This window comes from Mustelus asterias, chromosome 1, assembly GCF_964213995.1.
Source record: "Mustelus asterias chromosome 1, sMusAst1.hap1.1, whole genome shotgun sequence".
NCBI lineage: Eukaryota > Metazoa > Chordata > Chondrichthyes > Carcharhiniformes > Triakidae > Mustelus > Mustelus asterias.
The window spans coordinates 14,769,760-14,913,552 of record NC_135801.1 but is presented as its reverse complement, the minus strand read 5'-3'; the positions used below and the strand labels follow the sequence as shown (position 1 = coordinate 14,913,552).

Sequence of the window (143,793 nt, the reverse complement as noted above, 5' to 3'; positions counted from 1 at the left end):
AATCACATTGGCCTAATAAATGAGGAGCAAAGGGTACTGTCTCAAAATGTGACCGCCCTGCCTATATGTATCCTTGTGTCACGGCAGGTCATGCCCTGCACTTTGTCCATGTTGCAGTCGCAGGCAACGATAATTTTGTTCAACCTGAGACAGTCCAAGGTGGTGAGAAGGAGACTTGGAGAAATGCCGGCAAAATAAAGGATTGATCGCACTCTAACTGAACGACATATCTATCAGAGGAAGCAATGAAAATGCAGTCAGACGATGACAACTATTCCCAGGAGCAGAGTTTGTCTTCCATTTTATTGGTACACTGAAGGAAGTTCCTCTTGATTCTTCAGATTGATGGTTAAATACTCTCCGCTGGGAGAGGTAAAGCTGAAGGTCTATGACTGACAATGCAAGGCTTTTCATGGTGAATAATCCAGGCTTCTCTATTCCTGCTTAAGGCTGCCCTGTACATGCCAATGTTTCCCCTGCAGAATAGTTCCAGGTCGATATCTGAAGTTTCTCCCAGCGCTGGCATCGATCCTGAAGGTTTCCAATGTTAGGTAAAGGACTTGGAACCATAGAATCCCTACAGCACATAAAAGCAGCCATTAAAAACATTGGACAAATTTTCTTGTCCCGCCCGCCATGGGAATTGTAGCGGGTTGGTGGGGCGGGGAACCATGAGAAGGTCTCAGGTGGGATTTTCCAATTTTGGCGCGATTGCAGCTGGAAACTCCCACCCATCGAGTCTGCACCAATTCGCCAAAGTGCATCCCACCCAGACCCCCTCCTCCACCCTATCCCCGTAACCCCACGCATTTACCATGGCCAATCCACCTAACCTACACACCTGTGGACATTAAAGGGAAATTTGGCATGACAAATCCGCCTAACCTGCACATCTTTGGATATGATGTGGAGATGCCGGCGTTGGACTGGGGTAAATACAGTGACTCACCTGACGAAGGAGCAGCAAGCGCTCCGAAAGCTTGTGTGGCTTTTGCTACCAAATAAACCTGTTGGACTTTAACCTGGTGTTGTGAGACTTCTTACCATCTTTGGATACTCAGGGGCAATCTAGCATGGCCAATCTGCCTAGCCCGCTCATCTTTGGACTGTGGGAGGAAACTGGAGCACCCAGAGGAAACCCACGCAGACACTGGGAGAATGTGCAAACGTCACACAGGCGGTCACCCAAGGCCGAAATCAAACCTGGGTCACTGGCACTGTGAGGTAGTAGTGCTGACCACAGTGCTACCAACTTCCTCTTCTCTGCTGACCCCTAACCAACCCTCCCCGCAACTTCCAGCCAGCATTTTATTAAGGCCAAACCCTAACTAAAGGACAAGGTTCCATTAGCTTCGATACATAATTCAAACTCAGCCTTTGCAGCATTCAGGTAGTGAGGATTACAACCAGCAGAGAGGTCGTTAGCATTCTCTATGTTGGACTATTATTGTCACATCATAGAAACCATAGAAATCCTGCAGTGCAGAAGGAGGCCATTCAGCCCATCGAGTCTGCATTGACAACAATCCCACCCAAGTCCTATCCCTGAAACCCCACAAATTTACCCCATTAATCCCTCTAACATACACATCCTGGGACATTAAGGGTCAATTTAGCATGGCCAATCAACCTAACCCACACATCTTTGGACTGTGGGAAGAAACCGGAGCACCCGGAGGAAATCCACGCAGACACTGGGAGAACGGGCAAACCCCACACAGACTATCTATTCAGGCTCCAAAACTTTGGTTTCATTTTTGTTTTCAATTTCCCGTGGAGGGTTGATAACCACCGTAAAATCTCAGCCATTTGTAGATGTACTCACACTGGGATGCACTCAGGGACTGCGAAGTGGAACGTATCCATTTTATTGAAAATGGTAGGCCGCTGTTGCCAGGGGCAGCATTTGTCACAGCTGAAGTGTGATTGGCAAAATGCATTGAAAGTTTTTCGCTTCTCTCAGTTCAGAAAGCAGTGCATTAAGAAATGATTCCCAGGGAAATTACCTTCGCCTCCTGAGATCCCTCAGTGCCCCGTTCAGCTTACATTTATACGTGTTCAGAGATATCCCATAAATGCAAGGGCCTTTGACTTTAATTACCTAAAAGCCTGTGCGGTTCTGATTCTAACCAACTTTGTTCCATTCCTGTTACAGGTTTTTTAAACTCATCTGCGTTCTTCATGCAGAAAAAAACTCACACAGAAGGCAAAGTTGCACCTGGTCTGAATAGTATCAGCAGTTCCCATGCTGCTTATGTTGTGGTTATGTTTACTTGATACTCCAAAGGGATTTGATATTCCAAAGGGAGATCTACTCGGTATCGCACTGTTGTTTAAATTAATTACTTTTGTGCAGGGGACGGATGAAAATCATCTGAAATGGGAGGCAAAGCAGAAAGGTCAAAGTAGAAGGGCCTCTGGGGAAATGGATTTATTATGCTGAGGTTTTACGGGAGAGGATACTTTTCCGGAGGGGTGGTAAAGCAAATTGTGTTGAAATAAGGTGGGGAAGGAGGGGTAATGACAGTGGTTGAAGCACAGAAAGAAATGATCAAGTATATTGTTGGTCAGGACACGGGAATGGAGAAGCCATGGCAGATAGCACAATTGAGGCGTGCTTTTCTAAAAAAAATTCATTTGACAGGATGTGGGCATCGCTGGCTGGACCCAACATTTATTGTCCATCCCTAATTGCTCTCCATTTCGAGAGGGCATTTAAGAGTCAACCACATTGCTGTGGGTCTGGAGTCACATGTAGGCCAGACTGGGTAAGGATGGCAGATTTCCTTCCCTAAAGGACATTAGTGAACCAGATGGGTTTTTACACCAATCGACAATGGCTCCATGGTCATCATTAGACTTTTAATTCCAGATTTTATTGAATTCAAATTCCACTTCTGGATTTGAACCCAGGTCCCCAGAGCATTACTCTGGGTCTCTGGATTACTAGCCCAGTGACAATACCAGTGTGTCTCCGCCTCTGGGCTGAACGGCCTCCTTCTGTGCTGTGAACCAGATGGGTTTTTATGACAATCGACTGGTTTCGTGGTCATCACTAGACTTTTAATTCTATATTTTTATTGAATTCAAATTTCACCCTTTGCCCTGGTGGGATTTGAACCCAGATCTCTGGAGCATTACCCTTGATTTCTGGATTCTAGTCCATTGACAATTCCACCACCTCCCCTACTCATAAGGGATTGGGTAAATATGGTGTGCATTCATTTATTCACTTTAAGCACACGTGAACAGATATACATGGACACAAAGTTTGAAGGCATTTGGGTTGCAGAGCTATGTGTGCATGCTCTGCTGAAAGCAAAAGTGAAACTAAAACTGGATCACATGACACACTTATTTTCTAGTGATGTCATGCTTCTATCTCTTAAAGACACGTTGCTGCTGAAGACAGAGATCTGCAAGCTGCTCTAAAACTCAGTTTCTCTCTGAAAGCTTCAAGACTGTTAACACAATTTATAGCAAGTATATTTAGGGTTGCTATTTGTGTTTAAAGTGGCATTTAATTCTCTCAAAGGAATGTGGCTTATTTGAAACTGAAGCAGTCATATATTGTTCAACCATTAAACGTTAAGCTGCTTCATTTGCTAGAGTTATATTTAAACTATGTAATTAAGTAAAGTTTGTTTTATTATAAAAGATCCCAAATTTGTCAGTGGAATCATTACTGGAAAGAGATATCCTATCCTCACATTTATGCCAAAATAGAAACATTGTCGGGGTCTACCTGGTGTCTTAATATAAATTGGGTTTCTGGTCAAGCATTCTAAAGGATACATATATATATATATATATTTATCCTTTCATATCTTCTTGGCAGAACACCATATACAATACATGTTCAAGTTTAGTTAAAATTGCATAGAACAGATGAATCTATGAGTCTCTAAAGTAATCTGCTGGTATGTCCAGATATTCTAATGGTAATCTCGTCTGGAGGTTTCTTTAATTGTTCACTGCGATATTTGTCATTCTTTGGATGTTGCCCTGGTTACATTTGGGATCTTGTTTGGGATAGACAGTGGTTGAGAAGATGGAATGCATGTGAATTATCCTTGTTCATACCTCAGTGCTGCGCCTTTGCGTACAATGACTTCAGCTGACCTGGGATCCAAAAAATAATCCTTGTCACCTCGACTAGTTGCCACATACCTTCCGCAGGATCCTGGATACTAATTTGTTGTCCCAACTGTGAACTCGGCAATTCTGTACCTGCAATTTTTATTGCAACAGGTCTTGCTTGGTCTGTCTACATTTTAAGACGAGGGATTTCACCATGCACATCATTCATTCAGCTAGGCCGTTAGGTCTAGGGTAATGAGGAGAAGAAATAGTTAAATTGAAATTCGACTTCCCACACATCCTGAAATGGCTTACAAATAAATTGTGGACTTTCCTGGCACCGTGTTTTGATGCTTTTCTGTGCAATCACTATGCTGCAATTTCAATACTCTCCAACGTTGTGGCTTTATTGTAGTCTGCCCAAAATGTTAAGAATCGTCTCGTGCCATGTAGTATTCACCATGTCGTACCTGCACTGGATCTTCCTGTCAGGATGAGCAACATGTCATTTAGAGGAAACCATTGCTGCAACCATGTCACATGGGTATGATAGAAATGACATATAAAACACCACTCACACATAAAGGATCGAGTAAACATGCCTTGAGTTCATTTATTAACTCTAGGCACATGGAACAGATATACATAGGTATAAAGTCTCATAATAACAAAGGAAAAAAACAAGGAATTACGTCCGGAAATATCAGACTTTAAATAAGACCTGAGTTTCATTTAAAAAATGGACACATAAGCCATTTGAATTGCTGCAAGGTGATTCTGTAAGAGATGATGGAACCCCAACCTGCTACCAGACAGGGTACTTCTAAAAGCATCCAGAAAGTAATTGCCATCTCTGGTGGAGACAATGGGACATAATGGCCAACTCATCAAACAAATCTCTGTGTAATGCTTAGATGGATTCCTGGGGATTCGCCTTCCCACTTGGAATTCACAAAGAATGGGTTTAAAGCTAGCCGAGAAGGCCCCCTTGTTCTCTGTCATTGTGTATCTTCTGTGACAGCAAGTGCTGGAAGTTTGACCCAGAAGAAAAAGCCAGCAAGTGCATCCACAGTACCCTGCAAATAGTCATTTTTTGCAGGAATATCTCAATCAATCTCTTCCTCTGACTGTGGAAGTCAGTCGAATCAGCAAGACTGCAGCTGAAAGAAGAACTGGGTAGCTTCTTGCCGAACTACAGAATTCTGGAATCTAAAAACTGATGATTCAGCTGTTGAGGTCAACGCTATTGAAACCTTGAACCGCAATGGCCACAACTCTCAATCATCTACACCTCACAGGTCAAGGACTGTTCCATATACCTTTTTAGAATATTTACATACTTAGAACTCAATTTTCCTTTCTAACCTGAATGAAAGTTTTAATCACTTCAATTCTAATCACTCCATCACTGGTGGCCATGTCTTCAGTTGCCTAGGCCATGGGCTGTAGAATTCTCACCCGAAATCTCTCCACCTCACGGTGGCACAGTGGTTAGCACTGCTGTCTCACAGCACCAGGGATCCGGGTTTGATTCCTAGCTCACTGTCTGTGTAGAGACTGCACGTTCTCCTTGTGTCCGCATGGATTTCCTCCGGATGCTCCGGATTCCTCCCACAGTTTGAAAGAAATGCTGATTAGGTGCATTGGCCATGCTAAATTCTCCCTCAGTGGAACAGGCAGTGTGGCTAATAGGGGATTTTCACAGTAACTTCATTGCAGTGTTAATGTAAGCCTACTTGTGACACTAATAAATAATCTTCAACAAAAAACCTCACTTTCCTCCTTTAAGACTCCCCTTAAAACCTACCCTTTTAACTAAGTTTTTGACAACCTGACCTTGTATCTCCTTCTCTGGTTCAATGCCATGTTTTGTTTTGTAATGTTCCTACAAAGCACCTTGGGACATTTTATTATGTTAAAGGAGTTCAATAATTCTAAGCTATTGTTGTCCCTTGAAATAGTGGACATGCCATGCAGATCCAGCACATCCTCTGTTGCTAATTGGTTGGGAAACTCTCCATTAATAAGCCACCTTCAGACTTGCTTTGCATTCTCTCAGATTCTCTACATGTTACTGGGTGCACTCCCTCCACCCCTCCACACCTCCCCACACCCCTCCCCTGCACCACCCCTCCCTCCACAGTGCCTTTACTTCCCCCCAACCCCTCCCAGCCCTGCAACTCACCAGAGCCACTTTTCTTTGGCTGGCAGTGCACCAGCATGTTAAAATCCAAGTGCTATTTGGATATAATCCAAGTGATGGAGAGTACAGAGAAAAAGGAGACATAACCTTAAAACTGGAGCCTTCTATTGAGGGGTGATGTCAGAAACTGAACACTTCTTCACACAAAAGGTCGCGGAAATCTGGAACGTCCTTGTTGTTGAGGCAAGGTCAACTGAAAATCCCGAAACTGAAATGGTTGAATTTCTTTCAGACCAGAGCAACAAGAGGTAGGGATCCAAGGTGGCTGGATGGGGATAAGATAGACGTCAGCTGTGGCCTTGCTGAATGGCAGAACAGCTTTAAGGGCTACTTTCTGAGCATTAAATTCTACTGGCTCCCTCAGAGATGGGAAGGGAGACATGGGTATGTTGGTGAGGAAGCGGGGGGCGGGGGGGGGGGGGGGGGGGGGTAGTTGCTAGTAAATTAGCAGAGTGGCAGGTCAGATTGGCTCCCTGGCCCGATCCTGACCATTGCGGCATTTTTCGCCCCCATTCCCCCAACAATTTTATTAGTACCTGCTCGAGAACAATCACTCTCATTGGAGTGAAAAATAGATGTCATGCCTGACTGCATCAGGAATCTCTGGAACAGCTAGTCGAATGGTAATTTGCACAGTTATAACCTAGATTCCAGGCCCAATGGACCAAACTGCCGCTGATCAGCACTGATTGGTGCAGAATTGGCAAACCTGCTCAAATTCCAGATGGTGGCCTCTGCGAGAGATGAAAAATGTTACATCGAACAAAAGAACAAAAAAGTACAGCACAAGAACTGGCCCTTCGGCCCTCCAAGCCTGTGCCGATCACTTTGTCCTATCTAAACCAACCACCTGTATTTCTCTATTCCCTGTCTGCTCATGTGCCTATCCAGATAAGTCTTAAATGTCACTAATGTATCTGCCTCAACCACCTCACTTGGCAGTGCATTCCAGGCCCCCACCACTCTCTGTGTAAAAAAAATTCCACCGCACATCTCCACTGAACCTTTTCCCCCCTTACCTTGAACTTGTGCCCCCTTGTAATTGTCATTTCTGCCCTGGGAAAAAGCTTCCACCTGTTCACCCTATCAATGCCCCTCTTGATTTTATAAACTTCTATCTGGTCGCCCCTCAGCCTTCGTCTTTCCAGAGAGAAGTTCACATGGATGAAGTCAAAGTGCTTTCCTGAGAATGGGGCTGAGGCGCACGGGGTTACTGAGACAGAGTTTGGGAACTTTCCTCTGTGACAGACCTGATTTGGGAATGGCCGGTGTTGCATTGCCTGGACCAGGCATTGAGCCTTGTTTTATTTCTGACAGAGCGTCAGAACATATTGATGGTAAATCAAAGTTTATTCAACACCAGATTGATTTGACTCTTACATCCTCTGTGTATTAAAATATTCTGATTTCTCTGTGAGTGATGAACGAGGTTTGTTTTCCCACTGAATAATGAAACAGACATACTCTAATTAAATTAAGTAGTTCTCTACCGCAGTTTGGGATACCCAAAATACCAACTAAGCATCTGCTCATTAGTTTACATTTATACTGACCAGTGTACCACAACACACCAGAGAACAGCAGGCTCATTTAATCCATAAATATTAATTGGTCTACCAGGAAATCTTTCAATCATAAAGAGTAGCTTTTTAGGTTTAAGTTAATTTGCGAGAATTTATCAGGTACTTGTTTATGAATATCTCTCCCTCACTAGCGGTTCCTCGAAACAAGGAGGATGCCTACCACGGAGCCCCAAAAGACGTCTCACAACACCAGGTTAAAGTCCAACAGGTTTATTTGGAACGTTTGGAATGCGAGTCTTTTCAGGTAATCAACTCTTCACGGGTACTGACAATGTGAGTGCAGAGAGGGATAATCACAGGTTAAAGAGGTGTGAATTGTCTCAAGCCAGGACAGTTAGTAGCATTTTGCAAGCCCAGGCCAAATGGTGGGGGGTTACATGTAGTGTGACATGAACCTAAGATCCCGGTTAAGACTTGCGTTCCAACCATTATCTTGCAATTGAGTCTTTGCCTAAATATGCCGTGTTTGTGAAACCTATCCCTCCACTCACCTGATGAAGGAGCAGTGCTCTGAAAGCTCATGATTCCAAATAAACCTGTTGGACTTGGGGTGGCACGGTAGCACAGCTGCTTCACAGCTCCAAGGACCTGGGTTCGATTCCCGGCTTGGGTCACTGTCTGTGTGAAGTTTGCACGTTCTCCTCGTGTCTGCATGGGTTTCCTCTGGGTGCTCCGGTTTCCTCCCACAGTCCAAAGATGTGCGGGTTAGGTTGGTTGGCCATGCTAAAAATTGTCCTTAGTGTCCTGAGGTGCGTAGGTTAGAGGGATTAATGGGTAAAATATGTAGGGATATGGGGGTAGGGCCTGGGTGGGATTGTGGTTGGTGCAGACTCGATGGGCCGAATGGCCTCTTTCTGTACTGTAGGGTTTCTATGATTTCTATGATTTAACCTGGTGTTGTGAGACTTCTTACTGTGCCCACCCCAGTCCAACGCTGGCATCTCCACATCATGGAGTCCCTGGCAAGGGTTTGTGTTTGGAGTCTTCTAATGTGGGGAGGCTGTTAAGTTGCAGCTGTCACACAGCTCTGGCAGACCAGGGAACTCTCCCAATCTTAGCACCGGTCACAGGCACATCGGAAGAATTTACAACTTGTCAATCAATCTGCTTAACCATACTTTTGATTTGAATTCATAGAAATCATAGAAACCCTACAGTGCAGAAGGAGGCCATTCGGCCCATCGAGTCTGCACCGACCACAATCCCACCCAGGCCCTAATTTGAATTATTATTGTCACATGTATTGGAATACAGTGAAAAGTATTGTTTCTTGCGTGCTATACAGACAAAGCATAACATACAAAGGAAAGGAGGGTGCTGAATGTAGTGTTACAGTCATAGCTAGGGTGTAGAGAAAGATCAACTTAATGCGAGGTAGGTCCATTCAAAAGTCTGATGATAGCAGGGAAGAAGCTCTTCTTGAATTAGTTGGGACGTGTCCTCAGACTTCTGTGTATTTTTTCCTATGATTTCCTATGAAATCTATGATTTCTATGATTTTCCAGATGGAAGAAGGTGGAAGAGAGTACGTCCGGGGTGCGTGGAGTCCTTGACTATACCATCACCAGCCTCCCATCCATTAACCCCGTGTACACTTCCCACTGCCTCAGAAAAGCAGCCAGCATAATCTAGGACCCCATGCACCCTCGACATACTCTCTTCCATCTTCTTCCGTCAGGAAGAAGATACAGAAGTCTGAGGTCAGGTACCAACTCAAGAACAGCTTCTTCCCTGTTGCCATCAGACTTTTGAATGGACCTACCTTATATTAAGCTGATCTTTCTCTACACCCTAGCTATGACTGTAACACTACATTCTGCACTCTCTCCTTTCCTTCTCTATGAACAGCATGCTTTGTCTGTATAGCTCAAGAAACAATACTTTTCACTGTATACTAATCAATGTGACAATAATAAATCAAATCAAATCAAATCAAAGTCTTCCTTTTCCCCAGAAGTGCTCACCTCTCTCAACCGATCTGATGGCCGGACAGTGTTGCAAATTCTCCTATCAGGTTTCCTACTTCCGCACCCCGGACATTCTCTCTGCCACCTTCTTCCATCGGGAAAAAGATACAGAAGTCAGAGATCACATCCCGACCGACTCAAGAACAGCTTCTTCCCTGCTGCTGTCAGACTCTTGAATGGACCTACCTTATATTAAGCTGATCTTTCTCTGCATCCTCGCGATGACTATAACACTACATTCTGCACTCTATGTACTCTATGAATGGTGTGCTTTGTCTGTATAGCGCGCAAGAAACAATACTTTTCACTGTATCCCAATACATGTGACAATAATAAATCAATTCAATTCAATAATGAGGGTGGTTATGAGCCACCTTAGCAGTCCACGGGATCGCCGACATGGGCGGAAAATCTGGAGAGAATCAGGGAACGCGCCTCTCATCGGAGAGATCACGTTTCTAGATTTTCCACATCCCTCGCTGGTAACTTCACGAGGTTCACACCCACAAAGGGTGAGAACGTACATCTTACTGATTTTGAATTAATTTTAATATCATTACCCAGCCCCCCAGAAACACGATCCCCCCCCACTGAATATTCAAAGCTCGCCAACGTGACGCTCTTTTGGAGAGTCTGTACTGTCTCTCTGACACAGTATCTTACCCAGGCCCTCTCCCCTGCCCTATCCCTGTAACCCCACACAATATACCAGGGTTAATACACCTAACCTACACATCCTAGACACTAAGGGGTGATTTAGCATGGCCAATCAACCTAACCTGTACATCTTTGGACTGTGGAAGGAAACCGGAGGAAACCCATGCAGACACTGGGAGAATGTATAAACTCCACACAGACAGTCACCCAAGGCCAGAATTGAACCCGCTTCCCTGGCACTGTGAGGCAGCAGTGCTAACCACTGTGCCACTGTGCGGCCCTAATTGGACTTGAGATTGGGCCACCTTGGAGCAAACCTCAATAACCTCTGATGAATGGTCATCCAGACTCAACATGTTGGCTCTATTCTCTCTCCACAGATGCTGCCAGACCTGCTGGGTTTTCCAGTATTTTCTGTTTTTGTTTCAGATTCCAGCATCCGCAGTATTTTGCCCTGATCTCAGTAATCTCTCCCATTCAAGATATCAAGTAAAAATACCACAGCACAGGGTATCAAGTTGTCTAGAGAGCTTTAAGGTATGGAAAGTACAATAGTGTAATGGCTCTTTTACTGGGCTAGCAACCTGGGCTACCATAATAATCCAGAAGATCTGAGATCAAATCCCATCATTGAGAATTCAGAGTGCAAAAATCTGGAAATGTAAAAGCTGATATCAGAAGTCATCAGAAGATGACGGGTGGTTGTTTCGGGAAGAAACTTCATTCTTCCTGGCCTCTTTGTGATTCCAATCACATGCCAACATTGTTAAAACACTACCCTGAACTCTGCAGGGTAGAGTTCTTAGCAAACCCAATCCATCCCGCTGCCTCGGCAAAGCAGCAAGCATAACTTAGGACCCCAGGCACCCCGGACATTCTCTCTTCCACCTTCTTCCGTCGGGTAAAAGATACAAAAGTCTGAGGTCACGTACCAACTGACTCAAGAACAGCTTCTTCCCTGCTACCATCAGACTTTTGAATGGGACCTACTTTGCATTAAGTTGATCTTTCTCTACATCCTAGCTATGACTGTAACACTACGTTCTGCACTCTCTCGTTTCCTTCTCCAAGAATGGTATGCTTTGTCTGTATAGCGCGCAAGAAACAATACTTTTTGCTGTATCCCAATACATGTGACAATAAGAAATCAAATCAAATCAAACCATTGTGCTAAAGCATGGGTAACTCAGGTTGGGCATGAGGTGCCAGTCTGGCCAGTTATGTCCGTATCCTGAGAATTATTAATTTAAAAAACATGGATGAGAAGTCATTAATAACCCGGATATGCCCTTGCAGCTCTGAGAAACTCCTTTATTTCCACAGAAAGAAAAACAATTCAACCCAGCCCTTTACAATTTTTTTTCCCCCATGCACAGATGGTAGAATGAAACCTTTTAATTACAGTGTGTGATGTTTAACTTTGACGATTTTTTTTCTCTTCACCAATCTGCATCCTCAACTAGAGGGAGAAATTACTAGGAACTGCCAAAAGATTTTTGATAAGTGAAACTAAATATATTCATTTGTTGTTTTTGTCCCCCCCTCCTCCCTCCCCCCTGCTATACACAGCAGAGACTTAAATGATTAGTGTGAATAGGTCAGCTCTGAAGCTGGGAGAAGCTGAGACGCTGAATCAATAGCTTACCACATCAGATAAATTTGTTCTTATTCAACAGGACGTTCATTAAATTAGCTGATGAGACATTCGACTTCCCAGGGCAAATTGTAATTTTAAAAGTCCCATTCATCTCGGCTGCCTGGGTCTTGACCTGTTGCCTCATCATTAAGAGAAGTTGAATTCCGTGGAGCTGATCTGAGGCTGGTGAGGAAAGAAAATGGAAATCAAGTTGCAGGAAATCACTGTCGTCAATTTTGTACGCCAGATGGATTTAAAACTTGTTAATATTTTATCAGCTGAGCTAATAGGTCTTTAGGATTTAGAGAAAGTGATCTCAACTTAACAGCCATCGGTTCATGTCAAATTTTAACTATCTTGCTCGTGATTGCTGGATATTTTGTTCTACTTAGAACTCTGGTATTCTGTGTCCATTTTGGCTTAAGTTGTTGAATCCAATTTCCCTGACCTCAACTGTGGATGCGATAAGCCCTGTTATATGATCATTTTTAGTAATGGGGGAGAGTGGGGTGGGATCAATGTCACAACAACAATGAGTTGCATTTCTATAATGCCTTTCATGAGTAAAGCATGGGGAGGTGCTTCAAAGGAGCATTACCAAAGAAAATTTTACACTCAGCCACATAAGGGAGTATTAGGACAGGTAATAAAGAGAAGTAGGCTTTAAGGAGCATCTTAAAGAAGGAGAGAAGGTTGGAGAGATTTAGGGTAGCATTCCAGAACTTGCGGACAAGGCAGCCGAAGACACAGTGACCAGTGGCAAAATGATGAAATTTGGTGATATGTAAGAGGCCAGAATTGGAGGACTGTAGAGATCTCAATAGGTTGTAGGGCCTTGGAGCAGTGCAGAGATCGCAATGGGTTGTGGGGGCTTGGAGGAGCGCAGAGATCTCAATGAGTTGAACGGGCTTGGAGCAGTGCAGAGATCTCAATTAGTTGTAGGGGCTTGGAGCAGTGTAGAGATCTCAATGGGTTGTAGGGGCTTGGATGACTGCAGAGATCTCAATGGGTTGTAGGGGCTTGGAGGAGCGCAGAGACCTCAGTGGGTTGTAGGGGCTTGGAGCAGTGCAGAGATTCAATGGATTGTAGGGGCTTGGAGGACTGCAGAGATCTATGGGGGTTGTAGGGCTGTAGGTAGTTACAGGGATAGGGAGGGGCCATGGCGGTATGTTATGTGAATTGCTTGCCATGCTTTAGACAGTGGATAAACCAGGCTGACTGGTATTTCCATGAATAAAACTCAAACCTAAACTGGCAGCATCAGGAATTGATTTATGCTACAATCAACTACTGTTCATAAGTAATTTGTCTGCTTTATGTCGTGTCTATGCAATGTGAAAACACACATTTTCTTTCTTGTCTTTCGTTGCAACTATTATATTTCCATAAATTGTGGATGTTTGGAGGGATGGTGGTGTAGTGGTAGTATCACTAGACTAGTAAACCAGAGGCCCAAGATAATGGTCTGGGGACATGCGTTCACTGTAGCTGGGTGGAATTGAAATTCAACTAATACATCTGCAATTAAAAGCTAGTTTAAGTAATGGTGACCATGAAACTATCGTTGATGGCTATTTTTTAAAAGCACCCTTCTATTTCATTAATGTCCTTATCTGGCCAACATATACCTCCAGATCCATCACAATGCGGTTGACATTTAATTGGCCTCATTTTGAAGGCATTTAGGGATGAACAACAAATGCCAGTGAGTATCACATCCCATGAAAAAATAAAGACTCAAAGGCCAATGTTAAGGTTTGATGCAATAGAGCTTCAACACACTGTGTATCGGGGGAAACTGAGTGCATGAATGGGTAGCAGGTCTCTGGGGGGTACAGAGGTGCTTATGTGGAAACTGGGATCTTTTGGGGGGGGTGGCAGTAAGACTTATGGTGGGGGAAAGTGGGAGGTGGGCTTCATGCACGAGCACTAGCTGAGGGGGTCATGTGGGGAGTCGTAAGGAACAGATTTGGTTGTGGTAAGTAGGGGGGAGTGGCACGAAGGATGAAGTGATTGCAGAGCTGCTGCTGCGGATTTTACCCCAGGAAGATTTGGCCACAATTTGTATGAAGTCTTGTCTTTTAGTTAAATTGAGTTCACTAAGGTTCTTCACTTGGTTTGAGGGTGTGTTCATCCAATCTCAAGTTTCCCATGGGGTTATAAATGAAAACTTGGAACACACCGAAACTGAGGGGTTGGGAAATACTTACATAAGGGGAAGCCAATTGAAACACCTTTCTGGTTAGGAATGGGTGATGAGAGGAGAAATCTAGGCTGTTTAAATTAACCCCCTCCTGTCTGTAACACTGTCTTTGAATATAGCTGGTTCATTGTCTTTTATGAGTTTTATCAACTCTTCATTTTATTCATGTTCTGCCTTCATAAAAGCGATTTAAAAACTGTGAACGCTGTCCTTTTGATTGCTCTGTGCATAAACCAACATCATGGTTTTGGACTGGCTACATGGAGTAGGCAAATTCAATTCCTGATTTGCAGGAATTTTGCCAATCTTGGCCAGAAGGGAGCGTTATGTCCACCATTTAGCCTTGGTGTATCTAGGCTAGGAATGAGATGAGCCAGAGTTCCTGCTGCTGATCGTTACTCAGTTATTCGGTCACCCCTCAATGCAAAGTGCCCACATCTCAGGAGAGAGCAAGTTCTAGTTAGGTTGTAATGGTGGTGGCATGTATCGCAAGAAGCTGGATAGAAAGATTTTGCCATATTGTATAAGCAGAAACGTTGGTTGTCTGAGGTCAGATGCATCATTGTCTGAAAGTGAGAGTAGATAGGCAAAGACAGGAAAAAGACAATTATTATCATTGAAAATAGAGTATGAGACATAACAACACTGCAACAATATTGGTCCTGCATCCTGAATAATTCTGGCTATTTACGGATTGGCTTCTACTAGACAGTTTTAAAAACAGTCCTGTAACATATTTAATCTATGATGAGAACCGTCTGTAATTGAACTCAGTGCTAGTTTAGTTCCTACCAGACATCTCACTCTAATACAACAAACTACCTGAAAATATCTCCTTGAGCACAGGAGGGCAGTGCTTATCATGAAATGGGAAGGATTCTTGTTGTCAAAGTACTGCCACCACACAATGTTGCTCAGGCTACATTCACGGGTTGGGAATGACAATCAAGCCACCCGGCTTGGGAAACGTGGCCCGTAGTAAATAAATTCCAGATCGTTATCAAGCCGAAACTTGTCACCGTGTATTGTACAGCATCCCTCATTTCACAATCCTTCAGATAAGGGAACGTCTGTACTGTGCAATTTTATCTAGATTAAACATGTTATAGGATTGTTTTTAAACTCTAATTCTTCCAAATGAGTGAGATTTCCCAAGGTCCAAGATGTGATCAACTCTACCTTGTAGGGCTCTTACCTCTGGCTTTGAAGGGTGTGGATTTGAGTCCCATTCCAGAGATTTTGCATAGAAAACGTAGGCTGTCACTTGGGTGTAGCACCATAGGGGTGCTGCACTACGCTTTGGATATGACTTCCAATCATGGCCCAGTCTGCCCTTGGGGGTTGAGGGCAGTGTGGAGGTGTCTGGGCAGGGAGCAGAGGATATCCCCAGTCACAAGGGGCCTTCCGTTGGAGGCTTCCTCTCTTCCCATCAAGACCAGGGCATTTTTCTGTTTCCCACCTTGAGATATCCGGTGCTGGGATTCAAAATTCAGGATGGGTGGGAAAAGGTCCATAAGTGGCCACAAGAACCATAATTGGGGCAAGGACGAGCTTCCCATCCAATGCCTTACCCATCCCACCATAAAATCATGTCCTGGTCAGATTGGGCAAGATCCCAGTGGGATTCATGTGCATGCACTTTCACATTACCGCCCCCCCCCATCCCCCGCCACCTCAAAACCCACCAGAGGCATGGGGGGAGCATAAAATTCAGGCCCAAGTCTTCTTCTCTTTCTGTCTTTTCTTCTTATCTCCTTATCTTTCTCACTCTTTGTTCACTTTTCTTTTTAAATCAGGCTTCAGTGCCAAGCAGTGTAAAATGTACTGGTGATTTTGTCAAATAATGTAACAGATTTGCTGGACACATTTCAACCTTCCAATGCCAGGACATTTCCCTTTCATCACAAGGATAATGAGAAGTCAAATGAGTACAAAATGTTCACAAACAATTCAGGAAAAAAAAACCTTTCTTTTTATTAGTGTCACAAGTAGGTTTACATTAACACTGCAATGAAGTTACTGTGAAAATCCCCTAGTCGCCACACTCCAACACCTGTTTGGCTACACTGAAGGAGAATTCAACATGGCCAATGCACGTCTTTCGGACTGTGGGAGGAAACTGGAGCACCCGAAAGAAACCCACCCAGAAATGGGGAAAATGTACAGACAGTGACCCAAACTGGGAATCGAACCCAGGTCCCTGGTGCTGTGAGACAGCATTGCTAACCACTGTGTCACTGTGCTGCCATGATGTTTTGAGTTATGTTGATACCCTGGGCTAGCTTTGTGGTACAATTCTGAGTGAAACACTGTGGCAGATGAGAGTTGTCCACCTTATACTTGCCCACAAGGTTGTAAGTGGTGAGAAAGTAGGAACTGCAGAGGAGCAAAGAGATTTGGGAGTCCGGGTATATAAATTGCTCAAAGCTAGCACATGGGAACAAAAAGCAAAGCCCTTAACCTCAAAGGAGTTCGAATTCTAAGGGAGGGAAATTCTACGCCAGTTGTATAGAGCTTTGGTCACATCTCATCTTGAGTACTGAGTTTAGTTATGGACATTGCATCTTTGGAAGGATAAGTTGACCTTAGTGAGAACGCAACACAAATTCACAGAGAATTATATCAGATTTCAGAGGGATAAATCACAAAAATTTGGTCAGTGTTCCGTTGAGTATAGAAGATTATGGGGTGTACAAAGATTCAATCAGACGGATTCAGGAAAACTATTTGTTATGTGGAATCTAGCATGAGGGGACCATAAACCTAAAAACTGAGCTGAGTCAGTCAGGATAGAAATCTTTTTCACACAAAAAATAATGGAAATCTGGTATTCTCCCCCACTCCAGTTGATGGCACTCATTTCTGGGGTTGGAAGCTTCTCGATTCAAGTTCTGGAGTGTAAAAATCAGGGTTGATCCTCCAGTGCAGGACTGAGGGAATGCGGTATTGTCAGAGATACTGTGTTTTGGATGGGGTGTTAAAGCCATGCCCAATCTGCCCTCAGTGATGCCAAAGCACTATTTCACAGAAGAGTGGGGAGATTATCCCCAATGTCCTGGATAATGGGTGAAGAAACAAGAAATGGCTCCTGAGGAGATGTGAATGGGTTATTGCAGCATCTATTGCCTGAGAAAATGGCAGCGGTAGTTCTGATCTAAAGTTGCTGAAGTCAAGTTGCTGGCGGCGCAGTGGCACAGTGGTTAGCGCTGCTGCATCACAGCACCAGGGTTCAATTCCCTGCTTGGGTCACTGTCTGTGCGGAGTCTGCATGTTCTCTCTGTGTCTGCGTGGGTTTCTTCCAAGTGCTCTGGTTTCCTCCCACAGTCCAAAAGATGAGCTGGTTAGCTGCATTGACCATGCTAAATTCTCCCTCAGTGTACCTGAACAGGCGTCAGAGTGTGGCAACTAGGGGATTTTCACGGTAACTTCATTGCAGTGTTAATGTCAGCCGACTTGTGACACTGATAAAAAAAGTTTAAAAACTCAGTTTTAAGGCCAGAAAACTGTAAAATGCCCAATGGAAAGGTGAGTAACTGCTTGTCAAGCTTTCACTGTGTGATAATACTATGCCTTTAAAAAGTGTATTTATATCATGTTTCTTGTGAGGGGTATGTTTAAAATTCAGCTCTGTTTTACACGGTGCCAATTTGTCTGAAAAACAGGCAGCTCACATGCTGAGAGCGTTTCAGAGTAGGGTTTTGATAAGGTTGATTGTACTTAAGGGGAGGAGCTAGGTTTACATAGAAAAGCAGGCAGTTGCTGCCAGGTTCTGAGGGAAACAGGAGGTGTGTGTCTCTCTCGCTCTCTCTCTCCTCCCCTCCCACTCCCCCTCCCCCTGGAGGCTGCTGGTTGGGACTTGCGAGGAGAAATAGGTCTCTCTCTGTCTCTCTGACTCCAGAGGTATTCTGGATGCTCAAGGATTGGCAGCCCAAGCCTAAGCACATAAGCCTGCGTTTTGCTAACTGATTTTGAAGATAAATTTGAGTCTATAAGAGGAATATTGCTTGAATTGGAACAAATGGAGATAGATTAGCAGTTAAGAACAGTATCTTCTCCTGTTTAAGTATTTCAATTGGTAAGAATTGAGTTAATTCATTCATTATAGTTAAACTCTATTGTTAAAATAAAGTTTGTTTGATAAAAGCTTCCTAGTGTGTCAATAGAATCACACCTTATCCTCACACTAATGCCAAAATAGAAACACTGTTGGGGTCTAGTCAGGCTTCATAACATACTTCAGGGTTCCTGATCCATACCTTAACAATTGGAACCGTGTAGGAGGCTGAGGGCAGAGGGTAAATGGGACGGCAAAGGAAAGTAGCAATACTATAACTGAGATGCTGCAGTATTTAGACTTGGCACCAGAAGCTTAGTGGCAAAGTTCCTGAGTGATCCTGCGAATCAATAATGTTATTTGCTATACAGCAAGACATTTTATCATAGTTCTTGCTTACTGCAAGTGCACCAGAGCTAGTAAAGCGAGACACACACTGAAATTTTGTAACTGGTTCACCATTTTGGTGATTTGTATATGAAGTTAAAGTTAAATTTTATTTATTAGTCACAAGTAGGCTTACATTAACACTGCAACAAAAATCCCATAGCCACCATACTCCGGTACACTGAGAGAGAATTTAGCATGGTCAATGCACCTAACCAGCACATCTCTCAGACTGTGGGAGGAAACCGGAGAAAACCCACGCAGACACAGGGAGAATGTGCAAATTCTGCACAGACAGTGGCCCAAGCCAGGAGTCGAATCCAGGTCCCTGGTGCTGTGAGGCAGCAGTGTTAACCACTGTGCCGTTGTGCTGAATAACAGCCAGTGACAAAAAATAGCTTTAAAAACAAAATCCAGATGGGGCAACAAGAATTTTTTTTTATATTCAACAAGTTGTCATAATCTGGAAGGCACTGGCTGAGAGGGCATGGATATAGATTCAGTAGTGACTTTCAAAAGGAAATTGGATGTCTACATGACAAGTAGAAAGTTGCAACATTATGGGGAAAGAGTAGCAGAGTGGGATTCACTGGATAGCTCTTTCAAAAGCTGGCATCGACACAATGGGCCAAATGGCCTCCTATTGTGCTGTATGATTCTGGCCAATATTTTTCCATCAGTATCTCAAGGAAACAAATTCTCTCTTCATTGTTACTGGTGGCAACTTTCTGTGGGCAAACTGGATGGTGCTATTCCAGCATTACAACAGTGCTTAAGCTTCAGAAATATGAAACATTTACCATTCTGGGGGTTTTAGAATCATAGAATCCTACAGTGTAGAAGGAGGCCATTCAGCCCATCAAGTCTGCACTGACCACAATCCTACCCCGGCCCTATCCCCATAATCCCATGCTTTTACCCCAGCTAGTTCCCTCGAACACTAAGGGACAATTGAGCATGGCAAATCCACCTAACCCGCAAATCTTTGGACTTAGATGCTGAAAGAATGTTTCCCACCATGAAGGAATCTAGAACCAGAGGGCACGTTTAAAAATAAGGGATCACCAATTTAAGACTGAGATAAGGAGACATTATTTCATTCTCAGAGGACCGTTAGTCTTTGGAATTCACAGAGCTGTGGTCATTGAATATATTGAAGGCTGAGTTAACAGATTGTTGATCAACAAGGAAGTCAACGGTGATGGGAGCTGTACAAGCAGGAAAGTGGAGTTAAGGCCACAATCAGATCAGCCATGATCTTCCTGAATGGTGGAGCAGACTTGTGGGGCCAAATGGCTTGCTTCTGCTCCCATTTCTTCTGTTAGGTACTTGGAATCATAGAATCCCAACAGTGCAGAAGGAGGTCATACGGCCCATCGAGCCTGCACCAACTCTCCGACAGAGCATCTTACCCAGGCCCTGCTCTATCCCCATAACGTGGAGATGCCGGCGTTGGACTGGGGTAAACACAGTAAGAAGTTTAACAACACCAGGTTAAAGTCCAACAGGTTTATTTGGTAGCAAAAGCCACACAAGCTTCTGAGTTTTTTAACTTTAAGTTTTTTTATCAGTGTCACAAGTAGACTTACATTAACACTGCAATGAAGTTACTGTGAAAATCCCCCAGTTGTCACACTCCGTCACCTGTTCGGGTACACTTAGGGAGAATTTAGCATGGCCAATGCACCTAACCAGCACGTCTTTCGGACTGTGGGAGGAAACCCACGCAAACACGGGGAGAATGTGCAAACCCAGCACAGACAGTGACCCAAGGAGCAGACTTGTGGGGCCAAATGGCTTGCTTCTGCTCCCATTTCTTCTGTTAGGTACTTGGAATCATAGAATCCCAACAGTGCAGAAGGAGGTCATACGGCCCATCGAGCCTGCACCAACTCTCCGACAGAGCATCTTACCCAGGCCCTGCTCTATCCCCATAACGTGGAGATGCCGGCGTTGGACTGGGGTAAACACAGTAAGAAGTAAAAGCCACACAAGAAGACAAACACGGGACACAGTGGACAGAGTACCCTTCGTTGTCCAGTACTTCCCCGGAGCGGAGAAGCTACGGCATCTCCTCCGGAGCCTTCAACATGTCATTGATGAAGACGAACATCTCGCCAAGGCCATCCCCACACCCCCACTTCTTGCCTTCAAACAACCGCACAACCTCAAACAGACCATTGTCCGCAGCAAACTACCCAGCCTTCAGGAGAACAGTGACCAAGACACCACACAACCCTGCCACAGCAACCTCTGCAAGACGTGCCGGATCATCGACACAGATGCCATCATCTCACGTGAGAACACCATCCACCAGGTACACGGTACATACTCTTGCAACTCGGCCAACGTTGTCTACCTGATACGCTGCAAGAAAGGATGTCCCGAGGCATGGTACATTGGGGAAACTATGCAGACGCTGCGACAACGGATGAATGAACACCGCTCGACAATCACCAGGCAAGACTGTTCTCTTCCTGTTGGGGAGCACTTCAGCGGTCACGGGCATTCGGCCTCTGATATTCGGGTAAGCGTTCTCCAAGGCGGCCTTCGCGACACACGACAGCGCAGAGTTGCGGAGCAGAAACTGATAGCCAGGTTCCGCACACACAAGGACGGCCTCAACCGGGATATTGGGTTTATGTCACACTATTTCACATAAATATTTCTGCTTTTTTCCTCCTGAGTCTTTATCATGCGACCCTAGAATCAGAATTTATGTCACACTATTTGTAACTCCCACAGTTGCGTGGACCTGCAGAGTTTCACTGGCTGTCTTGTCTGGAGACAATACACATCTTTTTAGCCTGTCTTGATGCTCTCTCCACTCCCATTGTTTTGTTTCTTAAAGACTGGATTAGTTGTAAGTATTCGCATTCCAACCATGTAAATTGAGTCTGTGTCTTATAAGTTCTGTTTGTGAACAGAATTCCCACTCACCTGAAGAAGGGGCTCAGAGCCTCGAAAGCTTGTGTGGCTTTTGCTACCAAATAAACCTGTTGGACTTTAACCTGGTGTTGTTAAACTTCTTACTGTGTCTATCCCCATAACCCCACGCATTTACCCCACTAATCCTCCAAGGGGCAATTTAACGTGGCCAATGCACTTAAGCCACACATCTTTGGATTGTGGGAGGAAACCGGAGCACCTGGAGGAAACCCACATGTTCACACTGGAGGGATTTTCCGATCCCACTGCAGTGAACGGAATTTTGACTAGCTGCCAAATTCTTCGACCTCACTGCAGTGGGAGTAAGGCATGAATGGCCGGTAAGATCGCACCTATTATCTGGTTCTCTCTCCTCAGATGCTGCCAGACCTAGCACTTTTCCAGCATTTTCAGTTTTTCTTGTTGTTGGCACAGTTGTTTGCATTGCTGCCTCACAGCGTCAGGGACCCGGGTTCGATTCCCGGCTTGGGTCACTGTCTGTGCTGGGTTTGCACATTCTCCCCGTGTTTGCGTGGGTTTCCTCCCACAGTCCGAAAGACGTGCTGGTTAGGTGCATTGGCCATGCTAAATTCTCCCTAAGTGTACCCGAACAGGTGACGGAGTGTGACAACTGGGGGATTTTCACAGTAACTTCATTGCAGTGTTAATGTAAGTCTACTTGTGACACTGATAAAAAAACTTAAAGTTAAAAAACTCAGTTTTAAGGCCAGAAAACTGTAAAATGCCCAATGGAAAGGTGAGTAACTAACTGCTCGTCAAGCTTAAGCAGTAAGCCTACTTGTGGCACTAATAAATAAAGATTTCCAGCACCCATAGTGTTTTGCTTTTATTGTAAAAAGGCAGGACTTTTTATTTCTATTCATTTTCCATGCCACTGGACTTGGATTTCGTTTTCCTTAACAATTAAACTCCTCCTGTGTGTGTGGGGGAAGGATCAGCAGAGACTCTCTGGCTCACTGGTGGCGATGAATGGAAAAGAAATGGTCCGGGACACGTGACAGCGCTCAGCCCAGGAGGCGGGAGTAGTTGCTGATTGGCATCCCATAGAACCAATCAGCGAGCAGAAATGCGATGAAGTCACAATGGAGTTCCGCGAGTGACAGCGGAATGAACCAATAGGAACAGGGCGGAGGCGGGACCTGGCGAATGTATCCTTTTTTTGTTACATGATGGAAGGGGAGCCGTGGCTCCGGGGAGAGCGGCGCCGCGGAGGCAGGACGGGGCTGCGGCGGCTATGGCTCTACTGCCTGGGCTGCTGCGCTCTGCTGTTCCTCATTGTAACCTTGCAGGTTAGCTGCTTTCCGACCCCTACTTGCTGTTGTCCTTCAAGGGGCGCGGTGGCTGGCTCAGTGGGTTTGGCCTCCCACCCTGGCACTGCCCTCCAAGCATAGACCCTGGGCTGGTACAGGTATCTCTCCTTGCGTTTAAATCCAGTTCACCTTGCACGGGGGGACCAGTCCCCAAATGCAGCCTTCAGGTGGAAGTGCCTTATTTCTGCATTATAATTTACTGTGCAATATTAGAATGAAAATGAGCACAAAAACCTGAAACAAAAGGGCAGAAAATGCTTAGAATTACTTAGAAGAATTCCTACAGTGCAGAAGAAGGTCATTCGGCCCATCGAACCTGCACTGACAACAATCCCACCCAGGCCCGTAACCCCATGTATTTACCTTGACACTAAGAGGCAATTGAGCATGGCCAATCCACCTAACCAGCCTGCCTTTTGGACTGTGGGAGGAAACCAGACACACGGAGGAAACCCACGCAGACATGGGGTGAACGTGCAAACTCTTCAGTCACCTGAGGTTGAAATTGAATCTGGATCCCTGGCGCTGTGAGGCAGCAGTGCTAATCACTCTGCCACCAACTGTGCTGAAAGTCCTCAGGTCTGGTAGCATCCACTCTGATGAAAGGTCACCTGAAACGTGGACTCTTGTTTTTCACTCCAAAGATGATGCCAGATCTGCTGAATAACTCCCAACATTTTCTGTTTTTAATTATCATGCAAACTGCCTATGTAAACTTGTCATGCTGTATTTGCACCTTCCTGTGACGGGGGGCGGGGGGGAGGGGTTGCAGCCATGAGTGGGGTGGGTAGATTTAAAGAAAAGACTTGCATTTGTATGTCCTCCTAACCTCTGGGCACTGCAAAGTATGTCACCATTGACAGGCTCACATAGGCATTTCTATAAAAGTAAAAATAGGAATTTATGACTGAAGGAGTTGACTAGAATTAAGTATTGGTGTAAGATTTTTACAGCATTAATGCAAGAATGTTTGCCCTCCGGGAATAATGTGTTGGTGGTTGAAGTTTATTAACTGCAATGATTGTTCTTAAATGTGAATGTGGTATTGCCCACGTTGATATGCTTAATGCAAAAGGAATTTGTTGGAAAAGACAAGAAAGGTCAGGATTCACCACCTAACTTACTTAAAGATGCAATTTAACCTGCCACTGTATAAATCTTATGAAGTTAATTGTGACCTTTGCAAGTAAACAGTCTGTTCATAGAAACATAGAAGATAGGAGCAGGAGGAGGCCATTTGGCCCTTCGAGCCTGCTCCGCCATTCATCACGATCATGGCTGATCGTCCAACTCGATAGCCTAATCCTGCTTTTTCCCCGTAACCTTTGATCCCATTCAGCCCAAGTGCTATATCCAGCCGCCTCTTGAATACATTCAATGTTTTGGCATCAACTACTTCCTGTGGTAATGAATTCCACCTCAGTTCACCCTAGTTGTAGAATTTTACTGCCTGTTTTGCTTTATAATCGAAAAGTAGTTGAATCTCCAAATATAAATGGGATGCTTGTGCTCTCATGGGAGACAGCCATGTGAACAAATAATCTTTCCTCAGGACTAAGTATGGACCCTTATTCCTTCATTGGCTTTTCCATTTGATGTTGAACAGCATACCTTGGTAAAAGCTTGCCATTATGATTTGTTAATTTTGTCTTTGGATGAAAAATTGAAACTTCTTCCTCATCCTTGAACTTGTAGATTGAAACTTGAAACCCACTTTCTGAGTGCGTTTGATCCGGTTTCCTCCCACAGTCCAAAGGTGTGCAGTTCAGGCGGATTGGCTGTGCTGAATTGCCCCTTAGTTTCCAAAGATGTGTAGGTTAGGTGGATTGGCCAAGGTAAAATGCGCGGGGTTATGGGGTGTGAGGGTGTGACCATGGGTAAGATGTTCTATTGTAGAGTTGGTGTAGTCCTAATGGGGTGAATGGCCTCTCTCTACACTAGAGATTTATTGTATGATCTAATTGAGCTTTTTTTTTAAAAAAAACAACTCTGGTTCTTAAGTTACAGTCTTCAGGGTCATTGGGTTTTTGCCTCCCACTTCATTCTGATTTGAGATCCATGTTGGTTTCTCCGAGTTCTCACAGACATGTTTTCCCCACCCCGACTCAAACGGGTCCTACTTACAGGGATCTTACAGGGAATAAACTATTCTGTAGATGGGAATAACAGATATTGCAAAATTATTGACACCAGAGTGCTGTCAATCAACATTGACTTGCAATGCACTGTCTTCGGTGGTCAGGTTACTGAAATATTTGTTCAGATTCAGCAGAATTTCATTACTCAGTTAAATAAAGCATCAGTCAGCAGATGTGATGACATCTCTGGAGACCAAAACATTTGGGTCGATGCTAACGTAGTTAGTTTGGTTCCAAGTATAATGCTTGATTCATACCAGAGCTTAACAATGTCACTGGGCATAGAAACACTCCCAACTTTAATATATAATTGATGGTACTGTTTGTAAGACTGTTCCCATGTAACTGTATGACCCCGTTATGTGCCTATCTTACAAATGGCTGATCGGTAAGATTATCCTTGGCAGATACAGCAAAAATGGTACCTAAGCAGTGCTGGCTGCTGGCACTCATGACCAATCATTAACAGTCCTAATAATGGTAACCTCCATAAAAGCTGGTGGCACGGTGGCACAGTGGTTCGCACTGCTGCCTCACTGCGCCAGGGACCTGGGTTCGATTCCTGGCTTGTGTCACTGTACGGAGTTTGCACATTCTCCCCATGTTTGCGTGCGTTTCCTCCGGGTGCTCCGGTTTCCTCCCACAGTCCAAAAGACGTGCTGATTAGGAGCATTGGCCATGCTAAATTCTCCCTCAGTGTACCCGAACAGGCGCCGGAGTGTGGCGATCAGGGGATTTTCACAGTCACTTCACTGCAGTGTTAATGTAAGCCTACTTGTGACACTAATACATCGACTTTAAACTTAAAAGCCGTTGTTCTGCAAACTGTACCAACCAAATATCAAAGGGCAGTTGATCGACTACTTTGTCCCACTCTACTAAAAAGAATCGAACAGACAAACTTTATTCCACACCAGTTGCCGTAGAGCCAGTCTGGAGCCCTGGGCATTGTGAGACTGTGTCCTTGAGGCAATGCCTTCCAAACAGCTTAAATATGAGTAGTATGTTCTTCCATCTGCATTAAAGTGCACAATGTGAGACTTCACATTGAGGTAAGTGTTGCAATGTCACTGCGCTATCCCTGTATTTGGTTCACTGCTGGTTGGTGGTGAAAAAACCCTAGCAGTTCTGGAGCTAGCACAGGCCAGCTTTTATACATGTTAGTGATATAATGTTTGCAAATTAGAATGATTTTGCTTGCTTAATTAGTGTTTTCCCTCTATAAATGCTTCTAACTTTGAGCCCTGTAACCTAAGCTTTATTAATGCTCTATATGGTGCTAACTAGATGTTGCTGTAGATGATTCCTATTGACCATTTTGATATTATTTTGCTCTCTTCTTGCAGGCTTTACCCTACAGTAGCTTGCGATCTCTTCCTGGCTCTCCTTTCTCTCTGAACAGCCTCTACCAGCTCCTGTCTCCTGTTGCTGATCCTGTAGCTTACAGCTGGCGGATTCTCTTCCAATCCCACTCTATTCCTTCCGGTGTATACAAAATGGGGTGCGACATTTTTATTACTGCTACTAACTCTCTCTTGCATGTTACAAATGGTACCATGACTAACAGCGATGCTCTAATAACCAAAGCACAATGCTGTCGACACTGGAAATCTGAAATAGAAGCAGCAACTGCTGGGAACGCATTAAGCAGCTCAGGCAGTGTCGACGGAGAGAGCAACCACCGTACAAAACTTTAGTTAGGCCACTTTTGGGATATTTGATTTGATTTATTATTGTCACATGTATTAGTATACAATGTAAACTATTGTTTCCTGCGCACTATACAAAGCATATCATTCATAGAGAAGGAGAGGGTGCAGAATATACTGTTACAGTTATAACTAGGGTGTGGAGAAAGATCAGCTTAATATAAGGTAGGTCCATTCAAAAGTCTGATGGCAGCAGGGAAGAAGCTGTTTATGGGTCAATTGGTACGTGATCTCAGACCTTTTGTATCTTTTTCCAGATGGAAAAAGATGGAAGAGAGAATGTCCTGGGTGCATGGGGTCCTTGATTATGCTGGCTGCATTTCTGAGGCAGTGGGAAGTGTAGACAGAGTCAATGGATGGGAGGCTGCTTTGCATGATGGACTGGGGTTCGTCACGACCCTTTGTAGTTTCTTGTGGTCTTGGGCAGTACAGGAGCCATACCAAGCTGTGATACAATCAGAAAGTATGCTTTCTGTGGTGCATCTGTAAAAGTTGGTGAGAGTTGTAGCGGACATGCCAAATTTCCTTAGTCTTCTGAGAAAGTAGAGGCATTGGTCGGTTTTCTTAATTATAGTCTTGGCATGGGGGACCAGGACATGTTGGTGATCTGGACACCTAAAAACTTGAAGCTCTCGACCATTTCTACTTCGTCTCCATTGATGTAGACAGAGGCATGTTCACCACTAGGCTTCCTGAAGTCGATGACTATCTCCTTCGTTTTGTTGACAATGAGGGAGAGATTATTGTCTTTGTACCAGTTCACCAGATTCTCTCGCTGTTTAAAATAGCCATACTCCATTCTATTGTGTTGATCGTTTTGTTAGTAACAGGCATTGGTGTCTTTAATGTGGGAATGTTGAATGAGAGGGGTGAACTGTAATCTTCCCTTGGAGCTTGAATTTAAAGGTGCAAAGCCGTGTGCAAAGGCAATCTTGCACCGATGCAGGACTGTGGTTTGATTTATGAACTGGCTTGTTTGTGAATCCTCAAAAAACAAATCTTGCAGTCACTGTGAAGCAGCTATAATGTATAAAACATGGTGACCTGGTGCAGTTTGCACTATCCTCTCTTTGAGTTTTCGGTGTTTTGGTTTAGTTGCAGGATTTAGTGTCAGTGCTTAATGAAAGCGAGCTTGCTTTCCAACTCCAGGAGAATTTACTGGCCTTTTATTCTATTTTACCTCCATGGCTAGTCGTGACATTGGGACCATTTGAGAATCCAGACTATAAATTATTATTGGATTATGTATTCAAAATAGTAAATGCTAAACTGGTTAGAGCAGCAAGATTGATTTTTAAAAATTTTTCCTCCTTCCTGGAATGAAACCTTCTGTGTCTTTTCCACTCCCCGATTTGCAGGACTAGAGCCAGAAACCCAGAAATTAACTCTTTTTTTAACAAGAAATCTCTGAAGTTATGAATGACTTTGGTGTGTATTTGTGATTTTGAAAATATAATTCATAGACTCCTTACAGTGCAGAAGGAGGCCATTTGGTCCATCGAGTCTGCACCAACAACAATCCCACCCAGCCCCTATCCCCGTACCCCCACGTATTTACCCTGCGAGTACCCCTGACACTAAGTGGCAATTTAGCATGGCCAATCCACCTAACCCGCACATCTTTGAAGATTCCTTCAACTTGATGCACCATCTCTTGATGCAGCCAGTCCCTTTTTCAGGTTGCCCTGCTTTATATCTGCAGAAGCACATATTTTATCAACAGGGTGATATTTAATTCTTGCATGAAATCCAATGCCATTCAAACGTAAATCTCTCATTGTTAGTGTTTCCATCTTCCCCCCGCCAGTCCCCTTTCCTTTCAATAATCCTTTTGTCCTCACAGCCTTGCTTTCCTTTCAAGTCTCTGAATAAATTGCGTTCAAAAGTCTGTGCCCGTATTTCCTGTGGTTCCATGTTTGAATTTCTCCAATCAAATTTCCAGTGCTTCAGCTAAAGCAGTCTGACACATTCCGAACCATTGCCACATGTGGACATCCTCTGTGGCTTTACCATGGAGCGCGATTCCTTCTCCATCTTGTTCCAGCAGCTGACATTTTCAAACGCACCATTTTCCTCCATTATCCATATCAGTCAGACTCGTGTCATATTTTCCCATGCATACCCATCCAATGGTCGCCAAAGCATCTCCAGCAATGGCTCCTCTTGCTCTCGCGTTGTTGCCCCTCTTCCCTCAGTCTCCCAAGGAGACGTCTTTCTTTGGCTTCCTCCTCTTGCTCATCTGCAGGCTGGCCCGTGACAACATCTCTCACAGTCATGAAGCCAGGTTTCACCTCTATGTTGACGACAGTCCACCTCCATTGACCTGCCAGTGCTGTCAGCTTGCTCGATCTGGCATACAGTTGTTATTCAGTCACCTTTTTCTCCAGTTGAATGTTGGGAAGACCAACGCCATTGTCTGGTTAGGTGCGTTGGCCATGCTAAATTCTCCCTCAGTGAACAGGTGCCGGAGTGTGGCGACTAGGGGATTTTCACAGTAACTTCATTGCAGTGTTAATGTAAGCCTACTTGTGGCACTAATAAATAAAAAAAATTGTCTTAAGCCGATGCACCTTGGCCTCTGGTTCCATTCCCCAACCCAGCCGCTCGCTCAGATTGACCACTTTCTATTTATTCAGACAGAGCCTCTGATCCCATATTTTCTCCATGACAAAGGCTGCCCCTCACCCCTCCCTCCCCATAACGTTGTCTGCTTGAGTATTCCTGCAAAGAGGTTTTTGTGTTGCACTCATCAGGACAGATTGTAAGAATACCAATAGTAATCAAAACAGTAAAATATACTGCAATGGAAGAGAGTGCTGATTGACTGGCGAGTGGACTCTGATTGGCAGAGGCAGTGCCACGGAGAGTGCACCAGGGAACAGTTAACTGCCAAGCTCTTGTTCAAATTCAAACCAGGCAGGTCGACTTTGGTCAAGGCTTTGTCTTGGTGAATGAACCAATGAATGGCTGCCCCCAAGCTTTCTGTTTAGTTGATAAAGGTGCAGTGTGCTCCTTCTGTCTGCAAGGGACGGCCCTGCGTGTAAAAACATGTTGCTTCTAGCATGCACACGTGAGCCACACTGATAATTTTAAATTGGTTTTCAGTGTAATTCTTAACACAATCAGGATTGTTTAGCAAGTGTCATCCAATCAGCAACTCACCTATTTTTTGCCAGCAATACTCGAGTTCTATACCGCCAAAAGACTAATCACTAGCGTCCGTCTACCTCGACACATCAGTCTTGACTTCTCAAACGCTGTAGTTGCTGATCTTCCTTTTCTTGTACTTGCCATCGATTTCTGCTTATCCAAAACTCTAGCCTGTATCTGATCCCACTCTAACCTACCTCACCCGTCAACTGGCTTCACTTTGAGTTGATTTGATTTATTATTGTCACGTGTATCAGTATGCAGTGAAAAGTATTGTTTCTTGCGCTACACAGAGCATACCGTTCATAGAGAAGGAAACGAGAGAGTGCAGAATGTAGCATTACAGTTATAGCTAAGGTGTAGAGAAAGATCAACTTAATGCAAGGTAGGTCCATTCAAAAGTCTGATGGCGGCAGGGAAGAAGCTGATCTTAAGTTGGTTGGCACGTGACCTCAGACTTTTGTATCTTTTTCCCGAAGGCAGAAGGTTGAGGAGAGAATGTCCGCGGTGCGTGGGGTCCTTAATTATGCTGGCTGCTTTGCCGAGGCAGCGGGAAGTGTAGACGGAGTGAATGGATGGGAGGCTGGTTTGCGTGATGGATTGGGCTACATTTACAACCTTTTGTAGTTTCTTGCGGTCTTGGGCAGAGCAGGAGCCATACCAAGCTGTGATACAACCAGAAAGATATTCTGATATATGTTGGATCTCAGTCCCCTAATATCACACATTTAATATATTTTTTAAAAATTTGGTTGATATATTTTCATGACCTTGCCCTCCCTATTTAAGGAATTTGTTCCAACTATACAACCTCCTCCTCCAATTCTGAGTCTGAATTCTCTGACTCTGGGCCTTTGTCTGCTCACCCCCGCCCTGTGCTCTCACTTTGGTGGCTGTTTCCTTCAGGCTCTTTGCTTTGAAATTTCCTCCATAAACCTCTTCTGTCATCCCTTTGCAAGATCGTCCTTCAAAACTGACCTGTTGCCACCCTCCCTCCCCCTGCCCCCCCCACAGACACACAGACACACACACACACACACACACACACACACACACACACACACACACACAGTATGAATCCACATTTCATTATTCTACCTGATGGTCTCTGTGCAGTGCCTCGGGATCACCACTTGTCCAAAAAGATTAGAAACTGAGCTTGCCAGATTTTGTCGCTGAGGATTTAGTAATTGATGCAAAGCTTTTAGATGTTATGCTGAGCAGTGCTGAACAACAGGCTGTTCCTTTATGATGCTCTCATTTTTGATTTGAAGCCTTTAATACCCTCTATTGCACAAGGAGACATGAATTATTATGAACAAGCGCCAAAGTGCTGAAGCAATCTTCCTGAACATGCACTCCAGCAATTGGGAATAAAGCTTGCTGTGCATGATCTGTTTAAGCAGGCCTCAAATCCAAATGCTGTACAGGGCTATGTGAGTGTATCTCTGATGTTCTCTTGGCTCTTTTAAAAGCAATCAATGCGGTTATTGTACTTGGACAATTTAAAAAAAAAACTCTCAGAAACACTTACAAATAGTTCTGACTAGTCGATCCTCCGGGGCTAATTGTTAAACTTCCCAACATAACTTGGTAATTTATGGGTCTCCTTGTCTGATAAATATTTGTTGGAAATTATTAAAGCCCGGTTTGGTGATGGGATCAGTTCGGTCGATTGCCTTGTGACGAGTCAAGTTGTCTCAACAATTACAAGCTAAATTTGTCTGTTTGCGATTGTAAAGAAACGTGGCTTTTCTCTCTCAAAATCCAATGCAGCCCATCCAATGGTAAATGAAGTGAAAGGAAGCACTGATCAGTAGAAACATTTAATATCATCTTACATTGCTTTGAGTGGGGGAGGTTCGGTTAGCTCAGTTGACTAGGTGGCTGTTTTGTGACGCAGAGCGATGCCAACAGCGCGGGTTAAATTCCCGTATCTCCTGAGGTTATTCATGAAGGCTCTGCCTTCTCAACCTCGCCCCTCACCTGAGATGTGGTGATTATAGAACCCTACAATGCAGAAGAAGGCCATTAGGCCCATCAAGTCTGCACTGACCACAACCCCAATCCAGGCCCTATCCCCTTAACCCCACATATTTACCCTGCTAATCCCCCTGACCCTAATGGGCAACTTAACATGGCCAATCCAACCTAATTTGCACATCTTTGGACTGTGGGAGGAAACCGGAGCACCCGGAGGAAACCCATGCAGACACGGGGATAACGTGCAATCTCCACATAGCCACCCGAGGCTGGAATTGAACCCAGGTTCCTGGTGCTGTGAACCGCTGTGCTAACCACTGTGCCACCCAATCCTCAGGTTAAATCACCAACAGTCAGCTCCCCCCCTCAAAAGGGGGGATGAGCCTATGGTCATCTGAGCGACTTTATTGCTTTGAGCTTTTTTTTGTTAAAATTCCATATTTTTTTATTTAATTATACTCAACTGCTTGCATTTGTCTATTAGCACTCGTGATTACTTGTAAAGACTTGCTATTCAGCCGGCCTACACTGTCTATACTTAACCTTTGACACTCTTGATTACTTGTTAGTCTTGGGCTATCGTCACTCCACCTGTATATTCTGTGCCTCCATTTCAATTTTGATTTGATTCATTATTGTCACATTTATTAGCATACGGTGAAAAATATTGTTGCTTGCGCGCTATACAGACAGAGCATACTGTTCATAGAGAAGGAAACGAGAGCGCGCAGAATCTAGTGTTACAGTCGTAGCTAGGGTGTTGAGACAAAGGAACAGCGCTCGAAAGCTTGTGATTACAAATAAACCTGTTGGACTATAACCTGGCGTCATGTGACCTCTCATCTTGTCCACCCTAGTCCAATACCAGCATCTCCATATATTTTTTTCCAGTTGTGCGTTGAATATAACGAAGTATTTAATTTCAGAATTCACTGTGGGATCAGTCACCACAAGCTTTTAGTTGTGCAAGCTTGAGTTGAAGAAAATAGATAAATATGTGGTGTTACTTCAACCTGTATTTTCTTTTTATTAATAAAATCGATTGGAATAGGATTACTTCTGGATGTGGAGGTTTATTACTTTAAGCACCATTCCATGTTCATACGTTGGGACATCCTGTCTGTGCTCCAGTTTCCCCCCCTCCCAATACTCTGTTTTTTGGAGTGAATGATTCTCAGGAGGTCTCTGTTGATAGTGGAGCCCAGCAAGAAGCTTTATCCCATTAATAAAAGCAAATTACGGTGGATGCTGGAATCTGAAACCAAAAGAGAAAATACTGGAAAATCGCAGCAGGTCTGGCAGCATCTGTAAGGAGAGAAAATAGCTGTCGTTTCGAGTCCAGATGACCCTTTATCAAAGCTCTGACAAAGGGTCGTCTGGCCTCGAAATGTCAGCTGTTTCCTCTCCTTACTGATGCTGCCAGACCTGCTGAGACTTTCCAGCCCCAGCATTTTCTCTCTTAGTTTTATCCCATTGTGCATCGACCGAATGAGAGGTAGAAATAATTGCTTTGAGGTGGTTAAGTGCGCAGATGGAAGACCATATGGGTACGTCAGCACAGTCTGAATGTCAAACGGATGAACAGACCGCTGACTGATGCGAGATGTCTTAACGAAGAAATGCAACATTAATAGTTGTAAATATACAACATTTCTTGTGGCTAAACATTTGTTAAACGTCGGTCGTAAGGTGGTTTCTTGTCGAGGCAAATGATTGATGCAGAATATCATTAACGCTAGCAATTGAACAACAGGCAGTGCATAAAATTTGAGAGGTTTGGATTGATCTCACTGCAGTGAGTTATGGTGAACAGTAAATTTGGTTTCTATCTCTGCTCAATAGCAACGTTGCATTAGACATTCCAGATAAGAAACTGAACACAAGTTCTCTAGGAGGTGAATATCCCTCTGTTTGGGCATGAACTTTTATTACTATGTGTGTGTGAGTTTAGTAGAGAAACTTGACTGGCTGCATTCCTACCTCCTGAGCTGGCTGATTATAGGTTCGAACCCCACTCCAAGCAGACCCTGAATATTGGGTTGACATCCAGTGGGCACCTTGGTCCGATAGGAGTTGAGTGACGCCTCTATCTCTCTCCTCCACTGTAGCTAGGCAAGCCCACCTGAGCTGTGCTAGCGACCTGTCTGTGTAAAAGCAGAAGTGAGACATTGATGGGGAAATAACCCAGAACACGATCTACTGTAAGCACTGTGGCTGCTGCTTGGGTTGAAGGAGGAAGAAGAGGGACATGTATGTGGGGCTTGGGTTCGCACTTTGTTTTATAATGTTCCTGTGAAGTATCTTGGAATGTTTCATTATGTAAAAGGCGCTATATAAATATACGTTAGTTGCAGGCACAGATATTAGTCAAACTATCTTGAGTTATTTTATTCATTCTGGAGATGTGGGCATTGCTGGCAGTTGGCCAGCGTTTATTGGCCATTGTTAATTGTCCTTGAGAAGGGGTAGTGAGACATGTGCACCATATCTGCTGCCACCCAGGTACACGCGCTGTGTTGTTAGAGTCATAGGGCGGGATTTTCCGTCCTCGTCCGCCCTGAAACTGGAAAATCCCGCCCGAAGTCAATGGACCTTTTCATGGCCCACCCCTCACCCGCTCTGATTCCTGTGGTGGGCACCCCATAGAGTTTTACAGCACAGAAAAATGCCCTTCGGCCCATCACGTCTGTGTCAGCCATCAAGCACCTATCCTAATCCCATTTTCCAGCACTTGGTCCATAGCCTTGTATGCTGTGGCATTTCAAGTGCTCATCTAAATGCTTCTTAAATGTTATGAGGGTTCCCGCCACCACCATCTTTTCAGCCAGCCCTCTGGCGCCTCTCGTGTGGCCAGAGAGAACTTGATAATTAGTGCCAGTTAAAGAAGGAGTTTCTTGATTTTGACCCAACGACACTGAGGGAATAGCCATATATTTCCAAGTCGGGATGGTGTGTGTCTTAGACGGGAACTTGCTCTGTTCTCATGCATCTACTTGTCCTCCAAGGTGATAGAGGTCGTGGCTTTGGAAGGTGCTGTCAAAGCAGCCTTGGTGGGTTGCTTCAGTGCACCTTGTAGGTGGTACACAATGCTGTCACTGCGCATCAGTTGTGGAGGGGGTGAATGTTTAAGTTGGTGGATGGGATGTCAGTCAAATGGGCTGCTTTGCCCAGGTTCTTGAGTCACTTTGGAGCTGCATGTACCCGGGCAAGGGGAGAGTATTCATCACACTCCTGACTTGTGTCTTGTCCATGATAGACAGGCTCTGTGTGTGTGTTGCTGTCAGGTCTGATTTGTGTTGTTGCCTGTTGGAACTTTGTTCTGCCAGCTCACCAAAGTAGATTAGACCATTCCCCGCATGTAATTCAAGATTGTTGCACCAACTCAAAGCTTTGGCTGACTTGAATGTTCCTATCCGCAGGTGGTGGTGGAGCTGGGACAATTTGAAAAGAAGAAAGTGAAAAGTGAGAGTGTGCGCAGAGACGGACTGAAGGCCTGGGATCATGTGAAGGAAACAAATAGTTTACTAAACAACAAGAAGAAATCTTCAAATGTGGACTTCCAACATCCCATTATTATCTGGTGGTCACCACTGACTGGTGAATTGGGCCGATTAGGCCAGTGTGGAGCAGACACCTGTTACTTTACCATAAACAGGACTTACCAAGATCATCACATGACACGAGCATTCCTCTTTTATGGTGAGTTATCATTGAATTCCTAGTTGAACTTGAGGTGTGTGTATATGTATGTGTGTGTAGATATATATGAAAAACTGTACATGAACAGAGAGACTTAAGTATAGGATATAGGGGCTGATGTACATTGAAATAGAAATTAACAGCATGGTCTCTCATGTCCACGCTAACCAACAAAGCACAATCCAGCCCAATCCCACCTTCCAGGTCTTGGCCAAATAGTCTTTTCGGTTAGGGCACTTGAAGTGCATATCCAAATACCTATCAAATGTTACGAGAGTTGCCAGATTGCCTGGTGGGGTGGCACAGTGGTTAGCACTGCTGTTTCACAGCACCAGGGACCTGGGTTTGATTCCCGGCTTGGGTCGCTGTCTGTGTGGAGTCTGCACGTTCTCCCCGTGTCTGTGTGGGTTTCCTCTGGGGTGCTCCAGTTTCCACCCACAGTCCAAAAGACGTGTTGGTTAGGTGCATTGGCCGTGCTAAATTCTTCCTCGGTGTACCCGAACAGGTGCTGGAGTGTGGTGGCGAGGGGATTTTCACAGTAACCTCATTGCAGTTTGAATGTAAGCCTACTTGTGACACTACTAAATAAACTTTACCACCCTTTCTGAAACATCCAGATCCTAACTACGCTCTGGGTAAAAGAATGTCCCCTCAAATCTCCTGTGAACCTCTTGCCTTTTCACCTAAATCTATGCTGCCTTGTCAATGGACCTTCAACCAAAGGAGATATTACCTCCCGATCCATTATATCTAGATTCTTCATAATTTCAAGCACCTCAATTAAACCTCCCCTCCTCTGTTCCAAAGGAAACAGCCCGATCCTATCCAGGCTTTCCTCATCACTAAAGTTTTCCAGTTCAAGCAGCAGACTTGTAAATTCCCTCTGGGCAGCCGATTTATTAACACCTGTCTTGTATCCCATCAAAGTTGAATTTCACCACCCGAGACCTTTGAAGAGTTGAACGAGCCATGATGAAGCAGTGTGGTTCTGAGTATTGAACTTAAAGACAAGGACATCCTATTAGATTTATGCTGGATGTTGGTTATAATCGGGGCATTGTGAGGGCTTTAGTGAGTGCCATCATTCGAGCCATGGAATGGGTACAGCAAAAATCCAGTAGGGTGATAACAGGAAGGAGAAGGCCGAGTTATGACGGAAGGTTTGGAAAAATGGGGGCGTTTTATCCCTGGAGAAAAAGATTAAAAGGGAATCAAATAGACATTCAAAATGGTTCGGACACCTTGTGAAATATCCCAACATCAAAGTCATTCCTTGTTCACTTCACTGATTCCAGAGATGAGGGGTTTGTCGTATGAAGAGGGATTGAACAGTTTATGCCGATACTGTCTGGAATTTAGAAGAATGAGGGGAGATCAAATTGAGGTATTCAAGATGATAAAAGGTACGGATAAAGTAGAAGTGGAGCGGATGCTTCCTCTTGTGGGGCATTCTAGAATGAGAGGACATAATCTTAGGATAAGGGGCAGCAAATTTAAAACAGAGTTGAGGAGAAACTACTTCTCCCAAAGGGTTGCCAATCTGTGGAATCCACTACCCCAAAGTGCGGTGGATGCGAGTAAATTTAAGGAGGAGTTAGACAGATTTTTAATTGGTAATGGGTTGAAGGGTTACGGGGCGAAGGCAGGAAAATGGGGATGAGGAGCATATCAGCCATGATCGAATGGGGGAGCAGACTTGATGGGCCGAATGGCCTAATTCTGTTCCTATATTTTATGAACTAATGAGCTTTCTAAAAGTACAAGCTGTCGTTAAACAGTGTGAGTTTACTGATTAGCTAATGGAGGGTCAAACTTAGACGATCATTGAGAAACTGCAAAGGGAAGCAGGAACTTTTATTCATAGACGGTTATTAAACATGCAATGCTTTATAATTAATTTTAAGCCTGCGATTGATGGATCTTGCTAGCCAAATATGATCTGTATCTCATCTCCATTCACCCGCCTTGGCTCCGGATCACCTAATACCCTTGGCTTGCAAGGAAATCTCATTGATCTTATGAAATGGCATTAAGGGGCACGAGAGACTGAATGCTCCCATGTTTCTTTGTAACAGACATCTGGAGGATGCGACTAACATAATGTAGAAGGGAATTGAACAGGAATTTGAGAATGAATATAACAGGATACAGGAAAAGAATTGGGGAATGAAATTAGAGTAAATACAGTTAACTCCATCTTCCTGCCTTCCGCTGAGAATGAATGATATCTGCCTGTACTATAATAAGACGTCTCTGCTAAAAATGGTTGTAGCTGCTGTTTGTTGGATATCATTCATTAATTGTATATGCTGCTAAGTGAGTAGTTGAGTAAACGTCCTGCTGGAATTCATTGATAAAACATATATTTGGGGCAGAAATGCTCACCAACCTAGTAAGAACAATCTTGAGTCCGATTGATGGGTAACAGAAAAGAGGCTGCCAGGTGTGCAGGTGCATTGGCCATGCTAAATCACCCCTTAGTGTCCCAGGATGCATAAATTAGAGGGATTAGTGGGGTAAATGTGTGTGATTACTGGGATAGGGCCAGGGTGGGATTGTTGTCTTGACTTGATGGGCCGAATGGCCTCCTTCTGCACTGTAGGGTTGCTATGTTTCTATAACTAGTTGGCCTAGCTTGTGTGAGCTGTGGATATGGTTGTACTCCCTATTCTGTGGGAAGGTTTATTTAAACCCTGTAGGGTGATTGGAAGCATTGGTTACAACATGGTCGGGTGCAAGGGGAGGCGATGGCCTAGTGGTATTATCGCTCGACTATTAATCCAGAAATTTGGCTAATGTTCTGGGGACCTGGGTTCCTATCCCACCACGGCAGCTGATGGAATTTGAATTCAATAAAAAAAATCTGCAATTAAGAATCTACTGATGACCATGAAACCACCTTCAATTGTCAGAAAAACCCATCTGGTTTGCTAGTGTTCTTTAGAACATAGAACATTACAGCGCAGTACAGGTCCTTCGGCCCTCGATGTTGCGCTGACCTGTGAAACCAATCTAAAGCCCATCTAACCTACACTATTCCAATATCATCCATATGTTTATCCAATGACCATTTAAATGCCCTTAATGTTGGCGAGTCCACGACTGTTGCAGGCAGGGCATTCCACACCCTTACTACTCTCTGAGTAAAGAACCTACTTCTGACATCTGTCCTATATCTATCACCCCTCAATTTAAAGCTATGTCCCCTCGTGCTAGCCATCACTATCCGAGGAAAAAGGCTCTCACTGTCCACCCTATCTAATCCTCTGATCATCTTGTATTCCTCTATTAAGTCACCTCTTAACCTTCTTCTCTCTAACGAAAACAGCCTCAAGTCCCTCAACCTTTCCTCATAAGACCTTCCCACCATACCAGACAGCATCCTGGTAAATCTCCTCTGCACCCTTTCCAATGCTTCCACATCCTTCCTATAATGTGGCTACCAGAACTGTACACAATACTCCAAGTGCGGCCGCACCAGAGTTTAGTACAGCTGCAACATGACCTCATGGCTCTGAAACTCAATCCCTCTACCAATAAAAACTAACACACCGTACGCCTTCTTAACAACTCTATCAACCTGGGTGCCAACTTTTGGGGATCTATGCACATGGACACCGAGATCTCTCTGCTCATCCACACTACCAAGTATCTTACCATTAGCCCAGTACTCTGTATTCCTGTTACTCCTTCCAAAGTGAATCACCTCATACTTTTTTCCGCATTAAACTCCATTTGCCACCTCTCAGCCCAGCTCTGCAGCTTATCTATGTCCCTCTGTAACCTGCAACATCCTTCCGCACTGTCCACAAGTCTACCGACTTTAGTGTCATCCGCAAATTTACTAACCCATCCTTTTACGCCCTCATCCAGGTCATTTATAAAAATGACAAACAGCAGTGGCCCCAAAACAGATCCTTGCGGTACACCACTAGTAACTGAACTTCAGGATGAACATTTCCCATCAACCACCACCCTCTGTCTTCTTACAGCTAGCCAATTTCTGATCCAAACCACTAAATCACCCTCAATCCCATGCCTCCATATCTTCTGCAAAAGCTTACCGTGGGGAATCTTATCAAACGCTTTACTGAAATCCATATACACCACATCAACTGCTTTACCCTCATCCACCTCTTTGGTCACCTTCTCAAATAACTCAATAAGGTTTGTGAGGCACGACCTACCCTTCACAAAACCGTGTTGACTATCCCTAATCAAATGATTCCTTTCTAGGTGATTATAAATCCTATCTCTTATAATCCTTTCCAAAACTTTGCCCACAACAGAAGTAAGGCTCACTGGTCTATAATTACTAGGGTTGTCTCAACTCCCCTTCTTGAACAAGGGGACTACATTTGCTATCCTCCAGTCTTCTGGCACTATTCCTGTAGACAATGACGACCTAAAGATCAAAGCCAAAGGCTCTGCAATATCCTCAGCCTCCCAGAGATTCCTAGGATAAATCCCATCCGGCCCAGGGGACTTATCTATTTTCACACTTTCCAGAATTGCTAACACCTCTTCCTTATGAACCTCAATCCCATCTAGTCTAATAGCCTGTATCTCAGTATTCTCCTCGACAACATTGTCTTTTTCCTGTGTGAATAGTGACAAAAAATATTCATTTAGCGCCTCTCCCATCTCTTCGGACTCCACGCACAACTTCCCACTACTGTCCTTGACTGGCCCTAATCTTACCCTAGTCATTGTTTTATTCCTGACATACCTATAGAAAGCTTTAGAGTTTTCCTTGATCCTACCTGCCAAAGACTTCTCATGTCCCCTCCTGGCTCTTCTTAGCTCTCTCTTTAGGTCCTTCCTGGCTAACTTGTAACTCTCAAGCGCCCTAACTGAGCCTTCACGTCTCATCTTTACATAAGTCTCCTTCTTCCTCTTCACAAGAGATTCAACTTCTTTAGTAAACCACGGTTCCCTCGCTCGACCACTTCCTCCCTGCCTAACAGGTACATACTTATCAAGGACACGCAGTAGCTGTTCCTTGAACAAGCTCCACATTTCAATTGTGCCCATCCCCTGCAATTTCCTTCCACATCCTATGCCACCTAAATATCGCCTAATCGCATCATAATTTCCTTTCCCCCAGCTATAACTCTTGCCCTGCGGTATATACCTATCCCTTTCCATCGCTTAAGTAAATGTAACCGAATTGTGGTCACTATCACCAAAGTGTTCACCTACCTCCAAATCTAACACCTGGCCTGGTTCATTACCCAGTACCAAATCCAATGTGGCCTCGCCTCTTGTTGGCCTATCTACATACTGTGTCAGGAAACCCTCCTGCACACATTGAACAAAAACTGGCCCCTCCAAAGTACTCGAACTATAGCTTTTCCAGTCAATATTTGTAAAGTTAAAGTCCCCCATAACAACTACCCTGTTACTTTCGCTCCTATCCAGAATCATCTTTGCAATCCTTTCCTCTACATCTCTGGAACTTTTCGGAGGCCTATAGAAAACCCCCAACATGGTGACCTCTCCTTTCCTGTTTCTAACCTCAGCCCATACTACCTCAGTACACGAGTCCTCATCAAACGTCCTTTCTGCCACCGTAATACTGTCCTTGACTAACAATGCCACACCTCCCCCTCTTTTACCACCTTCCCTGATCTTACTGAAACATCTAAACCCCAGAACCTGCAACAACCATTCCTGTCCCTGCTCTATCCATGTCTCCGAAATGGCCACAACATCGAAGTCCCAGGTACCAACCCATGCTGCAAGTTTGCCCACCTTATTCCGGATGCTCCTGGCGTTGAAGTATACACACTTCAAACCACCTTCCTGCCTGCCAGTACACTCCTGCGACCTTGAAACCTTATTCATGGCCTCACTACTCTCACCCTCCTGTACACTGGAGCTACAATTCAGGTTCCCATCCCCCTGCTGAATTAGTTTAAACCCTCCCGAAGAGCATTAGCAAATTTAACCCCCCAGGATATTGGTACCCCTCTGGTTCAGGTGTAGACCACCCCGTTTGTAGAGGTCCCACCTACCCCACAATGACCCCCAATTATCCAGGTATCTGAATCCCTCCCTCCTGCACCATCCCTGTAGCCACGTGTTCAACTGCTCTCTCTCCCTACTCCTCTCCTCGCTAGCACATGGCATGGGTAACAAACCAGAGATAACAACTCTGTTTGTTCTAGCTCTAAGCTTCCACCCTAACTCCCTGAATTTCTGCCTTACATCCCCATCCCTTTCCTAGCTCTGTCTTTGGTGCCTATGTGGACCACGACCTGGGGCTGGTCCCCCTCCCCCTTAAGGATCCCGAAAACACGATCCAAGACATCACTGACCCTGGCACCTGGGAGGCAACATACCAACTGCGAGTCCCTCTCGCACCCACAGAATCTCCTATCTGTCCCCCTAACTATGGATCCCCCAATGACTAATGCTCTTCTCCCCCCCCCCCCCCCCCCCCCCAATCCTTTCCCTTCTGAGCAACAGGGGCAGACTCTGTGCCAGAGACCTGTACCCCATGGCTTACCCCTGGTAAGTCATCCACCGCAACAGTATCCAAAACGGTATACTTGTTATACAGAGGAACGGCCACAGGGGATCGCTGCACTGACTGCTTCTTACCCCTTCTAACAGTCATCCAAGTATCTTCATTTCTAGGAGTAACTACCTCCCTGTAGCTTTTATCGACAACTGTCTCTGCCTCCTGAATGATCCTGAGTTCATCCAGTTCCAGCTCCAGATCCCTAACACGGTCTTCAAGGAGCTGGAATTGGGTGCACTTCTTGCCGGTGTACTCAGCTGGGTCTCTAATGGTGTCCCTCACCTCATACATCCCACAGGAGGAACATTGCTCTGTCTGCACTGCCATCCCTGCTAACTTCCCTTACTAAGAAACAAAAGAGAAAAGAAGGGAAAGAAATCTGCCGTCCTTACTTAGTCTGGCCTGTGACTCCAGAGCCACAGCAATGTGGTTGACTCTCAATGAATGAGGGCAACTTAGGATGGGCAATAAATGCTGGCCAGCCTGTGATGCCCATGTCCCATGAATGAATCAAAAAAAATACATGTGGTTACGGGGATGGGACCTGGGTAGGATGCTCTGTTGGAGAGTTGGTGCAGACTCGAGGGTCTCCTTCTACACCACAAGGACTCTGTGATTCTCAGCCTTGTCCCTCACCTTTGGTGTGGGGATCCTCAGATTAAATCACCATCAGCCAGCTCTCCCCCTCAAAGGGGAGAGCAGCCTATGGCCATCTGGGACTGTGGCGAAATTATCTTTTTATCTTTTACCTTGCAACAAGAAGTCCATGCGGCTATGCTTAAAGGATTGCGTGAAGGTGGCTTTATTAAAAAAACCCTCCTAAAGATTCACCCTCCTGAAGAAGAGATCCTGTTAGCACCAGGAAAAGTTTGAGACTTTAAACTGAAGGCAACGTATCTCCAGAGAACGTGGTGTAATGTATAAAGTAGCATGGGATTTTTTGTTTGTGTTAGGAAGTTGCTAGGGATCCCTAGTTTAGTGTACAAGTTGCCTACTGAGTAATATTTAGTCTATGTTGATTTTAGTGTGTTTGTTACAGTAAAAGTCTTAAACTTTTCGCGATCCTTTGAATCGGTTTCTGGGAAATTCAGATCTTTTAAAAGTTATCAGTATCTACAAGGATCATAGAATAAGAGACTGCACAGAAAAACTTTAAAAGGTACATTACATTCAAGCGTACAAGCCATGCACAACTAAAAGGATTTCTAAGGTACCCAGTAAATATTTGCATCTCAACATACTGTTGCCAATGGCTTCTCAAACTGATCAGTCATATATAAACAGATTCTTCTATCCAGCAGCAATTATTTATTGTGTTTTACCTCATTACGAACCAATAATGGTCTGTCGCAGCACAGAGACGGACAGTCTGTTACATCCTGTAAAGCTCATGTATTCATTTGCAACCTTGAATTAGAAACATACCGTGAAATATATCAGGTCAATTTCTTTTGGATTGTTTTAATACAATGAATGCGGTTTTAAAAACTAGGCTTCTGTGATCTATTGACAGCTTCTGAATCAGAGCATAAATGGGTCTTTTTATTGATTCACTCATGGGATGTGGGCGCCTCTGGCTAGCCAGCATTTATTGCCCATCCCTAAATGCCCTTGCGAACGTGGTGGTGAGCTGCCTTCCCGAATTGCTGTAGTCTGTGTGGTGCAGGTGCACCCATTGTGCTGTTAGAAAGGGAGTTCCAGGATTTCGACCCAACAGAGGTGATGTATTTCCAAGTCTGGATGATGTGAGCTTGAAGGGCAACTTGCAAGTTGTGGTGTTCATGTATAACTTGTCCTTTTGAGATGGTAGAGGTTGGAGTTTGGAAGGTGCTGTCTAAGGAGTCTTGTTGAGTTTCTGCTGTGCTTTCTGTAGCTGATACACACTGTTGTTACTACTGTGTTGGTGGTGGAAGAAGTGCCAGTGAAGTGGGCTGCTTTGTCCTGGTTGGTATTCAGCTACATGGTGTTGTTGGAGCTGCACCCACCCTGGCAATTGTAGAGTATTCCCATCACGCTCCTGATTTGCACCTTGTAGTTGGTGGACAGGCTTTGGGATGCCAGGAGGGGAGTTACATGTTCTGGAATCCCAGCCTCTGACCTGTTCCTGTAGCCACAGGATTTAATAGGATTTAATTCCGGTTTCCTCCCACTGTCCAAAGATGTGCGGGTTAGGTTGATTGACCATGCTAAATTAACCTTAGTATCAGGGGAATTAGCAGGATGAATGAGGGTCATGGGAATAGGGCCTGGGTGAGATTGTGGTCAGTACAGACTTGATGGGATGAATGTCCTCCTCCTGTACTGTAGGGATTCTATGGTTATATGTTGAGTAGAGATGGTTAGATTCTCCCTTGTTGGCGATGATCATTGCCTGGAACTTGTGTGGCTCGAATGTTATTTGCCATTTGTCAGCCCAAACCTGGATATTGTCCATGCCTCGCTGCGTGTGGACACTGACTGCTTCGGTATCTGAGGTTTTGTGAGGATGCTGAACACGCCTCTACTTTCTCAGAAGACTAAGGAAATTTGGCATGTCAGCTACGACTCTCACCAACTTTTACAGATGCACCATAGAAAGCATTCTTTCTGGTTGTATCATAGCTTGGTATGGTTCCTGCTCCGCCCAAGACCGCAAGGAACTATAAAAAGTCATGAATGTAGCCCAATCCATCACGCAAACCAGCCTCCCATCCATTGACTCTGTCTACACTTCCTGCTGCCTCGGCAAAGCAGCCAGCACAATTAAGGACTCCACGCACACCGGACATTCTCTCTTCCATCGGGAAAAGGATACAAAAGTCTGAGGTCATGTAGCAACTGACTCAAGAACTGCTTCTTCCCTGCTGCTGTCAGACTTTTGAATGGACCTACTTTGCATTGAGTTGATCTTTGTCTGCACCCTAGCTATGACTGTAACACTGCATTCTGTACTCTCTCATTTCCTTCTCTATGAACAGTATGCTTTGTCTGTATAGTGCGCAAGAAACAATACTTTTCACTGCTAATACAGTGGAGTCACAGGTGGACAGAGTGGTGAAGAAGGCATTCGGCATGCTTGGTTTCATCGGTCAGAACATTGAATACAGGAGTTGGGACGTCTTGTTGAAGTTGTACAAGACATTGGTAAGGCCATACTTGGAATACTGTGTGCAATTCTGGTCACCCTATTATCGAAAGGATATTATTAAACTAGAAAGTGTGCAGAAAAGATTTACTAGGATGCTACCGGGACTTGATGGATTGAGTTATAATGAGAGGCTGAATAGACTGGGACTTTTCTCTCTGGAGCGTAGGAGGCTGAAGGGTGACCTTATAGAGGTCCATAAAATAATGAGGGGCATAGACAAGGTAGATAGTCAATATCTTTCCCCAAAGGTAGGGGAGTCTAAAACTAGAGGGCATAGGTTTAAGGTGAGAGGGGAGAGATACAAAAGTGTCCAGAGGGGCAATTTTTTCACACACAGGGTGGTGAGTGTCTGGAACAAGCTGCCAGAGGTAGTAGTAGAGGCGGGTACAATTTTATATTTAAAAGCATTTAGATAGTTACATGGGTACGATGGGTATAGAGGGATATGGGCCAAATGAGGGCAATTGGGATTAGCTTAGGGCTTTTAAAAAAAGAAGGGCGGCATGGACCAGTTGGGCCGAAGGGCCTGTTTCCATGCTGTAAACCTCTATGACTCTATGTGACAATAATAAATCAAATCAAAATCAAATCATTGTGCAATCATTAGCCAACTTCTGGCCTGATGATGGAGGAAAGATCATTGGAGCAGTTGAAATGGTTGGGCCTAGGACATTACCCTGAGGAACTCCTGACCCATGATTAAGTTGATTGATCTCCAACAACCACAGCCATTTGATTATAAGCAGCGGCAATTTTTCCCACCAGCTCCCATTTTTGCTTTTGCGAGGGCTCCTTGATGCCACACTTGGTCAAATTACACCTTGATGTCAACAGCAGCCACTCTCATTTACCCTCACCTCATGAGTTCAGCTCTTTTGTCCACATTTGGACCAAGGCTGCATTTTAGTTGTTCACAGAATATAAACGTACGCTGCTTTATTTCAAGCAATTGGAAAGTGAGTTGCTTTCTTACTATCGGCCTGCTTTAGTATTTTACATTAGATGGAAGCATTTTTGGATTTTAATAAAATTGCTTCATGAGAAGCGGCACGGTAGCACAGTGGTTAGCACTGCTGCTTCACAGCTCCAGGGTCCCGGGTTCGATTCCCGGCTCGGGTCACTGTCTGTGTGGAGTTTGCACATTCTCCTCGTGTCTGCGTGGGTTTCCTCTGGGTGCTCCGGTTTCCTCCCACAGTCCAAAGATGTGCGGGTTAGGTTGATTGGCCAGGTTAAAAAAATTGCCCCTTAGAGTCCTGGGATGTGTAGGTTAGAGGGATTAGCGGGTAAAATATGTGGGGGTAGGGCCTGGGTGGGATTGCGGTCGGTGCAGACTCGATGGGCCGAATGGCCTCCTTCTGCACTGTAGGGTTTCTATGATTCTATGATTTCTATGAGATGAGGGTGATGTTGGCAGCATCTTATGCCTATTGCTTGAACTGAAACTAGGAAATTTTGAGGGCAATTGGAAGTCAACCACGGTACAAGAATGAAGAAGAAAGGAAAACACGCCAAACCAGGACCACGGCGCAGCTGTAATGGAGAGAAACCTAGGCTGAAATTCTAACACAAATGTTGAATTCTTATACAGCAGTCAACACTAACCCCAACCTCCCTGTCTTGCCCCAAGAAATCTTCAGTTCAGGCAGTTTGTTCCATTGTCAAAAATGAAATTTTAGCCTTCCTTTTAGGGAAGTGTTTCTGCTCTGAACCAGTCATTCATTCTGCTGATGAAATGTGCAAGGTATGTCATAGGTTCTTGATTAATAAGGGGGTCAGAGGTTATGGGGAAAAGGCAGGAGAATGGGGGTGAGAAAAATATCAGCCATGATTGAATGGCGGAGCAGACTCGATGGGCCGAGTGGCCTAATTCTGCTCCTATGTCTTATGGTCTTCCAATGTTATCACCAGATCTGTTGGAGCAAAGCGGCAGCAGTCCAGAATCCCGTCGTACACAATCTCGACGAACAACATTTGCAATCTTGGGCTAACATCTGATGGGTTGCCTGCTTACAGTGAATATGGATGGCTCCGTCCCTTCCCCCGCGGCCATCACCTTCAGTGTTCAGGTTGTGCCAGCCCCTTCTGCCACACAGGATTAAAAGCACCCCGTGGACTGGTATAATAAAGAAAGATAATGCTGGAAATGCTCAGCAGATCAGGCAGCACCTGTGGAGAGGGAAACAGCATTAACATTTCTGGTCAATTACCTTTCATTGAATCCCCTGACTGGTGTAATGATGGCAATGGCCTGGGAAGGACCCTTCACATTATGGCTTGGCAAATGTTAAATTAGTCTGTGAATCCTTAGGGAAGAGTGCGTAGCTATGAAAACGCCAACAACTAGGCTTCCAACACTGACACGGATGCCCATCATGTCTCTATGAAAGACTTATCCAATTAGTCCCACTCCCCGTAGCCTTAATCTTTCCTTTGCAATACCTTTTAGAATCTATTGCTATTGAATCTGCTTTCAGATATTTATGTCTCATTCGTTCAGGGTGTTATTTATTCCAGTTACAACATCCTGTTCCTGATAAGGAAAAAAGTAAAACAAATTTCCATTATCCCGGGATTTTCAAAATTTATGGATTGCAGGGTTGCAGTTCAAATCCATTCATTACTGCCTGATTTCAAGTAGCTGATCTGATGTGTTTTTATAGCTCTGCTTTAGGTTTAACCTGCGATGAATAAACTTCAAAACCTCAACCTGCAGAACTCCAATCTGCTGATTAATAAAATAGGGTGGGTATTGTACAAGCGTTTAGTGGTGTAAAGCAGATCAGGTAGGATGTATAATGGATCATGAAAAGAGGGTGGAGTATTTATAGTGGATGGACAAATTGCTGCCACCTGTTTTGCATTTGTTCTCTTAAAGTTCAGTTTTACTCCCTGTAAATGTAAATTACACTTTGTTGTTCAACCTCTGACGATGTTCACCCCAGTTTGGAAAAACAATGTCTATAATTGTACAGCTGGGTGTATTTAACAGTTTCACACATCCATTAATACACATTCCTCAAATCCTAGTGACACCATAAGGCTCCAACGCCTGCTTAAAATTGCCTCTTAAATTGCTGTGTGTTCTTGTTTTTTATTGGTTCCCAGATGTTGTTAATCTAATCATGCACTAAGCTTGGAAAGATCAGAAACACTTGATGTTAAACTTTGTCAATTCTGTCTGGTGCAAAGCAGGAACACATTGACTGGTTCTGTGCCACTTCACATGAGTTTCTAGAGTAATTGTAAAATGTTACACCACCACCACCTCCACCGGAACACTTGTACATACCATTAGTTCGCTCTTTATGGATATTTACAGATAATTTGGCGTTTGTTTCTCTGGGCGGTGAGTTGGCACGCTGAACAGGTGATGTGTGTGTTGTCCCTGGTGTTGGAGACATTGTATTTACAGTTGCTAATGCCTCATTTGCTGGTGATGTCGTTAATGTTGCTTCTGGGTATTGATGTTTCCAGTGTTGTTAATGGTATTTTCCGTTTTCCCAGCTGAGTGTAAGATGTTTATGGACTCTTGTTTCTTCTCATTTGCGTACTGATTTCGGTCTTATTTACGTGTGATCTTGGTGTCTCAGCTTAGGCAACAATGTTTTGCTGTGTTCCAGGTTTTCATGTACACTTTGTCCTTCCTCAGGTAGGGATTCAATATGATTGTAAAAGTGCTGACCTTTTCCTGTGATTCAGTGAGTTGTTGCCTCACCTCTCCCTGGTCACTTGGAGAATGTATTTTGCTCTGTAGGATATCTTTTTTTATCCATTCACAAGATGTGGGCATCACTGGCTAGGACAATATTCATTGCCCATCCCTAATTGTCCTTGAGAAGATGGCGGTGAGCTATGAGGGAGGGAGTTCCAGGATTTGGACTAAGCGACAGTGAGGAAACAGCGATCTAGTTCGAAGTTAGGATGGTGAAGCGAACTTGCAGGTGGTGGTGTTCCCATGTATCTGCTACCCTTGTCCTTCTAAATGGCAGTGGTCTTGGGTTTGGAAGGTGCTGTCTAAGGAGCCTTGGTGAGTTCTTGCACTGAAATTTGTAGATGATATAAACTGTTGCAACTGTGCATTCATAGTGGAGGGAGTGAATGTTTCTAGAAGGAGTGCCAATTAATCGTGTTGCCTTGTCCTGGATGGCGTCAAGTTTCTTAAGTATTATTAGAGCTGCACCCATCCAGGCAAGTGGAGAGTATCCTTTACTTTCTCAGAAGACGAAAGAAATTTGGCATGTCAGCTACGACTCTCAGCAACTTTTACAGATGCACCATAGAAAGCATTCTTTCTGGTTCTATCACAGCTTGGTATGGCTCCTGCTCTGCCCAAGACCACAAGAAACTACAGAAGGTCGTGAATGTAGCCCAATCCATCACGCAAACCAGCCTCCCACCCATTGACTCTGTCTACACTTCCCGCTGCCTCGACAAAGCAACCAGCATAATTAAGGACCTCACGCACCCCGGAAATTCTCTCTTCCACCACTTCTGTCAGGAAAAAGATACAAAAGTCCGAGGTCACGTACCAACCGACTCAAGAACAGCTTCTTCCCTGCTGCTGTCAGACTTTTGAATGGACCTACCTCGCATTAAGTTGATCTTTCTCTACACCCTAGCTATGACAATAACACTACATTCTGCACTCTCTCCTCTCCTTCTCTATGAATGGTATGCTTTGTCTGTAGAGCGCGCAAGAAACAATACTTTTCACTGTATATTAATACATGTGACAATAATAAATCAAATCAAAAATCTTGGTGCCTTGCACATTGTGGACAGACTTTGGAGAGTCAGTTGGTGTTTACTTGTCATAGGAATGCTGGTAGTCTAGTATTTTCTTCCATTCAGCGACTCTGCAGGTGATCTCACATTCTGTTTGTTCCACTCTGGTGGGTGAGTTACTGGTTTCTTCTCTGGATCAATAGTGATGTGATGCTCAAAATATCCAACCATCTAATCAAAGCACTCTGGGTACATTTTTGTCAGATCTCCTTTGCATCTGATCGGAGGGCACTTATCAATGTGTGCACTCTTCAACCCTCAGTGTCGCCTCCTTTACCTCCTGGCTCCCTGAGATAATCTGCAGCTCTTCACAATTGCACGACAGCAGGATCTCCTGTTTCAGTGACAGAGGAAAAGATGTTAACAGTACATTCTTCATGTGTCCCTCCCTCTGATCTAGCTGTCAAACGTCGGTTCCCCTGTTTGGTGTTGGTATGACGTTGCATGGTCTCAGAGCACTTGCAGATTCTCAGGAAAGGTTTTCTGGTATAGTCTGAGTGAGATGATGCTCAGGTATCAAACTTCACCTTCAGATTTATCCTTGTGGGCTTTTCTGTCATCCATTTCCTGATCCGAATGGTTGTTTCCTTTTTCTGGGAGCTGTCTCATCCAGCCATTCCATGCAGTTTTATGGTTCCCACGTCACTCATGGCCTCGGGCTCACTGTCATTCCCAACTAACAAAGCAGATTTTTGCCCAGCTCAAGGGAGGCACTGGAACAAGAGAAGGACAGAAGAAGCATCTCAAGTGTTTCCTTCAACCTTAAAGGCTTGCCTCAAAAAGTGCAACATAGACGTCAATGCCTGGGAGGCCCTTGCTCAGAAGAGACCGACTTGGAAGAACCTCCTGATTGTAGGGACACAATTCTTCGAGGATACCCAACGGCAAGAGGAGGCCTGGACACACAACCCACTCCGCACAGACAGTGACCCAAGCCAGGAATTGAACTCGGGTCCCTAGCTGTGAGGCAGCAGTGCTAGCTGCTGTACCACCATGCTGAATTGGACCTGCCATTTGGAAATAAGACGATGGCATTCTTCGGAGTTTTAATTAAGATGCAACCCTGAAATCCTGTTAAATTGTCACAAACCAGGCAAATACTCAGTTGACCATTCGTATGAGTTGTTCCAAAAGGTTGAATTTTGTGTTCTCAACCTGTAAATCCAACTATGTTCAATTTGAACGGATTTGGCATTTCATTGTGTTCTCCATGAAAGGGAATGACATTAAAACTGCGCAGATTAACATTCGAGAAACAATGCATTATTATACTCGAGACTTCCTGTAACTCAAATAGAACCAAAGCTTCTCCTGTTAGGGTGTTTTTGGGGTTTTTTTAATTCATGGGACATGGGTGTCGCTGGCTGGCCAGCATTTTTTGCCCATTCCTAGATGCCCGAGGGCAGTTGAGAGTCAACCACATTGCTGTGGCTCCGGAGTCACATGTAGGCTAGACCAGGTAAGGGAGGCAGATTCCCTTCCCTAAAGGACATTAGTGAACCAGATGGGTTTTATTAGAGTGGGAACATGGCACGAGTGCAGTAGGGCATTGCAGAAGGAGGTATTCCGGGGGAGCCAGTGACTTTTGATGGAAGGGCAATAAGCAGGGAGAGGGCTGTTCAGTGGAGCAGCAAGTTATCCTGGATGATGTTGCTGCATTGTTACACTACATATTGTAACTCCCTTTCTATTTTATCAAACTGCAGTGCATGTGATTGTGGATTGTATCTCCCAAGAACTGACCTTGGGGGGGGAAAATAAATGATCGAAGGTTAAACGGCTGTGGGAGGAAATGTGTTTCGGGAAGTAGTAAACAAATTGTTGAAAATCAAACCTTAATCCGTGAAATGTAATCGTTTTAAAGAGCCCAGTTTTTTCCTTTAGTTCTCATTTTGATGCACAGGTTGGATTTGCCATTCTGAGTACTGAACTGGTTTAGCTCAGTTTTAAAGTTTATTTATTCGTGTCACGAGTAGGCTTACATTAACACTGCAATGAAGTTACTGTGAAAATCCCCCAGTCGCCACACTCCGGCACTGTTTCAGGTACATTGAGGGAGAATTTAGCATGACCAATGCACCTAACCCGCACATCTTTCGGACTGTGGGAGGAAACCGGGGCACCCGGAGGAAACCCACGCAGACACGGGGAGAATGTGCAACCTCCTTACGGACAGTGACCCAAGCCAGGATTGAACCCGGGTCCCTGGCACTGTGAGACAGCTGGGCTAACCACCGTGCCGCCCCCCCCCCAGTTGGCTGAACAGCTAGTTAATGATGCAAAGCGATGCTGACAGTGCGGGTTCAATTCCCGTATTGGCTGAGGTTATTCGTGAAGGGCCCCGTCTTCTCAACCTTGCCCCTCGCCTGAGGTGTGCTGATCCTCAGGTTAAATCGCCACCAGTCAGCTCTCCCCCCTCAATGGGGAGAGCAGCCTATGGTCATCTGGGACTGTGGCGACTTTACCATTTGCTTGAACTGTAAGAGGTGTTGCTTTTCGGATAAGACCTAAAACCGCCCTGGCACATTACCCCATGGAACTCTTTGAAGAAGGGCAAGGGAGTTCTCCCTGGTATGCCTGCCAATATTTGCCCCTCAACCAACATCACTAAGAATGCAAATTCTCTATCAATTATCTTATTCCTGCTTGAGTCTCGGGTGTGTGCAAATTTGGATAACTTGCATTACGACAGTGATTATTTTAAACTTCCTCTCTTGTTGCAGATGGTCATTGTCTGGCACTTGTGTGGCGTGAATGTCCCTTGTCAGCCCAAGCCTGGATATTGTACAGGTCTTCCTGCATTAGGACATGGATTTCCTAAGGCCACAATAGAACTGTATTACAAGTTATTTTACCTTGTCTCTCCCCCTAGAATAAAGATATAAGAAGTCTCACAACACCAGGTTAAAGTCCAACAGGTTTATTTGGAATTACGACCTTTCATAGTGTTGCCCCTTCCTCAGATGAGTGACTCACCTGACGAAGGAGCAGCGCTCTGAAAGCTTGTGATGACTGTTGGACTTTAACCTGGTGTTGTGAGACTTCTTACTGTGCCCACCCCAGTCCAATGCCGGCATCTCCACCTCATAGAATAAAGATGTCATGAGTTTGCGTGACATGACTTTGCTTGACGTACATTTACTAACCAAGCTTCAGCCTTCAGAATTGGGTTTGTAGTTAGATCCGGAATCCCTCCGGGGTGGACAAATTTGTCCGGCCAAGGAATGCATTTTGAAAAGTGTTCAGCTGCTCTTTCTCTTCAATACAGAGTGGTTTCTTCGTGAAATACTAATCTTCCTGCGGTCCTCACTTAGGACGTACATTGTCAGGCAATGATCCGAGTTCACTAATTGACAAACTGTATCAGGATCATCCTAAGGAAGAGCTTACAAGTCGATTCAAGCTCTTTTTGGAATGTTGCTTTGCCTAATAACTTGACTAGAAAAATGTCTGTTGCCAAAGCAATCTCTAAGCTCCAATACTCCTAAAACTCAATTGTGGGTGGCACAGTGGTGAGCACTGCTGCCTCACAGCACCAGGGACCCGGGTTCAATTCCAACCTCGGGTAACTGTGTGAAGTTTGCACATTCTCCCCGTGTCTGCGTGGGTTTCCTCCGGGTGTTCCGGTTTCCTCCCACAGTCCAAAGGTGTGTGTGTTAGATTGATTGGCCATGCTAAAATTGCCCCTAATGTCAGGGGGATTAGCAAGGTAAATATGCGGGGTTACGGATATAGGGCCTGGGTGGGATTGTGGTCGGCGCAGACTTGATGGGCCGAATGGCAGCCTCCTGCACTGTAGGGATTGTATGAAAACGGGCACATATCTTGGTCTCATCTGCCAACTGGCCACCAGTTCTCCTACATCTAGGTTAATCAGTTGGTTCCTCTGCCCTTGGCACTAAAAATTGAGGGATCATCTCTTAGAATGTTAAAAACATTGGTCAAGTTTGATAGGGTGGTAAACTGGTGGGGGAGCCAAGAATGAGGTAGCATAATCACAGACTATTTTGGAGGGAAACTGAGAAAGACTACTTCCCACAAAAGGTAGTAAGGAGTTGGAACCTGTACCGCAAAAGGCTATGGATTCTGGATCGATTTATGCTTTTAAGACCAAGATTACTAGACTTGTGTTTTATAAGGTTATCAAGGGATATGGACGTAAGGTGGGTAAAGAGTTGAGTAACAATTTTTAGCTACGATCTGATTGAATGGCAGAGCAGAATCAGGCTGAATGGTCTACTGCTATTCCTGATGGTAAATTCTAAGCTAAATGATAAGCGACAGAGATCCTGGGCGAGATTCTCTGGCCTTTCTCGCTGGCAGGAGATGGCATGTTGTTTGCTATTGATGGGAATTCCCATTGATGTCACTCCATGACGGCGGGAACCCCGTGGGCGGGGGTACGCTGCCAGCAGGACCGGAGAATCCCACCGGCGTGAACGACCGGAGATTTGCGGCCCCTATCAGTGATCGCTGCAGATCACCATTGGTCACTGGTTTCCAAGTAGGTCCAGATCCATTGATTGCCGCTTTCTGCCAATGGGCTTTCAGTGAGTTCTCAATCCACGTGAGATTACCACTCAATTCCCAGGGTAGAAATGTCAGTTACTGGAGGACATAGGTTTAAGGTAAAAGGGGGAAAGTTTAAAGGAGATGGGAGAGGCAGAGTTTTTACACAGAGGGTGGTCAGTACCTGGAATGCGCCGCCAGAGGAGGTGATAGAAACAGATACAATAGCAACGTTTAAGAGATAACTTAACAGATACATGAATAGCTGGGAATAGAGGGATATGGACTGTGTAGACGCAAAACGTCTTTAGGCGTCATGTATCGGCGCAGGCTTGGTTGGCGGAAGGGTGTTCCTGGGCTGTACTGTTCTTTGTTTCTGTAATTTCACAGGATTCTATCTAGAATGGAAGCCTCTTGTGAGGTACCGTTACCAAAAGCTTGAGGTCATTCAAAACCTCACCGTCCCAAGTCCTAACTCGTGCCAAATTCTGTTCACCAATCACTCCTCTGCTTGCTGACTGGCCTGCGTTGGCTCCTGGTTAAACAAAGCCTTAACTTTAAATTTCCATCCTTGTTTTTAAAGCCCTCATGGTCTCTCCCCTCCCTATCTCTGTAATGCCCTTCAGTTCCATAATCATCAAAGATATCTGCACCCCTTGAATTCCAGGGTTTCCCAGATTTTAAGAATGAGGTGAGAGTGACTGCCCTTGACATCAAAGGAACATTGAGTATGGCATCAAGGAGCCCTAGTAAAACTGGAGTCGATGGGAATCGGGGAGATCCCTCTGCTGGTTGGAGTCATACCCGGCACAAAGGGAGATGGCTGTGGTGGTTGGAGGTCAATCATCTCAGCTCCAGGACATCACTGCAGGAGTCCCTCAGGGTAGTGTCTGAGGCCCAACCATCTTCAGCTGCTTCATCGATGACCTTCCGTCCATCATAAGGTCAGAAGTGGGGATGTTTGCTGATGGCTGCACAATGTTTAGTATCATTTGTGACCCCTCAGAGGTACTGAAGCAGTCCATTCAAATACAGCAAGACTTGGACAGTATCCAGGTTTGGGGTGACAAGTAACATTCATGCTACACAAGTGCCAGGCAATGACCATCTCCAACAAGAGAGAACCTAACCATCGCACCTTGGCATTCAATGACATTACCATCACTGATTCCCCCCACTATCAACATCTTGGGGGTTACCATTGACCAAAAACTGAACTGGACTAGCCATATAAATACTGTGGCTACCAGAGCAGGAATCCTGCGGCAAGTGACTCAGCTCCTGACTTCCCAAAGCCTGTCCACCATCTACAAGGCACAAGTCAGGAGTGTGATGAAATTGTCTCCATTTGCCTGGATGAGTGCAGCTCCAACAGCACTCAAAAAGCTCAACACCATCCAAGACGAAGTAGCCCGCTACCCTTCCACAAACATTCACTCCCTCCATCTCTGAGGCACATTGGCAGCTGTCTGCACTATCTGCAAGATGCACTTATTCAAGTTTCCTTGGGCAGCACCTTCTAAAATTATGACCAATGCCATCTATAAGGATGAAAGCAGCGGCTATCTGGGAACACCACCATCTATATGTCCTGCTGCGGTTCAAGAAGGCAATGCACCACTACCTTCTTGGGGGCAATTAAGGATTAACAATAAATGCTGGCCTGGCCAGCGACACCCATGTCCGATAAATGAATTTAATAACTTGCTGCACCATTTGGGGGTTCTGACTTCAGCTTTCTAGGCCCGAAGCTGTGAAATTCCTTCTGTAATCCTGTCTCCCTCACTTTCTTCCTTCACACAGCTCCTTCAAATCGTCCTCTTTGACCAAGCTTTTCATAGAATCCCAACAGTGTAGAAGGAGGCCATTCGGCCCATCGAGTCTGCACCAATAACAATCCCACCCAGGCCCTATCCCCACATATTTACCCTGCTAATCCCTCAAACCTATGCATCCCGGGACACCTAAGGGGCAATTTAGCATGGCCAATCAATCTAACCTGCACATCTTTGGACCGTGGGAGGAAACTGGAGCACCCAGAGGAAACCCACGCAGACACGGGGAGATTGTGCAAACTCCACGCAGGCAGTGACCCAAGCCGGGAATCGAACCCAGGTCCCTGGAGCTGTGATAAAAGCAAATTACTGTGGATGCCGGAATCTGAAACCAAAAGAGAAAATGCTGGAAAATCTCAGCGGGTCTGGCAGCATCTGTAAGGAGAGAAAAGAGACGATGTTTCAAGTCCAGATGACCCTTTGTCAAAGCTAAAAGGCATAGGAAGTGGGAGATATTTATACTGTAGGATGAGGGAATGAGAGATGAGTCGTAGCCACAAAAACAAGGGGAAAGGCTGCTAATGGCAGTCCACAGAGAGAATAGAAGGTGTGAATGGCCAAACGGCAGAGAAGCTAAAATCAGAGGATAAACTACGACAGATGAAGATGTGGGAGAAGCAGGGTGGGGATGGGTGGGAGAAAGGTAAAATTGAGAGAAAGGGGAAGCAAAGGGGGAGAAAAGATAAGAAAAGGGGGGATAAAATAGAGGGAAAGAGTTGGGGGGGGGAAAGAAAAATAAAGAGAGACAATAAAGAAATAAAAGGTAGAGAACAGTTAAAAATGAAATGAAAACAAAGGGGTTGAGGTGGGGTAGAGCGAATCATCTGAAGTTGTTGGAGTCCCTGGAGCTGTGAGGCAGCTGTGCCAATTACTGTGCCACCATGGCTATCTTTCACAGTAACTTCATTGCAGTGTTAATGTAAGCCTGACTTGTGACACTAATAAATAAACTTAAACTTATCTTGCGCTAATCTTAAATAGCTGAACGTCACATTTTGGTTTTGGAGTGCGAAGCAGGCTGAGCTGTTTTGCTACATCGCAGGCGCTTTTAATGGCACTCTATGGTTGTTGTTGCTTTCTGTTTATCCAGGTAGACAATATCTGCCAGGTTCACTAATTCACCAGCACACGGTGACTTCTTCAAATGATTCCGTCAAGATTGTAAGACATAACCTTTTTCTGGAGTCTGTGTTGAGTGAGACTGAGTCTCTCTATCAGGTTTTTGACCTTACAACCAGCATAATGTCAGTGTTTTGAGCTTGTAGGTTGTAATTATTCCACCAGCATAGTGTAGGTGCATGGCAGTCTCGATGACATTAATAAAGGTCGTGCGGGGCTGATAACCAACTCCCAATGCAATTTGAACGTGGAACCCCGGCATGTTGTTAAGGTACGCGTGTATAATTTAGTAATTTCTGATTGATGGTAAGGGCCATTCTGTGCTGAATGGTTAGCGAGGATACATCTTTGCATTTACACGTACGCGCCAATTTGTCACCCTCAGGATGAAGTTTTAGAGTGATCCTTCAGAGTTCATTGCTGCAGAGATATTTTAATGTGTCTTCATCTTTCAACAGATGATCTGTGTTATTTGTCGCTTGCGACCCTCACAATTAGTGTTTACAGCAAACAAATAGACAATTTGGCCTGATCTATACCGGCATTTATGTTCCACAGCGCCCCTTCTCATGCAATATATTGCTATAGGAATCATAGAATTCTACAGTGCAGAAGGAGGCCATTCAGCCCATCGAGTCTGCACCAACCATAATCCCACCCAGGCCCTATCCCCACAACCCCATGCATTTACCTTGCTAGTCCCCCTGGCACTAAGGGGCAATTTAGCATGACCAATCCACCTAAGCTGCTCATCTTTGGACTGTGGGAGGAAACCCACGTAGACACGGGGAGAATGTGCAAACTCCACACAGACAGTGACCCGAGCCCGGGAATCGAACCTGGGTCTCTGGCGCTGTGAGGCAGCAGTGCTAACCGCTGGGCCATTGTGCCTCATCTCAACTTCATGTCACCACGTCAATATATTCCTTTCTCCCTCATATATTTATCTAGCGTCCTCTGAAATGCATTGATATGGGCCTGGCAGGCTGCACTGGAAACTCCTATTCTGCCCTCCCTATTGGAAGTGCTTTCGAAATTGTGATGGCATTTTCTGTTTTTTCCCCCACCCCCTCCCCCATTGTGACCCTCATCCGCATCCCCCTCATCAATCCACCAAATCTCCCAGGAGAGGGAAACAAGAGAGGAAAAATCCCTGTGACAGCTTGGAGGGGTGGGGGGAAGCTGGAGTTTCTTCCCCGAGTCCCTGTGACCAAGGAGATCATGCATCAAGCATCTTTTTTTGTTCTCCGATTCATTTTGATAGTTCAGATTTGTGCTTTCTCAGAATTGTTGATTCTATTGGTCTTGGTTGGCTACAGAAGACTGATAAAACTAAGGGTCACAATTTAAAGATAAGTGGTCTCCCATTTCAGATGGAGATCTGAAGAATTTGTTTCCCTTGAGGGCCATACAAACATTCAAAATAAGAGCAGAAGTAGGCCCCTCAAAACTGCGCTGCCATTCAACAAGATCATGTCTAACCTGTTTGTGTTTCTAATTCACATCCCCTCTATCCCCGATAATCCCCTTGCCTATGGGTGGCACAATGGTTAGCACTGCTGCCTCACAGCGCCAGGGACCAGGGTTCGATTCCCAGCTTGGGTCACTGTCTGTGCAGCGTCTGCATGTTGATTATGAGGAGAGACTGAGCAGATTGGGTTTGTATTCGTTGGAATTTAGAAGGCTGAGGAGGGATCTTATAGAGACCTATAAGATGATGAAGGGGCTGGATAGGGTAGAGGTGGAGAGATTCTTTCCACTTAGAAAGGAAACTAGAACGAGAGGGCACAGCCTCAAAATAAAGGGGGGTCGGTTTAGGACAGAGTTGAGGAGGAACTTCTTCTCTCAGAGGGTGGTGAATCTCTGGAATTCTCTGCCCACTGAAGTGGTGGAGGCTACCTCGTTGAATATGTTTAAATCACGGATAGATGGATTCCTGATCGGTAAGGGTATTAGGGGTTATAGGGATCAGGCGGGTAAGTGGAACTGATCCACTTCAGATCAGCCATGATCTTATTGAATGGCGGGGCAGGCTCGAGGGGCTAGATGGCCTACTCCTGCTCCTATTTTTTATGTTCTTATGTTCTTATGTTCTCCCCCATGTCTGCATAGGTTTCCTCCGGATGCTCCAGTTTCCTCCCACAGCCCAAAGATGTGCGGGTGATTGGCCATAGTAAACTGCCCCTTAGTGTCAGGGGGGCTAGCTAGGGTAAATGCGTGGGATTATGGGGATAGGGCCTGGGTGGGATTGTGGTTGGTGCAGACTCGATGGGCCGAATGGCCTCCTTCTGCACTGTAGGATTCTATGATTCTAACAGGAATCTTGCTACCTCCGCCTTAAGAATATTCAGTGACCCTGGCTCCAACGCCTTCTGGAGGCAGAGTGTTGCAAAATTGCACAACCCTCTGAGAGAAAAGCTTTCTCCTCACCTCTGTCCTAAAGGTACAAACCTTAATTTTGAAACAGTGCCCTCTTGTTCTGGACCCATCCACCTTTCAACGTCCATTTTGTCGAGACTGTTCGGGATCTTATATTCTTCAATCAAGTCACCCCTCACCTCTAGCCCAGTATGTACGACCTTTCCCCATAAGATGACCCGCTCATTCCAGGTATCAATCTAGTAAACCGCCTCCAATGTATTTGCATCCTTCCTTAAATAAGGAGACCAAAACTCCACACAGTATAGGAACATAGGGATTCAGAGCAGAAGTAGGCAGATTCAGCCCTTCAAGCCTGCTCTGCCATTCAATCAGATCATGGCTGATCTCTCCCTGGTCTCAAATCTACCTCTCCAACTGTTCTCCACATCCCTTTATCCCTTTTTTTATTAGAAATATGTCGGTTGTCTTCTTAAAACCATTTAACGATTCAGACTCCACCGCGCTATGGAGCAGCGAGTTCCACAAATTCACCACCCTCTGTGAGAAGTAGTTCCTCCTCATCTCAGTTTTAAATCTACGGCCTTGCAGCCTATACCTGTGACCTTTTTTATTACATGCTGCACCTGCATACTGACTTTCTGAGATTCATGAACATAGACACCCAGATCCCCGTGCCCGGATGCATTTTGAACCTACTTTCCATTTGGGTAATAATTTGGGGAGGGGGAGATGATTCTCCCAGTCCGCTGCGCTGCTTTAGCAGTGCAGTGGGCTGGGAAACGTAAGTGGAGGTCGTGTAAGTTGCAAATCCATACAAATCTCTATCTTTCTATAAAGGTATCGCTGGGGTGAAGGAGTAGTGTATTATAACTAATCTTTAGTTGTTTAATGAATGTTTTATTTTGTTAAAAGTTCATCAGCTGACTCCTGTGACTGTGTTCAGTAGCCTCCTTCCACATATCTAAACAAAAAATATAAGTTAGGATCCATAAAACTGGGTTCCACCCTGGGATCTGACCTGTCCTTTAGTAGCATTAGCTGGGATTGTAACAATACTCCATCTGTCAGGTTTTGTCCACTCACAACTTATCTACAGCCGTCTGCAAACTCCTGAAGTACCCTTCACAACATACTTTGCTGTCCATCTCTTCAGATTTAGCTACCACGCCTTTGCTCCCCTTGTCTAAGTCATTGATATAAATTGTGGAAAAGTTGAGAACAGAACAGACCCTGACGGGACTCCACTCATCACATCCTGCCAATCAGACAAAGAACCCATTTATGCATACTCTCTGTTTTCTGCCAGCCGGCCAACTCTTACACCGAGATGTTATTTTCTGCAATAATGTTTGATGTGGCACCTTATCCAATGCCTTCTGAAAATCCGAGTACAGTACGTCCGCGGGCTCTCCTTTATCCAGGGCGCATGTTACTCCTTCAGAGAACTCCAAGAAACTAGTTAAACATGACTTCCCTTTCACAAAACCATGCTGACTCTTCATGATTACCTTGAGCTTTTCTTCTAAGTGCCTTAGCTATAACTTCCTTATTGATCAATTTGAACACCTTACCCATAACAGACATCAAAACTTGCTTTCCTGTTTTCTGCCTCCCTCCCTGTGAATCTTTGGAAATCCCTTCCTCAGAGCACAGTGGAGGCAGGGTCATTGAATATTTCTAAGGCTGAGGTAGAGCTAAGGTTATCATGGGTGGCACGGTGGCACAGTGGTTAGCACTGCTGCCTCACAACGCCAGGGACGCAGGTTCAATTCCAGCCTTGGGTCACTGTCTGTGTGGAGTTTGCACATTCTCCCCGTGTCTGCGTGGGTTTCCTGTGGGTGCTCTGGTTTTCTCCCACAGTCCGCAATTGGGCAGATTAGGTGGATTGGCCATGCTAAATTACCCCTTAGTGCCAAAAGATGTGTAGGTTAGGGGAGAGGGCCTGGGTGGAATGCTTCTTCCGGAAAGTAGGTGCAGACTTTTTTTTATTCATTGTGGGATATGAATATCGCTGGCTGGCCAGCATTTATTGCCCTTGGAGGGCAGTTGAGAGTCAACCATGTTGCTGTGGCTCTGGAGTCACATGTAGGCCAGACCGGGTAAGGACAGTAGATTTCCTTCCTAAATGGACATTGGTGAACCAGATAGGTTTTTCCAACAATCGACAATAGTTTAGTCAATTGACAGAGATTGAATAAACTGGAATTGTTCTCTCTGGAAAGACAGAGGCTGAGGGGCGACCTGATAGAAGTTTATAAAATTATGAGGGGCATTGATAGGGTGAACAGTTGGATGTTTTTTCCCAGGGCAGAAATGACAATTACAAGGGGGCACCAGTTCAACATAGGGGGGGAAAGGTTCAGTGGAGATCTGCGGGGGAAGTTTTTTACACAGAGAGTGGTGACCTGGAATGCACTGCCAAGTGAGATGGTTGAGGCAGATTCGTGAGCCACACTTAAGACTTATCTTGACAGGCATATGAACAGACGGGGAAATAGAGGGATGTAAACGGTTGGTCTTGATAAGACAACGTGATCGGGGCAGGGTTGGAGGGTTGAAGGGCCTGTTCCTGTGCTGTACTGTTCTTTGTTTCTTTGAGAGCTTCAAGTTTTTAGGTGTCCAGACCACCAACAACCTGTCCTGGTCCCCCCATGCCGACACTATATGTAAGAAAGCCCACCAAGGCCTCTACTTTCTCAGAAGATGAAGGAAATTTGGCAGGTCAGCTACGACTCTCACCAACTTTTACAGATGCACCATAGAAAGCATTCTTTCTGGTTGTATCACAGCTTGGGATAGCTCCTGCTCTGTCCAAGACCGCAAGGAACTCCAAAAAGTCGTGAATGTAACCCAATCCATCACCCAAACCAGCCTCCCATCTATTGACTCTGTCTACACTTCCCGCTGCCTCGGCAAAGCAGCCAGCATAATTAAGGACCCCATGCACCCCGGACGTTCTCTCTTCCACCTCCTTCCGTCGGGAAAAAGATACAAAAGTCTGAGGTCACGTACCAACCAACTCAAGAACAGCTTCTTCCCTGCTGCTGTCAGACTTGTGAATGGACTTACCTTGCATTAAGTTAATCTTTCTCTACAGCCTAGCTATGACTGTAACGCTACATTCTGCACTCTCTCATTTCCTTCTCTATGAACAGTATATTTTGTCTGTAGAGTGCGTAAGAAACAATACTTCTCACTATGTTAATACATGTGACAATAAATCAAATCAAATCAAATTTGTTTGTTTGTTTCATAGTTATCAATAGATTCTTGATTCCAGATATTTTTTGATGGGTTAAATGGCCTCTTTCTGCACTGTAGGGACTCTGAGTCAAAGCCGTCATCTTATTGAATGGCGGAGCAGGTTTGAGGAGCCGAAAGGGCTACTTCCTATAATTTGAGAGTCCATATGAATCTGTATGTGCTTTTCCAGCTCTTGAAAGTATGGAAGAACTTGCATTTCTATAGTGCCTTTCATGGCCTCAGAACATCCCAAAGCACTCTGCTGCTAATTATGTATTTTAAAAAGTGTAAGCATTGTTGTAATGTGGGAAACGCAGCAGCCATATTACATTCAGCAAGCTCCCACCAACAGCAATCAGATAAATGACCCGATAATTTGCATTTCCCAAAGGTGTTGAATTAGGGATAAATATTGACCAGGACATGGGGTGAACTTCCCTGCTCTTCTTCGAATAGTGAGGGACACCACATTTAACTGAGTGGGCAGACTCACAGAGAGATGGATTTGTGTGTTCGTCCTTAAATAGCAGATTAGTCCCTGTGTTTAACTCCTTCCTTTGTCTTTGTACAAAACGAACTTGAATGGAACGAGAAGCGAAAGCATTTCACTTTGCTGCAAAGTCTTCTTTGTACAGTTGCATTTAATTTATTTGGCCACTAGAGGGAGGCATTCAGCTTACTATCCATCGCTGGAGCAGGCTGTACTTTGTAAATACAGATGTAGGTTTAATTCAAACTGTATTGACTTGTGCTGAAACAACATGGTTTCTAAACACTGCCCTTTGGACAGGTAAGCAGACATGGAATTTACAGTCAGTTGTGAAATACATCTGTCTGCTGTGATGACCTTGACACGGAAATTGATTGAAAAGGTCTTTGAAGAGTTTGTACCAATTGCAAAAGGGATCAATTGTAATTTTATTGGATAGAAATACTGGTCCATGTGACTTCTTGACCTTAACGAACTTTATGTCAAGAGGCCGTGTGGCTGGCAGACACAAAGTAGAGCTGCAGACACTAAGGCGAGCTGGTAGCAGAGCTAAAGTTTAAAGTTTATTTATTATTGTCACAAGTAGGCTTGCATTAACACTGCAATGAAGTTACTGTGAAAATCCGCTAGTCGCCACACTCCGGCGCCTGTTCGGGTACACTGAGGGAGAATTTAGCATGGCCAATGCACCCTAACCAGCACATCTTTCGGACTGTGGGAGGAAACCGGAGCACCCGGAGGAAACTCACGCAAACATGTGGAGAACGTGCAAACTTCACACAGTGACCCAAGCCGAGAATCGAACCCAGGTTCCTGGCGCTGTGAGGCAGCAGTGCTAACCACTGTGCCACCGTGCCAAGGAGCTGGAGGGTGAAGGTGAGATAGATACAAAGGAAAAGCAGACAGAGGGAGAAGGAGGAACACAATTCTTATGAGGAGAAGAAGAAAATCACTCTCAGGAAGTGGTTGGTTTTTTCCATTTGGCAGAAAAGACAATGGCAGGAGGTAATGTGCAAGCTGGCTAAAGCAGTCTAAAAGCTGGAAAGTTTTAGTTTAAATATTTTGGAAACACTCGAGGGCTGGGTGTTTGCCCCAAAGTGGAAATATTGTGAACCTTGAAAGCACCATCAGCATTGTTGTGACTCGATGGAGAGTGGGTTTGTAGAATAGTGCCTTGCTGATAATAATTACATCCGAAAAACTCCAAGGTGGAAGCCGGTGTCGGATAGGACCCCTGACTAACTCTGCATCAATAAAGAATAGCATGTTGTTTGAAATGTGTAGCTACACAACAGCACTGTCTGTGGGGAATGATGTGGCCCCAAGGTAACAGTGATCACAATATGATCGAATTTCACATTCAGTCTGAGGGAGGGAGGTGTGGATCTAAGTCTAGTGTTTTAAAGTTAAATAAGGGCAATTATGAGGGTGTGAAGATAGAACTGGCTCAACTGAACTGGGAAATTAGCTTTAAGGAGAGACCGTGGCAGACATTAAAGGAGATATTTTTGAATACTCTCAATATATTTGAATGAGGAAGACCCTAAGTGAAGAACACGCCACCCATGACAACTAAGTTAAAGATAACATCAAATTAAAAGAGAGTGCATTTAATTCCGCAAAGGTGAATGACAGGTCAGAAGATTGGACAGAATATAAAGAACAGCAAACAAAGACTAAAAGGTTAATGGGGGGGGGAATTAAAATATGAGAGAAAGCTAGCTAGGAAAATAATAAGAGTTTCGAATTGTAAATTGATTGAACACATATTTTACGTCTCTTTTCATTGTGGAGGATACGACTAATATCCCAAAAATAGAGAGTCAGGAGGTGAAAGGAAGGGAACCTAAACACTTACAGTCACCAAGGAAAGGATACTGAGAACTAGAAGCTGACAAGTCCCCAGTCCTGATGGACTCCATCCTAGATTCTTAAAGGAAGTGATTGCTGAGATCGTAGATGCATTGGATTTAATTTTCCAAATTGTTCTAGATTCTGGAAAGACCATAAGACACAGGAGCAGAATTAGGCCACTTGGCCCATCGAGTCTGCTCCACCATTCAATCATGGCTGATATTTTTCTCATCCCCATTCTCCTGCCTTTTCCCCATAACCCCTGATCCCCTTATTAATCAAGAACCTATCTATCTCTGTCTTAAAGACACTCAATGACCTGGCCTCCACAGCCTTCTGCGGCAAAGAGTTCCAAAGATTCACCACTCTCTGGCTGAAAAAATTCCTCCTCATCTCTGTTTTAAAGAATCGTCCCTTTAGCTTGTGGTTGTGCCCTCTGATTCTAGTTTTTCCTACTCGTGGAAACACCCTCTCCACTTCCATTCTATCCAGGCCCTCAGTATCCTGTAAGTTTCAATAAGATCCCCCCCCCCCCCGCCTCCTTCTAAACTTCAAGTACAGACTCAGAGTACTCAACCGTTCCTCATACGTCAAGCTCTTCATTCCAGGGATCATTCTTGTGAACCTCCTCTTGACCCCTTCCAAGGCCAGCACATCCTTCCTTAGATGTGGGGCCCAAAACTGCTCACAATACTCCAAATGGGAAAGGTCCCATCAGATTGAATAATACTGAATGTGCCTCCTCTATCCAAATTAGGAGGGAGATAGAGAGCACAAAACTGCAGGTCAGTTAACTTAACATCTGTCACGGGCAATTGGTAGAATCTATTAATGCGGTTGTAGAGGGCCACTTGGTAAATTTTAGTGCAATCAGGCAGAATCAACATGGTTTTGTGAAAGGACAATCTGTTTGAGTAATTTGTTGGAGCTCTTTGAGGAATTGTCAAGCAACGTGGATAAAGGGGAAACTCTAGATGTACTGTACTCTAGATTTCCAGAAGGCACTTGATGAGCTGCCACATAAAGATTCCTACACAACGTTAAAATCTCCTGCTGCAGGGGGTAACGTATTAGTGTTGATAGAAGATTGGTAGAGCGTGGGCATAAATGGGTCATTTTTATGTTGGCGAGGGGTGATGAGTGACGGGTCACAGGGATCTGTCCTGGGGTCCAGATCGCGCACAATTCATTTAAAAAACTTGGACGAAGGGACCGATGATATGGTTGCTAGATTTGCTGATGACACAAAGTAGGACAGTAAGTAGAGAAGAGGACATGAGGAGTCCGCACGGGGACATGGATACGTTAAGTGAGTGGGCAAACGTTTGGCAGATGGAGTATAACGTGGGAAAATGTCAACTTATCACTTTGGCAGGAAGAATAACCAAGCAGCATATTATTTAATATTTAAATGGGGAGAGATACCTCTTGAGGTATAGTGGGATCTGGTGTCCAAATACATGAATCCCAAAAAAGTTAGTATACAGGAGGCAAGTGATCAGGAAGGCAAATGGAATGTTGTCATTTATTAGAAGGGAATGGAATATAAAAGTAGGGATGTCTTGCTACAGTTTTACAGGATGTTGGTGAGGCCATATCTGGAGTACTGTGTTAATCTCCTTAAAGGATATAAATAAAGTTTATTTATTTATTTGTCACAAGTAGGCTTGCATTAACACTGCAATGAGCTTACTGTGAAAATCCCCTGGTCACCGCACTCCGGCGCCTGTTCGGGTACACGGAGGGAGAATTTAGCACAGCCAACGCACCTAATCAGCACGTCTTTTGGACTGTGGGAGGAAATCAGAGCACCCGGAGGAAACCCACGCAGATACGGGGAGAAGGTGCAGACTCTGCAGAGACAGTGACCCAAACCAGGAATCGAGCCCGGGTCCCTGGCGCTGTGAGGCAGCAGTGCTTGCCACCGTGCTGCCCATGTTAAATGTGTTTCAGTTCAAAGAAAGTTCAATTGACTGACACCTGGAATTGGGGGTGGTACAGGTTGATAGCTCATGATGAAAGGTTGGACAGGTTGGGCCTGTATCCATTGCAGTTTAGAAGAATGAGAGGTGATCTTATTGAAACATACAAGATCCTGAAGGGACTTGACAGAGTGGATCTGAAAGGATATTTCCCCCTTGTGAGAGAGACTAAAACTAGGAGATCTGTTTGAAAATAAGTGGTCTTCGAGTTCAAGATGAGAAGAATTTCTTTCTCTGAGGGTGGTGAGTCTTTGTAGCTGAGAGAGCAGACGGTTAGCACTGCTGCCTCACAGCACCAGGGACACGGGTTCAATTCCCAGCTTGGGTCACTGTCTGTGTGGAGTCTGCACGTTCTCCCCGTGTCTGCGTGGGTTTCCTCCGGGTGCTCTGGTTTCCTCCCACACTCCAAAGATGTGCGGGATAGGTTGATTGGCCATGATAAATTGCCCCTTAGTGTCAGGGGGACTAGCGAGGGTAAATGCACGGGGTTATGGGGATAGGGCCTGGGTGGGATTGTGGTCGATGCAGACATGAGCCAAATGGCCTCCTTCTGAACTGTAGGATTATATAATTGTTATGTCATTAAATATTTTTAAGACAGGGATAGATAGATTCTTGATTAACAATGGGGTGGCGAAAGTAGGTGGAATGTGAAGGTGAGGCTGCAGTCAGATTAACCATGATCTTATTGAATAGTGCAGCAGGCTCAAAGGGCTAAATGACCTCCCCCTGCTCCCAGTTCATGTGTTTGTGTTGTTCCCAGGAAGGGCGTACTTGCCACGGAGGGAGTGCAATGGAGGTTCACCACACTGATTCCTGAGATGGTGGGATGGTCCCGTGAGGGGAGATTGAGGAGACTGGGCCTGCATTCTCCAGAGTTAGAGGTGATCGCACTGAGCCATACAAATTTCTCACGGGGCTCAACAGGTTAGATGCAGGAAGGATGTTCCCCCTGGCTGGGGAGTCTAGAACCAAGGGACACAATCTCAGAATAAGAGGTAAGGCATTTAGGACTGAGATGAGGAGGGAGTTATTTCACTCAGATGGTGGTGAACCTTTGGAATTCTCTACAACAGAGGATGGTGGAAGCTCAGTCATTTAGTACGTTCAAGACAGAGATTTGTAGATATTAAAGATAACAAGAGATTTGGGATGGTGCAGGGTAATGCCATTGAAATAGGAGATCAAATGTGATCTTTGACTTGATTTATTATTGTCACATGTATTAACATACAGTGAAAAGTATTGTTTCTTTCATACTATACAGACAAAGCATACCATTCATAGTGAAGGAGAGTGCAGAATGTAGTGTTACAGTCATAGCTATGGTGTACAGAAAGATCAACTTAATGCGAGGTAGGCCCATTCAAAAGTCTGACAGCAGCAGGGAAGAAACTGTTCTTGAGTCAGTTGGTACGTGACCTCAAACTTTTGTATCTTTTTCCCGATAGAAGAAGGTGGAAGAGAGAATGTCCGGGGTGCGTGGGGTCCTTAATTATGCTGGCTGCTTTGCCGAGGCAGCGGGAAGTGTAGACAGAGTGAATGGATGGGAGGCTGGTTTGCGTGATGGATTGGGCTACATTCACGATCTTTTGTAGTTCCTTGCGGTCCTGGGCAGAGCAGGAGCAAAACCAAGCTGTGATACAACCAGAAAGAATGCTTTCTATGGTGCATCTGTAAAAGTTGGTGAGAGTCGTAGCAGACATGCCAAATTTCCTTAGTCTTCTAAGAAAGTAGAGGCGTTGGTGGGCTTTCTTAACTATAGTGTCGGCATGGGGGGACCAGGATAGGTTGTTGGTGATCGGGACACCTAAAGATTTGAAGCTCTCGACCCTTTCTACTTCGTCCCCATTGATGTTTCCCTTTATGCTTCCTGAAGTCGATGACAATCTCCTTCGTTTTGTTGACATTGAGGGAGAGATTATTGTTGTCGCTTCAGTAACTGAAGGTCCTGCATTTGTAGCTCCGGGTCTTTTTCCTGAGATGAGGCCCCGGTTACCGGCCACCATCTTGGTCCAAAGCCGAGGATCTAATTAAATAGTGGAGCAGGTTTGAAGGGTAGAATGGCCCACTCTTATTCAGGCTCGTATTTCCTTGGTTCCTGTTTGTGACATTGCTGAACTACTTGTTGCTGATCCCTTCCTTCGTGTTGTACCTCAGGGCATTCCCTTTACCCCAGTCCCACACATGAGATCCTCAAACAACTCACCAGTGAGAGTCGCTGAGGTGCTGCCTCATTGACTTCCTCGTGGCTTGTATTTTCCGAGCACCTTCTCCTAGCGGGGATACAACCCAAGCTGTTTGGCAACAAGAGAGCAGTGCAGTGGCACAGCGGTTAGCACTACTGCCTCACAGCACCAGGGACCCGGGTTCAATTCCGGCCTCAGGTCACTGTCTGTGTGGAGTTTGCACATTCTCCCCATGTCTGCGTGGGTTTCCTCCAGGTGCTCCGGTTTCCTCTTACAGTCCAAAGACGTGTGGGTTAGGTGGATTGGCCATGCTAAATTGACCTGAGCATCAGGGGATTAGCAGGGTAAATAGGTAGGGGCTACGGGAATAGGGCCTGGGTGGGATTGTGGTCGGTGCAGACTCGATGGACGAATGGCCTCCCTGTGCACTGTAGGGTTTCTATGATTTCTATGACATTGATGTAAGGGATAATAATTACAGTAGCAGAATAGGGAAAAGTTCCATCTATATTCATGACAGGATTTCATTTTGATGGAGCTGAATTCATGTCTGTCAATTATTGAGAGGACAAGCAAGGAATGGTCTTCATTTTATCTCCATCTCTTAATCTATGTACTTATCCTTTGGCTCAGTGCTAGTCAGATGAAAACTTTGATTCCTACTCCTGATGAACACAGCCCTAGAATCTGAAATACTGTGCCGGCCTCCAGGGGTAGACTCCCGACGTGATGAATGACCATGCGTTCAGTGCGAGTATTCACCCGCCGTTCATGGTCAGTGGCATTGGCATTGGGCATCACTCTTGCCAACCATGACGACCAGAGTTCAGAGTGCCAGTTCTAAAGGCTCGTTAAGCACCCAATTGGAGTACTTGGCCGGAATTCTCCCATCCCACCTGCCACGGGAATTGTAGCGGGCGGAGGGAGCGGACCATGTAAAGGTCCATTGACCTTGGGCTGGATTCTCCGGTTTTGAGGCGAGCGCGGCCGGAGAATCCCGCCCCTTGTGTCCAGTGAGTGCTGCACCCGAACTCACCATCAATTATAGCTGGGTCTCAGATTAAGAGGTAGGCCATTTGGGCCCAGATGAGGAGGAATTTCTTTACTCGGATGGTGATGAATCTTTGGAATGTTCTGCCTCAAGGGCTGTCGAGGCTCCGTTGTTGAGTATGTTCAGAGTGCGGTACAGTAGTACAGTGGTTAACACTGCTGCCTCACAGCGCCAGGAAACCGGGTCCAAGTCCCGGCTTGGGTCACTGTCAGTGTGGAATTTGCACATTCTCCCCGTGTTTGCATGGGTTTCCTCCGGGTGCTCTGGTTTCTTCCCACACTCCAAAGATGTGCAGATTAGGTGGATTGGCCATGCTAAATTGCACCTTAGTGTCCAAAGATGTGTAGGTTAGATGGATTAGCCGTGGTAAATGTGCGAGGTTACAGGGATAGGGTGGGGGAAAGGCCTGGGTAAGATACTCAGTTGGAGAGTTGGTGCAGACTGAATGGGCCGAAAGGCCTCCTTTTGTACTGTATGGATTCTGTGATCAGAGATGGATAGATTTTTAGTTCTTAAGGGATATGTGAACGGTGCAGGAAGATGGCATTGAGGTAGATCAGCCATAATCTAATTGAATGATAGAGCAGGCTCGAGGGGCAGAATGGCCTCCTATTTCCTATGTTACCACAAGCAATAATGCCACAGGCATCGACTAGTAATGCATGTAACCCACTGATAGCTTGGGGAGCTATATTCCCCAAAGATGTGCGGGTTAGGTGGATTGGCCATGCTAAATTGCCCCTTAGTGTCAGGTGAATGCACGGAGTTATGGGGATGGGGCCTGGATGGGATTGTGGTCGGTGCAGACTCGATGGGCCAAATGGCCTCCTCCTGTAGGGATTCTGTGATTCCTACTAAACTGCCCGTGTGTGGCCGTGCAGCTGCCTGGAGGGTACCACATGGGCCTTCATCTATGTGAATCCCATATTGCAATCCCATGCTGTAAAGGTGCCACACACAGGAAAAACCAGTGACATTTTAAATCCGCTCCCTTTCCATGATTATCAGTGTGGGGGTGTGGCAGTTGTTGTGGAACATAACGCGGGTGCTGAATGTAGAAAGTGCGGTCACATTGCGACCACTGCTCAAATACAGAGGGTGTTCCATTCGGAAACTGTAACTTACTGCTTTGCAAAATCAAATCATGGTATTACCCTCGTCAGACCCCACTTGGAGTACTGTGCTCAGTTCTGGTCGCCTCATTACAGGAAGGATGTGGAAAAGATTGAAAGAATGCAGAGGAGATTTACAAGGATGTTGCCTGGATTGAGTGGCATGCCTTATGAGGATAGGCTGAGGGAGCTCGGTCTTTTCTCCTTGGAGAGACGTAGGATGAGAGGAGACCTAATAGAGGTATATAAGATGTTGAGAGGCATAGATCGGGTGGACTCTCGGAGGCTTTTTCCCAGGGTGGAAATGGCTGCTACAACAGTACACAGGTTTAAGGTGCTGGGGGTAGGTACAGGGGAAATGTTAGGGGGAAGTTTTTCACACAGAGGGTGATGGGCGAGTGGAATCAGCTGCCGTCAGTGGTGGTGGAGGCAAACTCAATAGGGTCTTTTAAGAGACTTCTGGATGAGTACATGGGACTTAATAGGATGGAGGGTTATAGGTAGGCCTAAAAGGTAGGGATATGTTCGGCACAACTTGTGGGGCCGAAGGGCCTGTTTTGTGCTGTAGTTTTCTATGTTTCTATTACAGAATAAACAGCAGCTGGCTAGTGTGTCAACCTTATCAACAAAACGCAATGTGTGACGGCACCTATTGAGAATCACTCGGAGAAACCAAATTCCCAAATCTCCCAAAGGAAGAGAATTCCAATTTCATAACCAGTTCAGTAAATTAGCTGATTTTTATCTGAGGTGTGAAAGTTAATGTACGAACAGCGAGTGTTCGTGCTAGTCGAGGTGCTGTCGTAACTGTGAATGATTTAGCATACGTCAGCGAAATTTCTCAGTTAATTAAGGCAGTCACCTTTGACATTGCGAATAATTACGAGGCGGTTAAGGAGCCCGCTGGATTCCCCGGTTCTCTTTCCTCCGAGAACTTGTCGCTTCCGCACGGCTTTGAGTTGAGCAAACCTGGTTTCTCTCATCATTGTGTAGCTGAACCAAGTGACGAGACGGGAGACAATTCCTCTGCATTGTCCGTTCATTGCATTCCTGGTGAGTGGTTGCCTCTGATGGAGTGAATCTTTTCAGTTCTTGCAGGGCATTCTTGAGAAAGCTATGGTGCCACTGTGTTCTAGTAGTCAGAGACTATTCTGCTTTGTTAGACTTTGGCCCTTTGATATGACACAAAAGTGCCACTTTGCGAAGGTACTGTTGCCACAGAACAAGGGACAAAGATGGAGCCAATGCAGCCGATCATGGTGCACTGGACTCCTGACCTATCTCTTGTGCGCAGTCACAATTTACACCAGAGGTTGCTACTCAGCTAATTACACAATGTAGACCACTGCTTTCCCCCCTGATAGCGAAGTCACACTGGCTGCCTGCGTTGCTGCTCAAGCCCTTCATAGAATCTTAGAATCTACAGTGCAGAAGGAGGCCATTTGGCCCATCGAGCCTGCACCAACAACAATCCCACCCAGGTCCTGCCCTATCCCCACATATTTACCCTCCTAATCCCCCTGACACTAAGGGGCAATTTATCATGGCCAATCAACCTAACCTGCACATCTTTGGACTGTGGGAGGAAACCGGAGCACCCGGAGGAAACCCACGCAGACACGAGGCGAACACGCAAACTCCACACAGTCACCAGAGGCCGGAATTGAACCCGGGTCCCTGGCGCTGTGAGGCAGCGGTTCTAACCACTGTGCCACAGGGCTGTCCCTTGTCGCAGGATTCCTGGTCACATCGCAGTCTTCAAAATTCAAATTCCTGGGGAAAAGAGAGTGTGATATTAATTGCCGAAACCACAATAGTTGGATAGCACAGCAAGAGCCCAGAATTTCCCCTCCCCAATCCCCCCTCAATTACACAATTTCTCAGAAATGTCCAAATAAAGCAATCCATTGTGCAGGTTGCTGTCTTTATTTCAGTTTAAAAATTTATTTCTTTCCCCTGTTGGTAATGTTCCTTTAATTCACAAAACCTGACCTTGATACAAGGCCTTAAAATACTTGCAGCCAGAGCCCACAACGCAGGGAGTGAAGAGAGAATTGGGATGTGGTACTGCCCTCACTGCATTGACCATATCCACGCTTCAAGATGGCACCAGAGCGTATGTTTTGTATGGGTAGCACGCAGAGCAATACTTTTCACCGTATCTCAGTACAATCTGACAATGAATCAAATCAAACCAAGACTGCAGGCCCTTGAAGAGGCCGCAGAGGAAGCTTACCAGGGATGAGGAACTTTCTTGTGGCAGGTTTTGAGTGGGGAGCTGGTTTCGTTCCACTTCGAGTAGAGAAGGTTAAGGGGGCGAGGGAGGGGATTTAATGTACGAGGGGGCTTCGGCAGAGTAAATAAGGAGCAACTGTTTCTTTTGGCAGAAGGTCAGTAACCAGAGGACACAGATTTAAGATAATTAACAGAAGAACAAGACGGAAGACGATGGTTTGTTTTTTTTATTCGAACAAGTTGTTATGATCTGGAATGCGGTGTCTGAAAGGGTGATGGCAACAGATTAAATAGAGTCATAGAGGTTTACAGCATGGAAACGGGCCCTTCGGCCCAACTTGTCCATGCCGCCCAGTTTTTACCAGTACGTTGCCCGCGTTTGACCCATATCCCTCTATACCCATCTTCCCATGTAACTATCTAAATGCTTTTTAAAAGACAAAATTGTACCCGCCTCTACTACTACCTCTGGCAGCTTGTTTCAGACACTTGCCACCCTGTGTGAAAAAATTGCCCCTCTGGACCCTTTTGTATCTCTCCCCTCTCACCTTAAACCTATGCCCTCTAGTTTTAGACTCCCCTACCTTTGGGAAAAGATATTGACTATCTAGCTGATCTATGACCCTCATTATTTTATAAACCTCTATAAGATCATCCCTAAGCCTCCTACGCTCCAGGGAAAAAAGTCTCCAAACTTCAAATTCTTGGGGAAAAAAAGAGAGAGCGAAAATAATTGATGGAACCATAATAACAATTGAAACTAAATAGCACAGCAAGAAACCAGTATTCCCCCTCCCCACCCACCTCCATAGTTTTCCAAAGGGAAATTAGATATATGCTTGAAAAGGAATAACGTGGGGGATATGAAGAAAGAGTTGGGATGTGGGGGGGATGGTGGGCCGAATGGCCTCCCTCTGAGCTGCATGATTCTGTAATATTAATGATAACTGAGTTATCACTCCACTCACCGTAGTTGTAGCTCCATGATTGTCAAAGCCTGCCAAGTGGCTTTATCAGCAGGTCAACCCAGAATGGTAGAATCCTTACAGTGCAGAAGGAGGCAATTCGGCCCATGATGTCTGCAACGACTTTTCAACAGAGCATCCTACCCAGGCACTATCCTTGTGACCCCACCTATATACCCACTAAACCCCCCCTTACCCCTACATCCTGGGGCACTAAGTGACAATTTAGCATGGCCAGTCCAGCTAACCTGCACATCTTTAGACTGCGGCAGTGTGGGAGCTGGCGTTGCTTCTGTGCCAGTAGTAGGGGAGATGGTGGCGTAAGTGTTAATGTCACTGGGCCAGTAATCCAGAGGCCCAGGCTGATGCTCTGGGGGCACGGGTTCAAATCCCACCATGGCAGCTGGTGCAATTTAGATAGATAGATAGATAGATACCCTACAGTGCAGAAAGAGGCCCTTCGGCCCATCGAGTCTGCACCGACCACAATCTCACCCAGGCCCTATCCCCATATCCCACCCACTAATCCCTCTAACCTAGACATCTCAGGACTCGAAGGGGCAATTTTAGCATGGCCAATCAACCTAATCTGCCCATCTTTGGACTGTGGGAGGAAACCGGAGCACCCGGAGGAAACCCACGCAGACACGAGGAGAATGTGCAAACTCCACACAGACAGTGACCCAAGCCAGGAATCGAACCTGGGTCCCTGGCACTGTGAGGCGGCACTGTGAGGCAGCACTGCTAACCACTGTGCCACCGTGCCACCTTCTCTTTGTTCTGTGGGCAGAGGAAGCTCTGTGGTATGGACAGAAAGGACCATCATTCATCAAATGCAGTGGTGTTAAACCAGACGTCTCCTAGCCTGTGGTTTAACAGCGCTGTATTTGTATTTGATCTTTGTCAGCGGAAGGTGGTCTTATAAGGCTCTGGTCAGACCATATTTGGAGTATTGTGAGCAATTTTGGGCCCCGTATCTATGGAAGGATGTGCTGGCTCTGGAGAGGATACAGAGGAGGTTCACAAGAATGATCCCGGGAATGAAAGGCTTGAAGTATGAGGAACGTTTGAGAACTCTCAGTCTGTACTCGATGGAGTTGAGGAGGATGAGGGGGGGATCTTGTTGAAACTTACAGTATACTGAAAGGCCTGGATAGAGTGGAAGTGGGGAAGCTGTTTCCATTAGTGGGAGAGACTAGGACCCGAGGGCACAGCCTCAGAGTAAAGGGACAACCCTTTAGAATCGAGATGAGGAGGAATTTCTTCAGCCAGAGGGTGGTGAATCCATGATATTCATTGCCACAGAAAGAAATCTCACACCACCAGGTTAAAGTCCAACAGGTCTATCTGGTAGCACAAGCTTTCGGAGCACTGCCCCTTCATCAGGTGAGTGGAGGATTTGGTTCACAAACGGGGCATATATAGACACAAACTCAATCACAACATAATGTTTGGAATGCAAGCACGGGGCGGCACGGTAGCACAGTGGTTAGCACTGCTGCTTCACAGCCCCAGGGACCTGGGTTCGATTCCCGGCTCGGGTCACTGTCTGTGTGGAGTTTGCACGTTCTCCTCGTGTCTGCGTGGGTTTCCTCCAGGTGCTCCGGTTTCCTCCCACAGTCCAAAGATGTGCGATTAGGTTGATTGGCCATGCTAAAATTGCCCCTTAGTGTCCTGAGATGCGTAGGTTAGAGGGATTAGCGGGTAAAATATGGAGTGATATGGAGGTAGGGCCTGGGTGAGATTGTGGTCGGTGCAGACTCGAATGGCCTCTTTCTGCACTGTAGGGTTCTATGATTCTATGACTCTATGAAGTCTTAACAGGAAATCAAGTCTTTACAGATGCAGACAATGTGAGTGGAGAGAGGATCAAGTAGAGGTTAAAGAGGTGTGAATTGTCTCAAGTCAGGACAGTTAGTGAGGTTTTGCAAGCCCAGGCAAGTCGTGGGGGTTACAGATAGTGTGACATGGACCCAAGATCCCGGTTGAGGCCGTCCTCATGTGTGCGGAACTTGGCTATCAGTTTCTGCTCTGCGTTGTCGTGTGTCTTGAAGGCCACTTTGCAAAACACTTACCCAAAGATCAGAGGCTGAATGCCCTTGACTGCTGAAGTGTTCCCCAACAGGAAGGGAAGACTCCTGCCTGGTGATTGCCGAGCGGTGTTCATCCATCCGTTGTCGTAGCATCTGGACTTGCCTGGGTTTGCAAAATCTCAGTAACTGTCCTGGCTTGAGACAATTTACATCTCTTTAACCCGTGCTTAACCCTCTCTCCACTCGCATTGTCTGTACCTGAAAAGTCTTTATTACCTGTTAATACTCGCATTCCAACCATTATCTTGTAATTGAGTTTATGTCTACATATGCCCTGTTTGTGAACTAAATCCTCCACTCACTCACTTGATGAAGGGGCAGCATTCTGAAAGCTCATGCTACCAAATAAACTTGTTGGACTTTAACCTGGTGTTGTGAGACTTCTTACTGTGCCCACCCCAGTCCAACGCCAGCATCTCCACATCATGATTGCCACAGAAGGCTGTGGAGGCCAGGTCATTGAGTGCATTTAGGACAGAGATAGACAGGTTCTTGATTGGTAAAGGGATCAAAGGCGGGAGAATGGGGTTGAGAAACCTATCAGCCATGATAGAATGGCAGAGCAGTCTCAATGGGCCGAATGGCCTAATTTAGCTCCTATGTCTTATGGGCATCACGGGTAAAAAAATATACGTGTTGCATCAGTTGGATGTGTTTTGATCAACCTTGAGGTTAGTGATTGTAAAGAGAAAGTGGGCAGAGTTTGCAGAAGATGTAGGGCCAGATGAACATTTTCCTGAAGTGCCAGTGAGCGCCACCATTCTAATTCGGTGTTAGATTCTTGGGGAGGAATACCCTCAGGCCGATAGATAGGAAGTACACAGCTGAGAGGGAGCTAAGGACAGGATTAAGTAAAACATGTCAGTGGGTCAGAATTGAAGTTGACTTGCACCGTGTTTCTTCAGAGCCTGGTATTGATTTTGTGTCACTGAGATCTGATTGTGATTTTGATGGAACATGTTGCCTATAAAAGTCAGTTTTGTTTATTTTAAACTAAATAGAGTTCTGGCCCTAAGTGAAGCTGAACACTGATTCCACAAAGGATTTTATATCCATAAATTTTAAAGGACTGCAATGTAATCCATGGCTGGCCCAGTATTGATACCGTGGCATTTATATTTTCCTCCAACATTTAAAGCATCATTATTATGTTAGGTGAGGTGATGGCCTAGTGGTATTATCGCTAGACTATTAATCCAGACATTCAGCTAATGTTCTGGGGACCCGGGTCCAAATCCATCCACGGCAGATGGTGGAATTTGAATTCATAGAATCATAGAAACCTTACAGTGCAGAAGGAGGCCATTCGGCCCATCGAGTCTGCACTGTCAACAATCCCACTCCAGGCCCTATCCCCACAACTCCACACAGTTACCCCGCTAATCCCTCTAACCTGCACATCCCGGGACACTATGGCCAATTTAGCACGGGCAATTTAGCACGGCCAATCAATCTATTCTGCACATCTTTAGACTGTGGGAGGAAACCGGAGCACTCAGAGGAAACCCACACAGACACAGGGAGAATGTGCAAACTCCACACAGACAGTGACTCAAGCCGGGAATCGAACCTTGGGTCCCTGGTGCTATGAGGCAGCAGTGCTAACCACTGTGCCACCACACTGCCATTCAAGAATTCAATAATAAAAATCTGGAATTAAGAAAATACTGATGACCATGAAACCAGTGTTGGAAAGAACTCTTCCAGTTCACTGATGTCCTTCAGGGAAGGAAATCTGCTGTCCTTACCTGGTCTGGCCGACATGTGACTCCAGAGCCACAGCAATGTGGTTGACTCTCAACTGCCCTCGGGCAACTAGAGATGGGCAATAAATGCTGGCCAGCCAGCGACGCCCATGTCCCACAAATGAAAAAATATATATCTTGCGACCAGGATTTAATTTGAAGGCCAGTTCCAATGCAGAATAGTAACAAACTGCAAACGGAAACCAAAAGTAATAACCGGCATGAGTGAAAAGATCAAGGTGAAACAACAGCCTAATTTCAGTTTGACCATACTGCCAAACCATTGGAGAAGCAGTCAGGGTGCAAACCTTCAATGTCCTCAACAGGAAAAGGCCCAAATGGAAACTTGGCAAGTGTGTGGAAATTGTCTCCTGATGACACAGAGTGGAAGTTAATGACCCAATATACCGGTACAACCACAGGCCTATCTGAAAAACCATTGCAGCGGTCGGGGGGGGGAGGGTGGGTGGAGTGGTGTCTCACCAGCTGTACTGGGCACAGAACTACCATCAATCCCAGAGGTCCACAAGACCCCAGCAATGGCAGTGGAACAACAACAGTCACCAAGGCAACAAGGGTGATGGGAACAACAATCTTTGGACGAGGAACATCACCCAGACGAACAGCCACTGTCAACGTGCATGTGTACCACTAAGAGTCCTACACACTTCAAAGACTATGGATGCAAAGCATGTTCAAAGACTGAGTATTAGCACAAACAGTGTTAACGCGTGAGAACTGTGGGGTATAGTGGGAAACTTGGGCAACACAGGATCGTGCATGCTAATGTGTCCTGTTCGCTGGGAAAAGGAGGATGTTTGTATCTTTTGTTTGTGATGAAAAGGGAATGTTGGGTTTCAAGATATCACCAGTTTAATTGACACCCCTGGCTTTCTGTAGTCAGGTGAGTATGCAATGAAGCCGCCTCTGGAGGCAGCCATCTTGAGATCAGTTCCGTAAAGCCTCTCAGAGAAACAGACGCTGAATAAGACTGCTGCCCTCATACTTGAAACACTAATCTCCCTGACGGTGAACTGAGCAAACATCTGTTGAGACAAGGTTCAAAAGAAGTCAAAATACAACCTGGTTTCATGGTGAGATGAATATATGGAGCAGCAATTATGATCCGATTACTTCAATCAATAATGTAGTGATGCAAAACAATGAATGAATATTGCTTCCCCACTTCAAAACAAAGTGACACCTAATTGGTCCTTGGCTTTCCAAACCTCCTTGTTTCATAGAATCATAGAATTCTACATTGCAGAAAGAGGCCATTCGGCCCATCGAGTCTGCACCGACCACCATCCCACCCAGATCCTATCCCCGTAACCCCGTGCATCCACCCTACCTTGACCCCCTGACCCTCAGGAGCAATTCAGCATGGCCAATCTGCCTAACCTGCACATCTTTGGACTGTGGGAGGAAACCGGAGGACCCGGAGGAAACCCACGCAGACACGGGGAGAAAGTGCAAATTCCACACGGACAGTGACCCACGCTGGGAATCGAACCCGAGTCCCTGGCGCTGTGAGGCAGCAATGCTAACTCGTGCTTTCCTGCGGATGTCCTCGCTGCTTCCCTTTTGAAACAACCTAGCGATCTGTCTGTATCTCATTTTGCGCTCCATTTGGCTCTGGGCAATGTCAGATTGGGATCAAAGATCTTCCCACACAATGGGTGCGATTCTGCCTTCTCAGTTCCCCAAGACAACCGAGTGTTGCTCATTGTTTGCAACCTTTGAGTGAGATACTTCCCATCTGACATTTTCATTGCCACCATTTCCTCTTTTGCAAATGTGCTTTGCTTTAAAAACCCCACCATTAAAAGGAACACTGGGTGGAATATTACAGGGGTCGGTCGGACAGCTTGCACCCCCGTTCCCCCGGAAGCAAAGGTCAGTGTGGAGAGCCCACCCGCTCCAGCCGCAATGTGCTGGGGGTGTGTTAACCTGGGTCAGCGTGCGACTCCCATTCCTTCACTGAGTGGGAGGGATGTCCCACCTTCAAGGTTGATGGCTCATCTGATTGGCCGGCAGCTCCCCCAGTCCTGGCAGTGCCAAGATCGCCCGAGTGGGCGCTACCAGCACTGTGACGAGGAATCAGAAGGAGAAAACCGGTGGCTCCCCGGAAACAGGTACGCCTGGGGTTTTGGGCAGGGAAGGTCTGGGAAGTTACGGGAGCAGGACGGAAGTGGTTGGGGTGGTGGGCTTAAGGCAGCAAGCGAGTAGGAAGAGAAGAGATGTTGTATCATAAGGGCTGAAGGGGGGGGGGGGAGTGGGGAGTGGGCAGAGAGGGAGAGAGGTGGGCTGCAACCCCTGAAGATGGAACACCCCTTCCCATGCGTTAGAGAGTTTAAAAAAAACTCAGGCTGCCCACTCCTCCCTGACTGCCCACGCCAACCATTTTATGACATGGGCAGTGTATTAACGGGGGTCACTTAGCTTGGTAACCAGCCTAATTGACCCTTACTTAACTATTTAATTATGGTGGGGTGGGCTGCCAACTTCATTGTCTGTCTACTCCTGCTTCCCCCCCCCCACTCCCCGAGCTTGAGGATGGGTGGCAGGGTGAGCACCCACACCATATTCCCTGTGGCTCCTACCAAAGCCCCACCAAGCAGGGGCACATAAAATGCAGCCTCTTTCTCTCTCCAAATCCTTTCAGTGGCAAAACACTCAGAATTTGTTGAACCCTGGTGAGTGCTTTGAAATTACGTCGCTGCCCCTTCCTCAACTTTAAAGTGCAACATTCTGGACAACGTATGAACAATTAAGTCTATAATTAAAGTCAAGTAAAGCTCACTCCCTGATGCAGTGGAGAGGACACAAGTGATTCTGGAGAATAAAAGTTGGGCCACTGCGCTGGAGCTAAAATACCTCTTAAACAAGTCTAAACAAGGTCCTGGTGCAAATACTAGGCAGGGACTGAACTGGCCCTCAGCAGTTCACTGAACGTGAGTACAAGCTTTCTATCTGCACTTGTGTCTCGCTGACATGTCAGAAGTGTGTTCGGTCGCGGAGTGGTTGGATTTATGTGCAGGCTGATGAACATTAAATCTGGATAATGTATTTTGTCCCGTTGTGTGTTTAATACTGAGAACAAGTGTAGGAGGAAAGGGGGGGTCTTGTGCCAGCGTTTTCGATTTACAACAAGTGGAAGATTCGGGTTACCCATCGCTCGGGGCGGGGGGGGGTGGCAAGTAGCAAAATATTTACATTAAAAAGCTGAACAGGAGATTGTCTAATTCCAAACCCACAGGAGGAAATGTGTGTGGAGGGGGAAATGTATGTGCTCAGTTTGTGACTTACTGTACGTTGAGGGATCCTGTGTATGATTTGCTTCATCTTATGCCAAGACTTCATTTTAAGATATTTCTGCCTATGCAATTATATTTAAGTGCTAAGCTTAAAAAAAACACTTGACTACATTTTAAAACTCAGAAGGCATGCTGGGTTAACTAGAAATTGACTGCATTTTTGAAAAGTGCAATGCGAGCAAAACAGGCTTTTTACTAAGCCAAACAAAACAACATCTGCAAGGCCTGTTTCTCCAAGTTAGAGACAGCATGTGCAAAACAATTGCAATAGCAAAGATAAAGAATGACATATATTGTAGTTTCAACTCTGCGTTTGCAGTTCAGTTAAGCTTTGTTTTTAATTTTTTTATATCAGTACAGGACTGGCTGAAGAAGCCAGTCTCTCTCCAGCCTTTCTCTTTCTGTTCGCTTTTGTAATGGTTTAATTATAAGCTCTGTTCAATAAAGGAAATTCATTTCAACATCGTACCAGTGCTGTCTTCATCTATTCAAAGGAATGAATGGACCCTACACTCAAAGACTATTTCCTCGGGTGAATGGAGCTATTACAAGGGGGCATAACTATAGGGTTCGTGGTGGGAGATATAGGAAGGATATCAGAGGTAGGTTCTTTACGCAGAGAGTGGTTGGGGTGTGGAATGGACTGCCTGCAGTGATAGTGGAGTCGGACACTTTAGGAACATTTAAGCGGTTATTGGATAGGCACATGGAGCACACCAGGATGACAGGGAGTGGGATAGCTTGATCTTGGTTTCAGATAAAGCTCGGCACAACATCGTGGGCCGAAGGGCCTGTTCTGTGCTGTACTGTTCTATGTTCTATGTACACTGTACATGTTATATATGTGAATATAACATATATGTATGTGCATGTGAGCACATGGATGTATGTGTGTATATTTATATTTTTTACACCCATCCAAAACCTCAAATATCGTTCTTGACCTCTGCACCAGTATCCACTTTGACCCTCCACACCGTCAATTAATTTAGTTATTTGGTCTCTTCTCAAATGAAATAAATCCGACTTGCTTTATATATTTAGATCTGATTGCAATGCCATTGCTGATGCCCAGCATCCACCACACTTGCACCAGAAAATAATTTTTAATAAAGGGCCACTCCAGAAGGTTCTGGTCAATCCACACACAATACTGCAATAGCACCGTTTCAACGTGTTCCTTTCCATTTTCGAGACATGGGTGTCAATTGCAAGGCTGCCCATTCATCGTTGCCCTTGAGGCTGGTGAGCCTCCATTCTGACGGGAGAAGGATGATGGGCTTTCTTCCCGATAGGGCACTTGTGAACCAGTTGGGTTTGTGTTGCAGTCCAACAGTCTTGCAGTCACTTAAACTGATGCCGACTTGTCACTTCTGAATTTTATTAAAAACAGAATTAAAATTCTCAAACTCCCACAGTGAGATTCGAATCACAACCTTTGCATTAGCCTCTGGATTACTAGCCGAGTAGTGTAACCATGATGGTGACCATGTACCGCCAACTATGCCTCATATGTATTAGCCTACAAAAGATAACCAACTGCTTCAGAAAAGCTAACCACTGGGGGAAAAAAAGAGCCCTGGCCAGAGACCAGTGACCAAGGTCACTGCTTCGAGGTGAATGAGTTTGTAGGATTCGTTATTGCATTGGATTTCAGGATTACATCTGTAAGCAATTAGGGGTGGGTTGTTTGACGCAAACTTTTCATTTGTAAATGAAATCAAACCTTTACCTTTTTCCAATTATAAAAACGACTCCATTGGGGTTCCTGCAATGCTGCAGTCACCAGAATATCTGGAATCAAAACAGAAAGTGCCGGAAATACTCAGCAGGACTGGCAGCGTCTGTGCAAAGAGAAGAGTTTGTGTTTTGAGTTGAATTTAGAAAGGGAGGGAGAGTGTGGAGTGAGGTTCCACAGGAATGTCTATAAATGGTTTACTCAAAGTAAGAAGTCTCACAACACCAGGTTAAAGTCCAACAGGTTTATTTGGTAGCACAAACTTTCAGAAGACAGCCTCTTCATCAGGTGAGTGATGGTTTACTGACAGTCCTGCACGCCACGTTTGATGGTCGTTTGCTCTTGAGAATAATGGTTTTCCGAAGTTTAAATCCAGTTCCATTTAACTGGCAAGAGGCACATTGTATTTGAGTCACTGTAAAAGCAGTCTGGCCTGGAGTAAACTGAACCTGGATAAGTAAACCTAAGCTCGCAAGTTCTCTCCGGCATTTGATTCCCATCGAGGGTCGCCCCAGAACATTCCTGAGTACTTGATCCTGCTCGCAATCCTTTTGTTCTGTCACCACATCCTAATTCCTGAGGTGGGGCAGTGACATCTTTTATCTCGATCCATTTTGAAGGGCTGAGATTTTGTCGAGTCGGGAGCCCTTTACAAATGGCGGGTGAGTCCCGAATTCAGGCTTCCCAACCCCGTCCCTGGGCTGAGAGATTTTCGGGAGTGCCCTTTAAGGGTGTGGGCTGGTTCCCCTCAAAAGCCCGCATCCATAAATTTAGCCTAGCCAGTTCCATTAAGAAATCATAGAAACCGTACAGTGCAGAAGGAGGCCATTCGGCCCATCGAGTCTGCACCAACAATGATCCCACCCAGGCCCTATCCCCGTAACTCCACATATTTATCCCGCTAATCCCTCAAACCTACAAATCCCGAGACACTAAGGGGCAATTTAGCATGACCAATCAACCTAACCCGCACGTCTTTGGACTGCGGGAGGAAACCCACGCAGACATGAGGAGAACGCGCAAACCCCACGCAGACAGTGACCCAAGCTTGGAACTGAGCCCGGGTCCCTGGTGCTGTGAGGCAGCAGTGCTAACCACTGTGCCACCCTGTCGCATCTAAGGAAATTAGCATGTCCTCCTCTGCAATTTGGATGGAGTCGGCAGGGTTTGTGATGCATGGCCGCTCTGAGGAATCCTAACTCTGCATTACCCACCTCGGTGATAAAAATTCAGGCCTAAATTTGTTTGAATCACCCCCTAGTCCAGCCAGTATCTGTTGGATCTTTATTTGGATATTTTTACGGAGTCCTAAACCTACTGGTTTATTTGGCTGTCCATCTCTCGCTGATTTCAAATTAAACTCCACCAGCCTCTCTGTTGTTGAAATTGCCCCCAAGTAAGTAACTTTCATAGAATCCCTACAGTACAGAAGGGAGCCATTTGGCCCATCATGCCTGTACCGACCACAATCCCACCCAGGCCCTATCCCCGTTATCCCATGCATTTACCCCGGCTAGTCCTCCTGACACTAGGGTCAATTTAGCATGGCCAATCAACCTAAACTGCACATCTTTGGATTGTGGGAGGAAACCGGAGCACCCGGAGGAAACCCACGCAGACACGGGGAGAACGTGCAGATTCCGCACAGACAGTGACCCAAGGCCGGAATTGAACCCATTTCCCTGGCGCTGTGAGGCAGCAGTGCTAACCACTTTCCATTTCTTGCCAAGTATGTCGTTTTCAATAACTATCAACCCTTTTGCTGAAATGGAGAGCTGCTAAGATCATAAGAGCGGGAGTAGGCCATTCAGCCCATTGAGCCTGCTCCACCATCTGTAGGATCGTGACTCATCTGATTCTAGCCCTTAACTGCCCTTTCTTGCCTGTCCCATAACGCTTGACTCCCTTGTCAATCAAAGATCTGCTTAACTCAGTCTTAAATAGATTCAGTGACCCAGCCTCCACTGCTCTCTGTGTCCAAAAGTGTGCAGGTTAGGTGGATTGGCCATGCTAAATTGCCTCTTGGTGTCAGGGGGATTAGCAGGGTATATATGTGGAGTGACAGGAATAGGGCCTGGATGTGATTGTAGTTGGTGCAGACTCGATGGGCCGAATGGCCTCCTTTTATTATTTCTGGGAGAATTACAAAGAGAGAAGAAATTCTTCCTCATCGACAAATTAGATGGAGACACCTTATCTTTAAACTTTGCCTCCTAGTTCTAGATTCCTCCACAAGAGGGAACATCGTATCAGAATCTATACAGAATTTTCCTGTCCCGCCCGCCACGGGAATCGAAGTGGGGCCGGGGGGGGGGGGGGGCGGGGGGGGGGGGAGTGGAGACCATGAGACGGTCCGTTGACCTCGAGTGGGATTTTCTGATTTTGGGGCGAGTGCGACTGGAAAATCCCACTTATATCTCAGAATCTTATGCATTTCAATGAGATTATCTCTCACTCTTCTCAACTTCAGCAAGTAGGCCCAAATACATCCCTCGTCTTAATAGAGAATCCTTTAGGCTCCACATTTGTCATAAACATTTGTCTGTCTTTATTTTATCAATATCACCACGGTGATTGGTCAGCTAAACTTAGTTCCAGTTCCATATAAGCTGCTACATTATTATGATCTTATCGAGGTGTATAGGATCATGAGAGGCATGGATAGGGTGAATGCACTCAGTCTTTTTCCCAGGGTTGGGGAATCGAGAACTAGAGGGCATAGGTTTAAGTTAAGAGGGGAAAGAATTAATGGGAACCTGAGGAGCAACTTTTTTACACAAAGGGTGGTGTGTATGTGGAATGAGCTGCTGGAGGAAGTGGTTGAGGCAGGGACATTGACAACATTTAAAAGGCTTTTGGACAGATACATGGATCGGAAAGGTTTAGAGGGATATGGGCCAAATGCAGGCAAATGAGGTTAGCTTAGATGGGCTTTTTGGTCAGCATGGACCAGTTTGGGCCGAAGGGCCTGTCTCCATGTCGTAGAATCTATGATTCTCTTTCAAGTTCTCGATTATGCTCCAACCAATATTCATTGGGCCTCCTCATATTCTGAACTCAATTTGTTTCCCCATGGCACCGTGGCGCCATTTTGGTTAGCACTGTTGCCTCACAGCGCCAGTGACCCTGGGTTCGATTCCCGGCTTGGGTCACTGTCTGTGTGGTGTTTGCACATTCTCCCCATGTCTGCGTGGGTTTCCTCCGGGTGCTCCGGTTTCCTCCCACAGTTCAAAGATGCTGGTTGATTGGCCGTGCTAAATTGACCCTTAGTGTTAGGGGGATGTCAGGAGGATTAGGAGGATAAATAAGTGAGGTTATTTTGGATAGGACCAAGGTGGAATTGCAGGTGGTGCAGGCTCGATGGGCCGAATGGCCTCCTTCTGCACTGTAAGTATTCTATGATTCTGTGACCTTAAAGCTGTCCATCTCCAGCTGTCTCTTAGTTTTTCTAAGGGAGTGCCTTTAAAGGAGATCTGAGGAACCAGGCCCACATTCTGCTTTAGCCTGTCTTAGTTTAGCCCAAGTCAGCCGCTATGTAATATTTGTGAGTGTGCAAACAAGCTTGTAGGAAGGGATTAGTTCCCAGTTTGCTAGCAGAATGCTGGGCCATTACTTTGCACTGTCAATTGGCAGTGGGGTCACATAGCACAGCAGTATGTCTGATGTCTACTTTATAAAAATAACATAAATATTCATGAGGTGGTGTTAACAGCTGTGGCACGGAGACATTTACTGTATCAATATTTTGCCCCTGTAACCTACACAACTTATTTTTAAAGATACTGGTGTGAAATATATTGAACCAATTAGTTGTCTCAATTCCTTACCCAGAGAGTGGTTACAGTGTGGAATATAGGAATTCAGAGCAGAAGCAGGCCGATTCAGGCCTTCGAGCCTGCTCCGCCATTCAATCAGATCATGGCTGATCTCTCCCTGGTCTCAAATCCACCTCCCCACCTGTTCCCCATATCCCTTTATACCTCTTTTATATTAGAAATATATCCATCTCAAAATCATTCAACTGTCTCGGTGGAGTTTGCACTTTCTCCCCGTGTCTGCGTGGGTTTCCTCTGGGTGCTCTGGTTTCCACCCACAGTCCAAAGATGTGAGGGTTAGTTGGATCGGCCATGCTAAATTGCCCCTTGGTGTCAGGGGGATTAGCAGGGTAAATGTATGGGGTTACGGGAATAGGGCCTAGGTGGGTTGTGATCGGCGCAGACTCGATGGGCCGAATGGCCTCTTTCTGTACTGTAGGGATTCTATGAGTTTGCACGTTCTCTCTGCGTCTGTGTGGGCTTTCTCCGGGTGCTCCAGTTTCCACCCTCAGTCCAAAGATGTGCGGGTTAGGTGGATTGGCTGTGCTAAATTGCCCCTTAGTATCAGGGGGACTAGCTAGGATAAATGCATGTGGCTATGGGGATAGGGCCTGGGTGGGATTGTTGTTGGTGTGGACTCGATGGGCTGAATGGCCTCCTGCACTGTAGGGATTCCATGATTCTATCTATGTGTCTGATTTAATATGCAAATTTACTAGGTTATGCACATTGTTTGACATGCTAACCTTTATTCCTCTCTCATTCCTGAATTGAATAGGTACGGATTTCCAGGTCAACAGTTTACCGTTGCCCCGGAAACCCCAGCACGAATGGGCCCTGTTCCATGAGGAGTCACCTAAAAACAACTATAAGCTTTTTCACGAGCCTGCAGTCACGTTGTTTAATTACACTTCCACATTCAGCCGCTATTCCCATATGCCTTTAACTACCCAGTACCTGGAGAGCCTGGAGGAGTTACAATCTCACAAGTACTTGATCCCGCTGTCTCAGAAGAACCGCCTGAGGGAACACCTAGCGCCATTAGTATACGTTCAGTCTGACTGCGATCCACCTTCAGACAGAGACAGTTATGTCCGGGAATTGATGAAATACATCCCAGTGGATTCTTACGGGGAATGTCTCCACAACAAGGATCTTCCAGGTAGCCTGAGGGATCCCACAACCATGGATGACGATCGATTTTATAGGATCCTCGCCCAGTACAAATTTATTCTCGCTTTCGAGAACGCGGTTTGTGACGATTACATCACCGAGAAGCTGTGGCGACCTTTCAAGCTGGGAGCGGTTCCAGTCTATTACGGCTCCCCCTCCATAGCAGACTGGCTGCCCAGCAACAGAAGTGCCATCCTCGTCGGAAGCTTTTCGCATCCCAGGGAGCTGGCCGAGTACATAATGCAGTTGGACGGGAGTGACCAACGGTACGAAGACTACCTGGAGTGGAAGTGGAAAGGTCCAATCTCCAACAAGAAGCTACTGACCGCTATGAGAGAGCGTAAGTGGGGAGTTCGCGATGTTTCCCAGGACAACTACATCGATGCCTTTGAATGTCTGGTGTGCAACAGAGTGTGGGAAAATCTCCGAAGAAGGCGAGAGGTATGTTAGGTGTCTGCTCACTGATATGTCGTTGTCCGCGAGGTCGTATCGAACCAGAGGCAGATGGCAAAACCGCTGTAAGTTGACATTACAGCCCGAACCTTTCCTGGGTTGAAAAAGGACCTGATTGTAATTTCTGATTGGAAGGCCCAGAACTCCAATCTGCTGGGATTATTTTAATTTGATTTGATTTATTATTGTCACGTATATTAGCATGCAGTGAAAAGTATTGTTTCTTGCGTGCTATACAGACAGAGCATACCGTTCATAGAGAAGGAAACGTGAGAGTGCAGCACGTAGTGTTACAGTTATAGCTAGGATGTAGAGAAAGATCAACCTACTGCAAGGTAGATCCATTCAAAAGCAGGGAAGAAGCTGTCCTTGAGTCGGTTGGCACGCGACCTCAGACTTTTACGTTCTTTTCCCGACGAAAGAAGGTGGAAGAGGGAATGTCCGGGGTGCGTGGGGTCCATGATTGTGCTGGCTGCTTTTCCGAGGCAGCGAGAAATGTAGACAGAGTCAATGGATGGGAGGCTGGTTTGTGTGATGGATTGGGCTACATTCACGACCTTTTGTAGTTTCGTGCGATCTTGGCCAGAGCAGGAGCCAGACCAAGCTGTGATACAACCAGAAAGAATGATTCTGTCCTGATTGTAGACTGGACTTTAAATTCTATTCAGGATGGGAGGGAGGGAGGGAGTGAAGGAAGCACTCATCTGCCCACCATGCCAAGTGGGAATGCAGTGAGAGTTAGGCCTTAGTGGAACCCACTCAGAACACATGCTTCTGTGAATCCCAAGCTTACGTCATCAATCCCGTGGCAGAGGCTTCAATGGGAGAATTTGGTGAGTCCAAAGATGTGTAGATTAGGTGGATTGGCCATGGTAAAGTGCCTCTTAGTGTTGGGGCGATTAGCAGGGTAAATACAGTGGTTAGCCCTGCTGCCTTATAGTGCCAAGGACCCGGGTTCGATTCCCAGCTTGGGTCACTGTCTGTGCGGAGTTTGCACGTTCTCCCCGTGTCTGCGTGGGTTTCCTCTGGTTGCTCCGGTTTCCTCCCACAGTCCGAAAGACGCGCTGTTTAGGTGCATTGGCCGTGCTAAATTCTCCCTCAGTGTACCCGAACAGGCGCTGGAGTGTGGCGACTAGGGGAATTTCACAGTGACTTCATTGCACTGTTAATGTAAGTCTACTTGTGACACTAATAAATGAACTTTAAATACGTGGGGTTTACGGGGATAGAACCTGGGTGGGACTGTTGTCAGTGCAGGCTCGATGGGCCGAATGGCCTCCTCCCGCACTGTAGGGATTCTATGATTCCAAGAGAAATGGTGCAGGGTGGTGATGGCTTCCTCCGAAGCTTGCGTTTGAGGATTCTGAATTAGGCAGCATTTAGATTTTGTCAGTGGGTGTCTGAGTGTGTCAGAAACTTGGATTTGTTCCTTTCTGTGCCCTACTAATGCCCCCCCGCCCCATCCTTTGCCTTACCTACAGGGTTTATCGCCAATTCGGTGGCAGGCGCAAGCGAATCACCTGAGCTGTCCAGCACCTGAGGCCTTCACCTTCCTGCCGCCCTCGACGGGCAGGGCAGTTGTCCGGGATTTATGGAAGCCAAGTTTCCACCAGTCCAAACGGGAAGCCACTGCGTTGAGGCACTTGGTGGAGTTGAACCGAAACTTCACGACTGATAAATTCTGGCGAATGGTGTTTAAGGACCACCTTTAATTGCAACCCGATTTTTTTTTTAAAAGAGAGTATCTATTCTTACGATGCTTCTAAAGGAACAGCAGCAGAAATGCAACCGTTGATGCCCATCTTCTGCGTTGCAAAGTAGACTGAAGATTTATTACCAGCAGAGCAAAAAAAAAAAAGGATGACCGATTACTAAGTGCTGGCGTACAGCCATGCTGTTTTAATGGTGCCACTCAAGCAATTGTTCAGTGTGATGGGAATTAACTCGAGCATCTGTCAGCTGATTGTTGCTTGGAAGTTAGTGATGTTTGCTCCTGCATGGGACATTTTCTCAATACGAGCCAATTCAAATCTCCTGAACCTTGAAATGATGCTGCGGTAAATGTTCAAATGCTGAACAAGATTTTCTGAAGGTGCTCTCCTTAAGATGAACGGAATATTGCCTCTGCTAGATTAAAGATCTAGCCGGAACCTCAGGCAGAAAATCAAAATGTCGGTGTTTAATTGCTGCCATTATGCCGCAGCATCCTTTCAAGGCCATAGTTACATGTAAAGGCTTAAGTTGATGCATCTCGAGCTAAACTGACCCAACTGGCTCCCAGCATAGTGCAGACTTGGAATTTCACCAACAAGATGATCAGGTAGAAAGTGTGAGCTGAGTAATGAAGATTGAGAGATTCCATGTCATCTGTAACGTCACCTATCTCTTCTCCTCCCTCAGCGCTTCTGCTGCTGAAACCCTCACCTAAGCCTTTGTCACTCAACTCTTCCAATGCCCTCCTGCACAGCCTCCTACCTTACCATCTCTGGGAGCTTCATTTCATCCAAACCATAAGACCATAAGATAAAGGAACAGAATTAGGCCACACGGCCCATCGAGTAAGCTCTGCCATTCGATCATGGCTGATAAGTTACTCAACCCCATTCTCCCGCCTTTTCCTCGTAACCTTTGATCCCCTTACCAATCAAGAACCTATCTATCTCTGTCTTAAATACACTCGATATCCTGGCCTCCCACAGCCTTCTGTGGCAATGAATTCCATAGATTCACCACCTTCTGGATCAAGCAATTCCTCCTCATCTCGGTTCTACTCCAAAGGCTGTGCCTTTGGATCCTAGTTTCTCCTACTAATAGAAACATCTTCCCCACGTCCATTCTATCCAGGCCTTTCAATATCCTGTAAGTTTCAGTGAGATCCCCCCTCATCCTTCTAAGCTCCATCAAGTAAAGACCCAAAGTCCTCAAACGTTTCTCATACATCAAACCTTTCATTCCCAGGATCATTCTGGTGTACCTCCTCTGGGCCCTCTCCAGAGCCAGCACATCCTTCCTTAGACACGGGGCCCAAAATTGCTCACAATATTCCAAATGTGGTCTGACCAGAGCCTTAAAAAGCCTCAGCAGTACATCCCTGCTTTTGTATTATAGCTTTGCTGCCCAACTCTTCACTCACACTAAGTCCTGTTCATTTAAGAACAAAGATTATTACAGCACAGGCACAGACCCTTCGGCCCTCCAAGCCTACACTGATTGCATTGTCCTATCTAGACCAACTACCTGTATCCCTCTATTTCCAGTTTGTTCATATGCTATCCAGATAAGTCTTAAATGTCGCTAACATGTCTGCCTCAACCATCTTATTTGGCAGTGCATTCCAGGCTCCCACCACTCTGTGTAAAAAAAAAAACCTCCCCCGCACATCTCCACTGAACCTTTCCCTCCTTAGCTTGAACTTGTGCCCCCTTGTAATTGTCATTTCTGCCCTGGGAAAAATGCTTCCAACTGTTTACCCTATCTATACCCCTCATAATTTTATAAACTTATACCTCGTGATCACTGATTTACTTGGCACCGGGTCCAACCACACCTGGATTATAAAGTTCTCATACATGTGTTTGCATCACTCTCTCCTTATCCTCCGGAGCTTCCCCCAATGCTCTCAATTCAGGTTTCTTGTGCGTTTCCAACCTTCATTCGCCCCACCATTGGAATTTGTGCCTTTAGCTGTTTGGGCTTTCAGTGTCTTACCTCTCTTTCCTGTTGGGACAGTCTGTAACATCTACCTCTTTGACCAAGCTTCTGGTGGCTCAGTGTCACATTTTGTTTGATAATGTTCCTGACGTTTTACCACATTGCTGAAAAGAGCGACTTGTTGCTGAAGCTTTTCATCTTGCACTTATCAGGACAAATGCAAGAATACCAAATTTCAAACCCTCAGCAATTTATACTACAGGAGAAAAGGCCACTGGTTGGTTGGCAAGTTAACTCTGATTGGCCGGGGCATTGTCATGGACAAGCCAGTGGGGAACTATAGGCTCCCCAATCTCCTGGGTGATTCATTTACACTTGCTAGAATCGATATATAGTCATGTGCAGGGACCCATTCCCTGCAAACAAAAGCAATATGTCCAAATTTTGTGCCTTTTTTGAATTACCCAGGAGTGTGGTGAGCTGCTATCTCCATGGCAACACCTCAATCAATCCGAGTCAACTTTTGTTTTATTCATTTATGGGATGTGGGTGTCACTGGCTGGGCCAGCAATTGTTTCCCATCCCTCACTGCCCTCCATGTCAGAGGACATTTGAGAGTCAACTGCAATGCTGTCCATCTGAAATTACATGTAGGCCAGACCAGGTAAGGATGGCAGATTTCCTTTCCTACAGGACATTAGTGAACCAGATGGGTTTTCACGATAATTTACAATGATTTCATGGTCATCAGTAGACTTTAATTCCAGATTTTTCTTTATTGAACTTAAGTTTCACTTCTGCTGTAGTAGGATTTGAACCCAGGTTCTCAGAGCATTACCCTTGGGCTCTGGATTACTAGTCTGGTAATAATACCACTACGCCATCGCCTCTCCACTTGCTAAGCAATCAGCACCCTTTTCTCCTGTAGTATAAGTTGTTGCGCTTACTTGAAATTTGATATTCTTTGGTTTGTCCTAATATTCAAGTTTGGTACAATTTACTTTGTTAAATGTGCTGCTCTTGTTCTAAATCAGATGAAAACATTTCTGAATTTGTTGTCATTCTGCGCTGGGAACTTGGGTTCGATTGTGACCTGCATGAGTCAGATGAAACTTGTCTTTCTCTGATAGTTGACTGAAATGAGCTTTGATTTACAGTGCCAGTTTCATGTGGAGATGTTCCCCTCTTGCGGTTTCAAGAAGCCCCCTATTGATCTAGAAGTTACACTTCTTTATCCAGAAGTTGTGAGGCATATGGCTGCAAGATCTGATAGGCTTTACTGTCCATCAGACCCTCTAATTGACCCATCGAGCGTCACTCCACATTGGGAATGAAGCCTTGCAAATTTGGAGCTTGCATTTAATCTGCCTTTGCTGAGTTACGTAGAAACTGGAAGCAGGAGTAGGCCATTTGGGCCTTCGAGCCTGCTCCGCCATTCATTTTGATCATGACTGATCATCAAATTCAATATTCTGATCTCTTCCCCCCCCACCCCCCGTATCCCTTGATCCCTTTAGCCCCAAGAGCGCTATATCTAATTTCTTCTTGAAATCACACAACATTTTGGCCTCAACTATTGTGGTACGGAAATCCACACATTCACCGCTCTCTTAGTGAAGAAATTTCTCCTCACCCCAATCCTAAAAGGTTTACCCCTATCCTGTTACCTGACCCGAGGGATAAACAGTTACATCCGATAATCTGTTTCTTGTAAATATAGTCGCGTGTTACATTATCATGGTCATTTTGAAAGAGCATAAATTAAGTTCAAACAGACTGCAAGAATTAATAAAGTTGTTTACAGGGAGGGATAAGGAACACTTAGCAATCCATTAACAGCACAATGAAATGTGTGCAGTGACGGGCTATTTACCCTTTGCATACAAATAACAATTCTCTAGACTGAAATTTCTGAATCTTTTCACCCCCCATGACTTTTTAAACTATCTTTGTCTCTCCTCCTACTTTCTTCGTCGTGTTAGCACATTCAGCAAGTGTTTCCCACTCATCTTTGAGAAGAATCATAGAAACCCTACAGTGCAGAAAGAGGCCATTTGGCCCATCGAGTCTGCACCGACCACAATCCCACCCAGGCCCTACCCCCATATCCCTACATATTTACCCGCTAATCCCTCTAACCTATGCATCTCAGGACACTAAGGGGCAATTTTTAGCATGGCCAATCAACCTAACCCACACTGTGGGAGGAAACCGGAGCACCCGGAGGAAACCCATGCAGACACGAAGAGAATGTGCAAACTCCACACAGACAGTGAGTGACCCAAGCCGGGAATCGAACCCAGGTCCCTGGAGCTGTGAAGCAGCAGTGCTAACCACTGTGCTACCGTGCCACCGTGTAAACGCTCTTTTTCTCAGTTACATTTTTAACCTAAAAGACTCAGTTGACTCACCTGAGCAATGCATGGGGCTGCCTCTGGAGTTTGGAATGGAGGCTACCAGTAACCCTAAACCCCAGAACACCACAGCAGTGGGTGGGGGAAACCTTCACAAATGGACCTCCCAGATTGAGTGTTGGCAAGGTGGTCCATCTTGCAGCCTCAGAGCATTCCTGGACATCCATCTTCTTTCGCAGGAGGCCTTTCTTCATTAGAGAGGTTGTGATGTTTGCCATCTTGCCATCAGGCCTGCCCCGCCACAGGATACGGCCCATAACACCCGATTGCATAATTAATGAGGTCGGGGCCAAAATGTAGGCATGCCAGCTACCGCAGTGGGGAAACGGTCCATCTTCATGCCCCCTCCCCATGGGACTTAGGCCAAGATGGGAAAATGCCACCCAAAGTTTACATTTTAGATCTTGACCTTTCATCAGTAGTGGGAGAAGTTTTTCCAGCTATTGAATGTCAAGAGGAGAGGGTTAGATCCTCTCTTGTTGAAGATGGTCATTGCCTGGCTCTTGTGTGGCACGAATGTTACTTGCCACCTATCAGCGCAAGCCTGAATGTTGTCCACGTCTTGCTGCATTTGGTTATGGATTAATTTAGTATCTGGGGAGTCCTGAATGACACTGAACATTGTGCAATCATCAGCGAACATCCCCACTTTTGGCCTTATGATGGAAGGTAGGTCCTTGATTAATGTCAATGATGCTTAACTGTTTAACTGTCCCCTCGAGAGCAATTAGGGGTGCGCAATAAATGCTGGCTTAGACGGTGATGCCCATGTGCCATAAAAATAATAAAGGAAAAACCTGAAGATGGTTGGGTTGAGGACACTACCTTGAGGAACTCTTGCAGCAATGTCCCGAGACTGAGATTGGCCCTCAACATCCATCATCCTTCCTGATGGGTATGACTCCAACCAGAGTCCCCTGAATCACAATTCCAATTTGGGTGGAAGGGTGCTTAAAACTTGCATTCCGCCTGATCCCACCAGCTTCCTGACCCGCAACATGGGTTAAAATTGCCCCTAATCAGTCAACGATTTTGAGAAAAATATAGAAATCTGATGAATGGTCATTAAAAATGTGGTGCCCTTAAGCACCCTGAAATTCTCATCACACGGTTGGCACAGTGGTTAGCACGGCTTCCTCACAGCGCCAGGGACCCGAGTTCGATTCCCGGCTTGGGTCACTGTCTGTGCGGAGTCTGCACGTTCTCCCAGTGTCTGCGTAGGTTTCCTCTGGGCGCTCCAGTTTCCTACCACAGTCTGAAAGACGTGCTGGTTAGGTGCATTGGTCATGCTAAATTCTCCCTCAGTGTACCCGAACAGGCGCCGGAGTGTGGCGACTAGGGGATTTTCATAGTAACCTCACTGCGGTGTAATGTAAGCTTACTTGTGACACTAATAAATAAACTTTAAAAATCTTTCAAGGACTCCATTTTGAAATCTTCTACCCAACAGTCAGAACAATGGTTGATATTTTTAAAATGACCTTGTCATCCATTTGGACCAATTATATCCAGTGGTAATTCTTCCACTTGCTGTCGCAGGACTAACATGAGTAACATTAGCGTCAAAGTACCTGTCACCACCATATTAGCTTTCCTCCAAGCTGTGCTTGATATATCCAGTGTATAGTGAAATAATCGCTGCTATACTGGGAGTCGCGGCTGTAATTGGATCCCTGAATTCTGCTTATGTTCATAAATCCATCAGAATGTCTCTGTGGAACTGCAGTTTTGTAACTCCCTGTGCACAGATTGTACCCTGGATATCTAGTTTAATATCTGGCAGCCTTAAGCAGAAGTGTTTTCATAAGCAAGCTATGAATTCACTGCTCTGAATCTATTTTCTATTCAACTTTTAAAGTTACACAGTGTTTTGTTACTGGAATACCATGTTACAAGAGACGTAGGGTGAAATTTAGTGGGCTGGTTCCCTGCTGGGGCGAACCTCCTTATGGTCGCTAAATCTCGCGAGAGGGCCATAACGGGACTTGAGCCGGCGAGATCTCGATCTTCCCCCACCGGTGACATGATCAGGTTTATGCCCATAAAGAGGGGAGAGAGCCCCCGGTACTTCCGGGTGGGGGTGGCATTCACCTGATGCTTGTGGGGGTCATCCAGATTCGATGGTACTGGTGGTATTGGGGACCTTAGTTTACTTAGGTGGCACGGTGGTACAGTGGTTAGCACTGCTGCCTCACAGCGCCAGAGACCTGGGTTCGATTCCCAGCTCGGAACACTGTGCGAACTCCACACAGACATTCTCCCCGTGTCTGCGTGGGTTTCCTCCAGGTGCTCCAGTTTCCTCCCACAGTCTAAAGATGTGTGGGTTAGGTGCATTGGCCACGCTAAATTGTCACTTAATGTCAGGGGGACTAGAGTCATAGAGGTTTACAGCATGGAAATGGGCCCTTCGGCCCAACTTGTCCATGCCGCCCTTTTTTTTAAACCCCTAAGCTAATCCCAATTGTCCGCATTTGGTAACTGTCTAAATGCTTTTTAAAAGACAAATTTGTACCCACCTCGACTACTACCTCTGGCAGCTTGTTCCAGACACTCACCACCCTCTGTGTGAAGAAATTGGCCCTCTGGACCCTTTTGTATCTCTCCCCTCTCACCTTAAACCTATGCCCTCTAGTTTTAGACTCCCCTATCTTTAGGAACAGATATTGACTAGCTGATCTGTGCCCCTCGTTATTTTATAGACTAGCAGGGTCAATGTGTGGGGCTACGGGATAGGGTCTGGGTGGAATTGTGGTCGGTACAGACTGGATGGGCCGAATGGCCTCCTGCACTGTCGGGAATCTACGAAAAATGCCCCCTCCCCCCCCCGATCTCTGTGAAGCCAGCCTTGCCAGTTCTATCAGCTCCCGCCACATTGATGCTGCAAACTATGTCCCTGGATTCTTTGTGCACTGAGTGCCAGAAAGTCTGGAATGAAAACTCGGCTGTGTTTCTTGGAAGTTTAAGTTTATTTATTAGTGTCACAAGTAGGCTTACATTGACACTGCAATGAAGTTACTGAGGAAATCCTCTACTCTGGCGCCTGTTGGGGTACACTGAGGGAGAATTTAGCATGACCAATGCACCTAACCAGCACGTCTTTCGGACTGGGAGGAAACCGGAGCACCCGGAGGAAACCCACACAAACGTGGGGAGAACGTGCAGAGTCCGCACAGACAGTGACCCAAGCCGGGAATCGAACCTGGGGTCCCTGGCGCTGTGAGGCAGCAGTGCTAACCAGTGTGTCACCGTGCTGCCCCGGGTCCCTGGCGCTGTGAGGCAGCAGTGCTAACCAGTGTGTCATCGTGCTGCCCCGGGTCCCTGGCGCTGTGAGGCAGCAGTGCTAACCAGTGTGTCACCGTGCCGCCTCCTCTTCTCTTTCTGGAGAGATGCACGCCAGTTTTTAGTCAGACCCTGACACTTGGTCATTTTTTGGGGAAAATTCCATCCATGGAGTGTGAAGTCAGATGAAATTCCCAAGTGCAAATTCCAGTCAGGTGTTAAAATTGTAGATTTGAGAGCATGTTACATCATCTCTGTGCACAGGCATAGGCGTGGACATTGGTGCACTTGCAGTTGTGAAGATATACATGCGTGCACAGGTATGGCCATGTGTGCGCACGCACATATACACATACACTGCACACATGCATATATGCACACATACATATGTGCACACACACATGTATATTATTAGTGTATCATCTGTGCCTGCTCTTTGCTTGGACAATCCAAAATTCATTCCACTTCCCAGCTCTCCCTGTATCCCTGCATCTTTCATTGTTTCAAATATTTACCCGATGTTGCCTTAACAAATGTAGTAGTTCATACCTCAAAAACTCCCAGTGATAAAGCATTCCAAAACCCAGCAACCTTCTTTGTAAGGAAATATCTCCTAACCTCTCTCCTCAAGCTCTTAATGACAGTTCTAACCTGATGGCTCCCTCGTCACTGACTATCTAAGCAGAGGAAATAGTTCTTCCCTCTTCACTCAATCGACACCTTCACAATGTAAAAATGAGTTGTTCGGCAAGACACATGAAGATTTGCATTTACCTTTCGTGACCTCAGGACACCCCAAAGTGCTTTACAACGACTAAGTATTTTTGAAGTATTGACTCTTTTACAATGTAGGAAACACAGCAGCCAGTTTGTATACAGCAAGGTTTCACATTTACCTTTTCTTTAGTGGGGTGACACGGTGGCACAGTGGTTAGCACCGCTGCCTCACAGCTCCAGGGACCTGGGTTCAATTCCCAGCTTGAGTCACTGTCTGTGTGGAGTCTGCACATTCTTCCCGTGTCTGCGTGGGTTTCCTCTGGATGCACCGGTTTCCTGCTCCAAAGATGTGCGGGTTAGATCGATTGGCCATGCTAAATTACCCCTTAGTGTCCTGGGATGCATAGGTTAGAGGGATTATTGGGGTAAATATGTAGAGTTAAGGGATAGAGCCTGGGTGGGATTGTTGTCAGTGCAGACTCAATGGGCCAAATGGCCTCCTGGACTGTAGGGTTTCTTTCTATGAATGTCGGTTTGCCAGAATACCGGGAAAATTCCTCTTCCTTTCTTTGAATAGTGACATAGGATCATTCACATTGGCCTGAGTGCAGACAGAGTCTTGGTTTAACATCCCATCTGAAAAACAGCACCCCTGGCAGTGCGGCACCCACTCCGCATTGTACTCGAGTGTCAGCAGGGGAAGAAGATTCTGACTTTCCCTATCATTTTCAGATTAACTAATCGAAAGAAATTCATATTCCTGCTACTCCTTTCCAAAGTCAAAGGCTAGACTCTCAGGAAAGCAAAGACCAATGGGATCTATGTACACGGTTTACACGGTTAGTGAAAATCGATGGCTGGAATTACTGCAGTGAGGGAGAGACAGCTGGTCTTTCAACCTCCCACCATAAGCAAGGTGGAAGATTGGTGGAAACCCAAGAGAAACATCATAAATGCTCGATTCACCAGGGTTTCTGCAGAGCTCATAACAGGCGAATCCTCATAAATTCTCTCCAGTTTTATATAGCATCTGAAATGTACTAATTTGCACAATAACCTTTGGAATACACTTTTTACTGACCTGAGGAATTACTAAATAAAGTACTGTATTTTGTACAATGCAAATGATTCTCAAATTATTCTTCTTGGTATATAATTGTGATAGCTAATGCGAAGGGAATGCTCGCTGGTGCACACGTTAAAGAACTTTGATTCTTAATCTCCAAGGTTGCAATTTATAATCCCAGGGCCTTCTCATACTGGGTCTGAGCTGAAATACAGACAGAAAATGCTGGAAACACTCAGTAAGTCTGGCAGCATCTGTGGAGAGAGGCGAGAGAAGCAGTTAATGTTCCAGATCTGTGACCTTTCATCAGAAAGGTTAGTATCGAGCTTTGGCCTGGCGAACCATGAAATACCAGCTTGCAGAGGAGAAAGGCGATCTTGCATGTATTTGAATTGTGCCTGTTAATGCACTCAGGTACAGTATCACAACAGGGTCACAGAGAAGTCCACAGCACACACCTTCTCACTGTCACTTCCGGCATTGGCTGGAAATCCAAGCTAAAGGAATAAATATAATGGTGAAACAGCTACTGCATTGCGTCTTGGAAGTGCAGCAGAGAGGGAGAGATTCGCGAGAGGAGTGCTGCGGGTAAGCGCTGTTATTTTTAACTTACTTTTTCGCGGGTTTTTTCTTTAAAAATATCTAAACCCGGAAGTGGTCGCGCAGGGAGGTCTGGGAGAGAGAGATTTTTTTTTTCCCCAATAAATTGGAACAGAGAGGAATCCCGATACTCTACACTTGTAGAGTATCCCACCCTCCCTCCTCCTCTAACCTAAAAAAAAAGACCCAGTGAGAGCAGGGCTTTGGAGAAAACAGGAGGAGGAAAGGTAAGTTTAAAATTTTCATTCACTTTTTTTTCCCTGTGTGTTTAAAGGGGCAATTATGAGTGTGAGGCCAGTATGTTGTTCCCAATGTAGGATGTGGGAGGTCCTGGAGGCTCCTAGCCTCCCGGACGACCATATCTGTGCTGGGTGTGTTGAGCTGCGGTTCCTAAGGGAACATGTTAGGGAACTGGAATTGCAGCTCGAGGACCTTCGCCGGGTTAGGGATAGTGAGGAGGTCATTGACAGGAGCTATCGGCAGGTGGTCACACCGGGACCATGGGAGGAGGGTAACTGGGTAACAGTGAGGAAGGAGAAAGCTCAGTTGATGGTGAGCACCCCGGTGGATGTGCCCCTTAATAATAAGTACTCCTGTCTGAGTACTAATGGGGTGGACAGCCCACCTGGGGGAAGCAGCGGTGGCAGTGTCTCTGGAGCTGAGCCTGGCCCAGTAGTGCAAAAGGGTAAGGAAAGGAGGGTAGTGTTAATTGGGGACTCTACGGTGAGGGGGTCAGATAGGCGTTTTTGCGGACACAGACGGGACTCTCGGATGGTGGTTTGCCTCCCTGGTGCAGGGGTCCGGGATGTCTCTGGTCGAGTCCCAGAAATCCTGAAGGGGGAGGGAGAGGAGCCGAAGGTCGTGATGCATATAGGTACGGCTGACATAGGTAGGAAGAGGGAAGGGGTCATGAAAAGAGAATATAGGGAGTTAGGTAGACAGCTGAGAAAGAGGAATGCAAAGGTAGTAATCTCGGGATTGCTGCCTGTGCCGCGGGAGAGTGAGAACAGGAATCGGTGGAGAATGAATGCGTGGCTGAGGGACTGGAGCAAGGGACAAGGATTTGGGTACTTGGATCATTGGGACCTCTTTAGGGGCAGGTGTGACCTGTTTAAAAAAGACGGGTGGCACTTGAATCCCAGGGGGACCAATATCCTGGCGGGAAGGTTGGCTAAGGCTACTGGAGAGACTTTAAACTAGAAAGGTTGGGGGGAGGGAATCGAAATGAGGGGACTGAGAGCGAGGAGGTTAGCTCGCAAATAGATAAGGAATGTAAACAGGGTAAGAGGGAGGTTAGACGAGTGATGGAGAAGGGAAGTGCTCAGGCTGAAGGTCTGAGATGTGTCTATTTTAATGCCAGGAGTGTAGTGAATAAAGTGGATGAGCTTAGAGCGTGGATTGCTGCTTCGAATTGTGATGTGATGCCCATTACGGAGACTTGGATGTCTCAGGGACAGGACTGGGTGCTTCAGGTGCCGGGTTTTAGATGTTTCAGGAAGGACAGGGAGGGAGGCAAGAGAGGGGGGGGAGTGGCACTGTTGATCAGGGATAGTGTCACGGCTGTAGAGAAGGTGGACGCCGTGGAGGGATTGACTACGGAGTCTCTGTGGGTGGAGGTGAGGAACAGGAAGGGGTCGGTAACGTTGCTGGGTGTTTTCTATAGGCCGCCCAATAGTAACAGAGATGTTGAGGAGCAGATGGGGAAACAGATCCTGGAGAGATGTAGGAATAACAGAGTTGTCGTGATGGGAGATTTTAATTTCCCAAACATAGATTGGAATATCCCTAGGGCTAGGGGTTTGGATGGAGAGGAGTTTGTTAGGTGTGTCCAGGAGAGTTTCCTGACACAGTATGTGGATAAGCCTACTAGAGGAGAGGCTGTACTTGATCTGGTGCTGGCTAATGAACCTGGACAGGTGGAGGATCTCTCGGTGGGTGAGCATCTTGGGGATAGCGATCATAATTCTATCTCCTTCACGATAGCATTGGAAAGAGATAGGATCAGGCAGGCTAGGAAAGTGTTTCTCTGGAGTAAAGGGAAATACAGTGTCATCAGGGAGGAAATTAGACGGGTAAATTGGAAGGAGGCATTCTTGGGGAAAAGTACCGAAGGAAAGTGGAGGATTTTCAAGGAATGTTTGTCTGGAGCTCTGCATGACAACGTTCCGATGAGACAGGGGGGTGTTGGTAGGGTACGGGAACCGTGGTGCACGAAGGTTGTGATGAACCTGGTGAATAAGAAAAGAGAGGCGTACAGAAGGTTCAGAGAGCTAGGAGGTGTTAAGGATTTAGAGGAGTATACGGGATGTAGGAAGGAGCTTAAGAAGGAAATTAGGAGAGCGAGAAGGGGTCATGAGAAGGCCTTGGCGGGTAAGATTAAGGAGAATCCCAAGGCTTTCTACAAATATGTCAAGAGTAAAAGGATGAGATGTGAAGGCATAGGACCCTTAAAAGGTGAAGGGGGAAAAGTTTGTGTGGAACCGTTAGAAATGGCGGAGCTGCTTAATGAATACTTTACCTCGGTATTCACGGTGGAAAGGGATCTGGGTGGTTGTACTGCTGGTTTGCGGTGGACAGAAAGGATCGAGCATGTGGACATAAAGAAAGAGGATGTGTTGGAACTATTGAATGGCATCAAGGTTGGTAAGTCGCCGGGACCGGATGGGATGTACCCCAGGTTACTGTGGGAGGCGAGGGAGGAGATTGCGGAGCCTTTGGCGATGATCTTTGCATCGTCGATGGAGACGGGAGAGGTTCCGGAGGATTGGAGGATTGCAGATGTGGTCCCTATATTCAAGAAAGGGAACAGGGACAGCCCGGGAAATTACCGACCGGTGAGTCTAACCTCAGTGGTTGGTAAGTTGATGGAGAGGATCCTGAGAGACAGGATTTATGATCATCTAGAGAAGTTTAGTATGATCAAAAGTAGTCAGCACGGCTTTGTCAAGGGCAGGTCGTGCCTTACGAGCCTGGTTGAGTTCTTTGAAAATGTGACCAAACACATTGACGAAGGAAGAGCGGTGGATGTGGTCTATATGGACTTCAGCAAGGCGTTCGATAAGGTCCCCCATGCAAGACTTCTTGAGAAAGTGAGAGGGCATGGGATCCAAGGGGCTGTTGCCTTGTGGATTCAGAACTGGCTTGCCTGCAGAAGGCAGAGAGTGGCTGTGGAGGGGTCTTTCTCTGCATGGAGGTCAGTGACCAGTGGAGTGCCCCAGGGATCTGTTCTGGGACCCTTGCTGTTTGTCATTTTCATAAATGACCTGGATGAGGAAGTGGAGGGATGGGTTGGTAAGTTTGCTGACGACACCAAGGTAGGTGGTGTTGTGGATAGTTTGGAGGGATGTCAGAAGTTGCAGCGAGACATAGATAGAATGCAAGACTGGGCGGAGAAGTGGCAGATGGACTTCAACCCGGATAAGTGTGTGGTGATCCATTTTGGCAGATCCAATGGGATGAAGCAGCAGTATAATATGAAGGGTACCATTCTTAGCAGTGTAGAGGATCAGAAGGACCTTGGGGTCCGGGTCCATAGGACTCTTAAATCGGCCTCGCAAGTGGAGGATGCGGTCAAGAAGGCGTACGGCGTACTGGCCTTCATTAATCGAGGGATTGAGTTTAGGAGTCGGGAGATAATGCTGCAGCTTTATAGGACCCTGGTTAGACCCCACTTGGAGTACTGTGCGCAGTTCTGGTCACCTCATTACAGGAAAGATGTTGAAGCCATTGAAAGGGTGCAGAGGAGATTTACAAGGATGTTGCCTGGATTGGGGGGCATGCCTTATGAGGATAGGTTGAGGGAGCTTGGTCTCTTCTCCCTGGAGAGACGAAGGATGAGAGGTGACCTGATAGAGGTTTACAAGATGTTGAGAGGTCTGGATAGGGTAGACTCCCAGAGGCTATTTCCAAGGGCTGAAATGGTTGCTACGAGAGGACACAGGTTTAAGGTGCTGGGGGGTAGGTACAGAGGAGATGTCAGGGGTAAGTTTTTCACTCAGAGGGTGGTGGGTGAGTGGAATCGGCTGACGTCGGTGGTGGTGGAGGCAAACTCGTTGGGGTCTTTTAAGAGACTTCTGGATGAGTACATGGGATTTAATGGGATTGAGGGCTATAGATAGGCCTAGAGGTGGGGATGTGATCGGCGCAACTTGTGGGCCGAAGGGCCTGTTTGTGCTGTGGCTTTCTATGTTCTATGTTCTATGCATTGAATGCAAAAGCGCATCAATCTAAAAGAATCCTGAACCTTGTTTTACCTGCCCAATATGAATGTAGAATCCTTCACCACGACCTGGAACAAGAGGCATGGATCACATTTAGTAGTGATCTGGAAGGGTTAGGCTCCATAAATGTGTTTTTAATTCCACATCATCACTATTGTTGCCAAGTGTTTGGCCGTTATTACTTCCCACATTGACTGATGTTTTGTATAGAGCAACTTCTGAACTTTAGGTGTGGAATTCCTTCAACAGGTCTTTTATGTCACTTGTGAACGTTTACCGTCTTGTTACAAATGCCATACATTAGTAGTTAGTCCATTGTCGATTGTCGTAAAAACCCATCTGGTTCACTAATACGGGCAGCACGGTAGCACAGTGGTTAGCATTGCTGCCTCACAGCGCCAGGGACCTGGGTTCGATTCCCAGCTTGGGTCACAGTTTGTGTGGAGTTTGCACATTCTCTCCATGTCTGCGTGGGTTTCCTCCGGATGATCCGATTTCCTCCCACAGTCTGAAAGTCGTGCTGGTTAGGTCAATTGGCCATGCTAAATTCTCCCTCAGTGCACCTGAACAGGCACCAGAGTGTGGCGACTAGGGGATTTTCACAATAACTTTTATGGAAGTTGCAGTGTTAATGTAAGTCTATTTGTGAGACTATAAACTTGAAACTAATGGAGAAGGAAGGGGAACTGGCGGGTTGCTGCTGCTTTTTAATCCAAAATGAAGTGCTTAAATAACAATTGTAGGTTGTGAAAAGTGTAAGCTTAGTGTGCACTATGAGGAAGGGTTGAATATTCCGGACTGTGCAATTGTCCAAGATCTAATGCCGAGGTTATTGAATGTGTGTGGGCTGTTCAGATTGAGGATGAAGATGTGAAATGCACTGCCCTAAAGATCAATTTTTTCCTGCTCTCTGTAAATCACACTCAATGCGAGGTTAACAACTAAACATGATTCAATCTGCTTTCTTAGTGCGATGAATTATATCCCCTTACATGAGCAGAATTATTTTTGTAACGTAATCCAAGAGTCCCAACAATAATATCTGCTTGTTTTGGATTGGGGCTGGTTATTATCAGTAGATGAGGAAGACAACCCACTCAGTCGCAACAGGAAAACACTTTGAGGAGGTTCTTGTGAATGGGGTAAACTCCTTAATGCGAGGAGTTGGCCCCATTCAACAACATCCATTAATAACGCCTGTCATGTGTTCACTTGGTGTGGCTTGTACAACAGAAATAGGCCTAACTACCTATCCTGAAATTGAAGTACATTTCTGACAGGAAGTAACAGAATTAAAACACTGGTCAAATCCATTTCCTATTTGTTGTGATCAATTGAAGCAATTTATTCTACACCTGAACGAAGATGTTGTCATGTTAACGATTATTACAAAATGGATTGGAAATTTTATTGAAAGCTAAATGACCTACCTTCTTGTTCCTTTTAATGATATCACCCAAAATAATAATCATTGTTTAAGCTGAAGATTTATCTCACATGTAACATTTACATAGGTCAAAATACACTTTCGATCTGAAGTTTTGAATGGACCTACCTTATATTAAGCTGATCATAGAGTTCCTGCAGTACAGAAGGAGGCCATTCACCCATCGAGCCTGTACCGACAACAATCTCACCCTATCCCTGTAACCCCACATATTTACTATGCTAATCCCCCCAAAACTAGGATAAATTTAGCATATCCAATCAACCTAACCTGCACATCTTTGGACTGTGGGAGGAAACCGGGGCACCCGGAGGAAACCCACGCAGACACTGGGAGAACGGGCACATTCCACACAGACAGTGACCCGAGGCCGGAATTGAACCTGGGTCTCTGGTGCTGTGAGGCCCCAGTGCTAACTATTGTGCTACCGTGCCACTGGATTTATTATTTTTGTAATCATGCCCATGTTTTAAGTCAAAATTTATTTAGTTTCTGCATTATCCAATCTGCTATCAATCTTAGTTAGCTGGTCATTCTCATTTCCATGATGTTCTCTGTGAAGGAGTTCAGATCTGCGGCACAGTGGTTAGCACTGCTGTCTCCCAGCGCCAGGGACTTGGGTTCGATTCCCGGCTTGGGTAACTGTCTGTGTGGAGTCTGCACATTCTCCCTGTGTCTGCATGGATTTCCTCCGGGTGCTCCAGTTTCCTCCCACAGTCCGAAAGACGTGCTGGTGAGGTGCATAGGCCATGCTAAATTCTCCCTCAGCGTACCCGAACAGGCGCTGGAGTGTGGCAATTAGGGGATTTTCACAGTAGCTTCACTGCAGTGTTAATGTCAGTCGACTTGTGACACTAATAAATAAACTTTGCTTTTGCGTGAATTTTATGAGCCACTGAAATGGTCCTAGTAACTTTAGTCGCCTTGAAAATATTTACCTGTGGCTCATGCAAATCCTACACAGCTGTTCTGACTGAATTGTAAACTATAACTCGAGAATAATCTCCAGAAATATTTCTTAATGAACAGAATATGCAGCAAACTGGGGGAAAATAAAATGGCAAATTCAGTGACAACAGACTAAAAGTGTAGAGTCTTACTCTGTCTCCAATTTCCTCAGAAATGAACCAATGGAGGAACATCTGCTGCAGGGCACCATGCTAGAATTTTCTCTTGTGCGGGATATTACTGCAGTCCTTGAGTATTAGCCATTTGGACCATGTGATCTTATTCATAAGGAGTGGATGAAAATGCGCAGTGGGAGGCCTGGATTGCTGCACTAGGCCAAAGCTGCAAAACCCGGGGGAATAATTATCCCAAAGTGCCGGACAAAGCAAAGCTTGGATCAGCTGGCGCGTTGGAAATGGGCACAAATCTCGTATCCGAGAGTGGGTCCCTAGTCGCAGCTTTTGATGTTGTCCCATGATGATGTGCACCACACTCGCGTCCGTCCGACAGACTTTGAAATATTGTGGTTTTATGTTCTAACATCATTTTGATCAGCCATTCCTTTCATTCCATAAAGCGAGCTCACTCCAAACCAAAAGATCAAATCTAATGATGAATGAATCCCCCAGATTTATGAGTGAATGCCAGCTTAAATTGGCTCTCTTCTCGCTTACCTTATCAGCCTGCACATCCCTCCTCAAAGACATCTGTCATTATTTCCCATAATAGCCGAGTAAATTAATTCCCAATAATTGATAGTCTCTCCTTCTCTGCTGCCTCTCTTTTCATGAATAATTCTGTCTCCAATTTCTTCCATTTTTTTTGACCTGATGCTGCATAATAGTCCTCATTCGTTACCCATCTTCACTGATGCCAAGGATTTCTGCTCAATTAGATTCTGTTCTTGCCCTCGTTTGAAATTTCAAAATTACCACTGGATCAGCGTTAATTACCAAGTTATCACCTTCTGTCTGGTTTCCCTTCCCTGTTACAAAGTCTGCTGTATAAAATCTTTGCCTTTCTTGGAGAAATGTCTCCATTAAACCAATTGCACCTTTCTATAAACTCTGGAATATTTTTCTATTTGCGCTGATAGTGTATGGGGATAAAACTTTATTCTAATTGTCTTAAGGACCAGGTATCTGTGAATTAATTTTGTTTTGTAAATCTCAAAGTTATTTATCCTGAATATGATGTTTGTGATTGGACACGACAGGCAAACGTCTCGCACCTTGCCGATGCAGCTCGTATCAGTGTAGACAACACTGTGTATTTATATAGCACCTTTAATGTATCACCAAATCACCAAACTGTTACAGCACAGATGGAGGCCGTTGGGCCCGTTGTGTCTGCACAGGCTCTCCAAATGAGCATTATGAGTTAGTGCCATTGTCCTGCCTTTTCAATGGGTCATTGCATTGGGTCATTGGGTGCACCCTCCCGCCATGGAGGCCCTCCTGAAATGGATAAAGTGAATGCATAGCCAGGCAGTGGCCCTTAGTATAATAACATAAGTGCCTCAATTCGCCATCTGATGAGCTGCTGATCTGCATTTGTTCACGCCACCGGTAATACGGCATGGCGGTCAGAAGATGTTGGGCACCTCCCTATGCCTTCCGCCACCATTTTCCCGGCCCTCTTGCCTCCCAGCGCATTGGCAACGGGCCCCAGAAAACTCCAGCCATTGATTCTAAAAGTATCCTCACAACCAATGTTAAGCTGACTGACTGTTACCAGCCTGTATTTGCCAGGTTTAATCTCCAAACCTTTTCTTGAACAAGGCTGTTACATTTGCAACCCTCCAGTTCTCTGGCACCACCTCTGTATCTATGGAAGATTGTGGCACGTACCTCTGCAATATCTACCCTTACATGTGGCATGGTGGCACAGTGGTTAGCACTGCTTCCTCACAGCACCAGGGACACGGGTTTGATTTCAGGCTTGGGTCACTGTCTGTGTGAAGTCTGCACATTCTCCCAGTGTCTGCGTGGGTTTCCTCCGGGTGCCCCGGTTTCCTCTCACAGTCCAAAGATGTGCAGGTTAGGTGGATTGGCCATGACGAATTGACCCTTAGTGTCCCAAGATGTGTAGGTTAGATGGATTAACCATGGTAAATGTGTGGGGTTAGAGGGATAGGGTGGGGTGGGAGCGGGTGGGTTGGGTAAGATGCTCGTTCAGAGAGAAGGTGCAGACTGGATGGGCTGAATGGACTCATCGGCACGGTAGGGGTTTTATGATTCTATGATACTTCCCTCAAGCACCAAAGATGCATCTCATCTGGACCTGGTGATTTACCCTTTTTAAGCACAGCTGGTCTTTCTGATACTTCCTCCTTATCCATTTGTATCTGATCCAGGGAGCAGATTAAGGAAAGGTTGACTAATTTCTGTGCCACAATGCCTCCAATGGAAAGTGCTTCAAAAATCAATTGGGATGTGGTGCAAAACTTAACAGTGACCAGGGTGTCAATGTTTTTTTAAAAGTTTTTATTTATTAGTGTCACAAATAGGCTTACATTGACACTGTAGTGAAGTTACTGTGAAAATCCCCTAGTCGCCACACTCCGGCGCCTGTTTGGATACACTGAGGGAGAATTTAGCACGGCCAATGTATCTAACCAGCAAGTCTTTGGAGTGTGGGAGGAAACCAGAGCACCCGGAGGAAACCCACACAGACATGGGGAGAACGTGCAGACCCCGCACAGACAGGAATCGAATCACGGGTCCCTTACGCTGTGAGGCAGCAATGATAACCACTGTGCTGACCAATGTTAGAAGATTTAGGAGATCAAAACTACCATAGATAAGGGCTAATCTGGATATTGCCTTATACAATAACGAGATTGCCCTTTTCCCAAACACTTCGGATCAACTATAATCTCATTGAACGCCGGAGCAGCCTCAAGGGGCTGATTGACCTACTCCTGTTCATAATTCGCATGTTCATAAGTATATTTTCTATATATTTCTCAATTTTGTTTTATACCTGTAGGGCTTTGATTGAATGATGTTTTGAAAGCTTTGGTGCCATTAAAATTCTTTAATGTGTCTTAAATCCTGGTGCATTCCACATGTTGATGTATTTTTTAATGTGCAGCAGCTTGGCTAGCTACAATGCTTTGGGCAATCAGTACAGAAATACAATGCATTCAAGAAGTCCTTTGTCATTTGCAATCCATACGACAACTCACATCACCGGCAGTCAAAGTTAACTTGCTTTCATCCTTGCAAAACGCTGGAGTATAATAAGAAGAGTATCGCAGTGTCGCAGTCAGTCCAGGATGAAGCTGGAACGAACAGGAACTAATTGGAGCTAAGTGCAAAGAGGGCTATGGATCAAGTGAACCTTTTCCTGATTGATTTTCAAAATACTAATTGCAGTGAAATAAAGAGTGGCTTTAAAAGCAGAAACCTCGCTGTAGACTGTCAATTATACAAAACATGCTTTTATTTATTCCACACGTATTCAGACTGTTGCATAGTTTTTTCGCATGAGATGTCCCATTCGAAACAGTATCCCTGGGTACTAATTGTCTTGGCTAAGTGCTCCAGTTTCTGTCTATGCTTTGAGTGCCTGTTGAATGGAAGGCTTTCCTCTGGTGCAATTTTATTTTATCTTCTGATTTTTAAAAAAATTAAAGGCCACAAAAAGGCGACAAAACAAAGAACAATAATCTCTCCCTCAATGTCAAAAAAAGAAAGAGATTGCCATCGACTTCAGGAAGCGTAGAGGAGAACATGCCCCTGTCTACATCAACGGGGATGAAGTAGTAATGGTCGAGAGCTTCAGGTTTTAAGTGTCCAGATCGCTAACAACCTGTCCTGGTCCCCCCATGCCGACACTATAGTTAAGAAAGCCCATCAACGCCTCTACTTTCTCAGAAGACGAAGGAAATTTGGCATGTCAGCTATGACTCTCACCAACTTTTACAGATGCATCATAAAAAGTATTCTTTCTGGTTGTATCACAGCTTGGTATGGCTCCTGCTCTGCCCAAGACCTCAAGAAACTACAAAGGGTCGTGAATGAAGTCCAGTCCATCACGCAAACCAGCCTCCCATCCATTGACTCTGTCTACACTTCCCGCTGCCTCAGAAAAGCAGCCAACATAATTAAGGACCCCATGCACCCCAGACATTCTCTCTTCCACTTTCTTCCATCAGGAAAAAGATAGAAAAGTCTGTGATCATGTGCCAACCGACTCAAGAACAGCTTCTTCCCTGCTGCCATCAGACTTTTGAATGGACCTACCCTTGCACTAAGTTGATCTTTCCATGCCCTAGCTATGAGTGTAACATTACATTCTGCACTCTCTCCTTTCCTTTTTTTTATTCATTCGCGGGACATGGGCATTGCTGGCTGGCCAGCATTTATTGCCCATCCCTAGTTGCCCTTGAGAAGGTGGTGGTGAGCTGCCTTCTTGAATTGCTACAGTTCATGTTCTGTGGGTTGACCCACAATGCCGTTAGGAAGGGAATTCCAGGATTTTCACCCAGTGACTGCGAAGGAACGGCGATATATTTCCAAGTCAGGATGGTGAGTGGCTTGGAGGGGAACTGGCAGGTGGTGGTGTTCCCATATATCTGCTGCCCTTGTCTTTCTAGATGGAAGTGGTTGTGGGTTTGGAAGGCGCTGTCTAAGGATCTTTGGTGAATTGCTGCAGTGCATCTTGTAGATGGTACATACTGCTGCTACTGAGCGTCAGTGGTGGAGGGAGTGGGTGTTTGTAGATGTGGTGCCAATCAAGCGGGCTGCTTTGTCCTGGATGGTGTCCAGCTTCTTGACTATTGTTGGAGCTGCACCCATCCAGGCAAGTGGGGAGTATATTCCATCACACTCCTGACTTGTGCCTTGTAGATGGTGGATTCCTTCTCTATAAACAGTATGCTTTGTGTAGCAATCAAGAAACAATACTTTTCACTGTGTACTAATATATGTGACAATAATAAATCAAATCAAATCAAATCAAAAAATTAATACATGGCATATAATATCATTGTAGCCTAGCCGACATTTGCATAGTATTACATTCGTGAAGGCCTGGCCTTCTCAACCGTGCCTGAGGTGTGATGATCCTCAGGATAAATCACCAGCAGTCAGCACCCCCCTCAAAGGGAAGTGCAGTGTTTGATCATCTGGGATTATGGCGACTTCATCTATTACATTCATGCCCTGTTAGCAAAACAAGATACTCAGATCGAACACATCAAACCTCGGTGGAAACAAACCGCTCCCCCCCACCTTGGGGCATGTTTCATATTACAATCAGACTTGCGAGTTATGCAGAATCACGTTTAATTTTAGTTGAAAGCCATGCTTTTCCCTCAAGAGCTCTGCATTCATGGCCGGCTGATTGTGGTAAATAATCATCTCTGGTCTTCATTGAATATTCCAGCAATATGCCTTTTGCTTCCAGTAATTGACCATGTCAGGACAGAGGCGAGGAAGGGAAGGATGACTCAGACTTGATTGTGTTATTAGGATGAATATAGAGGCAGCAATTTATTTCCTATAAAACATATTCAGTAATGATTAGAAGTAAGTAGCGAAGCTTGTCACAGAAAAGTATCAAAGTACACTCTGTCCCAAGTGGTTTGGTCTAATAATAAGCGTTTGAGACTAAGTGTTCATCCATTTAGTTTTGTGTTTTTCTCTGCAAAGAAGAAAGTCCAGTCTCGTGTTACAGAAAACTTGATTGAGAATAGCACGGCTCCAAAATCTGTCAAAACCTCACTAACTTTATTTATTTATTAATGTCACAAGTCAGCTTACATTAACACTACAATGAAGTTACTGTGAAAATCCCCTAGTCACCACACTCCGGCGCCTGGTCAAGTACACTGAGGGAGAATTTAGCACGGCCAATGCACCTAACCAGCACGTCTTTCAGACTGTGGAAGAAAACCGGAGCACCTGGAGGAAACTCACGCAGACACGGGGAGAATGTGTAGACTCCGCACAGACAGTGACCAAGCCGGGAATGGAACCCAGATCCCTGGCTCTGTGAGGCAGCAGTGCTAACCACTGTGCCATCGTCTGGACTAAAGGAAATGCAAAGGGTGGTGAGCATTTGATTCAGAATGGGCTCATTTGGTTTATAAATGGGGTGTTTGTATATCTTTTCATCTCGCCATTTTTCTTCCCTCTTCTCCCCTCTGGAAGCCTCCTCTCTGGACGCAACTAAGATACTGTCAGCTCATTGGTACCTTGTCTGGAAAGCCTACCACCACTTCCATAACATCAAGACATAACATCTTGACTTCTGCCTCAGCTTAATGACTGCTGAAGCCTTCATCCATGCCTTTGTTACACCAGTATGACAATGCTGTCCTAGTTTGCACCCTCTTCAAACTCAAGCTCATCCTAAACTCTGCTGACTCTATAACTAGTTCCATTAACCCAACACTCTTGTGCTTGGTGACCTCTATTGGCTCCTGGCTATGCTACAATTTTTGAAACGCCGCTCCTCCCTTCTGACCTCTTTGTGGTCTCGGCCCTCTCTATTTCCATAACATCTTCCAGCCCTAATACCCTCCGAAATCTCTGTGTTCCTCCAATTCTGGCCTCTTGCACATTCTGAATTTTCATCATCCCATCATTTGTGGACATGCCTTCAGTCCCTAACCTTTTGGATTCCCTCACTAAATCTCCTCACCTCTCTGTTTGCTCCTTCTTCACACTATAGTTTAGAAAGCCCACCAACGCCTCTACTTTGTCAGAAGACTAAGGAAATTTGGCATGTCAGCTACAACTCACCAACTTTTACAGATGCACCATAGAAAGCATTCTTTCCACTGAAGCACAGCTTGGTATGGCTCCTGCTCTGCCCAAGACCGCAAGGAACTACAAAGGGTTGTGAACGAAGCCCAGTCCATCCCGCAAACCAGCCTCCCATCCATTGACTCTGTCTACACTTCCCGCTGCCTCAGAAAAGCAGCCAGCATAATCAAGGACCCCACGCACCCCGGACATTCTCTCTTCCACCTTCAACCCTAAACTCTCCAAGAGATCAGTGATTGTCGAATTCTGGCCTCCCCCTGCATCCCCTCCATCCACTTCACCCTACCTACAAAGGGTCGTGAACGAAGAAGAGTCCATCACTCAAACTAGTCTCCCATCCATTGATTCCGTCTACACTTCCTGCTGCCTCGGAAAAGCAGCCAGCATAATTGAGGACCCTACGCACCCTGGGCATACGCTCTTCCACCTTCTTCCATCGGGAAAAAAGATACAAAAGTCTGAGGTCACGTACCAACCGACTCAAGAACAGCTCCTTCCCTGCTGCCATCAGACTTTTGAATGGATCTATCTCACACGAAGTTGATCTTTCCCTACACCCTAGCTATGAACGTAACACTACATTCTGCACTTCTTCCCTTCTTTATGAACGGTATGCTTTATCTGTACAGCGCCCAACAAACAATACTTTTCACTGTATACTAATACATGTGTCAATAATAAATCAAATCAAAATCAAATCAAATTGTGAGGCACTCCTCAAAACTACACGCCTCCTTTTGTGGCAGGGGTGTTAATTTTTGGTTGATAACTCTCCAGAGCGGTACCCTAGGAGTGAGAAGTCTCCTCGGCTTCTGTTCATCCTAACACTGTGGTACAGCAAGACCTTTTCAAGGGCAAAAGAAGATATCCGTCATAAGCAATTTGAATTCAATAATAAAAGTAGCTGACGCAGCTCTTTGGGATGGGAATCATATCTGGAGGTCCAGATTACACTGGTTCACTAGAACTCAATTAATCAAGTCTTTTTTTAAAATTGGAATGTAACAACTGTGTACAGAGTGGTTCTGGAGAGAACAAAAAGGGTAGATGTTTTATCATCAAATGAATCCTGACGTTATATTTTGTAAGTAGCCAGTGCTCCAACTTATTTTCAAGAATATTGTAAAGGAATCAGTTTCTCATATCCCACAGCACTTAAATCGTATGGAGGAATTGGGTTATTTGATCCCTGCACTGAATGTTCACCAATAAAACAAACACCAGAACTCTATCTACTTCTCTGTGAACCAGAATGTAAACCTACGGTCTATTCTGCTACCCAGCGCATTGTCCTATCTACAGACCAGGCCCTCGCTCACCCTCCACAGTTCCCTGTCCGCCATCCTTTCACCTTTCAGCAGTTTGACCACAATCTGCTTGACAACTGACCGTGTGGCCCTGATTCAGCACCTCGCACCTTGCTGTTGCTGTCTTGGGTTGAGTCACAAACATTCTCACTTCACCTGACTGATGGCTGATCCGCTCACGGCTTGATTGACTCCTCCTACCTTGATTTGGCGCCTCTTACCATAAGACCATGAGATTTGGTGCAGAATTAGGCCAATCGGCCCATCGAGTCTGCTCAGCCATTCAATCATGATGATGTTTCTCAACCCCATTCTCCCACATTTTCCCCGTAACCTTTGATCCCCTTACCAATCAAGAACCTATCTCTGTCTTAAATACACTCAATAATCTATCCTCCACAGCCTTCTGTGGCAATGAATTCCACAGATTCACCATCCTCTGGCTGAAGAAATTCCTCCTCATCTCAGTTCTAAAGGATCGTCCCTTTACTCTGAGGCTGTGCACTCGGATACTAGTCTCTCCTACTAATGGAAACATCTTCCTCAGGTCCACTCTATCCAGGCCTTTCAGTATTCTGTAAGTTTCAATGAGATTCCCCCCTCATCCTTCTAAACTCCATCGAGTACAAAGAACAAAGAAAAAAGAAAATTACAGCGCAGGAACAGGCCCTTCGACCCTCCAAGCCTGCACCGACCATGCTACCCAACTTAACTAAAACCCTCCACCCTTCCAGGGACCATATCCCTCTATTCCCATCCTATTCATGTATTTGTCAAGACGCCCCTTAAACATTACTATCGTATCTGCTTCCACTACCTTCCCCGGCAACGAGTTCCAGGCACCCACCACCCTCTGTGTAAACAATCTGCCTCGTACATCTCCTTTAAACCTTGCCTCTCGCACCTTAAACCTAGTGCCCCCTAGTAATTGACTCTTTCACCCTGGGAAAAACCTTCTGACTAACCACTCTGTCCATGCCTCTCATAATCTTGTAGTCTTCTATCAAGTCGCCCCTCAACCTCCGTCATTCCAGTGAGAACAAACCAAGTTTCTCCAGCCTCTTCTCATAGTCGATGCCCTCCATACCAGGCAACATCTGGTAAATCTTTTCTGTACCCTCTCCAAAGCCTCCACATCCTTCTGGTAGTGTGGCGACCAGAATTGAACACTATATTCCAAGTGCGGCCTAACTAAGGTTCTATAAAGCTGCCACATGATTTGCCAATTTTTAAAATCAATGCCCCAGCCAATGAATGCAAGCATGCCGTATGCCTTCTTGACTACCTTCTCCACCTGCATTGCCACTTTCAGTGCCTGTGTACCTGTACACCCAGATCTCTTTGCCTATCAATATTCTTAAGGGTTCTGCCATTTACTGTATATTTCCTATCTGTATTAGACCTTCCAAAATGCATTACCTCACATTTGTCCGAATTAAACTCCATCTGCCACCTCTCCGCCCAAGTCTCTAACTGATCTATATCCTGCTGTATCCTCTGATGGTCCTCATTGCTATCTGCAAATCCACCAATCTTTGAGTCATCCGCAAACTTACTAATCAATCCAGTTACATTTTCCTCCAAATCATTTATATGTATTACAAACAGCAAAGGTCTCAGCACTGATCCCTGAGGAACGCCACTTGTCACAGCCCTCCATTCAGAAACGCACCCTTCCACTGCTACCCTCTGTCTCTATGACTGAGCCAGTTCTGTATCCACCTTGCCAGCTCACCTCTGATCTCATGCGATTTCATCTTCTGCACCGGTCTGCCATGAGGGACCTTGTCAAAGGCCTTACTGAAGTCCATGTAGACAACATCCACTGCCCTACCCTCGTCAATCATCTTCGCCACTTCCTCGAAAAACGCGATCAAGTTAGTGAGACACGACCTCCCCTTCACAAAACCATGTTGCCTCTCACTAATACATACACTTATTTCTGAGTAAATGCTCGGGGTTGTTGGCCTCGGTCCATTGGTTCAGGTGCCTGGCGCAAACCTGCTTGCCTGCTTGGCTCCTCGTGGCTTTTGTAAACCTCAGCAACCTCTCCCTTGCCTCTCTTCATTGCCTCGCGTGCTTCAAGTTAACCATTCATACGGTTCGTTACCAGTTGTCCCGCTCTTTCAGGCTCACCAATCAGAGTCTGAATTTGCTCTGCATTTGCTGTTGATAGGTAGACTCTGAGCTTATCAGCAAATGCAGAATAATCAGCCTCTGATTGGATGCCCAGTGCATCAGCCCAGTGCGGGACCTCCCCATTGGTCGGGGCTCTATGCCTGTGGCATGATGTGTTTATTGTAAATCTGTAAAATTGGGCATGGCCAATAAATGGTGACTAAATAAATGCAAAGCCCATATCCCTTGAATGAATTTAAAAAACTCATTTCTTTATTTTCCTTTTTCTTCATGTCTCCATCGATGCTATCAGCTTCTGTCATTCCATGTGACAGCGAATTCCATATTCTCACTGTTTTCTGTATAAATAAAATGTTCCCAATTTCTTTATTTGTTCTTATATTTTTATGTGTCTTTTTTTTGGGTTCAACCACAAGTAGAAACATTGCAAATGTACTCCTTCGACCACCTATCTCACTCCTCTCTAATGCAACATAAAGTGAAATACTGGAGGGCTGAGTTTTTGGTGATTAAGTGAAATATATTTCTAATGACAGCAAGTTACCTTTTGTACTTGAGGCTGGTAAGTAATGTAATGGAGAGGCAAAAGTCAGCGATGGCAATCAAAGAGGTTTATTGGCGTCAAATGGAGTCACGATCAGAATTCAGCCCAGAGAAATGGCAAAATGGAGAATAACACTAATGGACAACAGATCCAGCAATGTAAAAACTGAAGATGGGAAGGTGTTGAGGGGGAATGGATGGCACTTGCAGAAACACAACCAGAATTAGAGAGTCAAAGTGGAGACACCCAGCCAATCCACAGCCTCAACAGAAGAAAATACACGGTTGGTGACTGCCAATACTGTGAGCCTGGTGACCACTCATACCTCAGATGGCAAAGGGCTCCCATCAATAGTATGAATGCAAGCTCATGACCACTCTTCCTAAGGAATGGAGTAGCGTCATACTATGATGGTTTGACCTATTAGTGGGTTTGCTAATTAGGCTACCTAGAGTTATAGAGTCATAGAGGCATAGACGTTTACAGCATGGAAACAGGCCCTTCAGCCCAACTTGTCCATGCTGCCCTTTTTATTAACCACTAAGCTAGCCCCAATTGCCCGCATTTGGCCCATATTCCTCTATACCCATCTTATCCATGTAACTGTCTAAATGCTTTTTAAAAGACAAAATTGTACCCGCCTCTACTACTGCCTCTGGCAGCTCATTTCAGACACTTACCACCCTCTGAGTGAAAAAATTGCCCCTCTGTATCTCTCTCCTCTCACCTTAAACCTATACCGTCTAGTTTTAGACTCCCCTATCTTTGGGAAAAAATGTTGACTATCTAGCTGATCTATGCCCCTCATTATTTTATAGACCTCTATAAGATCATCCCTCAGCCTTCCACGCTCCAGAGAAAAAAGTCCCAATCTTTCCAGCCTCTCTTTATAACTCAAATCATAGAAATCGTAGAAATCATAGAAACCCTACAGTACAGAAAGAGGCCATTCGGCCCATCGAGTCTGCACCGACCACAATCCCACCCAGGCCCTACCCCCATATCTACCCACTAATCCCTCCAACCTACGCATCTCAGGACACTAAGGGCAATTTGTAGCATGGCCAATGAACCTAACCCGCACATCTTTGGACTGTGGGAGGAAACCGGAGCACCCGGAGGAAACCCACGCAGACACGAGGAGAATGTGCAAACTCCACACAGTGACCCAAGCCGGGAATCGAACCCAGGTCCCTGGAGCTGTGAAGCAGCAGTGCTAACCACTGTGCTACCGTGCCGCCCATCAAGTTCCGGTAGACCTAACCCTCTTCATGTGGTTGTTGTTACATCTCTTAGGATTGAGGTGTGTCTTCAAGAATGACTCCACAGCTAGGCATCAGGCAACACAGATCTTTATTCTGTCTACTCACTCCACACTCCAAACATTGGCTGCCCACTTAGGGCGGTTCCCAACCAGCTCGCCCCACACCGCAGGTCACATGACCTGTTTCTTTAAAGGGCTATGCCCCGAAATACATAACAGTTGGTATGTTGGTGTAACAAAGAAAACACACTTTGAAAAGAATACAGAGTATTAGAGGTGTGGACTTCTTCATCTCGTGTCGGACCAAGTTATTTATCTTACACAGGCCATATCTGTATTTCTCCTCATCTGCCTGCTTTTAATTAATCTTCATTTGAGTAACAGATTTTGACATGCATCGCGATTCCTCTACATCGCAAGCAACTGTTGAGACATTGTTAATTTTATAGGTTACAAGAAGGGCAGTGCTTGCACTTATAGAATTGCCTCATCATATCCTTTGGCAACACTCCAAAGTGCTTCACGTAGACATGAATTAAATTCTCTTGACCCTTTGTGTCAGCACATTGTTATGGACAGGGGCAGAGAGACAGACTGAACTCCTTGACCTTCTGTCTGTAATCGGAGTGGTTTGATTTTGACGAGGGTGAGATGCGTTTCCCAAAGTGAAAGCAGATGCTGGAAATCTGAAATGAAAACAGAAAGACATGGAAGAACTCCGCAGGTCTACCAGCATCTGTGGAGAGAGAAAAAGCATTAACGTTTCATGTCCAGTATGACTTCAGTACTCAAGAAGAGATCTATTGCACTTGAAACATTAACTCTGTCACTGTCCCCACAGATAAAATCTGCTGAGTTTTTCCAACGCTTCCTGTTTTTATTTTATGTGTTCCCGAAATCATGTTTATGCATGGCAGTTCTGGGGGATTTTCGTAGTTACTTCATTGCAGTGTTAATGTAAGCCTACTTGTGACACTAATAAAAAAAAACAGTTCTGGAGCAGGATATCTGAGACATTGCGTGGGATTTCACGGCCTCGCTCATCCTGAAACCGTAAGAATCCAACCCGAGGCCAATAGACTTTTCCATAGTCTGGCCCTCGCCCACTCCGATTCCCGTGGCGGGCGGGACAGTAAAGCTCCGGCCATTATTGTCCTTGCTGTTTTGCGTGATATTTGATAGTGGCAGATGTGATATTGTACAAGGCTGTGGTCATTGTACTCCATTTTTAGGCAGCCAATTTAATTTTCGATCAGTTCTTGTGCATGAACAGCAAGCTTTCTTGGATTTTTAAACCAGGAGCGCTATTTATTCTCCTGGAAACAGTGTCTGTCATTACTCCTACACACACACCACATGCACGGGAAAGATACACTAGAATTATAGAATCCCTAGAGTGCAGAAGAGGCCATTCGGCTCATCGAGTCCGCACCAACACCCTGACAGAGCATCCCACCCAGATGGCACGGCCAATCCACCTAACCTGCACATCTTTGGAGCATGGGAGGAAATTGGAGCATCCGCAGGAAACCCACGCAGACACGGGGAGAACGTGCAGACTCCACACAGACAGTCACCCAAGGCAGGAATTGAACCCGTGTCCCTGGCGCTGTGAGGCAGCAGCGCTAACCACTGTGCCACCATGCTTTCAGAAATGAAGCAATTTTGAGGTCAGTTGAGGGCTGGCTATTGATATACTAGACAGGTAGAATTTCTTCGCATTTCCTTATGCATAATCAGTTTTGGTAGCTTCCCTTTGTCACACGGCAGGTCTGGAGACAGGATATCTGAGACATTATTGTCCGTGCTGTTTTGCAGTGAGTCTTGCCAATGGCAGCTGTGATATTGTACCAGGCTGTGGTCATTTTTAGAAGCTTCCAGAAGCTTGGCCAACTTGCAGTTCCAAATCCAAAAGAGAAAACACTGGAAAATCTCAGCAGGTCTGGCAGCATCTGTAAGGAGAGAAAAGAGCCAATCCATCACGCAAACCAGCCTCCCATCCATTGACTCAGTCTACACTTCCCACTGCCTCGGAAAAGCAGCCAGCATAATTCAGGACCCCACGCACCCCGGACATTCTCTCTTCCACCTTCTTCCTTTGGGAAAAAGATACAAAAGTCTGAGGTCACGTACCAACCGACTCAAGAACAACTTCTTCCCTGCTGCTGTCAGACTTTTGAACGGACTTACCTTGCATTAAGTTGACCTTTCTCTGCACCCTAGTTATGACTGTAACACTACATACTGCACTCTCTCCTTTCCTTCTCCCCTACATACTCTATGAATGGTATGTTTTGTCTGTATAGTGCACAAGAAATGATACTTTTCACTGTATACCAATATGTGACAATAAATCAAATCAAATCAAATCTATTTTCACAATGTTGGCTAAGAGATAAATATTGGCCAGTAACAGGGGAGGACTCCTCTCCTCTCCTTTAAATGGCAAACCTGTACTGCATTGGCATGTTGGCCTAGATTATGGCTGGAATTCTCCGAACTTATCCGTAGCTGAGATTCTCCAGTCCCGCTGCTGTGAATGGGGAATTGGCTGAGTGCCAGATTCTCCGTTCTCACTGGCAGTGATGGCAGGGTGTATGACATCAGAGAATTCTGGCCCATATGAGCTCAATTCTCTAGAATGGGACTTGAACCTGCAACCTTCTGACTTAGAAGAGGGAGTGTTGCACTGAGCAGGGGTGCATTAGGTTAAAAATACCCACAAAATTGCACCAATGACATGTATTTCAAACTCTCCAATCTGTCCATCGCAAGTAGAGTATCAAGAAAATTTATCCCATTGCCGTTTAAACCTCTATGATCGACATTTAAATCCAACCCAAGTTAGTTTGGCAATCCTCTCTCCCCTTCATCCTCTCTCCTGCAGTCAGTTGCAAAAGCTGCGGCACAGTGGCACAGCACCAGGGGGCCAGGTTCGATTCCAGCCTAGGGTGACTGTGTGAAGTTTGCAAGTTCTCCCCGTGCCTCCGCGGGATTCCTCCGGGTGCTCCGGTTTCCTCCCACACTCCAAAGATGCACAGGTTAAGTGGACTGGCCATGCTAAATTGCCCCTTAGTGCCCCAAAGATGTGTTGGTTAGGGGGATTAGCAAAATAAATATATGGGGTTACAGATGGGGTGGACCTGGGTAAGATGCTCTATCGGAGAGTCGGTGCAGACTCGATGGGCTGATTGGCCTCCTTCTGCACTGTAAGGACTCTATATGGGATTGGTTTTGATTTGATTTATTATTGTCACATGTATTAACATACAGTGAAAAGTATTGTTTCTTGCGCGCTATACAGACAAAGTATACCATACATAGAGAAGGAAAGGAGAGAGTGCAGAATGTAGTGTTACAGTCATGGCTAGGGTGTAGAGAAAGATCAACTTAATGCGAGGTAGATCCATTCAAAAGTCTGATGGCAGCAGGGAAGAAGCTGTTCTTGAGTCAGTTGGTACGCGGCCTCAGACTTTTGTATCTTCTTCCCGATGGAAGAAGGTGGAAGAGGGTATCCGAAGTGCGTGGGGTCCTTGATTATGCTGGCTGCTTTTCCGAGTCAGTGGGATGGACAGAGTCAATGGATGGGAGGCTGGTTTGCGTGACGGATTGGGCTACATTCACAATCTTTTGTAGTTTCTTCCGGTCTTGGGCAGAGCAGGAGCCATACCAAGCTGTGATACAGCCAGAAAGAATGCTTTCTATGGTGCATCTGTAAAAGTTGTTAAGAGTCGTAGCTGACATGCCAAGTTTAGTTCGTCTTCTGAGAAAGTAGAGGCATTGGTGGGCTTTTTTAACTTTAGTGTTAGCATGGAGGTCCAGGACAGGTATAGGAAAGGTTCAGAAGCCACATCCAATTGGTACAATTCCCTCATGGCATGTAAGCATCCAGGGTTTGGCACTAGTTTATCAAATTTCATTAACAGGGGTTGTAAGAAAAAGAAATGCTAGGGGTTGGGAAGGAAAGCACCCATCGGGTGCAGTAGGTGTTACCCTCTTGAAGTTGAGGCAAGGATATATAGTTGGGGTCAAGATGAAGACGGTCTAAACCATTCCTATTATTTGCGATGGGAGGATATATGGGGCTGGTAAGAAATGGGAAAGTGTTCTATTTACATGAACACAGAAAAAAATGCGTCAAGGTTTACAATTTAGGAAAACGATCATTGGGCCTATATTTGACCAAAGGCAATTTCTGTGACGATAAAATCATTGTAAAGATAGGAATTCAAAGCATCTTCCTAATGTACTGAAACTCTATCTCTTATATAAAAAAACTGTTCCATTCAACAAGGCAGTTAAGAGATTGGAAATCTCTCTCTCTTATATCTCTCTCTCTTTCATAAAATCCAAAAGAAACCAAACCAAATGATGCGCAGGGTGAGAATCCTCCAATCGACAATCATGATCACTGCAATGACTTCAATCAGACCATTGAGGTTGGCCTATTGGAATATGAACTCCCTGATTAAGGATCCAATTGATGGGCCAATCAGGGAGTCTTTTCCTTATATTTATCCGGGAGTGTCAGTTCCTCTGGCACTCCTGAAGGTAGACTGCTGACTGCTTGAACTCTGTGTAGTTCTGTTGGAATTGAAAATAAAGGGATTTTGCGAAGGGACTTCTGCCTCGGAAGACTTATTACAGCCACCCAAAATAAACTCCTGTTGGGTATCAGATGGACCATTCTAAAGACATCTGAGAACTGATGGATACATTTTGCACTGATGGATTCAGGAAAATTCCACTCCATCACACATAGTAAGCACTGTAGTAAACCCATGATATTGGTATACTGTACAGACTGATTACATGGAGTGATTGTGTCATCATTTAGTGTTGCAGGGTTTAAAGTGCCATCTACATTGTAACTTTCTTTTTCTCTTCATTCTTTCATGGGATGTGGGCGTTACCGGCAGGGCGAGCATTTGTTGTCCTTCCCTAACTGCTTTTGAACTGGGCATACAGCCACATTGCTACTGGTCTGGACTCGTCCTGTAGGCCAGACCAGGTAACAAAGACAGATTTCCTTCCTTAAAGGGCATTAGTGAATCAGATGGATTTTTACAACAATTGATGATAAGACCATAAGCTATAGGAGCAGAATTAGGCCATTTGGGCCTAATTTTGGGCCATTTAGGCCAGATGGGCGGCATGGTAGCACATTGGTTAGCACTACTGCTTCACAGCTCCAGGGACCTGGGTTCGATTCCTGGCTTTGGATTCCTGTGGAGTTTGCACATTCTCCTCGTGTCTGCGTGGGTTTCCTCCCACAGTCCAAAGATGTGCGGGTTAGGTTGATTGGCCATGCTAAAAAATTGCCCTTAGTGTCCTGAGATGTGTAGGTTAGAGGGATTAGTGGGTAAATATGTAGGGATATGGGGGTAGGGCCTGGGTGGGATTGTGGTCGGTGCAGACTCGATGGGCCGAATGGCCTCTTTCTGTACTGTAGGGATTCTATGATTTCTATGATTAGGCCCATCGAGTCTGCTCTGCCATTCGACCCTGGCTATGTTTTTCAATCCCATTCTCTCACCTTTTCCCCGTAACCTTTGATTCCCTTACCGATCAAGAACCTATCTATCTCTGTCTTCAATACACTCAATGACCTGGCCTCCACAGCCTTCTGTGACAATGAATTCCACAGATTCACCACCCTCTGGCTGAAGAAATTCCTCCTCATCTCGACTCTCGGAGCCTCGTCTCTCCTACAGTGTAGATAGTTATCATGGTCCCTGTTACTGACTGACTTTACACTCCAGATTTATTAAGTGAATTTAACTTCCACTGATTGCCACAATGGGATTTGAACCCCTGCTTCCCAGAGCATTATGAGGGGAGGAGGAGGGCTCTAGGTTACGAATCCAGTGACATTACCACCACCTCCCCATAAGTATAATTATGAACACATTAGAATTGTTGGATGATACATTATAGAAGTAGGGCAAACATCCAGTCATCCCTGTGTAATGTAACTTCCTATCTCACTATTCTGTACATGTTCTCCTGACGGCTGTTGCTATCCCACCTTACTAACAACTACATTTCTCCACAGCTTATGGGTCTGCAGCCCCTAACAATGGATCCACTTTTCCCAGTTTACAGGTCTGAGACATTAACCAACCACCAATCCTATTTTCTGTGTTTTGACATGTTCTTTTTTCCAATTGGAATTCTGCTTTGATTTCCCAAACTCAATTTTTAAAAAAATTCCTCATGTTCTGGCCCTGATTGCCCTTGAACTGAATGGCTTGCTTGGCAATTTAAGAGTCAAGCACATTGCTGAGGGTCTGGAGTCACATATAGGCCAGGCTGGGTAAGGATGATAGATTTCCTTCCCTAAAGGGGCATGAGTGAATGAGATGGGTTTTTACAACAATCAACAATGGTCTCATGGTCATCATTAGGGGCAGCACGGTGGCACAGTGGTTAGCACTGCTGTCTCACAGCACCAAGGACCCGGGTTAAATTCTGGCCTCGGGTGACTGTGCGGAGTCTGCATTTTCTCCCCGTGTCTGCGTGGGTTTCCTCCGGGTGCTCCGGTTTCCTCCCACAGTCCAAAGATGTGTGGGCTAGGTTGATTGGCCATGCTGAATTGCCCCTTAGTGTCAGGGGGTTAGCAGGGTAAATAAGTTGGGTTATGGGGATAGGGCCGAGGTGGGATTGTGGCTGGTGCAGACTTGATGGGCCGAATGGCCTCCTTCTGCACTGTAGGGATTCTATGATGAGACTTTTAATACCAGATTTAAAAAAATTAAATTCAAATTCCATTACCTGCCATGGTGGAATTTGAACTTGGGTCCCCAGAGCATTACCCTAGGTCTCTGGATTACTAGCCCCGTGGTAATACCACTACATCACCGCCTCCCCCAATAAATGCATGAATGTTGCACTTTCAACGTAGATAAACCATCCCAAGGCTCCCCATAGAGGTGTAGGCCAGAATTCTCCAATCTCGTAAGCCCCACTTCCACTGCCAGTGAGAACAGAGAATTTGGCACTCAGCCAAAACCCCGTTCATAGCAGCGGGACCAGATAATCCCAGCCGTGGGTGAAGTTGGAGAATTCCAGCCGTAATGAGACAAAACTTGCTGCCCCACCAAAAAACGGATAAAGTGGATTAAAAGAGGGATCTAAAGAAGAAGAGGCAGGTTGTAAAGGCGGGCGGTTTAATACAGGAATACCAGAACACCATGCATTAACAGCTGAAGGCATTAATGGTGGGCCAATGACAGGGGGAAGATGCACAAGAAGGCAGAGTAACACAGGAACTTGTCGGACTGGAGGAGGTTACAGAGATAGGATGGTGAAGGCCTTGAAAAGATTTAAACACAAGGTTGAGAATTTTATACCTGAGGCACTGAGGGAAGAGATAACATAGGGCAAAATGGACAGGATGAATGGAAGAACAGAACTTGGTGCAGAGATGCTGCAGAGGTTTGCGTGATCTGAATTTCTTGGAGGTGGAGTATGGGAGACATGCATTGGGATAATCAAGATTGTCTTCCTTTCACTATATTGGATCAATTTAAAAAGCCTGAAAAGTATATTGAGTCTCTTACTGGAATAAGAAAAAGCAATTCATGGCTTTCATATGTCGAAGTTATAACCAAAATAAGCTGTTTGGCTCAACCATTGTTTACCATCCAAAGTGCGCAAATAATCTTGATATTTACCCATCCTGTGTCCCATGTTGCCCACTTATCCAAGGTAACCTTGAATGTCTTTGGATGGTCTGTCTGATGGTTGCATTCGGTACTACCCCAAGGGGGATGTGGAGGGATCATTCCACGTGTGAGGATGGAAGGTGCTTCTCAATTTCTTCTCTTTAGGCACCTTTTAACTTTGGAAAGTTGTGCTTTCTGACAGGGAGCAGAGAAGCATAGCCAAGGTAAAAGAGTGAACAGAATTTGAATAGAAAAGAGGTCGTATACATTGTCATTATTCAGTCTATTCAGTCAGAAGCGCCGTGAAATAATTTGTGTGTCTGGAGCAGTAGCAGATCTTCAAAACAGGTAGAAATTGGTGGACATGTCTTGCGAAGCAAAGTTTTAATGGGCGGGATTTCCCAGCCCTTGCCATCGGTGGGATCTTCTGATCTAACTGAAGGCGACCCCTCACCCCCACCCCACCCCATGGTGGGTTCCCTGGTAGTGGGACAGAGGAGCCATGTAAAACAGTGTAGAAATCAGAGAGACTGGAAAATCCTGCCAGCGGCCAATGGCAAGCTGCCTCAGTCACTGGAAAACATGTCACAGGTTCGGCGGGAGTGGGGTGGGGGGGGAAGGGGGGAAATCCCACCCAACGTCTCTGAGCTCGCCCTGTGAGATATGGCTGATGGAATGGGACTCTGAGGCACTAACACTGCAGTAAAAACAGTTAATAACGAAAACAGAAAACGCTGGAAAAGTTCAGCAGGCCTGACAGCATCTGTGGGGAGAGAATAGAGCCAATGTTTTGAAAGTATTTTGCCTTTATAAAAACTGTTAATGTTGGGTGACTCAGCACTGCTATGTGAAAAAGGAATGAAGATTTCTGGAAATCCCCAGGGTTTCCATTGATGTTGCATCTTGTTTGCCAGTTTGATTTTCCAGTTTGTGTCTAAATTCCATTCACTCAACGATCGGGAGGGATGGTTAACTCGTTTATCCAGCAAGAAATACTTGACAGAATTAAATGGGCTTCAAACATCTTGAAAATCAGGTCAATAAATAAGTTGTATCTCGATCCGTTCCTTTATCTGAAATGATTAAAAAAGATTTGTAGCTTTAATCGGTTTGTAGCCGTCCAGTTTTCTAAGCATAGCGATGAAAAATGTCTCTTTTTATAATCTCCAGTGTGCTGTTTGATTATCTAAAATCATTATAAAACAACCTTCTGCATTGCAATGCACACAGTTTGACATTTGAGGATTGATTAGACACACAGAGTGACTGAGAGAAAATCAGGTTAGTAGTGGAAAAAAAATCAAAAGCTTTGGATTTGTTATTTTGAAGTGGATTTAACTGAAAGAAAAGGTGATTTAATTGAGAAGCGGTTTGATGTTCTGGCTACAGTGGAACTGGTTCGACTGAACCCTCTGCAGGAGAACAAGGGCCACAGTCATAAACTTAGAGTTGGGCCTATCAGGAGCAACACATATTTCACACTGAAGATTGTGGAATTCTGGAATTCTCCCTCCCCTCCTGCCACCCACCCACCCCTCTAAAAACGCGGCACGGTGGCACAGTGGTCAGCACTGCTGCCTCACAGCGTCAGGGACCAGGGTTCGATTCCCGGCTTGGGTCACTGTCTGTGTGGAGTCTGCACGTTCTCCCCGTGTCTGCGTGGGTTTCCTCCCTCAGTCCGAAAACTGTGCTGGTTAGGTGCATTGGTCAAGCTAAATTCCCCCTCAGTGTACCCGAACAGATGCCGGAGTGTGGTGACTAGGGGATTTTCACAGTAACTTCATTGCAATGTTAAAGTAAGCCTACCTGTGACACGAATAAATAAACTTAAACTTAAAAATGATATAACTGGTACAACTGAAAAACAATTTTATTCCACCAACAATTGTAAACCAAACACAGGCTGACTCCAAAATCTCCATAAAGCTAGTGCTCCATCCTGTGGAGTAACTGTTATTGCAGCATTTCCTCTGAGTTTGATGTGATTGCATATACTCTGGCCGGGATTTTCCAGCCCCATCAGGGCAGGATCTGCTGCGGGAGATTTGGCAGCTTAGCCAAAAGTCTAGTGATTTTTGGTGGGATTGTACGATCCTGGTGGTGGGCGGGACTGGAAAATCCCATCCTCTGTTGCTGCAAATACATGAATACGGACAGTCAGATGTCCAGTGTCCAATGTACAGGTGGACTGAGTTTCCGAGAAAGAAAGAATAACTTGGATTTGTACAGCATCTGTCAGGATGTCCCAAATTGATTTGAAGTCAACTAAGTACTTCCAAAATGTAGTCACTGTTATAACTTTAGGCAAACTCCACTGCCAATTTGCTCAGAACACGGTCCCACAAACAGCGATGAGGTAAAGGGACAGCTCATCCCATCTTTGTTATGTTGGTAGAGGGACAACAATTGGCTGGGCCACAGAAAGAATATCCACTCTTTTCTTCTTCAGAAAGTGCTATGGGATCATTTGCTTCCACTTAACGGGGGGTGGGGAGTGGGGGGGGGGGGGGGCGGGGGGGGGGGGGGGGGGCAGGGGGAGGGAGGAGGATTTTCCATTAGTGTTTTTGGGGGGCCCGATCAATGGTGGAAGTGGCGGAGGGGAGGGGGTGTCCTACAATGCAGATTATGCTGGCGGGATTTCCCATTCCGATTGTCGTCACTCCTCCCCCCCCCCGTTCGTCATTGGGATCATGATTTGAATGCATTGAAATATAATTATCAGCCCTTTACATTCGATAGATTGTAATTGCGATTCGATTGCCTATGGGAGGCACGGTGGTACAGTGGTTAGCACTGCTGCCTCACAGTGCCAGGGACACGAGTTCAATTCCCAGCTTGGTCACTGTCACGTTCTCCCCTGTCTGCGTGGGTTTTCTCCGGGTGCTCCAGTTTCCTCCCATAGTCCGAAAATATGTGGGTTAGGTGGATTGGCCACGCTAAATTGCCCCTTAGGGACAGGGGACCTGTAGGATAAATACATGGGGTTATGAGGATTCTTGTAGGTGCAGACTCGATGGGCCAAATGGCCTCCTTCTACACTGTAGGGATGCTATGATTCTATGATTCACTGACATTGGAGAATTAGGGTCCCCAGTCTCTCAGGTTGGGCTGTGTGGAAAATCATTTGACTCCAAGGGGCAATTGCTACCATTGAGTCAAGACTGATGCTTGGAGATATTTAAGCTACAGCCAGCGACACTGACATTGCACAGTCTCAACTGGGGGGATCCGTTACTGAATGGGATTTGATCTGTGTCCAATTGCTATGATTATGGGCTAGTGGCAATACACTCATACAGTTTATGGTGAATTTTACTGCTCACTATATCACCTGAAAGGACCTGCTGATCACAGAGTAAGTGCTTAAACCTGAACTGGCCGATGAATATTCCCCTTGGGGGTGGGAGAGGTCAAGGTGCTGTGAGATTGACATCCACAGCAATGATCTTCGGTGATGGAAGATTGGAACTAAGTCAAACCCATGATTCAGATCCCTCCAGAAAGTTGAGGAAAGTTTGCGTGATTTAAAATGAAAGGTCCCCGGCTCGAAACCGGGCGGAAACATTGTTAAAACTCTCTCATTAATGGTGAGGGAAGTTGGCATGATTTAAAGGATGAAGGGTCATCCAGACACGAAACGTTGGCTCTATTCTCCCTCCACAAATGCTGTCAGACCTGCTGAGATTTTCCAGCATTTTCCGTTTTCCTTCAGAAAGTAGTTATCTTCATCCAATACCAAGCTGAGAGAATGGAGCTGTAAGATACATTCATTCAATGACACTAACTGGCCTGACAGAAGCCATTTTGTTCTATATAATTACAGATCAGTGTAGGTGTGGAGAACAGTGAACAACAATTAACTAATAGTTCAGGGATTACCTTCTAAACTGCAGTAAGAAGTAATTTAATTCTGTTTGGTATTTGTTTGAATAAAACATAATGGACATGGCATTTGTCAATTGAATGAAATAGTTCTTAATTTAACATATTTTATCTGATAGCTCTGATAACAAACAGCACTCTTCCAGAATATCAATTGGGCAGTAATCCCCGAACTGTTAGTTGATTGTAATTTACAGTTCTCCAGTGTTCCACCTCTACATTGATCTGGTAATAGTCCATGTAATCCCTTGTAACGAGATGGTTCCTGTCAGAACTATTGGTGTCAGTTGTCATAGAAGAATCATAGAATCCCTACAGTACAGGAGGAGGCCATTTGGCCCATCGAGCCTGCACCCAGAACAATTCCACCCAGGCCCTATCCCTGTAACCCCACATATTTACCCTGCTGATCCCCCTGACACTAAGGGACAATTTAGCATGGCCAATCAACCTAACTCGCACACCTTTGGAGTGTGGGAGGAAACTGGAGCACCCAGAGGAAACCCGCGCTGACACCGGGAGAACGTGCAGACTCCACACAGGCAATCACCCGGAATTGAACCCGGGTCCCTGGCGCTGTGAGGCAGCAGTGCTAACCACTGTGCCACCGCGCTGCCCAATTGATGCAGACTTCTTTTGGTACTAGTTTCTCAGGCGGGTTTTGTGTATGTTGACATCTTACCTATTCGGGGAACTGAATCTGCCTTAACTGGAAAAGAACGAGAGTGAGGGGGAGCCAAGTTTTTAAAATACGGCAGTGAATAAGGTAGATTCAAACAGACTTACAGCTTGGGGAGAATGAGCACAGAACTCGGGGAGGGGTAACTATAAAACTCGCAAGGCCTGAGAAAGTTTATAGATCAGAAGCTTTCTCCTCTTCCTCATCTCTGGAAGGATACAAGTGAGACAAAGTATGAGAAATATGTAGTTAATTCTGGGTCAAGCTGAAAAAGAACTGGATTAATATCTGTTGAGAAAATAGACGTAGGTGGCAAAATTATCTGCTTGCTTCACACTGTGATTCAAAACGAAATATCAAGATCTTAGGTGGGCGAAATGAGGCAGTAATGCAGATTCTTTGGGAGGAATATACTAATTGAAGGAATGTATTTCATGGTCTAAATGACCATCTCTCATTTTCTTACTTCCTTATATTGTTGTATACTTAATACAATTCATAAAAGTATTCTTGATATACTTTAAAAATTCACTTCTGTTAACATATCACAAAACCCACGTCGTCTGAGCCCAAAATAAAAGGATATTCTTAGAATCCCTACAATGCAGCAGGAGGCCATTCAACCCATCAATTCTACCCATCCCCTAACCCCGGAGCCCCATATATTTGCCCTGCTAGTCCCTCTGACACTAAAGGACAATTTACCATGGCCAATCCACCTAACCTGCACATCTTTGGAGTGTGGGAGGAAACCGGAGCACCCAGAGGAAATCCATACAGACACGAGGAGAACGTGCAAACTCCACACAGATTGACCCAAGCCGGGAATCGAACCCGAGTCCCTGACGCTGTGAGGCAGCAGCGCTAACCACTGTGCCACCGTGCCGCTTTAATATGATAGCTTTGGATGGTTTCGATCCACCGACCTCTGTGTTATGGGCCCAGCACTCTTCCGCTGCACCACTGTGCCCTAAAAAAACCTCATATCCGTTCTGGCAGTGGTGGGATATTGATATTGTTAGGAAATCGAAAAAAAAACTATAATTTTTCCAAATTCATTGGACACAGACACTGTACCAAAGAAAACTGTACCAAATGTCATTTCCCCATTCAAAAAAAGTGAAAAGACTATTAAGCCACCCAGTAGTGTTCCTCACAGTGATAGTGTCAAACCTGTTAAAGCCAATAATTAGGCTTATGAGCACTTGGGAAAGTCAATGGACTGTCAATATTGATTTACAAAGGGCAGGTCATGCTCTGCTCAGTTTCTCCAGACCGGGCAGCTGCCAGATCAATAGTCTTTAAAGGAACATGTGAAGGACACCCACGAAAAGGCAAGTTAGTGTTTTGTTCCAATTTCGATTCTACGGAGTCAATTAAATATTGAGAAGACTGAAGCTATTGGTTGGGATTCTCTGGCCCTGCTGTGATGAGATCCGCTGTGGAAGATTCGGCGGCCCATTGACTTTCGGTGGGATTGAACGATCCTGGGCGGGGCTGGAAAACCCCACCCATTTGTCTTTAGTCCCCAATCCAAGTTCTGTTTCCTACATTCATTCCCGTCCCTGGTGGGACGAAACCAAACTCCTCCCAACTTTGCTTTTTTAAAATTCATTTGTGGGACATGGGTGTCAATGGCTGGCCAGCATTTATTGCCCATCCCTAGTTGCCCGAGGGCAGTTGAGAGTCAACCACATTGCTGTGGCTCTGGAGTCACATGTAGGCCAGACCAGGTAAGGAGGGCAGATTTCCTTCCCTAAAGGACATTAGTGAACCAGATGGGTTTTTCCTGACAAAAGTTTCATGGCCATCAGTAGACTCTTAATTCCAGATATGTTTTATTGAGTTCAAATTCCACCATCTGCCGTGGCGGGACTCGAACCTGGGTCCCCAGAACATTAGCTGAGTTTCTGGGTTAATAGTCTAGCGATAATACCACTAGGCCATCGTCTTCCCGAATGTAACCCTGTAATAAACTTCCAACCAGATATCTGTGCCATTACTAAAACTGCAAATCTCCACCTCCGCAACATCACTGGACTTCCCTCCTGCCTCAACGCACCTGCTTCTCAAGCCCTTTATTCCCTCGAGACTTGACTATTCCAATACACTTCTGGCTGGCCTCTCACGTTCAACCACCCGTAACCTTGAGTTAACGCCTCTGCTGCCTGTATCCTTACTTCCCCCAAGCCCCATTCACCCTTCACCTCTCATTGAAGATGGAGATGAGGAGCAGTTTCTTCTCTCAGAGGGCCATTGGTCATTGAAATACTCTACTCCAGAGAGCTGTGGAGATTCGCTGAAAATATCCAATGCTGAGACAGACAGATTTTTATAGCAGAGGCAGGGGTTATGGGGACCAGGTAGGAAAGTGCAACAGTGCAGCATAGGAACTTGCTCTTTGGCCCTTCAGGCCTAAGGTTGGGTCAGCCGTGATCTAATTTGAGTAGCAAAGCAGACTCAGGGATTGTACGTTTTACTCTCGCTCTTGATAAAGAAATCACTGATGTACCCCTGCAATATTCTGCAGTGAACCAGATGGGTTTTTACAGAAATCAACAATGGTTTCATGGCCATTGCTAGACGTTTTGGTGAGACTAGGATCCGAGGGTACAGCCACAGAGTAAAGGGACGACCCTTTAGAACCGAGATGAGGAGGAATTTCTTCGCCCAGAGGGTGGTGAATCTGTGGAATTCATTGCCACAGAAGGCTGTGAAGACCAAGTAATTGAGTGCATTTAAGGCAACGATAGATAGGTTCTTGATTGGTAAGGGGATCAAATTTTAGGGGGAAAAGATGGGAGAATGGGGTTGAGAAACATATCAACCATGATCGAAAGGCAGAGAAGAGTTGATGGACAGAATGGTCTAATTCTGCTCCTATATCTTAGGGTCTTGATTCCAAATTTTTATTGAATTCAAATTCCACCCTCTGCCATAGTGAGATCTGAATCCGGATACCCAGAGCATTCGCCTGGGTCAACTCCTAGTCCGGTGACAATACCACTCTGCCACCGCCTGCTCTCCACTGCAGGGATTCACCCCAGTATGACATGTATTACAATGACTGTTGATTAATTCTTTGATCTTGGGTGACATACCGGACACTAAGGTAAGTCCAATCAGAACTCAGGCCATCCTGTCACCTCATGCCCATTGGGAAGTCCAATTGCATTCTCTTGACAAGAGGGGATTTACCTTTCAACAACCAATGTTAATGTATTCCTTTGTCAACAACTTCCCAATCAGTTCATTCCTCCTTGGTGGATGTTCAGGTTTCCACATTTTAATACTTCCCAAACATCAAGACAGTTCTGGTCACCCTATCATAGAAAGGATATTATTAAACTAGAAAGAGTGCAGAAAACATTTACTTGGATGCTACAGGGACTTGATGGTTTGAGTTATAAGGAGAGGCTGGATAGACTGAGACTTTATTCCCTGGAGTGTAGGAAACTTAGGGGTGATCTTATAGAGGTCTATAAAATAATGAGGGGCATGGATCAGCTAGATAGTCAACATCTTTTCCCAAAGGTAGTGGAGTCTAAAATTAGAGGGTGTAGGTTTAAGGTGAGAGGGGAGAGATACAAAACTGTCCAGAGGGACTTTTTTTTCACAGAGAGGGTGGTGAGTGTCTGGAACAAGCTATCAGAGGAAGTAGTAGAGACGGGTACAATTTTGTCTTTTAAAAAGCAAAGGGACAGCATGGACAGGTTGGGCTGAAGGGCCTGTTTCCATGCTGTAAACCTCTATGACTCTAGGACTGCAGATGAGGCAAGTACAGGGCATGAGGTGGTGAATTCCGATACTATTTTGTTGTTGATAAAAATTCATTTAAGAATCATCATCATACACAAATAGAGAAAGGTCCAATTTGCCTTTTTAAGAAATCATTGGTCAGCTGAGTCACAAGCCTAAAGGCAATGGGGAGGCAATGGCCTGATGGTATTGTCGCTGCACTGTTAATCCTGAAACTCAGCTAATGTTCTGGGGTTCGAATCCCACCATGGCAGATGGTGGAATTTGAATTCAATAAAATAGATGTGGAATTAAGGATCTACTGATGACCATGAAACCATTGTCGATTGTCAGAAAGACCCATCTGATTCACTAAAGTCCTTTAGCGAAGGAAATCCACCGTCCTTACCTGGTCTGGCCTACATGTGACTCCAGAGCCACAGCAATGTGGTTGACTCTCAACTGGCTTCTAAACAAGGGCAACTAGGGATGGGCAATAAATGCTGGCCAGCCAGCGACGCCCTTGTCCCATGAATGAATAACGAAAAGTTGGTTAGGTTGGCAACAATGATTATGAGCCCTCAGTTACATCCCAGATGGCTTTTAGCTTCTTAGGTATAATTATAGGGTTATTAATTCCATTGCCAATTAAGCTTTCCCATATGTGACTGGAACAATGCAGCCAGCTGGTGAGTGTGGTTTTTACTGTGTTATGAAGCTACAGTATGGGGGCGCTAGCTTTTAATTTCCAAACCTTTTCCCAAGGTAAAATTGCCTGAAGGAAATCAGATAATTGCGATTCATAAGTAACAGGTGCATGTATACACATTGATGACATGGCTATTTTTAGATGGTATGTACAGTGCCTTTAAATACACTGACATTCCTTTCTGCAGGTGATAGTTGCCACTGTGGGAAAATTTTGAGATGGGATTTTTTTTCTTTTAAGTGTCACTTGGCCAAACTACATTTGCTGTTGCTGCCGCTCTCATGGTAACTCAATCCACTTGAAATATGAAACGTGTTAATAAAATGTGCGGGCTCTGTAATGTACACATAGGAGAGAGGTAATGACCTGAAGGACATATTTTGAATACCAAGTTTAGTATTAATCTTGAATCATAGGATCATACAGCACGGAGGGGGGCCATCTGCCCCATCGTGCTTGTGCCAGCTCTTTGAACAAGCTTATCCAATTAATTCCAACCCCACCTCCCAAACCACCATCCTTTTTGTATCACCCAATTCTTTTCAGTTTTACGAGCATGTTCCCAATGCCCTATTGAAAGTTCCAGCAGAATCTGTCTCCATCATCCATTCATTGAATCCCCTACAAAAGGATAGAATCCCTACAGAGCAGAAGGAGGCCTTTAGGCCCATCGAGTCTGCCCCGACAACAATCCCACCCAGGCCCTATCCCCATAACCCCGAGCATTTACCCTAGCTAATCCCCTGACACTAAGGGTCAATTTAGCATGGCCAATCTACCTAACCTGCACGTCTTTGGAATATGGGAGGAAACTGGAACACCCAGAGGAAACCCACGCAGACGCGGGGAGAATGTGCAGACCCCACGCAGACAATGACCCAAGAATAAGGAGGGATTCTTTCCCCTGGCAGGAGGGTGGAATTGAACCTGGGTCATTGGTGTTGTAAGGCAGCACTGTGCCGCCCGTGGTGTGTTCCAGATCATGACAACTGCCTGCACAAACACAAAGAGTGGGATTTTCTGGTTGCTTTTGCCCTGAAACCAGAAAATCCCGAAGCCAATGGACCTTTCCATAATATGCCCCTCACCCGCTATAATTCCCGTGGCGGGCAGAAAGAGAAAATTCGCCCCAAAATCTCACACCTGGTTAAAACTGTGTCAACTGGTTACCGACCCTCCTGCCAGGGGAAAGAATCCCTCCTTATTTTTCAAATCCCCTCAAAGACTTGAGCACAATCTCCAAGTAACCTTCTCTGATTTGAGGAGAGCAATTCCAACTCTTCTAACCTCTCCGTGTAACTGAAGTTCCACAGCTTTACAAGCTGCGGGATGATACATCCTGAAGTATTTATGTGCGTCTTATTCTGCAAGTATTAATTAAACATTTACTGCTCGGTGCTGGTTTAACACAACTAAGTTAAAGGAGAAAGGTACTAAATAGTGTACTTGGAAAGTGCTCACATCTGTTGGCGTCCTATGGCTTTCTTAATAAATTGCTACTATTACAGAATAATCAAGAATAATCAAACACCTTTAATGTAATAAAACATCTCAAGCTGCTTCGCAGAAACATGGACAAACAAAATTTGGCCATGAGCTACGCAAGGGGATATTAAGACAGAATTGGTCCGAAAGCTGGGTGAAGGGGTGAAGAGGTTGAAGGGTTTACAGAGTGTATTTCAGGGCTTTGAGGTCTCGGCAGCTGAAGGGAAGGCTGACTATGGTGAAAATTGGGGATTTGCCAGAGGCCAGAATTGAAGGAGTGCAGCATCTTGGAGGGTTGTAGGGCTGGAGAAAGCTATAGAGATAAGCAGGGGTGAGCCCATGGGGGAGCTTGAAAGCAAGGATGAGAATTTTAAACATGAGCCTTGCTGGACCAGAATCCAATGTAAGTCAGCGAGCACAGGATAATGGATCAATGTGGGCGGCACAGCAGCACAGTGGTTAGCACTCCTGCCTCACCATGAAAGGGACCAGGGTCTCGGGTCACTGTCTGTATGGAGTCTGCATGTTCTCCCCATGTCTGCGTGGGTTTCCTCTGGGTGCTCTGGTTTCCTCCCACACTCCAAAGATGTGCAGGTTAGCTTGATTGGCCATGTTAAATTGACCCTTAGTGTCAGGGAGATTAGTAGTGTAAATACATGGGTTTATGGGGATAGGGCCGGGGTGGGATTGTTGTCGGTGAAGCAAAATGGCCTTCTTCTGCACTATAGGGATTCTACGATTCTATGAATGGGACTTGCTGCTCCTGGAATGGAATGCTGAATGTTCAAACTTCCTGTGAATGATCTGCAATTGCCTCTCTCTTTAGTTCTGCTTCATGTGGAGAAATTCTTTCCACGGTCTGTTGTTCACAGCACAAGACAACCAGCATTGGAAGGAAGTAAAACCAATTTGGTTCACCCAATATTGCTCATTAAAGGACCATTGTCATTGTCAATGAAGAGTTTGGTCGATAATTTCAGTACCATTTGTTTATAGAGGATGGAAATTACATTATTGGTGATAAAGATAATAATTGCTTTTTCCCTCCCAGTTTTGTTTAAATGGGTCAATAACCAAAACCATTAGACATCAAGGTGGCACCATTTAGAGCTCAACTGGTTGGGTGGTCCTTCCTAATGATATTTATTACATTCAAGGAAACCTATTAGAAGCAAAGCTCTGGGGGGCAGAGGAGTCAGCTTTCTGATGAGTGGTTGGGGATGAGGAACTGCTTAAAATAGCCTTTGTGGTGTTGAGGATGCGGGAAGTCTTGGGGAGCAATGGTAGCATCTCTAACTCTGGGCCAGAAGCTCCAGGTTCAAGTCTCACTCTGGGTTCAAGTCTTGCTCCTGGACTTGATGGCCATGGAAGGTGTGTGCGACCAAACAAGTTGATGATCAGCCTGTAATTCCTTCCAATACACCTGATGGCAGGAGATAAGATCGGGAGAGTTACCTGGTCAGCCATGTGGCAGAATGCAATGGCAAACCACCCAGTGCTTTGCCACTCATAATCATGAACCAATTCAATGAAAATCCATGGTCCCAATGCCCTCTTAGGGTTTGGTGTCTGGGGGAGGAGGAGGTTTGCATTATGTAATTACCTCAAATAGTTTTAACCATAGAACTATAGAATCCCTACAGTGCAGAAGGAGGCCACTCAGCTCATTCTGTCTGCACCGGCACTCCGAAAGGGCATCTTACACAGGCCCACACCCCTGCCTTATCCCCGTAACCCCGCGCATTGATCATGACCAATCCACCTAGCATACACATCTTTGGACAATAAGGGGCACTTCAGCATGGTCAATCCACTTTAGAGGTTATCAACTTTGGTAGCAATAATAGGAAGATAGACTATTACTTGAATGGGTGCAAACTGAGAGAGTGGATACTCAGTGAAACCTTGATGTCCTAGTACATCAGTCGCGGAAAGTAAGCGCACGGGTACAGCAGGCAGTAAAGAAGGCAAATGGCATATTGGCCTTCATAGCGAGAGGATTTGAGTATAGGGATAGGGATGTTTTGCTGCAATTGTATAGGGCATTGGCGAGGCCACACCTGGAATATTGTGTGCAGTTTTGATGTCCATATCTGAGAAAGGATGTCGTTGCTATACAGGGAGTACAGAAAAAGTTTACCAGGCTGATTCCTGGGATGGCAGGTCTGTCATATGAGGAGTGACAAAATTGGTTAAGATTATATTCACTGGAGTTTAGAAGAGTGAGAGGGAATCTCATAGAAACTTATGAAACTCTAACAGGGTTAGACGGGGTAGATTCAGAAAGAATGTTCTCAATGGTGGAGGTGTCCAGAACTAGGGGCATAGTTTGAGACTAAGGGGTAAATCTTGTAGAACTCGGGTGAGGAGAAATTTCTCCACCTAGAGTGTGGTGAATGTGTGGAATTCACTACCACAGAATGTGGTTGAGGCCAAAATGTTGTCTGATTTCAAGTTGAAATTAGATATAGCTCTAGGGACTAAAGAGATCAAGGGATATGGGGGAAGGGGGGGACCAGGATATTGAATTTAATGATCAGTCATGGTCAAAATGAATGGCGGAGCAGGCTCGAAGGGCTGAATGGCCTACTCTTGCTTCTAGTTTCTATGTAATCCACTCAACCTGCACATCTTTGGACTGTGGGAGGAAACCGGAGCACCCGGAGGAAACCCACGCAGACACGGGGAGAACATGCAGACTCCACACAGTGACCCAAGGCTGGAATTGAACCCGGGTCTGCCACCATGCCGCCTCTTAAATGCTCCTTCACAGATAGCACTCATTTGAGTTAAAAGTTCAAGCCCATCCCAATGAATGAGAGTGGAAACCAAACTGATATTTCCATGCAGTATTAGGGAATGCTGCATTGCTGGAGGTGCTGTGGTTAAGATAAGATATTAAATCATGTCACTGCTTTCTGGCTCAGGTGGATGTAAGTAATCCCATGGCAGTATTTTAAAAAAGACTGGGGAGTTCCTTTTATATTTATTCCTTAACCAATGACACCCAGCAGACTATCCAGGGAACTGGGTTCAATTCCCGGTTTGGGTCACTGTCTGTGTGAAGTTTGTATATTCTCCCCGTGTCTGTGTGGGTTTCCTCTGAGTGCTTCAGTTTCCTCCCGCAATCCAAAGATGTGCGGGACAACATCCAAGGTTAGGTAACATCCACCAGATACCTACATAAAGAAAGACATGCATTATTTTAGCACCTTTCACATCCCCACAACACTTCAAAGTGCAGCCTATGAATTACTTTGGAACTGTACTTACTGTTACATTTTGGCACTCAGAGCAAACAATGCCACAACAGCTATGAAGAAAATTATCAGTTAGAATCATAGAAACACTACAGTACATGGTGGCACAGTGGTTAGCACTGCTGCCTCACAGGGCCTGGGACCCGGGTTCGATTCCCGGCTTGGGTCACTGTCGGTGTGGAGTCTGCTGCCTCACAGTGCCTGGGACCCAGGTTCGATTCCCGACTTGGGTCACTGTTGGTGTGGAGTCTGCAGGTTCTCCCTGTGTCTTCGTGGGTTTCCTCCGGGTGCTCCGGATTCCTCCTACAGTCCAAAGATGTGCGAGTTAGATGGATTGACCATGTTGGATTGACCATGTTAAATTGCCCCTTACATGTCAGGCAGACTAGCAGGGTAAATACATGGGGATTGGGCATGTGTGGGATTATGGTCAGTTGAGACTTGATGGGCCAAATGGCCTCTTTTGGCACTGTAGGGATTCTATGATTCACTGTGTGGGTTTCCTCTGGGTGCTCCAGTTTCCTCCCGCAGTCCAAAGATCTGCAGGTTAGGTGCATTGGCCAAGCTGAATTGACCCTTAGTGTCCTGGGATGCGAAGATTAGAGGGATTAGTGAGGTAAATATGCGGGGTTACGGGAATATGGCTTGTTGTCGGTGCAGACTCAATAGGCCGAATGGCCTCCTTCTGCACTGTAGGGTTTCTATGATTCTAACTGATCATTTTCTTCATAGCTGTTGTGGCATTGTTTGTTGTGAATGCCAAAATGTAACAGTAAGTACAGTTCTAAAGTAATTCATAGGCTGCACTTTGAAGTGTTGTGGGGATGTGAAAGGTGCTAAAATAATGCATGTCTTTCTTTATGTAGGTATCTGGTGGATGTTACCTAACCTTGGATGTTGCCCTGTCACTTAACTGGAGAGTTTCTGGCTAGGCGCAAAAGGGGATCATTTATCTTTAATTCTATTAAATTCTATTTAATTCAACTTCTGTAAAAATATCTGTTCCAGTTGCCAAAACACTATTTCATTCAATATTTGTTCTTTTGGTGTTGGGTCTGACTGAATTGCAACCAGATTTAATTTTGGGGAGAGGGGATTGTGGCGAATTTGTTGAGGATGTTATTGTTGCTAATTCCAGACCGACAATTTATGCTGTGGTTTTTTTGTATGCTGCATTACTTTTATATTTCACCAGGAAAGTTTCTCGCACATTGCTGTTAGATAGAAACATAGAAACATAAAACTAGAAGCAGGAGTAGGCCATTCAGCCCTTCAAGCCTGCTGCACCATTCATCTTGATCATGGCTGGTCATCAAATTCAATATCCTGATCCCCCCTTCCCTCCATATCCCTTGATCCCTTTAGCCCTGAGAGCTATATCTAATTTCTTCTTGAAATCAGACATTTTGTCCTCAACTACTTTCTGTGATAATGAATTCCACACATTCACCGCTCTCTGAGTGAAGAAATTTCTCCTCACCTCAGTTCTAAAAGGTTTACCCCTTATCTTCAAACTATGGCCCCCAGTTCTGGACTCCCCCACCATCGGGAACATTCTTTCTGAATCTACCCTGTCTAACCCTGTTAGAGTTTTATAGGTTTCTATGAGATAAGAAGCTTCTGATTTTGACAGAGTGATGATGAAAGAATGGTTGTACCCCCCCTATCCAAATCAGAATGGCGTGAGACATTAAGGGAAACTGGGAGGGTGGGGATGGAGAGTTTGATGGAGCCTCCATACATCTGCTGGCATTGTCCTTTAAGGTGTTGCCGAAGAAATCTTGGCAAGTTGCTGTAGCTTAAAGAACACACGGTAACCACAGTACTCCAGTCCTGGAGAGGGCGAATGTTTAAGGTGGTGAATGGGCTGCTGATCAATTGGGCTGCTTTGTTTGGCATGATCCTGAACATTTTTGGAGCTCTATCCATCCAGGCACGTAGTTGACATTCCATCACATTCCTGACTTGCGCCACATAGATGACGGAGAGACATTGGGAGAGTCAGGAGATGAATCATTCAACACAGAATAACCAGTCCCACATCTGCATTGTGGCCAGATTGCTTTATTTTTTGACCTTTGTGACTTCATTAGTTTTGTTATACCAGGAAAGTGGCAGTGTGAAGCAGTTATGAGCAACATGAAAATCGGTACATGCTATACTTGTTTTTCAAATGAAAAATGGTGTAAAGCATGGGATGTCCTGTATTCAATCTGATTAACTATTGGCCTCACTGCTAAATTTGTGGGGATCTTTTTTAGGTATCCTTGGCCTAGTGAGGGGCTTAATGTCTTAAAATAGAATGGAATCCCGACAGTGCAGAAGGAGGCCATTTGGCCCATCAAGTCAACACCAACTATCTGACAGAGTATCTGACCCAGGTCCACACACTGCCCTATTCCCGTAACCCCACACATTTACCATGGCTAATCCACCTGACCTACGCATCTTGGGACACTAAGGAGCAATTTAGCATGGCCAATCCACCAAACAATCTTGTTTAATAAAATTAATCATCATTGCAGGGGTAGGCATTGGGCCTATTTGCTCAA

At 45.5% G+C, this 143,793-nt stretch overlaps 1 protein-coding gene across 1 annotated transcript; it reads left to right on the top strand.

Moving 5' to 3' along the window:
* Positions 1 to 22,869: 22,869 nt before the first annotated feature.
* On the top strand, positions 22,870 to 91,292 carry pofut3 (protein O-fucosyltransferase 3). Its single transcript, XM_078209656.1, has 4 exons — positions 22,870 to 23,008; positions 35,429 to 35,708; positions 88,599 to 89,434; positions 90,928 to 91,292. Exons 1-4 carry the CDS (start codon positions 22,886 to 22,888, stop codon positions 91,156 to 91,158), a joined length of 1,470 nt encoding a protein of 489 aa, XP_078065782.1. The 5' UTR covers positions 22,870 to 22,885; the 3' UTR covers positions 91,159 to 91,292.
* The last annotated feature ends 52,501 nt before the right edge of the window (positions 91,293 to 143,793 follow it).

Coding starts and splice junctions, on each gene's coding strand:
- pofut3 (XM_078209656.1), top strand. CDS start 22,886: ATGATGGAAGGGGAGCCGTGGCTCCGGGGAGAGCGGCGCCGCGGAGGC. Junction 35,709..88,598: donor ACGAGCATTCCTCTTTTATG/GTGAGTTATCAT, acceptor TGAATTGAATAG/GTACGGATTTCCAGGTCAAC. Junction 89,435..90,927: donor ATCTCCGAAGAAGGCGAGAG/GTATGTTAGGTG, acceptor CCTTACCTACAG/GGTTTATCGCCAATTCGGTG.